We start from the raw sequence: 144179 nt of genomic DNA on the forward strand, positions 1-144179 counted from the left end.
TGCTGCAGTAAGGACAGCCTGCCGCCTCCACCCAAAAACCATGTGGCAAGGCAGAGATCAGCCAGGGGCTTGGTGGGGAGAAGCATCCTCCCCATCATCCCTTCCATGGGGCAGGACTTGAAGTTGTCTCCCACATGGGAGCAAAACCCAGCCCCAAGAGAAGATCTGGGGCAGGCTCCTCTGTATCTGCAGCAGCAAGGCTGGGGGAAAGCAGCTTCCCCTCCTCTTCCTCACCATCAGGTCTCTCTGCTTTCCCTCTCTGGGTGCTGGTAAAGTACAGCCATAACCCATGCGGTGAGCATCTGCATCTCCCATCGCTGGGGCCACTGTGGAGCCATGCTGGACCCTCTGGTGGGGAGGTGAGATGAGAAAACAGCAATGCATTAGCAGCTTCCTCTAAGCAAAGTCCCTGAATCCCAGCAGCATTTGCAAACCCTGCCAGAAGCTGAGGCATGATACAAGTGCTGCAGGGTGTTTATTCCCCACTGCCACCCCACTAGCTGCTGTCGGCGGGTACCATTTTGGGGAGGTACCCCCGGCTTCTGCTGCTCCTTGATGGAGAGACACAGAGACACAGTGGTGCTGGAGCAGTAACTCTCTCTGCAGCAGAGGCTCTTCTGCTATTGATTTCTACCCATTCAACCCTGCTGTGGTATATAAAGTAGGCTTAGCATGAGCAGTTTGCACCAGGGCTAGATTTATTCTCGGTGAGCATGGTTGTGCCTGACATTAGAAACAGGTCTCATGCAGAATCTCATTTTTAACATCCGCTATAAGATGCTTTATTGCAGCACATTCAACAAAGGAAAGGAGGATTTGGGAAACAAACAAAAAATTAACCCAACATGTTACACCAGCTTCTAATGTAGGATAACCTGCAAAACCAGAACTCACCATATGCTAAAAGTATCATGTATTTCTTATACCTGTGGGAAAGATTTTTCTCTTATACATGAAATGGACTGTATTACAAACAGCTTGTTAAATGTGTGACAGATCGGCTTGAAACGATGGTTCTTGTACTCTGCAGGCCTGCACATTTGCTAATAAACTGACTACATATACAAACAGTCTGTTCCAGGGTTTAAGCTCCTATTACACTGGTTCATGTTTCAACATGCAGCCACTCTGTAGTTTGTGTTTTCAGCAGGACAAGTAAGTGGATGCATATGCATTACAATTCCAGACATCATTCCATACCAGATGTGGTGCCTTTATTTTTAGTACTGCAGGAGTGTCTGCTGACCCTTTCTCACCCCATGTCTAATGAAAGATTGACTGCTCTGGGTTTTCTTATGGTGAATTATATATTAGAGGACAGTGGATTTAAAAATTAATTCAAGATTAATTTAGGGATGACTGCACATGGAATTATTTGGCCAACAGATGAAAAATGAAAATTTCACTACAAAGAAAAAAAATTGTAGAAGTGTCAAATTTTAATCCAATTGTCTATAAAGAATGATCATGTTCTGAGACCCTTCTGAGGACTACAATTAATCATTCAGAGTGATACCCCTTTTCCACTTGCTATGCAAGCTCCCCTCTGAGCCAAAGCACCATCCGTGCTCCTCTGAAGCGGGGATTCATGTGCTCAGTCAGTAAAATAAATTAGCACTGTACCAAATGGCTCCAAAATCAGGAAAACACAATGGCTGAAGCACACACTTAGGTGAAAGGAGACACAGCTATTACACGGACTAAAAGAGAAAAAAATGTAGTACCATTGCTAGCCAGATTTACAGCTTCTATGAAGGCTTGTTACTTTTTAGGCAAATGAGAAATGAATCAAAAGCCAGAAAATGGATCTCTTTCATTTGAGGCTCTGTTAAATTTTAATGGCAGTGTGAGATATAATACAGACACCCCTGCTTCACTAAATCAAAAGAAAAACACAAAATCAACTAAATTTTATCTTATATGTTTAACCATTGTGGGATTTTTATATTAAATAAAATAAGAAGAGAAGGCTAATGAAAAGCAGGCTAAGAAGATGGATGCTTTGAGCTCACCTTACTGAGTAAGGAAACAAATACTGCATAAACGGAATAAATAATTCTCTTTTACTAGTAAAATATATTGGTGTAAATAAGACTGCACTAAATAAAACCCTCCTCTTGTGATTTCAATGATATAGCTCCATGCTTATTCTCTTTCAGTCTAAGTATTTTAATATTACAGATTTTTTATTGTTTGTAGTAATTCTTCTTTCCTGAACACAACGTGCATGAAAAGATGAAAGGAGAGAAAATGCACTCTGTTCTTTAACTGTCACAATGATCTCCAGAAATAATTTTTTCTGAATTCTCATACCCACAGTTTTTTGTTTGTTTGTTTGTTTGTTTGTTTTTAATAGTTGTTAAAAATCAGCAAGGTCTGTTTTTCAAAGTGATGAATGAACTGTACAGAATGAAGCCTTACGCAAATGCAACCATAAACTGAAAGAACGGAATAAAATTGAATGCTCTTTCTATTGTGGAACAGAGAAAACCTAAAGGCCTTGCTGCAACATATGAATTGTACCGAACACATAGAATATGTTAAGGAGAAATTAACTGGGCAGCCATGGATGCAGCATAAAAATTACGTCAAATCAAGGGTTGCAGCCTGCAGGAGCGGAGCAGCTAATCTGCATAAGCTCACCCAACCTCCCTGTCCATTTTGAACCTCTCTTGGCTTGTTACCTTATTAGAGAGGAAAATATTTAAAAAGGGACTCCTGCGGGCTGGCTGATTTCTTGCTGAATCAGCCAGCTTGCCACAGAATTGATTTCTACATCTTCCACCTCATGAAAGCTAGAAAATGTTTTTAATTGAACATGTCCTTAATTTGCAGGACATGCTGGGCAGAAGAGAAAAGGCTGAGAAAGGCAACAAATGCATCCTGTATTCATATAACGTAGCAATAATGAGGCCTTTCATATGTTGGAAATGGATGGTTATTTAATGAGTTATTTACCAGAAGGTAATGTATATACCATCATGTATGTATGCAACAGAAACATAAATGCTGTAGCATTTAATTCTGAAAAATAAATGGAATCTAATATGGGGGGAGGTATTAAATAAGAATGTGCTTTGAATATAAGGTGAGTAAGAATAAGACCCTGTTGTTCCCATGATCCGACACCTATGACACTGGAAATTGTTTTGACAATAAGATCACTAGGTTTCAAACAGTTCTACTGGGGTTCAAATACACATAGTTTCATTGTACTAGCAGGAGAAAGGCAATTTTGCTAATTCCTTTTTAATGGATATTTTCCTCCTCACAATAACCATTACATCTATAGAAAAAAAAAAAGTCTTGTTTGAGTTTTTATGTTAGAAACACACCAAAATAGTTTCTTAGCCTGCACAAGATGTATAGGAAGTCTGTTATTGATAGCCTTATGACAGTTGTGTGGAAATCAAGAGTTTTCCTATAAAGCAATTTCTACTGAGAAAGCTGGTCTCTCACAGAGTTAGCCCAAAGTTACTGTAAATTTTAACCAAGAAGTCCTACGCTTTAGATTTATTACTACCAAAATTAACATCTTCAATCTTTTTATTTATTTTATTTTATTTTATTTTATTTTTAAGTTTATGATTCTTGGATGAAAGCATAGGTACTTATTCAGGAATGTACTGACCTTTGCAAAGTACTCTGGAAAGAAAAAAAGAAAAAAAAGATTGGGTAAGTGGTCAGTTCTAGAAAATTAACAGTTACCACATCTTAAATGCTTTGAGATGTAACATCATCTACTAAGACAAGCTCAGGGCAAGGAGCCAGGAGTTCCCAAGCCAGCCTCATCTACCAGATCACTGTGTAGACTTGGGATAGTTTGCAGCTTGGGGGATAATGATTACTGAGCTGCTGCCTCATTGACCTAAACGTTTGTATTCCTTCCTTTCCTTTTCAGTTCTTATTCCAATCCATAAGTTTATGAGGCAAGGACAGTACCTGACTTCATAAGCAAGTATTCTGGGAGGGCTATAAATCTCCAGGCTTCAGGGCATAAGCCTGTCTGCAATTCTAAACAACGGAAACTTAGCTTCCAGGCATATTATCTGCAAACTGCCAGCTGTAGTGTTTCTTTGTCTGAAGCAGCTGGTACTGACTACTCTTGGAGATAGGGTACTAGGAGAGATGGATCACCGGTTTGATCCAGTATGGCAATTCCCAGGCTCTTCTACAGTGCCAATTATACTACTGGCAGTCAATAACAATAATAAGATTACCGAGAGGAATTTAACTAATGAGATCATATAAAGAATCAAAATTTGGTGGGTAAGTGAAGGTCACCGTATCGCCAGATGTCCAAAACATATCGAATCAAAAGAGAGTATTTTGTTGTTGTTGTTTTTCTTTTTTCCTGTGGCAATTTTAACTACAGATTTTCAAACCTTCTACCTCCAGAGCCTCGTAACAATTTTAGTGAGATCAGTGCTTGCATAAAATAAAACTTGAGAAGGAGTGTGACATATAGTGAGGCAGAAGTGGGAGGAAGAAGTAGAAAGTTTGTGAAAGTTTGCATGGTGGAAGTGTGCAGACCGCGAAGCAATGAATGACACTGAATTACATAAGAAGCCACAAATGGGGAGGCAGGAGAAAGAGGAAACTTCACTGCACTGTCCTCAGAGTACATTATACAGTGTGTTTTCCAACAACAGAGTCTGGGAATTAAAATGGTGCCAACAGTTAGCAGCCAACATCTGAGAGCTGTGAAGCAGCATTCCCTCTGACAGGAATGGACATTTGGAGGTTGTGAGCACTGGAAAGATTTAAGCTTTGATAAAGGGCAGTGGCTTTTGCTTCGCTTCACTTTCCTAATAAATTCTGTTGGTGGAAAGGATAGAGAGCCCTGACTCTGCTGGAGCTGCACCAGTCCATAGGTTAGAGTACTGTGATCCCAGATGGCTGAAGCAAACGCCAGCTGGTAGCACTTGGACAAAGAGTTCAGTCTGATGAAACACAGCCTGACAGCTGGTATCAGATGCTGGAGAACTGTGTTTCAGTGAACGTGTTGCTGTTGGAGTCATGACAGAAATTTCAAGATGGGAAAAAAAAAAATTAAATTTGAGAAACATGAATAGAGGATCTCATCTGCATTGAAAGGAGAGCTCAGCTATGCTTTGCTGGTGTTGCCAGCTGAGAAGTTGGCATTACGTTTCTAAGGACCTGTTTACACTACCAAATAGTAGGAACTTAGTATGATTTCTTGTTCAGAGGAACCACTAGCAGGTTCCAAAAACAAGCATAGACTTGAGGGCATTAGCTCATTTGCTAAACGCTGGATCCAATTACATTATGCTATTTTGGCAATGGTCTCCTACTTGCTTTCAATTGTAGTGCTGAAGGGACAAAAAGTCAAGAATCAAACTTTATAAAGATTTACAAATTAAAAGTCCATGTTTTGGACTGCACCTAAAGATTGACCAGGACAGCAGGGAGCAATGTCATAAAGGGACTGCCCTGCTTGGGGCCACAGCTGCATTTTGCAGCAGCTGAATTCTGGACATCCATCAGATGTAGGCTTGAGTTTCTGGGTTAGGTATCAAGTATAAGCTTGCCATCTGAGCTTTCTTAATAGCTAGTGGAAAGAGTAAAACATGACTGAGATAGGTGGTATGAATTGTAGTTGGCAGATGCCAAATGCCCTCCTTTGTGTATAGAAAAAGATTATAAATGACCATCTCAGTGCAGATGTTGCTAGTGGTTGGTTAGTAAAAGTCTGGGCTGGTCAATCCCACTGTGTTTGAGATTTAAAAGACATATACTTTCTTGGCACAATTTGTTATCTAGGTTAGGTATGTCCCCCTTCATCACATCATTATGATGACTCCAGTTTGCTATCTCTTTCCTTGCATTATAGAAAAAACTGTGCCTTCCTTAGGATTAAGAACCTAGTGGTCATTCTGAGCACTGAGATTTCAACGCCCTTCTGTGGATTAGCTCTAAACACCAAGTAAATAGGTCCTAGGAAGTTTTAGAGCAGATTAAAAGACTGGATGAAAACGGAACTATAGAAATGTATGTCCATACTGATGCACCAGACACCTCCCTGTCACATGTGATGACCTTACATTTAAATTCAGTAGCAGAAATGCTTAAAGAAAGGGAGTGTGGTGGGTTAACCAGGACCCAGATACCCCTCAGCTGCTCTCTCACTTTCCTTCCTCAACAGGGACAGTGTTATCATCATGGAGGGGTCCTTTCTCATCATGGATGAGAAAACTTGTGGGTTTAGATAAAAAGACTGGGGATTTAATTATCAATTGCCATCATAGGCAAAACAGACTCAGCTTGGGTAAAAAATAATTGCATTTATTGCAAATTAAAGTAGATTCAGGTCGTGAGAAACAAAGGCAACTATCAAACCAACTCCTTTCCTCCCCCCATTCCCAGGTTCAACAACACTCCTTCACTCCAGGCGTCCCTCTCCAAGTAGTACAGGGGGAATGGAGAGGGTTATAGTCACTGAGTTACTGAGAGCTCAGTGCTCTCTGCTGCTCCTTTCCTCTCACACAATTTTCCTGCTCTGGTGCATGGTCTCCCCATGGGCTACTGTCCTTCAGGAAAACCTACTCCTGCGTGGGCTCCTCTCCACAGGCCACAAATGCAGCCAAGAGTCTGCTCCAGCATGGGCTCTCCATGGGCTGCAGCTTGCTTCAGGTTATCTCCACCTGATGCAGTGGGGACCTCCATGGGCTACAGTGGATACCTGCTCTGCCATGGAGCTCCTCCTCCTCCACCTCCTCTTTCTCTGGCTTTGGGTTTCCCTGTCATGTTTCTCACTCATTTTTATTCTGCCCTCCTCTGCCTGTCCAGTGTTTCTGTCATTTCTTAAATCTGTCTCCCTGGAGGTGCCACCAGCTTCGCTGATGGGCTCAGCTCTGCCCTGAGGTGGGGGTAGCAGGAACCAGCATGAGGCAGCCCCAGCCTCTCCTCACAGAGGCCATGACTACAGGGCCCTGCTGCCAACACCCAGGCACCTATACCCAATGGAAAGACCTTGCCTTAGAAAATGTGAACACCTACCTATTTCAACATTTTTCACAATTTTCCTGTCTAAACATTTTTCTAACTTATTCGTTCTCTACATTTTCATTTTCATCATTTGGCCTCAAAATTAAATGGTGGAGGACTCATGGCACACAAAGAAAGGGGGAATGCAGGAAAATTAGAAAATGAAAGCCCTAAAACAGAAGCCATTATACTTTACACTTTTGCCTATAAATAAATAAATAAGCAAACCAATAAATAAACATTTCCCAGAAAGGAATCTATATTTAAAAGGTTGTTTTCAATCTCTTATTAAAAAGAAACCAGTAAACCAGCTTTACAAAACAAAATAATGGATGATGCTGAGGAACCTTTCATTTCCTTCTTTAAGAGTGTCGTCAGACCAAAAGGGCAACCTCATTCTTCTTTCAGAGCTCTAAGGACACAGATGTTTAATTTTCTCTGATAGTGTACAAAAGCAATGAGATGGTATCCAGGAGCTAATTTTAGAAAAGAAAACACTTACTGTCTTTTTTTTTTTCTATCTATATTTCATAGTTACTTAGAATTATTCTAAGCCAATAATCAATGTTGTTTCTTCCAATGAAAATTATTTAATGGCTTAGAGTCATCAAGTTGTAACTCGTTCAGTAAGTTGCATGTGTTTCTCCTTCCCTCTGTCCCTCTCACTGTTTGTCACATACACCCACTGTGTAATGGTTCACATTAAAAGGAGAAATAGAGGGCAGGAAGTGTATTACTTGTACAACAGTTTATTAAAATCCTAATTTTCATTGGTGCTTTTAAAGGCTGACTCAAGTAGAATAAAGAACACTGCCCTTTTTAAACTTTTGTTCATTTAAAGAAATGAAATATTTATTACTTTTGTTACTGAACAGAGTTTGTACACTGGATTTTCCTTATTTTTCCACTTTTTTATTTTTTTTTTATTTTTTTTTCTCTAGAGAAATATGTTTATTTCTTTTTCAGACTTTAAAAAAAAAATCTTCTTTTCCATTTTTGTTAATCACAGGGACTAGATGGGAACCCTCATGTTACACTATACAATTTTATCAGCCCAGAACCCTAGCCTGAGAAAGCAGTAACAAAAACCTGAGGTTGCAACACAGTAAATCTGTACTTAGCAGAGCTCCTTTATTCAGTGCAATTAAAAGAACCATCGTTTTTCTTGCCACTGCCTGGCGGTGGGCATCAAGCTGCCGCTTGGAGAGGTGCCAACAGTACGCACCATTGACTACCCTTCCATGCACGCTTTACCAAAGCATGGCATTGAATGAGGTGAAAATGGAAGCGAAAGCTGAGCAGAGGAAGAGAAACAAGAGTTCACCTTTGGCATTGCTTAGTGGCTCAGCAGTGAAAGGTGGGAAGGACCCAGGAGACCCAGGAGTGCTCAGATCTGCCTGGAAAGGGGGCAGGGAGCATGGCACTCTGGAGGTACATTATTAGAGAAAAGAGCAGTCTGCAAGCAGCAGCAGGAAATTCAGCTTGAGGAGATTTATGAGCAGCGGTGTCCAGAAACCCAGTGAGGAACCTCTTGAACTGTGGAGCTGTGTTAGGAGAAGCTTATTCCCTCCCTCTTCCCCAGCATGGGCACACTGGGCAGGTGCTAGGATCTTCTGATGTTTCGCCTTGATTTATTTATTTGATGAGAAATAATGAAAGGGATGATCCTCAAGAGTCCTTGGAGATTCCATTAACTCTGCAAATTGAGCATATTGATAAGTTGGTGATTATTTTGAAATGAACTAGAGAAAGTGAAAGGAAAAATGCTTGTAGAAAGCGCCTGTTTAATGCACAGAGATTTTTAAGTGTAGGTAATATTTCAAGTGTATCAAAATACAGTAAAAAGACCAGGGGTTAATTATACTGGCACGATAGCTGGAACCACATTATTATAATTCTCTTGGAAAGCACTATGGAGCATATGGACTGAATGAGGGGCCTATGTGTGCATAATAAGTTCTGTATGGGGATAAGGTGAAGGAGCAAGAGCTCTCCTGTGTGTAAGAGGCACTAAATAAGGGGAAGAAAATGATTTAACTACTTGATGGACTAACTTTATACATAGCAACACATTCAATGTGCCCTATCCTATAAAAAGTAACATACATAAATTCACTCACTGCCATGCATTCATTTTAATTTCACACAGCAAATTCTTCTACAAATAGTCTACACAGCATATGTTAGAGAGTTTGTTGTTCATAGACATGCTCATATTGTATTGGAAACTCATCATTTTGTGCTGTGTAGAACTGTTAAACGTTTGCATTATGAGTTTGTTTCCCTGCTTCTGCATTTTTCCTTCATTATTTCTGAATAGATTTTGGTGTTTCCTGTTCTCAAGTGACTGGAGTTTTTGTGCAGGGATCCAATCACCTCTTAGAGGTCTTAGATCATCTCCATAATGGAGAGCAAGAGAAGACAAAAGACTTCTTTGAAGATACTCCTCATTTCCAAAAGGTTTTGCTAGTGGTTTTAAAGGGTGGGTGTTATCTCACTTACTTAAAACCAATTGTAATTGTCTAACAATTATGTTGTCTCATCTGAAATAATCACCTATTTTCTCACAACTAAGTTTTAGATGCCTATTTTTGGATGGGTTGAATTTTTCTATGTGCTGTTTTTGTCTATTATTTACATAAAAAGCTTAAACATCAATTTTAGACTAGGAGACTATTTATTTATTTATTTATTTATTTATTTATTTTTAGACTGCTAAAGACAGTTGTAATGAATCCAACTCAAAAACTCAAAAACTTTGCCTAACTTCCATTCAGTATGATTTGTGCTGAGCAGCAAAGGAACTTTACTTCATGAAAAAAGTATGCTACTAATAAATAGTAAATCACTCAGGAGATAAGAAAAGTAGACCAGTTCTGTAGGTGAGGCTCTGAACTAGAATCCAGCTCTGCTTTTATTTCAATGCACCTAAAAATGTTTAAATCTTACAGGGGTGGGATCATATAATCAAATATCCTATGATGTGAGATACAGCAAAAGTATGGATTTAAAGTAACAAATGCCACCTGGATTATTTATTTATTTATTTATTTTCATATAGAGTGACTGGCTTTGCTTCCCTTATATGGTTTCAGCAGAATTGTTGCATGCACTAACTAGTTAAAACAAGGTGTTGGAAGGCAGTAAAGACAAAGCGTTCATTGAAATTATTCAATGAACTTTGCCAAAATAATTTTATACATTTTTTTTAGAATTTATAATACATTTGTTATTGTATTACTACTTTAATGTCTGCATTTGTTTTCACCTCCAACAAATTGAGAGTACCAATATTAATACTCAAACTGATAAAATTCTTGATTTTCAGCATTTCTATTGTAAATTATAAAGAAAGACAAATAGTTTAGAAACCAAAAGGTGGTATACAAACTCACTGTAAAGTTATCACTTCTAGGGATTTTTTAGTAATACCTACCAGGTAGTAATACCTACCTGGACTTGACTTAATCATCCATTAAAAAAAGAAGAATGAGTAATTTAAGTTGTTCATATGAGTGTATGACATAGAGGAGCCATTTTCAGCAGTTTTCATCAGAGTTGCGTTTCAGTATATGATTCTAACAGCCTTGAAAATGACATTTTACTTTCCAGATTATGGAGTACATTTTCATTTCTATAATGTTTCTTCACAAAATCAGTCTCAATACAGGCAATATATATCCCTCAAAAAGTTTTCTTTAGCAGAAAGACAAATAACAATCACCTCTTGTTAGAAGACTTTCAAGAGTCAGGAACTGAAAGTGTTCCTCCAAACTCAGTTCTGTCTCTTGCTGAGATACCAGAAGAGCAGAAGATAAGGCACAGAGAGAATATTTAACAACATTTAAATGTTTAGCTATTTACAAACATTTAAAAGGCAATCAATGACCTAAAAGTTGTTGTCTTGTCATCATTATTTTGTGTAAAGAGACCGCTACGCTTCGAGTGACTGCATCACTCTAACTTATAGTTACTGCATCATATCAGTACTGAAATGCGATGTCTGCTAGAAATACTATAATGAATTCAGCAACAGATGGGCAAATAAACTAGGGACTGGAAAATAAGGGGGTAAATAAGCTCAACCTGTTAGGTTAGATGAAAAGACGGATGAAAAGTAACTTGATCGCAGTGTATACGTACTTATGCTTAGAAACTGAAAATAATTAGGCAAGGGCATTTCAGCCTTACTGACAAATGTATATTTATCTAACCTCAACTTTCAGCCAGTGTCTGGAAGCTGTTCTTTTTGTAAGTCAGAAACTTTCCAGTGATTGGAAGCTGAAGTTAAACAAATTCAATCTTGAAATAAGAGGAGATTTCTTAACAGAGAAAGCGATTAAAGATCACAATGTGCTGTTGCTTCACATGAAGTCAGTGAACTTGCCATTAGTTTAAATGCTGTTTTAAAACAGGGACATATTAATCCAGCTTCTGAAAGGAATTGTACAGACTGCATGGAATGTTGAAAAGAAAGGACTGGCATATCTATTTGCTACAGGCTCACTAATGGATTCCTTGTTATTGCAAGGATACACGGCGTTAATGGAAACTTTAGTCTGTCCTGTTCTTCTGAAATGCTTTCATCTTACTCAAGTTCTCAAGCTTCAGTAGATAGGGGTGAGAGGATGAAACTCGGTGGCATCAGAGTTTTGAAGATAGAGTGCATCCCTCTGGACTTGCACACAGCTAAGTCGCAGATTGCTGAGAGGTTTGCAACAGCTTTCCAGGAAATCCCTTTGTTCCTGAGTCTTTGCACAAGCCACGTAGTACACAGCTCCAGCAGGCCCACCGTTGATGGTGTTGCCAGATGTCCCCTGGACCTTCGCAGTAGAGCTGCATTCTAGGGTGCCAAGTTTGTCCCGAGCTTACACGTAATTAGTAGAGCTACCTTTCTTCTTTGCCCTGTTCACTGACAGTCATCACATTGGTGCCCAGCCAGAAGCACACACTTTTGGGTGTCGGTGGGACACATTTTCCTAAATGTGAAAACAAACAAGATGAAAATGAAAGCAAAGGGTTGGAGAGAGGAAGCTGAAGTTTGTTCTCCTGCAACAACTGGAGGCCAAACGGGAGGCACCCCGTTACACACAGTGAGACTACTGCTTAGATAAGCAAAGGAAGTGGGGGAAGAAAACAGATGTGAAGTGAGTGCCTTTCCCAAGATCACACAGACAGCCAGCTGGGAACTCATCTGAACAGCTGGGGCTCTCCCACCTCGTTCTGAGCCTATGCATCCTCCAACATCTCTGGTGCAAGCCCTTGAGTTAAAATATGTTCATTGCTAATATTTGTGCAAACAAAAGTAGTCAAGGAGAAAATTCCATTGTTTGCATCAGGTATTTTCCATACCTGCATAAAAGAATCATTAGACACTTCAGGAAAGATATCCTGAATTTTCTTAATTCACAGCGTTGATAGTTTGATGACATAAATACAAGTAAATAACTGATAGTATTTGTTCATATTAAAATTTTGTCCTTCCTCTCCCTCCTCCCCCTCTCCAGCATCTTTTGTTTGGCTCTTAAAGTAAATAATTGGTTCTGTTTTCTAAAGTATATACCTTATTTGGGTAGGAATATAAAGCAAAGGCTCCAGATGTCAGATCAAGCTCCTTGTCCTTCCCCCTCCCTGATTAGTGAAAACATTGAAAAAAGGCAATACCAACAAAAGAAGAGTCCAGCAGAGAGTGTTTTCAGTGATCCTCTCATGACTGTACACCCCTACTGTAAGTCACACACCAGAACATTTGTAATACATGCCCAAAACTGAGGGCAGTGGCTGGCAGGCACTTCCAATGTGCTGTAATGGGCTGCAGCTCTCTGAAAAAGTGAGATTTCATCTTCACAGCTATGCAGAGCCAAAGCCAGAGCTGGAATCAGAAATGTTGTCAGTTACCCTGAACTCCTCTGCTTTGGCATGGTAACACACTAACTCAAGGTATTGTGAAAATATTACTTTCAAATATAAAAGCTTGGTAAGCTGGCTACAGCAACAGGCAACATGACACTGTCTCACTCCTTTATTTTTAGAAACCCCATTTTAGGGAGAGAGAAAGACACCTTTAGCCTAAAATGTGAACATTCTTCTGTATTGTCCTATTTGGCACCCAAGACTTAAAGACAGTCCATAACCGCACAAAACCCACATAGGGTTTGACCCATAAAGCCATGTCTCTCTGCAATGGAAGAAAGAGGGAAGTTAAGAAAGTAAGCTTTTCAGCTTATATCGAAAAATTAATTTGTATGTTCAGCTCCTGTGGTCTCACTAAAGCATCCTGGATGCATCTGGAGAAAGGAACTCCACTTCCCAGAAGCAATGAGGGCCGTGGCAGCAGCATGGGCAGGGGACTGCAGCATTTCTGCATCCTCCTGGGTTGCTCCTGCTTCACTTTGCCCTGGTGGGCTGTGCTGTGCTGTGTTGGGCTGGGCTGTGCTGGGCTGATGTGGGTTTTGGGGAACGAGGCCACATTTCTGCATGGCCAACCCCTGCCCACCTGCTGTCCACCCACTGCATTGCAAGGGCCTGACAGGAACTCCGGAAAAGGTATTAATAGGCTATCTTGGAATAAGGGTCAACATGAGAACATACATACTGCTTAAATTAGTGTGCTATATTTACAGCAATAGTTGAAAGTTTCTGTCATTGGAAGCCTCTTGAAAAGAAATGTGGCCTCTATGTCTATGACAAGTCATTATTTCATTCCCTGAAGTTATGAGCATGGACAACCACAGTAATGAGTTATCAGACATTTAAAACTGGGCTTATTTCTGTGCTTCTTTTTGAGGATGTGGTGTAAAACCCTGACTGATCTCAGTAGGAGATTAGATAGAACAATACAAGTTATTGTAAAAATAAAGTCATCCCTCAGTCATGAATAAGCACATAAGCGTGCCTAAGAGACCAATTATTTTTCATATATGTGATGGAAATAAATTGTGTTAAGTGAAACAAGTGGAAATAGACGTAGATAATGAAAATTCAGCACAGAAATAATTTCAAACTTTTATTTTTCAGAGTCCGACAAAAGTAGAAGTCTTCTAGTCCTACTCTATTTTAACACTTAAGAATCAATACTGGAATCTCAGTGGACTTTGTGGGTTTAAAAATAGAGGAGTGCAGGCTCTGCTCTTCATGCCAGGGCAAACCAGCATCCAAAGCAGACAACATTGCTGCTTCCACAGCTGGGTTATTAGCACAACAGTGAAAACACCAGGAACACAGACGTTTGCATATGAAGAGATGCTGTAGCTACAGTTTTGCAAAATAAAACCTAACTATGCTATACCTGCTCAATAACCAGTACTGGAGGATATGTTTCTAGCAGCATAAATGAGATTTTTTTAGCTCATGGGTGAAAAGTGCTACTTTTGATTCACATGTAGAAAATAGACAATCTTTGACCAGACTTAAGGAGTATGCAATGCAAATGGAAATAAAGATAGAATGGTAGACAGGTCTCAGTTTGGAAAATCTAAGTATTTTTATTTATTTATTTATTTATTTATTTATTTTTAGACAGAGGTAAGCTGCCAGTGTAATTTCATAAAATAACTCCAGCATAATTTTATTAAATAACTCTAAATTCTCCATCATTCACCATTTGGGCATCCAAAACTTTGTCCATTTTACAGTGTAGAAATACAATAATGTCATCATTTCAAGGAGTAGGGTAAGCTAAGCTCCAGAAACTCACAAAAATTTTGACTTCTTAGTCATTGGCATAATGTGGAAAGAGAAATACAGTGCCCTGTTGTGTAATTTCCTGCTTCTATAGCTTGGCCTTTCTCAGTATAAACCAGGAGACAACCAAGCCCAGATTTCCTCCCACTAACAAATACGCACGAGCTTATCTGATAGCAGACTACGCTGCTATTCTTTTTATAAGATATAGCTAAGACCCCACCTAAATACCAAGCAATGAACAGTTGTGGCATTTTAGCAATTAATTTCCCAGACAATGTTTCTGATACTGAATGGCAGAGGATAATGTGTGGTGGTGTTTTTATTTTTTTTTCTCCCCCCCCCCCCTCCCCCTTCAACACCCCATCATTGGTCTTTGCTGCTGTGCCTTTATCATACTTTGTGCGATGGCATGTCTACTTTGGGATATGATGATGATTCCAGTGTGGGTGGATGGAAAGGGATCTGCCAGAGGGTGCAAATTTCAAATTGCTGCCACGGTTACACCCTTCTGTGCTGTCTTCTCATGATACCAGAAAAAGTCCCTAAGGAATGCCTGGAGCTTGACTTCGGCATATAGTTCTACACCACACATTTTTCTTTCACTATTAAGGAAACAGACAGCATAAATACGGCTAATGAATTCAAATTGACTTAATCACTTATTCAGAGAGGAGGCCATTATGAAATCCTTACTGGAAGTGGTTAAATATTTGTGTATTTATCCCACTGGTCTCATTATTGGGCTCAGAAAATTGTTTAAAATGTTTCCAATTCAAAGTCACTCATCATTGTTGATCTTTATACTAAAATCAGACTACATAATTTTAAAACATCGATAAGCACGATAAGTAAGAAGTTTTCCAGAGTAGGATGGAATGCTTACCATTGTAAATGTGAAACTTTGCAATGTAAAATACATGGGAAATGGAAACACTAAGGAAGAAAAAAAATAGTATTTAAAATAATGCTAGTAATGATGATATACCATCTCTACCTCAGTAAATAACATGCTTTTCTCAGAAGAGAAGAGTGCCCTGTCTCTAGCTGGGTAAACTGATTACTCAGTCTCTGGTTCCCTGCATATCTGTCCTTATTAAAAGGAAGGGCAGAAGTTCAGCTGGATATATTCTGCAGCCTGTGCTGCTGACTGTTTCGGGGCAGGAGTGGGGGGAAGCTGATGCAGAGGGGAAAATGAAGATTTCAGAGACAGAATATTTATGGTAAAGTATTAACTTGAGAAGTCACTTGCTTAAGAAATGTTTTGCTTATATAAATATATGTATATACATGTTTTACATCCCTGTCTAAGGACTTTATGCCCTCTGCATGGTATACAACAGACTCCCAAGTGGGTGTTTCAGTGGAGTTCTGAGTAGCCTACAATGTCTGTACATATTTAGCGTTTTGTACATGAAAACTCTTGGCTGGTATAACTGTTTCATCTTCTCTGAATTCAGTATGTCTAGTCTGCTTTCCTTTAGCTTGTATATATGCGTATGTCACCTAATATAGTACTGATAGGAAAACTCAGTTAACTCACAGTTTCTGTTCATCAGAGCAAAATGTAAACAGTAAAGAAATCAGCAGGTCTGTCTGCTTATCCTAAACCCAACTTACATTGCACACCCAGGCTCTGTCACTTAGCCCCATCAACCTTCTTTCTGACGGATGCTAACTTACATTATGCTTTTCTCCCAACAGGCACACTTAATTACTGCATGTGCATACTGATTAGAAATCACGGAACTGGATAAATAATATAGGGATGGAGTTCTTTGAACAAATTACTGTTTAGAGTAGAGCACACTGCTCTAAATCAGTAGATTTATGTGCTATAGCAAAAAAAAAAAAAAAAAAAAAAAAGGTGAATACCTCATCCATGTCAGTGATTTTAAAATTGTGTTATTTTTTTTATGAAGAAATCATAGAAATGAGATTCATCATCAAAGCTTAGGCACCAGCGCTCTATCTTTACTACAGAATTATTGCTATTTGCTGGTTACTGAAAGAGAGAGATAAGCTATAATATTTATTTCCCAATGAACCCAAAGCCTTTTTATATGCAGGTACTTTCAAGGCAGTGTTGGACTCTACTGATCCAACAGGAAGACTTAAACAAACAGAAAATCCATATTCATATAAATATGGTGTTCCCCTCCCAAAGAAAAGAGCCAGAGATTTTGATACTCTAATTATCATGATGTGAACAATGTATTTGACAGCTGTATGAAGTCCTCATGATTTACTGACACTTCTTTTTGCTTTGCTCCTTTGACATAGACATATTTATGCAGATATAATTATAGAATCATAGAACGGCTTGGGTTAAAAGGGACCTTAAAGATCATCTAGTTCCAACCCCCCTGCCCTAGGCTAGGCCACCCACTAGACCAAGTTGCTCAAAGCCCCACACAAACCAGCCTTGAACACCTCCAGGGATGGGGCATCCACAACCTCTCTGGGCAACCTGTTCCAGTGCCTCAACACCCTCTGAATGAAGAAGTATAAGTTCTTATGTAAGTTCTTACACATTTCAGAAAAAAAAAAAAAAGAAAAAAAAGCTAACAAGAGAACTAGTGTGATGTGACATACAGTTGCAATCACATTTTTGTTACTATTTACTGGTGTAACTGTGGCTACAGATAGATATCTGCCTTTATATCTAGTAGTACAGATGAAGATGGTACTGCTAATAGTCTCTTCCTGGTGGAAGAATCACATTAGGTGAAGTCATACACCATCTAGCTCCTCCTCTCCTCATCCATGGAAAAGAGGCGTAGATCTCTGAAAAAAAAAATGAGTAACTGTCTATGGCTTATATTAGCAAATAAATAAATAAATAAATGTATAAAATCATGTTTTCAACTTCCACAGTTGTGAAGGTAGAACTTTTGAAGTATGGTCAAGCTTAATATAGGTTGGAAAGTAAAAGAGAACAACAACAACAAAAAGCAAGCATAGAGGTGATGAGATGTTGCATGTTTTAAGTGATTAATTATTTGTGAGTTTGCATTGGTAATGAGATATGATTTTATCAGCATTATCTCAGTATTACAAAAGTTGTGTGTATAAAGGGAACATACGTGTTCATCTTGCATGCCCTTCACTTCATGTGCCTTTATATTGTATATATAAAGATGTAGAGAGTATGGTATCTCAGTTAATATATGTTGACTTATATATGCTTGTGAGTATATATATGTGCATATATTTATACACACAACAAAAAGGAGATGTCTATTTAAGCTGTTAGAATCAGATCTGACAGTGTCAGTGATACAAAACTGCTGTTTTAAAGTGGTTAGCTCACCACTTATCTATTACAGCCAGAAACAATATCAATAGGAACATTATTATTGCATTATACTAGAGTTTCCAAGTAGGGAAAACTAAAAATAAAAAAAGACAGATGCAAGTGAGTACTGCTTAGGAATGACAAATTTTATTATAGTTTTAAATATGACAGATTGGACCTGAATTCTCAACAAAATGATGAAGCAAACATATTGACTCTTCAGCCTCCCAGTATTTACATCTGTAAAATATTTGTTTTACAGCAACTATTTTTGTTCTTCACTGCTGTTAAAATATCTTGCTTCTCTTCACATGGAGATACATGAACCATGAAAGTAACCTGCTGCAGTGTTGATTCTGTGGTGTTTAGAAGCTCTCACCTTGACACACTCAAATTTCAAGGTTTTGGCACCTATCTAAGTAAACAAACAAGCCTATATCTAAACCATTTAAGCAAAAGCACAGGACCTTAGGAAGGGCAAATGAGCAATTCATATACATTTAGAGCCTTTCTGAGGGACTTCAGTAGGTGTTTGTGTATTTTCCTGCTGAAGACTTTTAGAAAGCCACTGTCAACAACCCAGATATTCCAAAACTGATGGAATTAAAAGTAATCTTCTGTTTAAAAATATTTACTGTTGACACGAGAGAGCACTACTTGTTCAAGCAGTATAATGAACAGAGACAAAATACCTGAGTTTGATATCACTAAGCTTTACTATATATCCCTGAATCTTTAGTCTGTGAAACATCTGTTTATGAGAACTTTAACCAGAGTAAAATGGGAATCTGGAAGGAGCAATATGTCAAAGCAGTTTTGAACTCTCATGTTCAGAAACTTTTGAATAATTAGCTTGTCTCTAAGTCTCCTTACTGAGTCTGGAATAAGCATAATACTCCAATACACTGATAAAATCAAACCTACATAATAGCATATCTTATTACAATCACAAGTAATTCAGTTACTACAGGTTGGCAAATTATTGCTTATCAGACATCCACAGTATATGAGACTATGCAAGCTGCTGTTCTTGTGCCTGTTGCATTTGTCAAATAAAATCTATTAGCATAAACTTCCTTTTTGGTTTCACTTTGTTTTTGCAAGGGCAAGGAGCATGCAGATGAGCTATTATTGTAGTAGCTCAGATGACAGGTGGCAACTTGTTAAGTTCTGACAGTGGGATTATTCACAATGGCTTGAACATATCCTTGATATGTATGTAACAAATCCTTTTGTGCTACAAAAAATATATATTTAGAGGTGGATGTGGTTTTTGTTTTTGTTTTTGTTTTTTGTAAAATCTTCAGTGAGAAAGCAAGACTTTAAAAATGTTGATGAAAACATAAGTACTGCTATTTCTGTTTCACATAAAAATGAAACTTCTGAGACTGCTTAAGGAAACGGATTTTAAAAATTTAGTGAAATTTCACAATTCCAATTAAAACTTCCCTTAATAACATAAGTTAGTATAAACTATTAAATGAGATGCTCAGGACTCTGGTGCGGAGGTCCTTGGTTCAGCCGACATCCAGCAACACAGCCTCATGTTACACAAGCAAGAGTTAGGCATAGCACATTAAATTCTTCTTGCATTAGACAATTACAAGCATTGACCTAAAGAATCTTCTTCCCTGAAACATCTTCACTGAATGGGTGGCAGAAGCAAAGTATTACAAGAATGTCAGCTAGCTACTAAGTAAGACTTTGCCTTGATATTGAAACTGTCTGTCATTGAACAAGATATTCCACAACGGCAGTTATAACATAGCTTGGTGTTCAAGTACGTGCCAGGGCACTGAGCCCACCAGCAGGCTCTGCATCCTCATCCCTTCTGATATCATGAAGCCATGTGGCTTTGGAAAAAAGCTAACTGTGAGAATGAGCTGTGAGAAGTTTTGTCTGGGGCTACCCCACCTTGGCACAGCCCTCATATTGGTCCTTGCCTGCGCTGTGGTGAAGGTGTGTTGTCCCTAGCCATATACTTTGCTGATTCTGATCTGACCTTGATCAGTTGGCTTCCTGGCTTGATTTTGGACTTTTTTGGCCATCATAGACTTGCCCGGAGATCAGTTGCCTAATCGTGGTTTCTGTGACTGCCCTATTCTGCCACCTCATTTTGGGGTTGTGGAATGGGAACTAATTCAGTAAATACTCTACCCAGCTAGACGGGATCCCATCCTCCCAGTCTCCAGGTGCCTCTGCTTTTACAAGGAAGCCCCACTGTTGCTGCTCTGTGACAGTACTGTCTTCTGGACATAAATTCATTTTTTATTCTATAGTACTACTCAGTATTGTGAACAGAATAATTGTTCTGGAATAAAGTCATTGTGATGGCCAATTTATTCATGTAGACCAGACATAAATGTATTTGGGGATTTCTTACTTTTAGGATTGCAAGTTTGATAGAGGTCACCGTCCATAAAATGAAAAATTCTTTGCAGTATGGAAATCACATGTAGAGAATTAGCTATAGAGTTATGTGTAGCATTTGCAATGAACCCAGACAGCACAAAATTGACCTTTGGGGGGCGTTTGTTATAAAGTACAAAAATTAAGCCTGTGTTGCCAATAGTTTTGCGTGTGTTTTCTGGCCTTACAGTTTAACCTTGCCACCTTGTGTTTTGCCTTGCAAGTCAAGCAGTGTTTGCAATTTCTTGTGGCTTTTATGCAATGTCAGATATAAGATGTTTTTAGTACATTTTGCTTTGCATTGCTGAACAGATTTCAGCCAAGTGCTTAGAAGAGAGAGAGTTTAAGTAGCTTGAAATTGAAGGAAAAATTTGCAAGAGACTCAGTGAAGAAAAATCATAAGGTTTCTCATAAAAAGTACAAAAAAACAGTCTGTATCAAAGACAGTAAGCAGAAAAGCTCAGGTGACTACTGTCTGTTACCTGTGTCTGTCTGTTACCCTGATACCAGTGAGAGCAGAATAATGGAAAGGGTTGTATTGAATTCAATTAATAAAGAATCGAAGGATCAGAATATATTTAATACCAGCCAACATGATCTAATGGAAAATAGGTCTTGTCGCACAAACCTGAACTCATTCTTTGATGAGATTACAAGTTTGGTTGACAAAGAACCTATGCAGACATAATGTGCTTAGAGTTATGCCTGGATTTTTGACTTCCTGGAGTAAAAGAAATATAGCACTGAATTATGTCAATAAGACATAGAGTAAAGGAATTCATAATTAGCTGACACTTGAAAAACTAGCTGTCTATGGCAAATCATCATCAAAAGAGAGAGCTTACTGTAGAGTTCTATCTGGATGATCATCAAACCTGGTTCTATACACCAACTTTGCCAGTGATCCTAAATATACAGTTATTAACGATAAATTTTTCCACAAAGATTAGTGGAATAGTAAATAACAATGAGAACAAGGCATTCAAACAGAGAAATCTGCTCTGCAAGATCTGTGGTTCTGATTAGCTTATTGAAAAGAAGACTCAAGGTGGGCTGATTTCATTGAAAATGAATCTTCACAGGAAAAAAATTAATAAATCTTAAAAGACAATTTAATCTAGGAAAGGAAGGTGCAAAAAAAAATCAATGGTATAGCATTTTAAGTCAAGCAAATTCAAAATAGAAAAATTAAGCACAGACTTTCATTAGTCAGATTGACTACTGAAATAAATTGCCAAGAGAAGTATGTTAGCCAAATACCTCTTCCTGGAGTAAGTGTAAAAATAATCCATAGTAGCTTGTAATGTATAGGAAATCAGAAAAGATGTTCTACTGTTTCCATAGACACAATAAATTTCAGAAGGTCTATCAGTCATATCTGTCTAAGAAATTTCAGATGTACCCTGAAACTCTACTGTGTAGATGGCAGGTGAAGTTTAAGGGGATCATATTTTCCCCCCTCTGAGCAACTTTCTCTATGGCTAGAAGTAGCCAGCCTTGGAGATGAGAATGAACAGCTTGAATGGATGGACCAAGACCCTTTTAGTCAAATCTTCTGGCAAAAGAATGGAAACATAACCTAAAACTGTTCACAGATGTTCCTTTACAGCCCTAAACAGGATTTACAACATATTTCTCTATGCTTAGTCATGCAGTTGCTTTTCACTGTCTGTGAGCTTTTTACCAGAGCTCAGGGCAATCAACAGAAATTAATGATCATTAGATCAGAATCTCAGCTAAGGAAGCAAAACACTATGTAACTAATTGGATTTATTTTGAATCCCAAACATGATGAATCCAAAAATACTTGTGCGGGAGCTTAAGTTTACATATTTTAATTGTTTCTGATCCTTTAAAAAAAATAGAATTTCATATATCCAAGTGTGAGCATAAATTCCAGTCATTGAAGTCTCAGAGAATACCAAGATCCACACAGGGCCTAGTAAAATATCCAAATAAATAACGACATAATAATTTAACCTGGTGAGCTGCCTGTAGACTTTCATGAAGCACTGGAGGACATACCCTTGGTAGTACTATTTTCTGCAAACTATTCACTTAGCTTTAAGAGTGAGATGAACACACTTGTTCTAGAGACCATCAAATTAGAAAACTCCTTTCTTTACTGTGCCATTAGAAACATAACTAAAGTGGTAGATTCCAAGTTGTAATTTTTAGGAGTAAAATGCCTGTTGCTGGTAAGCAGCTACCCAGCAGGGTTTGTGCAATATTTTCTAGTTTTCAGTTGTATCTTCCTTGTTATTTCTGACTTTCATAAGATATCTGGCAATTAGGGAATACAGATCTTTTATCTGGATGTTTATTCTCTGTTATTATTTCTGTCATTTAAAGAAACTGACATATTCATAAAAACACTGAAGAATGTGATAATCTCCTTTGTTTTTTTCCATGCCTTTTAGGAAAGTCTGATATTCACAGAAGCCCTAACAATTTAAAGTTGGGATCTCTCTGACAAATCCACTGCAAAAACTCTCCAAGGATTCCCTCCTAAATTCCCATGTCAGGAATTTAACATGCTGATAGTACAGTGCAGAAGAACATATGAGACTTTTTAAAGAGCCAAGGATATAGCTGGTCCTGCTTTGTTAGAGAACAAACACAAATGTGAAGAATCAGTAGGGTGGCATGATTCCTAATTCAAGGTCTTATATAGTATCTGGCTTAGAATAAAGGTAGTACAGAGTAAAACATAGCCAAAGCCTACCAGAAGCTAAAACCACAAACATATTGGGATAGTTATACTAGTACAGGTTAAGGGCTCACTTAATCCCATGTCTGATCCAAGTCTCAGAAGATGACAGTGCCAAGCAGCCCCATAGCTGGGGAATGCAACCTCTTTGCTGGGGGCTGCCCTAGCTCCTTCAGCCCTCTGTGCAGCAACTGAGCTCTTGTGGCTGTGTTGTTGGAATAGCCATGGGGAGCTTCATGAGTGCGTCCACTTCCTGGTCACTAAAATATACATGGTAAACAAGACCAGGATGTACCACTTGATCTAGGTCTGTACTTGAAGAGGTTGTTAAATGCAGGGGCAGAGGAATGTCAGTCAAGATCACTCTGTAGAACATATAGAAAGGGTTAAAGGGTCATTTGTTTGGCCAAGGGGGTTGTCCTGGGGAAGACAGTACTGGAAGCAGTGCCCTGTTGTTCCCAGGGATCATCTTGCATGTGAAACTTCTGAGGTGCTAGGCCGGTACCATGTGTTCAAAGTGTCTGAGAGCATTGCTGTTTGACAAGCAGAATAAATTCTAGCCTTGGACTGTGAGTCCATGTGAAACTCTTTGCCTCAGTCCAAAGATAGGCTATATAGGAACTTGTCATGACATGGGGAGGACACTATCAACCATCTCATGTTCAGATGATTAAGACTATGAGGTTACCCATTTTCTAGGTTATACAGGACCAGGTATGCTTACTTATACCAAGAGTTTCCTTTGCATCAACTGCACTGGAGGGCGTGAGAATGTCTGATTTTCAGGGGATGCAGACCTTAAACCACATGTTCCCCCCCCCCCAAAAAAAAAGAGGGCTTTTCTTACAGGCACCCATGTATTGCATTTCTAGGCTTGTAAACAACAAAACAGAAGTTACCACTTACAGCTTGAAAACTAGAATAATCATAAAATAACAAAATGATAATGGTTACAGACGTGCCCTAGGAAGAGTAAGAAAAGAATAAGTCTACATAAATCTGCCTATTCATATTCTAGCTTCTGGCTATCCTTAAATATAGGGAGTATCTTGAGCCCATTGTAGATTGTTGTTGTTATTGTTGTTTATCTCTCCCCAGTGGATTTACTTCAAGTACTTGTTCATTTTTCCCTTGAAATCCTGTAAAATTCTTGCATCCATGACACTGTTCAGCAAGGAGTACCAGAGGTCTGCTACCTGTAAAGCAAATAGCAGACACCTAGGGCTTCCTTAAACAAGAGGAAAAAAGAAAGCATTCAAAACTGATAGTATCTGAAACTATTCATGCCTTACTCATTTGAAATTTAAAGATGCAATTTTTTTCCCTTGCATATATATATACATAGAATTCATCGCCCAACTCTTTCCTATCTATAAGAAGACCAACATCAATAATATCTAGAAGAAGATCAACATGAGGAATTCCTAGCATGCAATGTAGTGTTCATGTTAACCATGACTTCCTTTGTTTGGTAGACTGCCTTGATTATAAGTCTACAGAAGTGATTTATGCCTGAAGCTTTTCCACCATCTTACAGCCATCTTTATATATCAGCATGGCTGGTAGACTTAAAGTTCTGTGTATCACAGAAACATACCACAGAGTACTGTCGAGTCAGTCATGACACCCTTCACCTGCTCTTGCTTGTCTTAGCCTATTAAGTAGGTATGCAGCATCTTTAAGAAATGTTGATAGGAACCTTGGTTTTAAAGGTTTTTCAAGTGTTGCTGGGCGCCCATTAATTCCTACATTTATGTAATTATTTTCCTTCTGCTATCAGTGATGAAAATATGTTAAAGTAAATTTTAAGACGATTGGCTTTGAAATTCATGAAAGCTACATAAGGACTTTGACACAGCACCTGTGAAAGTTAAGTTAATTTTTCTTTATTAATTTTTAAACAAGAGATTATTTCCTTCTGGGATACATGAGGACACTGTCTTCAAGACCTTGAAAAAAAATGGAATGTTAGGTCTCAGTAGTACTGTCAGGCAGCAAGATAATGATTTTAGAAGTGGCTCATGAATGGGAATCTTTTTAAAGTAATTCCTTTGTTTCATATTTAAAGGTTATTCTGAACAAAGAAAATGTGCAAACTCTGTCTTTCACAAAATGTATCAATATTAGAATAGGAGACTGATTTGCAATTTAAACTAGAATAATTGGTCTACCAGCCCAAGAGGCCATAGTAGAGACCTGGTCTCAGCTCGACTTTTATCGAATCCTGGTTTCTTAGCTAGAAAGGAGACCTCAAATCCATTATCGATTGCAGTCCAATAACCTCTGGACCCCCAAAGTTCCTCCAGGTCAGCAATATAGTATATTACTAGAGTGGAATGAAAGAGTCAGCACAGACAGGAAGTATTCCCTCTCCTTCTGTCACTGCTGCTCTGTTTTTGAATCACTTGTGACTTGAGACAGTGGTGAAATAAACCTCTCAATTTTAAGCATAACTCATTCAGTTATATCGTAATAAAAGCACAAAAAAATGGTAATTTGCTTTAATGTAACATTATGTAAGTTAATGTTTTATTTTTTCATTTTATATTTCCATTCTAGCAACTATAGAGAAAAAAAAAATACCATCAATACCTGAACTGAACAAAATCCAAGTTAAGTGATGGCAACCAAGAAGTTAGAAAGCAACTACTAATTTTGCTTGCCTAACCTAATATCCCTTAAAGCAACCTAACCTTCAAATAATGTTGCTAAGTTTAGTCTTTATAATCTGTTCTCTGTAAACTGAAAAAGGGAGGCAATCAGAATTGCTAGTAATCCTGCAAATGTAGGTCAAGATGTTTACAACATATGAAGTTGAAGATTCATTCTTAGTTCCTGATAATAATAATTATTAATTGGGATAATGAAATCTTTAAGAAGTCTGATCTCATACCATTTGTTGAATATAGCAGTTTAGGAATACTACCATCTGTTATTATGTACTACAGTGATTAGAGACAGGCAAAACTGAAGTCCTCTTTTCAACAGTTTGGAATCATGAATATAAGTCATTAAAACATACTGAGAAAAAAAAAAAAGTATTAATGGGAAGAAAACTGCTATGTTCAAGTACATAATTGTATGGCATCTCAACACTGAGTAGGTAAGACTAAACAGATCCAGAGTATAAAACAGAATCTAGTGAACAAAGCCCTGAGTTATGACAGTGCCTGCCATACAGAGTTATGCCACAGTTAGGGGGATGTACAACAGCAATCCAATGTTCCAGAAAAAAGAAAGAAAGAAAGAAAGAAAGAAAGAAAGAAAGAAAGAAAGAAAGAAAGAAAGAAAGGAAGGAAGGAAGGAAGGAAGGAAGGAAGAGAAAGAATATATAAAAATATTTCTGCAAATCATTCAGGAAGTTTTCCCCTTACCTGTTTATCTAGACTTAACTTTCTGTTAATTAACTTAACTTTAATTAATTAAATTAATTAACTTTCTGTGGTATATCTGGATGGGAGAGTGGGTGCATATCTAGCAAATTTCAGGTGAGGGCAGATGTGTAAACCAGAATCAGATTTCTCTGCTGAGATATTTTTAACAGAGCTAAGAGTAGGAATCCGTGGCTCCATTGCTAAGGCTCTGCCCAGCCCTGGGGTAGGCTTTGGGTTAGTCTTAGATTTCAGGCTAGGAGAGACATCAAGTATGGAGCCCAAGTGGGAGTGGGACTGCAAAGGAGTCACCTAGAAGCTCTTTTTTTTTTTTTTTTTTTAATGAAAACACTCCTTTTCTTCAACATCATGGCTTATCCGACAGAGTCAAGTTCAGCAAGTCATTCTCATGTTTGCAGATTGAGGCTTCACCCCACAGACGTACAGGTTGTTCTTTGTGCATGTAGACAGAGCTATCACTTTTACCATGGTCCCAGCAGACAGAGCAACATGGTAGAAGATCATTAGCCACAATTGTTTAGATGAAGGACTGCACAGTAATGGTGTACTGGTGAACTATTAATTTTGCACTCCAGGCCTGTTTCTCCCATTGTCCACACTGACTGCCATGGGAACAGTGCAGTTACTACATCAACATGATCCCATTAAACACAGAAGACTAAACCTGGACCAAGTACATTGGCTGGTTCAATGAAAAACAAAACAAAACAAAAAACACAATAGATTTAGAAAATATTTATTATATTTTTATTCATAGTCAAAGTCTCAAATTTTCAGAGAAAGAGAATTTCTCATGAAAATAACATGGTTTTGGCACCCCTTTTTCATTAAAAAGCCACCTTCCCTAGAAGTGAACCTTTACTCTAAAGTAAATTTTCTAGAAATTTTCCATATGGCATTCTTTTTACTACTTTCTGGGAGATTTTGATTCTGGTATAAACCTTGACTGTACCTACACCTCAGGTTTTTGAGCATAAACAGATTTTTTTTTTTTTGTGCCATTTTATGCAGTCCTCAAAAAACAGACTCACTGTAACTGTAGGTCCTCATTTTGAATAGAGTCCCTACCTGTTTGGCAAGACCCTATTATGTTCCAAACACATTGTTGGCCTGGTCATAGTCTCTTGATCATGAACTGCATAAAACAAGGATTAATTCATTGTTAACTGCTTTATCTCAAACTATGCAGACATTGCAAATGCATTTGCATTTCAAAGCACAGATTTGCTCAAAATATTCAGATTGGCTTGAGAACACCTGCTTTTCAGATGCAGCAAATAACATATACACACTGTTTCTGAAAGGCAAGCTTCAATCTTACCATTAAATTCAGCATATCAGAAACCCAAGAATGAAAAAACAAACAAACAAACAACAACAACAACAACAACAGCAATAGTAAATAAAATCACTTTTGAAATGTGTAAGCAGAGTTCTAGAGAAATTGTTTCCCTACACTAATGCACAGGCATATGCTGGAGGTGGAGGCTTTTACCAGGCATTTATGTTCTTTGAGTCACCTCAGCAGTGGGACAGAAGCAACAGCAAGAGGGGAGAAGCCTGGGGTTTACAGTGCTCCTGCATATGACTGGCATCTCATTGTCGAGTCACACAAAGAGCAGCTGCAGAGGAAAGTAAGCATGCTGCCTCTGAGCTTCTCATCTCGCTCATACATGAAGACAGCACATTAAAGGAATACGAAGGAAAAAAGAAATGCAAACACAGTATTTCAAGCAGCGCTGGCTGAAATGTAAAAAACAGATGAAACCTTAAAGCTTAGTATATGGTATGCATAGGAAGCACAGAGGGGAGGTGTGCCAGGGGAACTGGAAGGGATCTGGCTGAATTTTTAAAAGCATATAAGTAACTACCAGGAAATGTTTGAATGAAAAATGCAGAATGACACAGTAGTTATTGCATTTTATAAGAATTCAGAAAACTTAGATTCTGTCTTCTCTGAGGGGTTTATCTGACTGAACATATCTGCAACAGAGGCACCTGAATTTGTTATTTTGGCAGTGGAAAGAAATAGGTATTTTTTTTATTGTGATTCATTTGTTTTAATTCAGATTATGTATATTGAGAGGTGATGACTCACAACTTTGGGGTGACCGCATCTCTGATATTGTCAGATGAATTCTGCCTCTTCTTGAGACACTACTAACCTTTTGCAGTTAACCCTCTCATGCTTCATTTATCATCTGCTGAAATAGGGATATTTAATCTATCTCAGAGAGAAGAACAAAACTTAGTCATCTATTTTTAAGGAATACCTGAACAATAGGTGTGACATGTATATATAGATTTAACACCATTTTTAATAATCAAGACAGTTTTGTAATTGTCATTGGCAATCAAAAGAAGCTACTCAGAGTAGCTGGAAAGACACAGAAATATTCATACATTGTACACCATAATCCCTTGTAATAGTTTACTGAATTGAAGATAGATGTCTCAAATAGCTTTCTTGCATTGTACGTATAAAAAAAAAAGTTGATGATTTGATATTAACAACTTCTGTAGAAGCAGAAGAAATTTCTGCCTTTAAATTAATTGTTCAAGTCTAAGAGGGTTCAAGAGGCACTTCAGATGATACCTGGTCTGAAATTTGGAGTAAGTTTAAAAACTAGACTCAGCCATCAGAATTTCCTCATGGGGAAATTCTCTCAGGTCTCGTTCATTTGTACCTAGAGTTTCCACTTGGGGCACAAGATGACAAGATGCTTGCAGCTCCAGGAGAAAGGCTATGGGCAGAGGTACGGTTCATCCCATCAAAATTTAGGCCAAACACTGAAGCACCTGTGTTATGATGACATTCAACCTTGGTTCTCTGGAAGCCATAATTCACCTGAGGTTCTACTTAACCTTTGAGTAGGATCTGTCTGTTCATATACAAGCCAGAGAGACAGAGCTGGTCATTTTCCAGATTGATCTAACTCATTGAAGTTCCTACATTTTAATGTAATTATACCAAACCTAAATTTCCAAGGATCATCCCACAATACTTCTAACCTTCTGAATTTGGAGGCATATTCACAGACACATATGAAAAGATATACTTCTTCAGTCGTTAAATGAGTTGTATTCTAAGGGGCAAAGATTTTGTATGCTGTTTTGTTTTGTTTTGTTTTTTGTTAATCATAGATATTCAAGCATTTGGTTTTACCAGAGGACTTTCTGAGATCCCTTCCAACCTCAATTATTCTATGATTCTGTATTTCTATTAATAATCACTAGAAAAAGAGTTCTCAACTTTTTTTTTTTTTGTGGGGAAAAAAATGAAAGAAAAAACAGTCAAAAAATTATGACGAGAAACCAATATATTTGCTAAATGATACGTATAGAATAATTTAGGGCTGCCTACCAAGGTTTCATTGAGTTGAATTTTTTTTTTTTTTTCAAGTTAAAATTATAGTGTTCAGCATAGTGGTTTTTGTTTGTTTTCTTAAATCAATTGCAAATGTATTTTTTCAATGCTAAGTTCCTTTTGATTTTTATTAAAAATTGTTTTCCACTCTGAAACTGGAACAGATTTTTCTGGGTTGAGGTAGACTGCCCATCATACAAAGCTTTCACATCCAGGTTGGACACTTCAGTAAAGGCCAAGCTGCAGTTCAAACAGGCATTGGTGCTAAACAAAGAGTTACTGGGTGAAATTGTATTGACTGAGTCAAGCAGGAGGTCAAACTACATAATAATAATGACACCTCTGGCCTTAAAAATCTATCTCTTCCCTAATAAATAATGAAACAGGCACTAAACATGGAACACAATGATGATATGATTAATTAGCTTTGATTTTCATTACACGTGCATCCGCTAGCCTATACTTAAAACAGGTACTCACTCATAAACGTATGATCTTTTAGAAATTGAGGATATCAGGAAAGATGCCAGTCAATATATTGTATGGGATTCATGTTCATTGACTAGTTGACAATTTTCTGACTGTCTTGCTTTCCATTTTTCAGTTGTTTTTAACTATTTTTTTTTACTTACCTACTGCTAATTAGAGACCAGAAGCAACTAACAGGAATTTGTTAATGTAGAAATCTTTTTTTTTTCTTCTATGCCAATATTGCTCCAAGTTTTTAAAGGGACCCAGTGTTTACCCACCAATGTAATTGCCCATATCCTCAAAAGAGCTCAGAGCTCATTTAATCATGAAACACAAGAGTTAGACTTTCAAAAATTGCTCTCTATGAAACTCATGTTTTGAAATTCTTATCTTTATAGACACATCTGTGCTTTGACTCCAGCAAGTGTAAGGATTAGAAAGACACAAATTCAAAATGTAGATGAAATGCTAGTAATGAGAAATAATGGTTGTTTGAAGGTAGGGGAGGAAAAAGCATTTTGTTGTGAGAACACACCAACAGACTGAAATGCAGAAATCAGGAAGTATGGAATGCACAAGCAAGAGCACTCCACGAAGCCTTGCAGAAGCTGCTCTGAGCTCTTGGGCTTGTTTGGGGAGCTGATTTTTAAGGAAAGAAAGTGAACTACACTTCAGAGGCATTCTCCAAACTTTTCTGATATGGCAAAGCCATGTTTGGCATTGATGTTACAGATACAAAACTAAGTTCCAAAGAAAGGTTGGTCAACTCAGAACTAGATGTGGAAACCGATGTCTTCCATTAATGCCATTGGCAAAGTTTTGGTTGATTTCAGTAGAGAGGCAGGATGTCAATGCTCGCAGTGTTTCACATTATATGTACTTCAACAAAAATAACCAATCCCAAAATGCATTTTATTAGAAAATATCTGAAGCCAAAAAGAAACACCTGTACCAAGGTCTTCCCAGAAAACTCAGAGGAAAAAAAGACTGTTTCTGCTAGAAAATTATAGAATGGCCCCTCTAAGGAAAAAATAAAAATTAAAAAAAATAAATAAAATCCAAAACTAAAAGGAAAGAAGAAGCAGATGATGCTGCCATAAAATTTTAGGAGTAATACCTGGAATCTTTAAACAATCCAAAAGGTGCTTGAAATATCAGAAGTGTGTGTGACATGGCATATGGTCTGTGGTTTTCCATGAAAATGAGGGTATAATCCTGCTCCCAAGTTATCACTAAAAGCTTTGATACTGATTTCATTAGGAGTTTGGTAAAAAAAGCATGTTCCAGATCTCCTCCATTCCACTCAAGTAAATTAGGCACCTATCTCCAGTTAATGTCACAGAAAGCTTAAAGCTTCTAGTATTACCTAACCCTGGAGATGCCTAAAAATTCTTGAGACCTTTGTGATCAGCCTGAAAATTCCCAAGGTGTCTCATCTTGTCTTTCTACATGTTGTAGGGAGCACCTGGCTGCTGTTAGCACTGACTCCTGCTTCAGGGCCATTGTGATGAAAAAGTCAGGTGGAGAAGTGCCTAGGGGTGCAGCTTCTTGTACTTTTCTGTTTAATCTGCTGGTGCAGTAGGCTGACGAGATTACCTCCCCCATGTGTCATTCCCACCCCCATACCACAATTTGTTGTGTTCTCCTCAGTTGTGTTCTTGCAACTTTCTGTGGGGCTTTAAATTTTTGAGATGACACCTCCTTGGAAAAGACTTTAGAAAATAACTGTGTTTTAATACAGCTCACTCTTGTGATCTGGTTTACAGTTTTGCTCCATGCACAATTACATCAGAAAAACTGAGCCAGAAAAAATCTGCGATGCTAAAGAAGGAATGAGATGGCAGGGGGGGATGCAAATGTGAATGGGCTTTTCCATGGTAGGGAATTGCAGCACAAGTTCCCTGAGGAAGACAGCCCACCAGCTGTGCTCCAGGCATGCCAAATTCCTGTGACAGTACTTTGGTCATTTAGAAAGGGAGGTAGTGAGGTCCATTTTTTTTTTTTTTGCAATAGTCATGAGGACAGATTTTGCAGCTGCAGTGCATCCATGCTTTTAGGTTCTTGCCTGACCTGAGGGAACATATGCCATATATTTTGGAAAATATCAGAATAACCACGTACAATTGGAGGTTCAGTTTGTTGAAGTGAAGTTTTATTGAAATTAGACCTCTTCATAGTCAGATGCAATGGTGAGGGGAAAGGAGATGAGCAGAAGTTTGATTGATTCTGTTTTTTAATAATGACCGTGCAGTGGAAAGGGGAACAATGAAACATCAGCTGGACAGTCAAAGCCTACTGCACCCGAGAGGGCTAGACTATTGGGGTCAGGATAATTTTATTTAATTTTATTGGGTGGTGTTTAGGAAAAAAAAAAAAAATTAATCTCTGTGAATCATTGAACAACTCTGCTTTCTGAACTATTTTCTCCTTGTAGAACTGCTTCCATGGTAAACTTTAAGCCAACACTACAAGAAAGGTTTCTATTTTTTACATCTGGAATATGAAACATGATATTTTAAAAATCAGACTCATTAATGTAGTTGTGCGCTCTCTTTGGCAGCCAAAGATCTTAACAGCTGTAAAATATAAGACCACATGTGAGGCTTTCCTCACTGAAAACTCAAAAACTGCTTATCTTATTAGGACACAAGAAGCAGTGGGAAGCAAGAAAAAGAAGTTGTGGTGCCAGAGACTGAAGTCAAGTTCTCTGGTGAGTTGCCCTACACTAAACACAGTCTATAAATCCCTTGCAGCAGACTGATTTGAATGTTTTCATGCACTGCTGACTTCCAGGTGAATACTTTCTGGCGCAAAAGTAGGTTTGAAAGAAAACAGATTGGAGGAGCACGGCCTGTGTGTAGAGCTGCACAGTTAAACATGCCAAACTGTGCTTCCAGGCAAGGATTTTCAACTCCCAGTTTGGTTCACTTCAAATGGAGATGCACTTGCAATTGGCACAGCAGATACTGGCACAGGACAGTAATTGGTAGCCAGGAATGGAGTCAGAAATCTGTTAACAGAGCCAGCAGCACATCAAGGGAAAAAAACTGTTCACCTTAAGGACCAGGGAATTAATGTAATGCATGAGATGTTGCAGTATTGTGTATCTCTCACAGTCATCTTCCCTGCCTCACAATCTCGAGCTGTACAAACATCTCTGAATGTCATCCTGCTTGTTTTTTTTTTTTTTTTTCCTCTGGTGTTTGCTTAAGATGCAAGATGTGGGATGAAAGCAGAGAAAGAGAGAAACAACCTCACTTTGGAAATCGTTGAAAATCCCCCGCGCTTTTCAGGATATTGGGTGATGTTATCCATGTGTGTTTGTCTCGGGGTGGTTGTTTTTCTCAGAGGAAGCAGGAAAGTTAATTAGACCCTACTGAAGTAACAATGAAGATTTAAATCTCCTTCCTTTGCTATTCATGAGCAAATAGGCTAACGATGGTTGAACCTGATCTCACTGGGGCACCTCAGACATGCATTTGGTGGCTTTTGCTGCAGTAGACTTTTTTTTAATTATTATTTAAGGTTTTCAAATAATTTTAATAATCTGAATAATACTTTGAATAATCTGAATGATTATTTACATGTACATTTATATATACATGTATATGTACATGTATAATAATTAATTGATAGACATCTTCCATATATATACAGAATTTTGGTTTTAGTTATTTCACATTGGCAATATAAATTAAAAAAAAATAAAAATAAAAAAAAATGTACAGCATTTTTTTTTCATCTTTCTGACAGCACAAAAGCAGGTTTTAGCCTTGGAAGGAGCTTATGAGTGACCTAAGCAGAGTTTCCCACAGGACAAGAGCCTAAGTCATAACACGGAGGTGGCAGAAAAGGCCTCTACATCACCAAGGTGCATTAAGACAAGTCACCTTTCCTTAATTTCAAGCTAGGGTGCTTTGCTAACCACCAAAGTCCTGCTTCATATATTCAGTGTCTGGAGGACAAACTGCCATGCAGTGTACAAATTACCTCTCTCTCTGCCTATACACACCAAAATAATCGCAGATGGCTTGGGGAGGCTAGGTACTGACGCTTGTCCTAGTAATGGGCCGATCAGAAATTTTTCAGGGAAACATTTTCATGTCAGGAAAATGCTGATAGACTGAAAGTGGAGCTGCTCACAGGGAAATGCTGAGCTAGACAGAAGTTTTGGTGAGAAGGAATGCTCAGGTGCAGTCTGTAATATCTCATCAAAGTCAAATGCAGGGAGGGAGAAGAGGAGGGAGAAGCTTTGTCCCTTCAACCTCCATCATCTGTTGTGAGTACCAGTGTTTGCCCTTGCCACAGGGAATGAGGGGCCCAGGAAGGAGCCGATCAAGGGTTTCCCTCCTCACAAGAAAGCTAAATGTGGCCCTAGGGTCCGGGCAGTCTCCCAGGCCTCAGGGCACTGGCCTCTCTGGGGAGTCTGCAGCCTGGTGGTGTACAAGCAAATAGTATCCTGATGTGTCCTAAAGAAAAAGAAAAAAAAATAATCTGAAATATTTATAAAACAGGGAAACTGATTCTTGTTCAGCTGTTACCCCGAAATTTATAGGACAGATTAGCCACTGAAGTTGCTACCAGACAACAGGACATCTGGCAGTACAGGAACATTTAGCACAGCATTACACCTTACAACCTTTTTTGCACGGTGCTTCTTAGGTGAGCTAGACTTTTAAAATTAGCCTTTCAGTCTACATGGCGACCTGAATAATTCATTTTGCTGCTATGCAAATGGCATTTTACTAATTTCAATGCCTGAACTCGATTGTTGTGAGGAGCTGTCTGTGCCACTTCTCCACACTCCCTCCTGAATTGTGCTGTGGAAGCACAAAACTTGGCTGCAGCCATCACCTCCACGTCTGATATATATGTGCCCGTGTAGATGTACAGCGAACATGCTGGCACATGTCACTACATGAGGACAGCATGACATGCTGGATGCAGGTGGGGAGTTAAAGCAGCAAAGGAATGATATGCATATGCGATTTAGGTCCTTGTACAAATGCTCCAAAGTAACTTTTTTAAACACAGAGCCTGGCTCTGATTTTTGTTTAACTAAATTTCCACTATTGCATTACTTCTAGAAGCACATAAAGAAGAGCAGAAAAATAAATAAAAATCTGAAGGGTGTGTTTTGTTAGAAAATGGCAACCTGATACTTTTCAACTATACCTCCTATGTTCAGTATCATTTATCCAAAGCTGCAAAGCAAGTAGAGCAAGGGCTTTTTCAGATTTTCTTCCCACAAAGGACTCTTTTTCTCTATAAGATCTGCACTGCTGTGACATGGACCTGCAACTGGGTCATTGGTAAGTCCCGACTACATCCAGCACCTCGAGGCAGCATGCAATGCAATCTTGATAATTTATGAGCCCCAGATCTGAATTGATTTAGCTACTAGGTTAGACCTCCAGGTACAACCTGAGGCTGAATCAGGGCTTTTGGTAGTTTATAGTCTCACATACACAGCAAGGAGCTTAGAACCTCTCCTTTTTTATGATTTTCAGGCTCCTTCCCCTGTTTGGAAATCTTGGGTCACTCCTAAATTTGCAATCCCAAGGCAAATCTGGTCAGACGGTTCCACTTGCATATGTATCACAGAGCTTTAAGACCCTCAGGCCAGCTGATCCTTGCCTTTAGTAACAGAGAAATTGGAAATGCAATTTGCAGCAAGGTTTCAGCAGCATACATTCCTTCAGAACATGCAGATGTTTTGGAATTTTAGCTGTTAATGTGTCTTTTTCCAGATTGTTGAGGAAAAAAAAAAAAAGAAAAAAAGAAAAGAAAAAGAAAAAAAAAAGCCAAATTCCATATTCAATTGACTGGCTGCAACCCTAGTAATAAACTGATTTGGAACAGTGAAGTTTTGAAGTGAAACTCCTGGTCAGCCCCATGTAGTGTATGCTGGTTCTGTTTCCAGAGCAGGCAGGTGAGATTCCTTTAGGAGGAAACTGCACTAGAAGCTCTGCTGCAGATATGCACCAAACGTGCTCCAATCCCAGTGGGTCACACAGGTCCAAAGTAGTGACTGGGCCTTTGGACAGCTTCAAACCATATGTGTAATGAGGATATTCGGTTTAGACTAAATTTAGTCCAAAGAAAAGCCCCTGGACCACATGTGGTACAGATGTAGGGGCCTCAGCAGCAATAGCTTTGATCCACTGATCTGCTTTTATTGTGCTGAATTACATACAAATATAGATAAAACCCTAGAGTATCAAAATTTACCCTTCACTGAAAATCTCCCAAGTTTGGCAAATCTGATCAGTCATAATCTGTCAGTCTTTCAAAGCTCCTTCATGAAGTATAGCAGAGTTCACATCTGGGAAAAAAAAACATTAATGTGATTTTTATAACCCATACTGTCATTTTTTTTTTCAGTATGTCAGATGAATAAAAAGGGTCATTCTCTTAGTGATAGTGTTATCCACTGAGATAAATCAGATCCAGATTCTAACTGCACTTAGAATACTTTTGGCTTCATTTTTAAATTTCAGTTTATATTAAACTGCTCACCTATCATCTTGGGCAAAGGGATACATTTCTTAGTAGAAAATGTTCAGTGTGAAAATCCGTTCCTGAAATGCTTGATTTCCTATATTCATAATGAACTATATTAGCAGAATGTTTTGTTTATTATTTTTTTGGGGAAATGACATTGTTCATGCACTGTACTTGTTACTTTTTATTTACTATCCTTCTATTGTAAGTGCTTCATCATCCATCTAAGAAGTATAAACAAGCACACATGACTCAAACTAGAGACTGTACACCTCTGAAAGATTAAATTAAAGAAATGAAGAAGAAGAAGGGAAACACAGGTACCAAACCCCACAGAAGTTCCATCCAAGTTCAAGGTAGTGGCAATGACTGCTAAGCACATGCCATTAGTTACCAGTTTTCCCCCATCCTTCCTTCTCATGCAGAATGCTTTGTGTAGCCCAGACACCTCGTTGTCCCACTCCCCAGGGAGATGGCCAAAGCAGGGATTTCAATAGCAGAGGCCACATGCTTGCTGTCAGTGCACTCTGGGAAAGTGGTGTCTACCATCCCAGGTTCTCTGCCCCAGGGCAAGAGAAAGAAGCCACTGCTGGAGGCATGTCTAGCACATAAATACATCACAGCCAATAGCTCCATTGTAGTCTGCAGGGCCTGGCATTCTGATCTTCCAGCTGCTTTCAAGGCCACCCAAGGCCTCTCCAGCATTTGGTGGAGGTGGTGGGAATAGGGACTGAGTGGGACTTTCCCAGACTGCTGTCCCCTCACACCCAGCTTCCAAAGTCCACACAGTGTGTGCCAGGCCAGTGATTCTTAGATGGGTGGGATTTAAGGAAAAATGTTTAAGTGATGCCTTGAGACAACTAGCCAGCAAACGATCCTCTTACTAAAGTTAAGAATGACCAAAAAGAAAAACAAAACTGAACAATCTGAAGATAATTTGTAATTTGAAAATCATTTATTCAAAGTCATAAATATTTCTGAATTTTAAAAAAATAATAAAATAAAAAGATTCAGAACTCTTTCAAAAGTTTTTCACATAACCCAGAAATGACCCATATTATTAAAGAATATTCCCGTAAGAGCTGCTTTAGTCAGCTCAGTTTATTGTTAAAGTAGTCAGTAGGCAGACACAGTGGCCATAGTTTTGCAATGTGGGGATGAGTACAAACAAGTATATCATGATGGGAACAGCTAACATGTTAGTAACATGTTACTCATGTCTAAACTCATGGCAACTTAGAGCTCTCTCCAGCAGAAGACCATGCAAAACATAATAAAACTTTCTTACCTGAATGAAAACACTGGAAAACAGATACTTCGTATATTATATTCCAAGGAAAGAAGAGGAAAATTACTCAAGAAACTTTTAATATTGTGATGCTGTGAACAAAACTAGTGTTATACTAGAGTGCTGTCCTGGTTTCAGGTAGGACAGAGTTAATTTTCCTCCTAGTAGTTGGCAGGGTGCTATGTTTTGGATTAGGATGAGAAGAGCGCTGATAACATGCTGATGTTTTAATTGTTGTAGAGCAGTGCTTACACCAAGCCAAGGACTTTTCAGCTTCTCGCTCTGTCCTGCTAGCGAGCAGGCTAGGGATGCAGCAGGAGCTGGGAGGGGACAGACCCAGGACAGCTGACCCAAACTGGCCAAAGGGGTATTCCATACCATCTGACGTCATGCCGAACAATATATATAGGGGTGGCTAGCCGGGGTGGGGGGCCGGCTGCTCGGGGATAGGCTGGGCATCGGTCAACGGGTGGTGAGCAATTGCATTGTGCATCACTTATTTCGTACACATTATTACTATTAATACTATTATTATTATTATTATTGTTATTATTTTTCCTGTCTTAATAAACTGTCTTTATCTCAACTCCCAGGCTTCACTTTCCCGTTTCTCTCCCCCATCCAGGAGAGGGAGGGGGGAGGGTGAGCGAACGGCTGTGTGGTGTTTGGCTGCCAGCCGGGCTAAACCACAACAAGTGCATAAAGAGAAGCACACATAGTTTGTAAAACACATGAACACCTCTTGTTACCTTCTGCATAACTACTAAGACTTCAGCCATGCAACTGTTCAGTTTTAACTGCAAGCCCACAAGAAAGATACACCCATCACAAAGAGCTCAGGTGGGTGCAACAGAAATGATGAGAGTTTTGGCTTACATGACAGCATGTTGCATGATATACCACTGTTTCCTGAAAGAAATGGGATTGCTTATTCTGAAAAAAAGACCTGATAGCAATTTTCAGATATGTGATAGGTTGCTGTGAAGAGAAAGAGAAAAAACATTTTATTTGTGGCCTTGGCAAATGCAGTAAAAGGGATATAAGGTTAAGCATTTGGAAAAACTTTCTAAGAACACTGCAAATATCACAAGAGGTAGGGTGGGGGGACTGAAGGATATGCACCTAAGGAAGGTTTTTAAAAACACATTAGACAAGCACATGCTAGAAGGTTAACAAGAATGGCATGCTGACTGCGGAAAGGTGAATCAGCTGGATGATTTCTCAAGGCCCCACTGCAGAAACACTGTCTCTGATTATAGCTTTCCTTGACTCTTTGCCTTAAGTCCATCGAAATCAACATTTGCTATTTTCTTAATGAAATATTAATATCTTTTCCATTTGCTGCAAAAGTATAATCACCAGTAATTAGTGCAGCAGCATTTACAACATCAGCCACAAAGTCCTATGGAATGAAAATCCTCAGGCACATGTGTAACATTTTGCATGATGTTTCTATCACAAGAACTGAAGAGTCATGAAATTTTATTTTTAAATTCTGTTTTCTTAACTTCTGTATCTTGTAAATAAACAGGGCTAAAACAACATTCCCTTCTTTGCTTCCCTCTTTGGGAATCGAGCTTTTAAAGCCTAACTTGATATTAAACAGCTTTCAGGTGAGTGTTTGGCTCTGTGCAGCTTTTGGTTTGAAAGCTTTGGGAAGCACACCTGACTTCAGAAGCAGTTTATTTCCATTCAGCTATTAGGTGGAAAGTTCGGTGTAGATGTGTGTAATTCACAGCACCTAAATCTTTGATCTTTTGTATTTCAGTTCACATTAACAGTTGTGTAAGTTAATTCAAATGCTTCTGAAAATGTTTCCTTCAAACTTTAGGGATGTTATATTTTCCTAATGCAAATGTATTCACTGGTTGCCATACTTTTAGATTTGGAATTGTTTTCCACAGGCTGGTTCTGAAAAAAATAACATTTTATTATTAAAATAACCCATAACCATTGCAATTAGCAATAAATGTTAGTGTCAGGATTTTCTGACCAACAGTAATTTGTGAATTCATAACAAGATGTAGTACAGCCAGATTTTAGCATTCTGTCAAATATGTAAGGAAGATTTAATGTATTCAAATCTGTGTTTTCCAGTTCTCAAGTTTACAAGCTTATTGGCATTGATGGAATGGTTATATAAACATTTTCAGCTATTTGTACTGTAAAATAGTGAAAAAATACTGGATAATTAATTGCATATTCTTTCAGAAAAGCTTTCCATCTATTTCCACTTTTATCTCTCCCCCTACTTCTAGATAGGGTTAGTGTCTTTTTTTTCTTTTTTTTTTTCCCTTTTTTTTTTTTTTCCTGTGCATTATTGCTATTAGATTTCTAGTACATTACTACTACTTCCACCAGTTACACTGAACAGCTGAATTCAAATATGAGGTGACATTTTTTTCCCCAAAAATGTAAGAGTGCATCTACAGTTAAGTTTCCTTGAAGGAAAAATACAGCCTGTCCAATTTCTTTATCATCTTGGTGGATATTCAGGTAGTATATGTTGACAAGTTTGTTACTTTTAATTATGCGTTACTTCATGAAAACTAAAGCTTCTTCTGTAAGATGTGGAGCCTGTGACATGTTTTTATTGCCTCGGATATGGAATACTAAAATATGCTATACAGGCACTTATTGTAAGAACATACGAAAATGGCATTTCATGTTGCATAAAACTCATTTCTCATAATATGATATTATATAGGGACAGTATCTTTTTTCTCTGCTCCATGATACGCACTGCCATCAAGATGATTTTTGGATAGAGTTTAAGATGGCAGTTTTGGTCTGCTCTGTGCAGTCCTGACTATCTGAAAGACTAATTTGTTTTCATGCAGTACTTCCAGTGGTGGTATACCAATATACCCAAAGTGACATCCCTTAGATTAAATTAGAATTATTCTTCAATCAGGGTCCTGAAGCCTGTGATTTTTATTTTATTTATTTATTTATTTATTTATTTTTCTGCATTCCAAAATGGTACATTTTTGCATGGTGAAAGGCTTTCAAATATTTTTATTTATTTTTATTTATTTATTTTTTTATTTTTCTGGGGAAACAGAGGACAAATAATGAATGGTCTTTGTGACAAAGGGAGGAAAGGAGGTTTATGTGGTAGTGGGTCCGGGTCCTTCATAGACATTTAGACCTGATGTTCAAGAGATGTTCTTTCTAGCAGAATTCAAATGATCTAGAATGATTTAGGTTGGAAAAGACCTTGAAGATCATCAAGTTCAACAATCCACCTAACACTTCAGGTCCACCACTAACCCACGTCCCTAAATACTACATCTTAATACTACATCTTAATACTACATCTTAATACTACATCTTAATACTACATCTTAATACATCTTAATACTACATCTTAAATACCTTCACAGAAGGGGACATAACCACTTCCCTGGGCAACCTGTTCCAATGTCTAACCACTCTTTCCACAAAGACATTCTTCCTGATATCCAATCTAAACTTCTCTTGGCGCAACTTGAGATCATTGCCTTGTGTCTTATCACGTGTCACTTGAGAAAAGAGACCAATACCCACCTCACTGCTAACTCCTTTCAGATAGTGGTGAGGTCTACCCTGAGCCTCCTTTTCTCCAGACTAAACAGCCCCAGTTCTCTCAGCTGTACCTCCTATGTCTTTTTTTCTAGTCCCTCCACCGGCTTCATTGTTCTTCTCTGCACACTCTTGACAAGCTCAATAACCTTCTTGTAGTGAAGGGCCCAAAACTGAACACAGTACTCAAGGTACTCAGGATCTCACCAGCGCCACATACGAGATGACAGTCACTTCCCCAGACCTGCTGGCCACAATGTTTCTGATGCAGGCCAGGATGCGGTTGGCCTTCTTGGCCCCCCGGGCACACTGCTGGCTCATATTCAGCTGACTGTCAATGAGCACCCCCAGGTCCTTTGTGCTGGGCAACTTTCCAGCCACACTTCCCCAGACTATACCGCTCCATGGGGTTGTTATGACCCCAGTGCAGGACCCGGCACTTAGCTTTGTTGAATACCATACTGTTGGACTCAGCCCATCAATCCAGCCTATCCAGATCCCTCTGGAAAGCCTTCCTACCCTCAAGCAGGTCAACAGTTTTGCCTAACTTTGTGTCGTCTGCCAGCTTACTGAGTGCACTCAATCCCCTCATCAATATAATCAGTAAAGATATTAAACAAAATTTGCCCCAGTACTGAGCCCTGGGGAACATCTCTTGTGACCAACCACCAGACAGTTTTAACTCCATTCACAACCCTGACTTCAACCTGAACAGCCTCCATTTAAGTTAATGTTATTTAAGTTAATGTCAACCATTTCAAGGGCAGGTTGGCCCCTGCAAAATGTCTCATAAAGGAAAGATGGCCTGGCATCAAGCTCTTAATGTCATCCTGTATTTTGGGACACTTCTTAAAACTGATGAGTGATCAGTTCCAAGGAAAAAAGAAACATACACCCAGCTCAGGCTTAGCAAGAATCAAGATTTCTGGAGTGGCATTCATTACATTAGAAGGAATGGGAATAGTGCTGCCCCTGCTTCAGTCTGGTCTGGTCCAGCAGAGCTGTGGGTATGTTCCTTTATATGATTAGTGTACTGTGCTTGTGGTGCCAGACTGACTGTTTTGATAAATACAGCTAAATCAATCAATCTCTTGATCTCTTTTCCTTACAGTTTAGATTTATTGCATTGAAATAGAATAGAATAGAACAGAAAACTGTCTTATCCTAATTCCTATTTCAGAGAATCATTCTATGGATACTCTATGAATGAATAACTGAAAGAGATCCACCTGAAGATCTTAAAATTGGGAGACATAAAACTAATTTGCAGAGAAACTTTTTGGATCTTTTCTATTTCCTTTTTTTTTTTTTTTTTTAACAGCAGTTAAGATATTTAATTTTCTCAACAGAAACAGGCATTTCTTTGCATTCATATTTTCAATATGTCTGAACACAGAACTCAGGAATTGCAGATAATTTTGAATAATTTATCATTTTAAGGGAAACTTCATTCCCATTTCAAGATGTTACTTATTTTTTATCACTGAAACAAACTCACCATCACATTTCTTCAAGTACTTTGCAGAAAAAGTTGACTAGCAGATCTAAGGATAAATGAGAAGCTTTTAATTCTGCGTGTACCCACTGGCTACATCTCTACCCTTGCTGCTTCTCCTCATTTGTCATTTAGAGTGATGCGCTTCAATACCATTTTGACTAGCAGGTCACTGGGGTAGAATGTATTTGCTGACAAATAGTTAGGGCTGGAAGCTCTAAAGAAGGCAGTGCATTTGTCACATCCTTCCTAGACTAGCAACTGTTACAGTTGCAGAAGGTGCTGCATAATATGGTCATGGAGCAAAACACTTTTTTCAAGCTCAAATGAGTTAAACTGACACACACACACAGAGCAATTGAATCTATCATATGATAAACAATGAATAAGAGTAACCTTATTTCACAGAATCACAGAATCACAGAATCGAAGGAGTTGGAAGGGACCTCGAAAGATCATCGGGTCCAACCCCCCTGCCAAAGCAGGCTCCTTAGAGCAGGCTGCCCAGGTAGGCGTCCAGACGTGCCTTGAATATCTCCAGAGAGGGAGACTCCACAACCTCCCTGGGCAGCCTGTTCCAGTGCTCTGTCACCCTCACCGCGAAGAAGTTCTTTCGCATGCTGGTGCGGAACTTCCTGTGCTCTATCTTGTGGCCATTGCCCCTTGTCCTATCCCCACAAACCACGGAGAAGAGGTTGGCCAAATCCCTCTGTCTCCCACACCTCAGGTATTTATACACATTGACAAGATCCCCTCTCAGTCTTCTCTTCTCCAGGCTGAACAGACCCAGGTCTCTCAGCCTTTCCTCATAGGGAAGATGCTCCAGGCCCCGTATACTCTTTGTGGCCCTCCGCTGGACCCTTTCCAGGAGTTCCCTGTCTTTTTTGTACCGGGGAGCCCAGAACTGGACACAGTACTCCAGGTGAGGCCTGACCAGGGCGGAGTAGAGGGGGAGGATCACCTCCCTTAACCTGCTGGCCACGCTCCTTTTAATGCACGCCAGGATCCCATTGGCCCTCTTGGCCACAAGGGCACACTGCCGGCTCATGGTCAACCTGTTGTCCACCAGGACCCCCAGGTCCTTCTCCTCAGAGCTCCTCTCCAGCAGGTCGTCCCCCAGCCTGTACTGATACATCCGGTTATTTAAGGGACTCAAGAATTAAAACACAGGATTTTAATGTGCTCCTCCCTGTAATGATTAAGGGAAAATTCTACACATAGAATATGAACTAATTTAAAATAATATAGGGAATCACTGTGTACATGAACACCAGCTCCATACAATGTGAGCAAATTCTAGCTGGAATAAAGGGAGCAGCAGAAATATCACTAAGGACCTTTCTTGGTCTGAACTGACTATATCAATGATGAAAATTTGTGAAACTAGAAAACTTTGTTTCATCCACAATGAATTTGGAGATCAGGGCTCCAGAACTTCAAAACAGTTTACACGAGTGAGGACTCATCCTAGAATAAACTCATGTTTTGTGTTTCTCAGTGCTTCTCCAGTTCTCAGTTTCTTTCTTCAACTGCATGACATTTTTCTGCTTCACAGAGTTGGAGAAATTAGATGTGGAAAAGACCTCATCCACCCTCATGACAAAGTAAAATTGTCCCCAAAGAGTATTGATTAGTGCATTGTCCAGTCTAGTTTTAAATGTCACAACTGATGGAGTTGTTCCATTTCCCTTGGGATATTATTACATAGTCTAATAGCTTCTGCTTTCAGGAAGTTTTACTTAGTGTCTGAATTTTCCCTTATTCAGCTTGATCCCAGCTTTAAAAGTCTATAAATAACAAAATTTTCACCTTTGTAAACAGGCAAAAAGGACAACAAAATAATAAAAATGGTCATGTTAGATACAAATATATATATATATATATTTCATTATTTCTGATCTGGAAAAAAAAATGTGTGTGTATGTATATATCTTTTTTTATAGTTGTAATTCTGACTGTTCTGAAATCTGAAGAAATTTTGTCTATTGAAATATTGGGCTGATATTTAATGAGATATTTGTTCAGAGCTCCACATTCCTGTTAAGAAAGCATGGCTTCAACTGATGAAGTCTGTGGATGATGTAGGCCACATCCTTACAGATCTTTAAAATTTGGAAAAATAATAAGTAGTGCAGAGAAGACCTTCTTTAATGCAAGAATCATCTGGAAGTCTGTCACACTTGTAATCTCTACACTCCATGGAAATTTCAGGCAGCTCCACAGCATATCACCAGGGACAAAACATGAGTGGTAGAGGTAGGGAGAAGAGACTTCACAGCCTTTCTCATCCACCACTTAATGAGAAAGTGGATGGCACTGAATGAGGCTGCACCTTGATGTTATCGTTTTCTGCCATGTCTGAGCACAACCACGGAGGACCATGATCCTCTGAGGAACAGTCCATCTTCTGTCTCAACTTAATTCTGACCTGCTCAGTTCAGCCCCATACATCACATGCACCCAGGTCACAGCATGTGCTGTGTCCATCACTGCATCAGCTTGGCTGAAGGTTCCCCCATATTTCCCTTCATCTCTTTTATTTTACTCACACCCCCTATTTTCTCTCTTGAGTGAAGAAAGAAAAGCAGGCACTATTTTCCTGACTTTTAAAATTATTATTACTATTAATAATAATTTTCTGCATCAGTATTATCTCCTTTTTCCCTGCCTCAGGTTACTTTCTGGTTTGGTTTCAGCTTTCCTATTACTTGCTGAGCCAGGAGAGAACTGTACTCCCTTGGACAGAGTTTGAAACAGAATCTGGTAGAAATGGAAAGAAGTCACTTTTGGAAGCAGAAGTCACTGTTTTTATTTACTTATTTTTAATAAATAGAAGTTTCAGCCTAAAGATTGAAGATATGTTTACTCCCAAGCAGAAAGATATCAGAGAAAGTGAAAGGATTTTTTTTAAGTGCTTATTTATTATTTCCAGTGTTTCCTTAAAACAAAAACATTTTGATCCCATTTAAAGTGAGATTGAAAAAATTTTGTTTGAAGAAATATTTTTGGACATTCAGATTTCAGTGGATGTATGTGAGAAAAAACAATGCTTTCTATGGAAAACAGGAAGGAAAATATCTATTTATGAAATGCATTATCTGCAAAATACAGATTTTGATGGAACAATTTCATTGTTTCATCTTACCCGCCCACCCAAAATATTTTATTGCTGCTGATCTATTTAAAGACTGCTGATTTACATCTCATAATATTAACTGTGAAAAGAAAGATAAACTTGGGAGATCGGCTGGTAGGAGACATTTTTCATGTTTACATTTATTAATTCATTTTATTGGCTATTTAATTAAAGTATTGTGGTTTTTTAAAACTTTCTGAACATTATCAGCTGTACATGGTAACAAAGTCTTACAAAAGACATAAGGCTCACACTTTACTGTACCAAAATTCTGGACGAAGATTTGCTACTACTTCACTGGCCCTGCTAATGACATGTATGACAACAATTCCTTTTATAGGAATATTTATAGTCCACATTCATACTGATAAGGTGTCTGTAACGTGGGTCCAAAAGCAGTTTATCTCCACACCTAGATTAATTGATGTGAAGTGGACAGCACATGAAATCTTGTTTGAATTTTGAGTGAAATATTCTGCTCTTCCCTTTGAGGGATTTGGTAATTTTAGGCTCACAAACAGGGCTGAGTACAGAAGTTGTCCGAAATGGAACAAGACAAATCATTGTAGGAAGAGGATGGAAATGGCTTTTTTTTTTTTTTAATTCATATAAATATATTATTCTTGTGGAATATGAAACCTGTAAAGGGTTATCTGAATCATAAAAATTTGTGCCTCTCACGGTCAAAGGAATAAAATGGGATTAGTAAAAACTGGCATTGCACAGGCATCACAGCCACTTATCTTCAGAAGCTGCAGCAAGCTTCACCTAAAGCTGAACAGCACAATCTTTCTTACAGTTGCCCATCTAAATATGTTGTTTGGACAGATTTTTTTTTTTTTTTATTTAACACGCTTTGAAAACCCAGGACATGTGATAGCATTTTGCTCAGAGGCAAATTCTCACAGGAACCTTACATTACATATTTTATATCCCTAATGTAATTATCAGGCCAAAAAATATACATGGGAGCAATGAAGCCTGACCACTCAAACATTGCATTTCCAATGCATGGTGCTATTCCTGACAGAGCCAAAGAGGTAGAGGAAATCCAGGGATTGCTGAGCTGAATTTCAGGAGCAGATTCACATTAATGCTGGATCGTGGTTAGTTAAACTTGAGCTACAACCTCTGCTTGGCTGCTACCGGGCTAAGGCACGAGGAACGCCTACAGGGCTGCCGGGCATTTTCTGTTGTTAATTTATGGTTGCCAGGGATCTTTTGTTATGGCCACATGTTACTTATTTATTCTTATTTTATTTTGTTTTATAGTAAAATGCATGAGGAAAGCACGAGCTAGGGTGTGCTTTGCAAAATTGCTGCAAGCAAGCTCAAACTGAAGAGAGGATGTACCTAATAATCATCAGCCTGAGTGAAAGGAGGGGGGGGGGAGGAAGGATATCACTGTGGCTTTTAAATATGACTATCAGTATTGAAACGCTCCAGCTAGACTAGATAAAACCAGAAACAAAAGGAAACTTGAGTTACGCTAGCAGCAGCTTAATAGCTGTAATTATCAGCTGGGCTACCAGTCGGAGTTCCCACCCATCGGGGCCTGAGGTAAGAGATGTCAGGGGGACGGAGTGAAAGGCCTGCCTGAAAACGCAAAACCACAGAGCATTCACTTGCTAAAAGACTTGGATGAGCTTGGATGGTCTGGTCTTTGTACTCTTTTAAATACAGCTATCTAGTTGTCTTGGAGACTGGCACGTGGGGAAAAAGAAAAAGGCACTCAATATTCCTATCCCTGACTATAATCCCCTGTTATGGATCAGCTAAGTAATAGTCTAAATACAAAATGTATAAAATATTAACCTGACAAACTGCTCTGCTTAAGTCAATGACATATGGATAGAAGATGTGGGTAACAAGAGGTTTATTAAACTGCTCCAGTTCGGCTGCAGCAGGAATGACAGAATAAGAGCAGGGCTTGTAAAACAGAAAGGGTAGCGGGATCTTAACACAGAAGAGTAGTTGAGAAATTCTCCTGGAAATCTCAGAGAAGCAAACAGCAAATGAGGTTGATTAAAATTACTATAATTGTGGTGACGAGTTGCATGCCACTTGAGCACCCTACGGTACATAGTTCCAGATGCAAATTTGGCCTCTAATTTGCTTGTCCTTGAAAACAGTGATAAAACTCCCATTGACTTTAAAGAAGAGCAAAAACATTCTTCAGTTCATAGGGAAGAAATATATGTCCGACTTGAAAATATAAGACAATCAGCCCTAAAATATCTCTTGAAAGCATCACTGGATTTTATTGACGATAACCTCAAAATAATTGATTTTAAGATCTTCACATAAATTGGAAAACTTGACTTATATCCTGTTTAAATGTAGTAAGTTTAAATCTGTGTAACTAAATAATAGCAAACATTCTTGTCGTACTTTTCAGTGACAAGCAAGAATAAGGGCAGGATTTTCACAGGTAGTGGCTTGGGATAACAACTCAAGCACAGTGCTCACCTTCAGATATGCTAAGCGGGAATTACTCTCACACTGAGCTCTCACCTTTAGAAAATCAGTCCTTTCAAAAGGATCTAAAGGAAAGCACTCAGAAGTCCAACAAAATAAAAATAAAAATCTAAAAATCTCAGCAAAAGCATTTGTTTTACCAATTTACACTAATGATGTCATGCTGTGTCTATGTTAATATACTTCCATTTAATTCTAAAACAGTCACTGTATGCTTCCTGTCCATAAGTGAATGTACTTTTACCTCCCTGAAGAGGATAAATATGTTGTAACATCTGGGGGAACGGAGGCAGAATTGACAGTTGCTTTGCCCTGGCTCATACAATTAGGGTTAGGAGGTCAGAATTGCGTTCAGATTTGTTACCACTAACTACCAGGATATTTTCTCCTTTGTGTCCCCCTCCCACAGAACCTGGTGCATTACTGCAGCCTTTTAAGTAATGTTAAACCAACTGTCCCTAGACACAATCTGTTAAAAGTTCTGTTAAAAAAAAAAAAAAAGGCTAACTATTTATTAGGATGTTTTGCTATCACCATCAGAATGGGTTGCATGAGCTATAGAAGTGCACTGTGTCAAAGTTGGGCTGAAATGGAAGGAGAGAAATTGCAGTTAGATTACTGCTTCTGGATGGTACTTTTTCCTAATCTATTCACTGCTTGCAGTCCTTTGTAATTGGTGCACTTCTCTGAGATCTCATGGTGTAACAGGCCATTTATCCTGGTTTAAGTCTACTGAAATCAATGGGGATGCACAGGTTTGATTTTTGGGGCGTGATCCTTGAATGACATAAGCAATCTTAATCATGTAGAAAGAGTAATAAAAACCTGCCTTCAGGAAGGCCTGTGAGGTTGAAAGCTATGAAAATATGCTTGCAATGACTGTGATTTCAAAAAAAAGGTCTGATGCTAATGAAAAAATAGTCCTGAACACAGTTGAAGAAGTATTCAAGCTTGTGGTTAGGTTGATGCCAGATGTTGATGCAGAGGAAAGGGAAGTTGAGGAAATTTAAGAAAAATAGGTACATGAACCCTTAGGATATTGGGTTACTAGCCAGCTGGGAGACACCTGGAAAATGGCTATTTAAATCTGTTGGAAGTAAGGGTCTCTTGTAGAGGCATTGGCCAGAGGGTCTGGCAGCTGAGAGAGGAGGCAGATCCCAAACCCCTTCAGCTCCTTCAGCCCACACAGGGCAACTTTCAGGGCCGGAGTCTAGGGGATGGGGCTGGGCACAGCTGGGGGTGCAGGGAGCAGGAGGAGTACGAACAGGGTGTTTGCAGAGAGAAGAGGAGGGATGGAAAAAGAGGGGCTATTTTTTTTTCTTTCTTTCCTTTTTTTTTTTTTTTTTAATTTACCTTTACATTTTAACATTTTTTGTCATTATCTTTACATCAACCTGCACTTATTTTTGTGATGAGTTGCTGATTAGTTGACATTTATTACTGTAATCTCCTCAAATGTCATTTAATTCACCTATATCCAAAAGGCTGGTGCCAACTTTCAGAGATTTCTATTTACAAGGTCAGAATATGCATGTGCATGCATATGTAAATACACCTATAAATATATAAAAATATTTTGTTTCTACTACTTATATATAGATGTACAATTAAATAATTTTAGTCTCCAGGTGCTTGAATCGTGATCTTATATAAGTATATAATCTTTCATTGAGAACATATTATATATATATAATGCATATTATATAGTTAATATACATATATACACTATTTCTCAGAATTGCGTGGAAAACATTGAAAATGGAAAGTGAATGCATGTCAAGGGCTATAAAAGTGAGCCAATAAAAATCCATTATTTATTATTTACAGAATTCACCCAAATTCTGTAACCTTAAACCAGTTGTGTACTCATGTAGGATTTATTTTATCTCTATCAGTGATAGTCATGAAGCGCAAGAAAGCCAGTCAGTGTTCAGGCCATTTTTTGGAGACTTTGCATCTGCCAGGGGCTGATTATGTATCGGTGATAGGATTCTCCTGCCTCAGTTCTCCACCTGTAAAATGGGGATAACCTTATTTTCTCCACCCAACATGAGGTGCTCCGAGGAAATGTGCATCCAAGAATATTTGCATATTAGTGCAATGGATCTGTATAAATACTGATCCATTTTGGGGGGTTGCAAATAGAACAATACAAAGTTAAAGTCTATTAAAAGATTACTTTCCTCTTTTCTTTATAGTCTATTTTACTTTTTCCTGTGTGTTTGCTTCTCACCTCTGTCTGTAATTTTGCTGAAGGGATATGTTTCTAATTAACGAGAAACTGAGTTTTTTGTTTGTGGCTTGGAGTTTTACGCCTTTGTTGTTGCTCCTACTATTGTTTTTCAGAAGCATGCTACAATCCCTTGGGGAAAATCTAATTCAGACTTTAAATCTTCAGTTCAAACAGAGTTCAGCTTAGCTTAACTCGTTTCGGTTGCTTCTTCATGAGAAGGTCTTGGCAAGAACCAAGTGAAGCACCCCAGAGCCTACACAGCACAGCATCAACTGGGGCATTAGTTTAGGGAGAAGGATATTCAGATAACAACAGCCTCTCTCCCTCATTCATCATTGTTCTTCACACATATCTACCTCAAGGACATACATGTTCAGATGTATCAGGAGGCCTCTGTTTTTGGAAGGTTCTGTACCCTCCCAGGTGAATATTACCATTTCTTAAGCACCTTCCCCATGGCATTTGAAACTGAAAACGTTGCATCACTTGTCACTGCTGTCCAAGTTAAGTGTTTTAATTTTCTGCTGTCTAAAGGAGTAGCAATGCCCAAACCATTCTTTATAGATATCTCCAAGCTGATCTCTCTCTCTCTCTCTCTCTCTCTCTCTCTCTCTCTCTATATATATATATATATATATATACGGTCAAAGCTCCTGGACTGGACATTTAGCACTGCACTAGGCCATGCGGGAACGCTCCTTCCTGCTTCAAGCCCACTGGCCCCTTCACAAACTGCCTTAACTTATACTCCAAAGATTTGCACTGCCACAAATCTATGCCTCCATCCCAAGCATGTGCCTCCATGCATAGACCCTTAGCTTGACATTAAGACATTTATGGTAGCTTTGAGTTAGCATCGCATTTTGATGATGAATACAATGAATTAAAAACTGTTTTTAATCTTTCTTTATCTTATGCAGAATTTACATAGGTAGCAGAAACTGTGATGCATTTTGTTCTCTATAGGAAATATTTTTTAATAGTGCTGTAGCTGATTATATCTGCTTTCTGTAAGTCTTTCTGATGTACACTAAGGGAAGATATGGCTCTGTTGTGAAGTGATCCATATCTGAAAAAGAGCACTCTGATATTAGTGTATTCTAACACTGCTTAATGGGCTCATAATTGTATCCAGTGTTTTAACTGGAAGGCAGGAATAGTAAGTAGGTGGGAAAGTATGCCCATGTAACCTTCCCTCTTATTGATCATTATGCACCAAAACCCAGAAGATGAGCAGAGAGGTGGGGGATCTTATGTCTGTGGACAGGTAGGAGCCACCAGTATACTACCAACCATTCAAAACTTGCATTTCAAAACCAAAACATCTGTGAGTCTGCTGAAAAGGCTGAATATTTTAACACACATATTCTGATCATAAAAACACTCACTCTCTCTTGCCAATGCTGTCATTTTATCTACATTGAGAGCAAACATCATGAATACAACTCAAACTGGCTATTGTAATAAATGAAAATGGCAATTCCATGTATTTAATTGGCAGGTAGCCAGTATCTTTTTCTTCTCATAATGAAACAGCTGTGAAGAGTAACAGCGAGTATGTAATAGCTGTTACATGATATCAATATCATAGCTTTTATAGAAAGAAGACAGAGATTAACCTGGAACAGAAGGGATGGCTAAAATATACAGTATTAAAGTATAAAATAAGAATCAGCAGTATCTCTTGTCCTTCCTACTCTTCAGGGAATCGTTTTCTGGGTAACAGAATCATTATTTCATGTATTAACTCTAAGATCCATTCCATTGTTGTTAGTCCTAATAATATCTATTCCATAAATAGCCTCACTGGTAGAGACTGGGGGTTTTTAGTCCTTTCACTTTTCATACCATCTCATTATTAGTTATAAACCAAACCAAATCAAAAGAAACAAACAAACAACTTTATTGATCAAATAAATTATTTCAGGAGTAAAATACTACTTAAATTAGTGAGTAGTGTATCAGAATTTGTTCATATTTGTTAATCTGTTTCTGTGCGTAGGTCCCCAAGCTTCATGACCCTGCTTCTGGGTTTTGATTGGATAACCAGAACTATTTTTAGAAAGACAGTGAGGAAGGATGAATACCAAATGATACATAATTAAGGATACCGGTGTGCAGATAAATGCAATGTATTTCCATTTTCTTCTTAATATCCCAGCCTCACTGAAATCCTTCAAGAAGACAGGATTAGCAGATTACAGAGAAGGAATGAAGCACAGATAGTCCTGGAAGGTATCTGTCCAATGACAAATATCTACCATGGCCTTTGTCCAGTCTTACCAAATCTTCTTTCTTGGATAGGAAGCCCTTTGCGGGCAGGGACCTGAGTAGGGTATTTGCATATCTCTGTAAGTATCATCATCAACGGCAATAGGAAATATCATAATGCTTTCTAAATACCTAGCCAGAATCAATGATGAAAGCACTTCCTGCTAGCATATTTCTGTTCATGTCAGAGCAGTTTTGACTGTTTTCTGGAAATAATTATTTTTTACCCCAGAATATTTTCAGCCCACCCGTAGAAGCCCAGGGACATGTGTGTTAGCAACAACACTATAATGAGAAGGAATATTTTAAATAAGTTTATAACTTTTAAGACTGGAGGGTCTGTAATATTATGTGGTCTAATTTCCTATGCATTAGAAACCATAACATTTTTTCCCATAAATTTCCCTTTCTTTAGCTTAGCCACTAGTGTGTGGGCAAAGCATATTTTTAATGCCTTTAGTAGTGACTTCTGCAATGCCAGACTGATATTTTATGTTAATACCTAATTTTGGTGGACATCTAAACACACAAAATATTAAGTTCTTCAGTCATTATCAAGTATTACATCCAAGCAGGAGAATATTTCCAGAGCAAAACCACTAGTGTTGAGGACCCTGCATCTGTCCTGTATGCATTTTGGGTTGGGTTAGTTTGGACTAGCTCTGATCAGGTTGGATGGAAAGAATACTCTCTAGCTGTTGGAACAAGTGAGGTGTGATCCTGACCATATCTTTTCCAGTCTGTTTTATCTAAAAGGGGGGTCGGTTTTGTGCTCAGAGACTTCTCCACAACATGAGCCAAAGCACAGTAAGTGCAGGTGATTTGCTTCAAAAATGCATTCCTGAAGTGAAGGAGAGGGAAAGTGATTGAAGTGATGAGCTATAAGACCAGCATTCAGCAGCATGTGTCTGTAAAAGAGACTTTGAAAAAATAAGGAAAAGAAATGGGTTGCCAAGTTACCTAATGCCTGAGCCTCCTGTTCAGTTTTACATTAGTATAATTGGGTTGGAGCATGGAGTTTAATGACTGGAAATCATTTAAGTATGATCCCAAACATCTTGTGGAATGAAATCAAAAGAAAAAAAAAAATGAATTATCCTACTGGTGGTGTGATCATTTTGCCTTTTTAGTGTTTGATTGTCTGTCTGGTTTTCAACAATATAAAAGACTCTAACAACAAAACTGAACAGAGTAGGCAACAGGACTCCATAATCAATATTCAACAAGCATTTTAGAATCCTGTATCTGTGAATGAGAGCATCCATCTCAAAAAAAAAAAAAAAAAAAAAAAAAAAGACTGGTTCATGGAAACGTCTCATAACACGGACAAGCAATTAGATTAACATTTGCCAAAGTCAACAAAATGAATGGAACATCTTCCAAAGCCAGATAACTACAAAATTAGCAGCAAAGCCAGAGAACTGCTTCAACAGGAAAATATATGTTCAATTTCAAACCACTTATATCAGAGGATACTGGATCCCCTAAGAATTTGCATATTACTGACTGAAATGAACTCAGTAGTCTGGCAGATCTAGTCTCCTGACAGAAATTGTATTAAACTATCTGTAGAGATACAAGTAAAATATTACACTCCTCCCTCCTTTAGAGTTTGGACACAAAATTGAGTTAAGGAAGTAAAACAAGTTGTCAGACATTGGATGATAACCATAGCTGCTCATAAATGTCTATACCAGTTTTAGTCATTTTTTATTTGTGGTGTAACGGGGCTTAATCTAAAATTCAGATTTCTCTGAAGGCTAAATCACATTAAAGTTCATTTGACCAGGCTAAGAGCACAGACACAGAAATTTGCTACAGTGTGTTTCTTAGGCAGTAAAACCTCTTATACTTCATCCTCTGCACGCTCCCCCGGTCTGGAGGGAAAATCCTCATACAACAATCATTTTGCAGAAATAGCTGATGAAATAGTTATTCCCATAGAATGGAAAAATGTTGAACTTCGTTGTTAATTAAGCAAAGTTAAGAAATCTAGCAGCAGTGTACCAAATCAATGAGAAAGAGAAATGGCCTTGAAAAGAAGACAGGTGAGCCATGAGATAGAGGAAAGATGTTTGGGTTGTGATCAATAGCCAGAAAACCCATGCAGCCTTGATAGGGGTGGGATTTCAGGACAACATCTGTTTGCTACAAAGAGATACCAGTAACTTCTCTCGGGCAACAATCTCCAGTAAAGCAGTCAGGAAAAGTGACTCAACTTTTGGAAGAGACAAACACCACTAATGTGACATTTGTAGGGGAAGCAACCTAAACCTGAGAGGGAAACAGTGAAGCTTTGAACACCTGTGTGTCAGGAAACTGCAGACCCAGAGAGGCTCCTGCCAAAGTGGCCAGTGGAGACAGATGAGAAAACAGACATCCAAAGTTGGGAATGGGACTACTCACAGCTTTCCCAGCCCAAGTAGAAGCTCTGCCATTGGACTGATGCAGGTGAGGGACTGCTCTTCAAAACCCAAGAAATACTTAGTGTTCACGGATATATAACACCCTAGCAGCTGATATCACCCTGCTGAAAGCATCCAAACCAGCTCTTTGTGAGCACTGCAGGAACAGATGCCAACACAGCAGTACATCCCCAAGCAGAAGTAGGAGGCAGCTTCCTGCCTTAGGACTATTTGCCTACACTAAAATTAAATTAAAGCCCTATTTCTCTACGCTAGTTGCTCCTAGTTGGCCCACTGCACCCCAGAACTTGCACCCCATGTGTTTTACATGGTTTCTATAAAATAACAATAACACAGTACATTAATGTTGGGAAAATGAACTTTTGTTCATTTTTTCAGTTTGGAATTTTACATCTGTATTTGATTTTTCTGATGCCATTGCCAAATTATCTTTCTTTCTTTCTTTCTTTCTTTCTTTCTTTATTTATTTCTTTCTTTCTTTCTCTCTTTCTTTCTTTCTTTCTTTCTTTCTTTCTCTCTCTCTCTTTTTTCTTCCTTGTTTCCTTCCTTATTTTCTTCCTTCCTTCCTTCCTTGTTTCCTGAGAACTTTGTCCTTTCTTTCAACTTTTACTTACAGGTAGGTAACAAATTAATTTTTCATCTCAAAGGCTAAAGTTAATAATAATAATAAATAATAATTAAAATTATTAATTTCTGTATTATTTTCTCAGTCCAAGGAAAAATTCCTTCCCCCAGGAAAAGATATTAGGGAGCTTAAAAAAGGAAAAAAAGTTCAAATATTTTGTTTATAATATATATATACAAATGAAGTTTTAACTTTTTAGGAGTTATTCTCAATTCCTTTTATTTAAAACTAGGCAATAAATTAATTTTACTCCAATTTTCACAAACACTTTATTTCAGTTGGTACAGTTTTTCTTACAATAATCTTCTTAATTCTTCCTTCCATCTCTTTGAAGTCCCAAAAGCCAGGCTGTTGGGAAGGAAAGAACAGTGTTGACAGAAGCATAACCAAAAAAGAGACATGCCAAGAGGCACACCACATTATGCAGATTTCATTGCAGACAAGTTAAAGGTATATAGGTGGAAATGCTTCAGGATGGCTGGGAAACCTCCTGATGAGATATCTGGCCTGGAGGGCAGGCCCTCCAGAAGGTGCAGACACTCTGCAAGAGAGGGCAAAGCATCTGAGCTGAGGTGTTCACAGACAAGTCTGACGTTGATGAGATGAAAGGTGCTATAGGAAAAACAAATAAGTCAAAAGCAGAGGAAATGTTATCTGTATCTTATACTTTCATTCCATTATAAATGTAGTTACCATGGTAGCAGCAAGCGGATTTAGGGCTTGGGTTTCTCTATAGACTTACCTGCATCATTTGAACTTTCCTCTTTTTCCATTGCCACATATATCCCCAGGAGGACAGGTTGAGAACTCACTCATGTTTGCTTCCATGAGTAATATATTAGTAATGAGAACAACAACAGAAACAGTGTAAAACCTCACCAGGAGGACAACGGTTTTATTTTTATCTTATTTTTCCAGAGCATCCAACCCAGTCCTCCCACCTGAGACCTCCAGATTTCATCAGCAATGGAATGGTCTCTTCTGCACTCTTTCTGCTATCTTCCCTCCTCATGCTGTTCTCATGACATTTTTTTTTTTTTTTGAGCAAGAAGAAAAATGATATTCAACAGTATCTTCAAAAAAACCTGAATGGGAAGAAGAGAAATTCCCATATTGAGCAGTGTATGTTTGAACTTAGCTGCAGGCAAGGGGAGACAGAGCTCGTATATTAAGGGACCCAATCTTTTTGACCAGCAGCAAGATAAGGCTGTGAGATATAGGGTATGAACCCCAAACATAATAGTTAACCATAAGAATTGTCTGATCAGTACTTGCCCCTAAAGAATCTCTCTTGTAGAGTAAAATTAAAGTATTGTAGGATAATATGCTTTTGTCTCGGTGTAAGTTGAGAGTAGGAAAAGAGAATTTAAAATATGACAGAGTCTGCTTTCTTTTGAGCTACATCTGAACTGACTACAGGATAATACAATAAACAAGATAATAAGATGAAAGAGAGCTTGAGAGGCCCCCTTTTCCATTCCCGGGTCCCAGAGGAGAATCAATTATTTCTAAACCATTCTTGGGAAATGTTTGAATAATCTTATCTTCACCATGAATGCCTGGCTATTCTCTTCACCACACCTATGGTTTCTAGGTAATTGCAGGGAGTTCTAGGAAAGTAAGAGAAGAGAACAAAGTAAGAAAGTTGGGGTATAATGAAAATGTTTCTTATTTACTTAGTTACTTAGGTTTAGACCTAAAATTAATTATATTTATTAGCCAGTACAACGTAGTAAGGTCATCATACCCTTAGCTTACACTGAATTGTACCTTTCCAGGACTTACTCCATTGTTCCCAGGCAAAACTACATTTTTCAGCAAAGCTCACTCAAGAATACACCTTCTTTTGAAGAGTCATTTTTCAGTTTTATCACTTGATTTATTTGGCTTACAGATGAAAAACACCTCATAAACTACATTAGCAGAGGGGATTGTGGTAAAATGAATATTGGAGTCAAAAATAAATGGCCAGTGGCTGGAGCTGCTGGAAGCCACCGTATCCCAAAACAGTGTGTTTACAGTGTCCTAGACTAACTCTTAGGCGAGCCTGTAATAAGTATCCTAGGGAAAATGACTAACTTCACTTTCAAAGCCATGCAAGCTGCTTTCACTGGGAGCACTCCATTTTCCTCCTCCTTCATGGGAGGAATCTTTATCTGTCAGTTAATGCAGAGCCCTCTCTATACTACTGAGTGCTAATTTCTCTCAACATACACACCCTCAGGATCCAGCCATTATTAAATAACTGTAAATTAGTAAGTTTAATTGCTGAGTACTCAAGCATTGTAGTTCTCAGCATGTCTAAAGGAAAAGAAAAAGCATAGTAAAATAAATCAACTTTCCTGGAGTCTCCCCTCCCCAGTCAACAACATCAAATTTTCAGGAAAAAGAAGCGTGAAGTTTGCGGACTCAATTAAATCAGAACAGTTGGAATTCTTCAGCGAGGTGGTAGGAACTTCTGAGGCTGAAACTTGTTTTGAGAACCAGCTTTGTGCTCCAAGGAATACTCACAGTGCAATTTTACAAAATTATAAAGGTAAGGACCGAAATGTAGCTTGAGGGTAACTGTAGCTGGAAGACTTGTAGTACTCGTCTATATTGTATGGACTTTGTGTGTCATGCTAAATGATTTACAGCTGTTGCATGTGGTGTGTATGCTCACTGCATTGTCATTCTCTGATCAAAATATCTTGCTCACTGCTTTGCAGCCCACAAAGTATTTCCATACATTTGAAAAAAGGCTATGTGCATCCAGGTCAGATATCCCATGGTGTCCTGATCCTCTACTCCTTTAACTGGAATTCTGGGTGGGGGTCACCTAAACACATTTGCATCATATTGATTGCACATGTATTAATGCGACTGCTATGACGTATAGCTGTGAGGTCTTCGTCTCTTTCTGACAACTGTCCATCTGAATCTCATTCTGTCTCATCTTTATCTTCCCTCCTTCTCTCTAAGTTCTTTGAAAAAAAAAATAAAAATTGAGCTCTTTTTTCCTCCTGTGGAGATCAGTTGGACAGTTCCTTAACGAAAGCACTCTCCCCATGGACTCTGAAAGATCTCAGCTTCCATGAGGAAAAGAAATAAAGTGACAAGCAGTATTTCAACATCAATGGCATCGGGCCATAAGTAATATGTCCATAGTTCCTCTCAACAAGCTCTAAACTATGATGATTTTATATTATTCCTCTCCTTATGTATCCATCTTGACTAAAGGAAAGACGGGAATTTAACTTTGGGTAAAGACCTTGGAAAGGAAAGGTGAAATACCAGCTACTTACCTGACATTTGCTTCCCTAGACTTGTCATAGAACTGATATTTAGAAGATGGGATAAAGTTGGGGGCAGAAGTTGTGGGCTGGTATTTGAACATTGCCACTAATTTTGGAATTTTATACAGCATTTAATCTGCTTCTGGAGTACTGGGAAGTGATCTGAGGACATTGAGAGTGATCTGTGCTTTTTGTATTAAACATTTATTGTATGGCTTTCTGTGTTTGCAAGCAGCTGGATCAATGATTTAAGCTATCCCCTACAGATCTCTTTCTATTGACTACTTTATTTCTTTCCTTTGGAGAAGATATCTGAGATATCTTTCAAATGGGGAAAAATTCTGCCGAAAAAATGCATTAGCAAAACTAAAATGCTAATTTGTAAGTGCAGTTCCCCCATCTGACAGAGGGAAGGAGCCCTGGAAAGTATTAATCACGTGAAAAAATCCTGCATTGTTCTGTAAACTTTGCACAAAATGAATACTAACTTTAAAAGAAGAAGAAGAAAAAAAAAAAAGAATTAAGTTAGATTAGCATAAAGTTTGATTATCTGCCTTTGATTCATCCTTTGTGTCTGCTAGGACAAATAGATCACATAGCTCAGTATCGTTGTTGTCCTGGACGTCTCTGGTGGAAGCTGCACCATGGTATTCATAAAGCACAGTGTTGGGATCTCAAATGTGCTCAGCCTCTGTCCCTTTCCATTAGAGTGGGACTCCCCCTGTCTGTTTTTTCCTCCGCTCCTTCTCTGAGCTGACAGACGTGCACACGCAGCCAACAAGCGCTGCTCATCCCAGCAGGCTGTGATGTCAAGGACCTCAGCACGAGGCCGCGCTGATGCACAATGCATGAGCGATCAATCACCAGCCAGGAATATGATGGGATGCACGGACCTCATGGGCACTGGAGCCACAAAGGACAGTGTGTGGCGGCATGCCAGCATCTGAATGAGGCTCTTACTGTAGAGCTGGTCAGAATGACCCCAAAGCAGGAGCGGGAATGTAGGCAAGCAGACAGACAACCTGGTTATCTGGCAAAGGAGCGTGAGGTGCAGCAGAAAGGCTTGACGGATGCATTCTTGTCCCTGTGGGGTGAGGATTCACCTCCATGTGTATCAGTTATACAGTGGGGAAACACATTTGGCACCTCAGACACCTCATTCCAAAGAGGATTCAAATGCCACTTGAGCCACAGCAGATACTGGTTTGGGAAGCACAGCATCCTTATATGAGGCACCTCCAGTTAACCTTACAGCAAGTATCAGCTGCATGCAAGTCTTTAAATACAGCATGTAGACACCTCCTGCAGAATAAACATAAAGTGGAGTGACAGAATACTGCTAATGTAGACAACAGAGAGATATTTAACTTCCAGAAGAGGGGAAATGCACACTAAAATTAGAGCATCCTACAAATAGTTTTAGATTATTATTGTTTCAAATAGGAAAATGCTTTCTGAAAAAAAAAAAAAAAGTTTCTATCTTTCAATTATCTGTAAGCATCATTATGTGCCTATTTCTTATGTGACAAGAAAACAAAATAGATGAAATATCAAAAACAGATGAAATAACAAACAAACAAACAAACCCCACCAACTAACAAAAACTAACCACAGACCTGATTAACTGTCTCTGAGGTGAACAGTAACACCTATTTTTGTAAATGTGTAAATGTCTGTCCCTTATTCTTAAACTTCAGTGATCTCCTGATAATGTACAAATCCTGTTAGCAATCTCTCCAGGACTCACTGAGACATCCCTGCCCATATCCTCACTGTATCAGCAATCTCAGACAGCCAGCAGCTGTGTAACAAAAAGGAAATGAAATTTTCCTTTTAGCAGCCTACTTCAATTCAGAGAAACAGGGACAAGCACAGAATCTGCCTGCAGTACTCTCATCCCAAGGCTTCTAATATGCTATAAGTATTTTCTTAGAGGGAATAGTTAAATGTGGCTCTTAGTACAATGGCTGAAGCCATAATCCAGACTGTGTGGATAGACCTGTAATATAGCCTTTTTGGCTGCTTTTGAAATTCATGTCTCTGTTGATAGTTGTGAAGAGATGGGAAAAGGATGCTTATGAAGTTCAGTCACCGCAGAAATAATCTTTAAAACAGTGATCAGAAGCAACATTTTTTTGGAGTATACCTGCACATTTCAGAAATAATCAATCTCTCAGTACCAGCATTCAATTAAACTACAACACAATGATAGTTTGAAATCATTTGTAACAAAAAGTAAAGCTTAAAATTGTCATTTTAATTAGTAAGTGTTCAAGAGAAGAATGAAATAGATGCATGCACCAAGTAAAGTGCAAATTTTTAAAGGACTTTGATTATCACTATTAAAATTAGCAATATTTATGTAACCAAGTCCTATTTGGATCTCAATGTGGAAAACTCTAGCAGCTTCCAGGCAGATTATTTCCTTCCTCTCCTATCTATTTAATCTGTATGGGGTTAAAACCATCCATTTCACAGTTAGGTCATGACCCTGAGTACATCTACAAAAAGCTGTGCTGGAATATTTCATTCAAACTCCTTGGACTAACTCCAGATCAAATGAGACCAAGATCCTTAATGATAGGCCTGGGGAGAAGGCAATGGCCCAAATGAGGTGCATCTACACTAATGCACGCAGCATGGGTAACAAACAAGAGGAGCTGGAAGCCATTGTGCAGCAGGCAGGCTATGACTTGGTTGCCATCACGGAAACGTGGTGGGACCACTCTCATGACTGGAGTGCTGCAATGTCTGGCTATAGGCTCTTCAGAAGGGACAGGCAGCACAGAAGGGGTGGTGGTGTGGCTCTCTATATTAGAGAGTGTTTTGATGTTGTGGAACTTGACGCTGGGAATGATAAGGTTGAGTCCCTATGGGTTAGGGTCAGTGGGAAGGCCAACAAGGAAAGCATCCTGCTGGGTGTCTGTTATAGACTGCCAAACCAGGATGAGGAGACAGATGAGGAGTTCTACAGGCAGCTGGCAGAAGTTGCGAAATCGTCAGCACTTGTTCTCGTGGGGGACTTCAACTTCCCAGACATATCCTGGAAGCACAACACAGCCCAGAGAAAGCAGTCTAGGAGGTTTCTGGAGAGCGTGGAAGATAGCTTCCTGACGCAGCTGGTTAGAGAGCCTACCAGGGGAGATGCCCCGCTAGACCTTCTGTTCACAAACAGAGAAGGACTGGTGGGAGATGTGGTGGTCGGGAGCTGTCTTGGGCAGAGTGACCACGAAATGGTAAGAGTTCTCTATTCTTGGCGAAGTCAGGAAGGGGACCAGTAAAACCACTGTCTTGGACTTCCGGAGGGCTGACTTTGAGCTGTTCAGGACACTGGTTGGCAGAGTCCCTTGGGAGGTGGTTCTGAAGGGCAGAGGAGTCCAGGAAGGCTGAGCACTCTTCAAGAAGGAAATCTTAATGGCTCAGGAGCAGTCTGTCCCCACGTGCCCAAAGATGAGCTGGCGCGGAAGAAGACTGGCCTGGCTGAACAGAGAATTGTGGCTCGAGCTTAGGAGAAAAAAGAGGGTTTATAATCTTTGGAAAAGAGGGCGGGCCACTCATTAGGACTATAAGGATGTTGCGAGGCTGTGCAGGGACAAAATTAGAAAGGCCAAAGCTCACCTGGAGCTCAATCTGGCTACTGCCGTTAAAAAATGTTTTTACAAATACATCAACACAAAAAGGAGGACTAAGGAGAACCTCCATCCTTTACTGGATGCGGGGGGAAACTTAGTTACAAAAGATGAGGAAAAGGCTGAGGTGCTTAATGCCTTATTTGCCTCAGTCTTTAGCGGCAAAACCAGTTGTCCTCTGGATACCCAGTACCCTGAGCTGGTGGAAGGGGATGGGGAGCAGGATGTGGCCCTCACTATCCACGAGGAAATGGTTGGCGACCTGCTACAGCACTTGGATGTACACAAGTCGATGGGGCCGGATGGGATCCACCCGAGGGTACTGAGCGAACTGGCGGAGGAGCTGGCCAAGCCGCTTTCCATCATTTATCAGCAGTCCTGGCTATCAGGGGAGGTCCCAGTCGACTGGCGGCTAGCAAACATGACGCCCACCTACAAGAAGGGTCGGAGGGTAGACCCGGGGACCTATAGGCCTGTTAGTTTGACCTCAGTGCCAGGGAAGATCATGGAGCAGATTATCTTGAGTGTCATCACATGGCACTTGCAGGGCAAGCAGGCGATCAGGCCCAGTCAGCATGGGTTTATAAAAGGCAGGTCCTGCTTGACGAACCTGATCTCCTTCTATGACAAAGTGACACGCTTGGTGGATGAGGGAAAGGCTGTGGATGTGGTCTACCTTGACTTCAGTAAGGCTTTTGACACTGTTTCCCACAGCATTCTCCTCAAGAAACTGGCTGCTCGTGGCTTGGACTGGCGTACGCTTCATTGGGTTAAAAACTGGCTGGATAGCCAGGGCCCAAAGAGTTGTGGTGAATGGAGTCAAATCCAGTTGGAGGCTGGTCACTAGTGGAGTCCCCCAGGGCTCAGTACTGGGGCCGGTCCTCTTTAATATCTTTATCGATGATCTGGATGAGGGGATTGAGTGCACCCTCAGTAAGTTTGCAGATGACACCAAGTTAGGTGCACGTGTCGATCTGCTCGAGGGAAGGAAGGCTCTGCAGGAGGATCTGGATAGGCTGGAGCGATGGGCTGAGGTCAACTGTATGAAGTTCAACAAGGCCAAGTACCGGGTCCTGCACCTGAGGCGCAACAACCCGAAGCAGAGCTACAGGCTGGGAGATGAGTGGTTGGAAAGCTGCCTGGCAGAGAAGGACCTGGGAGTACTGGCTGATAGTCGGCTGAATATGAGCCAGCAGTGTGCTCAGGTGGCCAAGAAGGCCAACAGCATCCTGGCTTGTATAAGAAACAGCATGGCCAGCAGGTCTAGGGAAGTGATTTTCTCCCTGTACTTGGCTCTGGTGAGGCCGCACCTCAAGTACTGTGTTCAGTTTTGGGCCCCTCGCTACAAGAAGGACATGGAGGTGCTCAAGAGAGTCCAGAGAAGGGCAACGAAGCTGGTGAGGGGTCTGGAGAACAAGTCTTGCGAGGAGCGGCTGAGGGAGCTGGGATTGTTCAGCCTGGAGAAGAGGAGGCTCAGGGGCGGCCTTATCGCTCTCTATAGGTACCTTAAAGGAGGCTGTAGCGAGGTAGGGGTTGGTCTATTCTCCCACGTGCCTGGTGACAGGACGAGGGGGAATGGCCTAAAGTTGTGCCAGGGGAGGTTTAGGTTGGATATTAGGAGGAACTTCTTTACTGAAAGGGTTGTTAGGCATTGGAATGGGCTGCCCAGGGAAGTGGTTGAGTCACCATCCCTGGAGGTCTTTAAAAGACGTTTAGATGTTGAACTTAGTGATATGGTTTAGTGGAGGACTTGTTAGTGTTAGGTCAGAGGTTGGACTAGGTGATCTTGGAGGTCTGTTCCAACCTAGACGATTCTGTGATTCTGTGATAATTAAAGTGCATTGATAATGTAAATTCCATTGATAATATAATGGTATAATTACACCAGTCAAGACAATCTAGCTTGTGATATAAATAAAAATTGAGTTACAAGCAAAATGGAGCATGGCTCAGACTCAGATTTTAATGGAGATGCTGCTCTGAGTGGTGGAAGTACAATATGGTTCTGGGGCTTGTTGGAAGATGCTCCTTGTGCATAACTATTTAGTCTAATCAAAAATCAGATCAAAAAAAATCAGTCACCTATTGGGAAGAAGAGAAGACTGTTTGGTTTTAACATGCTTCATCTTTCACAGTTATTCAATAATCTTTCAGTCAACTCTCTATGTATTCAGATTGCACATAAGATATCACCGAATCATCCTGTAACATCATTCAGGATAGAATTGTAAGAAGCTAAAATCTTTTTCCCTTTTAAAATCTCTCTCAGCCAATTTCCTACTTCCTATAATTATCTTCAAAAATCCTCATTTGGAAGGGTTGCACCCTTCCATATATTTCAGCCATCGGCCACACCTTCTTCTCACCAACTTTATCCCTGCTCACACTGTGGCTTCAGGCAGTGCTAAGGACCTGCATAATCTTGTTTTCTGAGCCTTCTGCCTTGCCTGTGAATGATGGTAGGAAAGAGAAAACCAGGTAAACTCCAGAAATTCTTGAAAGATTTAAGCTCTGGAAAGTGTGCAGCAATTCAACATCTGCTACTTTGGTCCTCGAGTTGCAAAACGGTGCTGCTTTTCTGCCATCTGCTTGCTGGTCCAGGAGGAGGGGAGGCTGCTTCTTCTCCAGTCTGTGTGATTCAGGTTGTCTTCATGTTTTTGTTGGTATGCAGTGGGGGAAAAATTGATTGCACGCTTTGTGCATGGGCAATGCAGCGCGTGATGTGTCAGAGAGGAGAATGTGGGTTACTTTACCTGCTCGCATCTGGACAACGCACAGGGAATAAATAAGAAAAGCAAAAGGCCACATGGTTATTAACATAGAAATAGCATCTATGCATCATGTGCAATTCACACAGAAGTCACACTCTGTTCTGATTTTATATTGACAGGTGACTAGAGCACAATTAATTCACCACTCAGCTTGAAGGGACTTTTGCTTTGCTGAGTTGGAGTGATACAGACTGCTGCACCCTCAGGAAATGTTCAGAGGGAGGCATGAGGTCTTCATGCAGGTTACCAAGCTTCAGCCCAGGAAGATTAGTGGTGATTTCTGTCCCTCTTGATGATTTTTCTCTGTTTAATGCAGAGAATAAATATTTTTTCTTCATATGCTATAAAAGCTTAGACTGTTTCATCCTCACCACTAAGGATTCTGTCAAGACATGCTGCCTATATGTGTAGTGACTGTGCAAAATGTCCTTGCCTAGTGCAAACATTTTGGTTTGACTCTGGCAGTAACTGTTTACCCTGAGTCACATAATGAATGGGTACTGGACAGAATATGGGATCTCCTACATGAAGATGCACTTACAAAGGGAATGTGATGGTTGCTATTGAACTAAGGGGAGAGAGTTCCTGCCAGAAAGAAGTACCATCTAGACAAGATGCATTAACTTGCCCAGGCTGTTAGCATTTTCACAAAGAACTGACTCCAGACTTGACTTCCTAGGGTCTTATTTAACCCTTATTTATCAGCAGCAATAATCCATGGCTTTCAACAGAAACTTACCTAAGATTTGTAGACATGGATTAATTTCTTCTTATGCTTGAAGAAGGGAATTTTAAATTAGCAGAACTTTTCACTTTAGCCAAAAATCTTGTTTGTAGACCTTATTTGGACCATATGTTTAAATAGTTCCACAACAGAAGTAAATGGTTCTAGATTTTTCTCAAATGAAATGTTTAAATATTTAGGGATATTTCTCTTTAGAAGATATGGCAATTCCAGAAATTAGTACTTCAGTCACAGATTTGAGCTTCTGAACATGGAGGACAGGAAGGGATGCTGGGGTGTTGGCACTGCAGTCCAGACACAATTGCAACTCATGGAAACATTTACAAGCTGGATTTAAACTGTCTGCATCCAGGAAACATCTTAGGGTAGTGATGGCAGAAAAAATATTACACTTATCTAGGACAGGGGTTGAATGTTTAGTAGGCTGGAGAGGAGGCTATGCTGTGACAAGTTCTTGAAGTTGCTAGTTTACAACTGTTGCAGATACACCAGCAAAACTGTGATTATCCATGGACTCAGCAATTTGTGCAGTCAGTAGTGACCAAGGACAGAAGGATGTGAACTGATTTCAGAAGGACTACTGAGAGAAACAGTCCTGCTTGTGGTAAGTGAGGGTGGGAAGTGGCCCCACATACCTGTAGGTTGACTTGGCTGGGTGGCATCTCTGTGTTGCTGTCTCTTCAGAGCAAACCAGACAGTGAGTCATGGTCTATCTTGCAGTTTTTCTCTTCTGTTTCTGTTTTCCCAAACTGAATCACCCATCAAGCAGCCATACACTCTGGTATTGATGAATTGAGGTCAAGTGCAGCTCCTCCTGCCAATGGACTCTCTTCTTACAGTGCATCAGGTGAGCAGGCTGGATCCTACCTGCTCCTGCCATTAGCTGCTGGCATCACCAATGGAAGAGCAAAGAGCAGAATGAAATGGGAAGACTTTTTCCCTTACGTGGCTGACAGCCCTGACAATCTGGCTCTATACTTAAAGAAACACAAGGCATTTAATTGTAATGTCATTTTGATGTTTCTGAATAAAATCTCTCTGGAGATGAAATAGTAATCATCACCAGAGCTACAGATTAGCAACAGATAGAAAAAAATAGGCATATCGTTAAGCTTGCACACTCCCTTGCTATCTCACCATTTCTCATTCAATCCTCATCTGCAAACACAAGAAGGGAATCCCTGCATGGTTACACTGCTGGGTTTGCATATAATCAGGTGTCGAAGCCTGCCTTACTTAGACCTTTTGTTCAGCTACAGTCCCTACTGGATTTTTTTTTTTCCCCTAAGAATTGTGCTTTCACCCTTGGATAATAACATAACAAATAGCTCTTTGTCTCTTCAGGTTTGTTCATATAACTTGTATTAATATATTGACAATGTAATAAAAGAGACATACAAAGAATCCTCTTGTCTAACCCAGCTACAGCAAATACTGTCGCAATTATTGCTGATTTCAAGCACAATCTGAGGCTCCAGTGGATAAATGTGAAAAAATGCAATTTTGAAACTCAATTGTAGTAACTAAATAAGCATCAGTTTAGACTTATGAGGATTTGCTTCATGTTTAGCAAAGTTTTATTATTATTATTAGGGCATCTATCAGACAGTCTGGTGGTTAAAATGAATATTTTTAAAAGTTTTTTTTGAAAACAGCTGTAATGACATCTTGAAAAAATAAACAAAACTCAATTGACTTCCAGCAAGTTTTTCAGTGAAGCTTGCACAGATTGATTGTAAAAATAGTTTACTTGAATACAAAGGCTAGCTTCAAACAATCCTGTTGATGTTGAATTCTTTTTTTTTTTTTGTGTGGAGGAACTTCAATCTAGATGCTGAGGGCAGTCGTGCTTTAAATCTTTCAGAGTCATAACATGCTACTAGCTAAAATCCAGGGTCCTTTATGCTGCTCCAGGGAAGAAGAAAAAGTAATGATAAGAGTATTTTCTGCTCACAGAGATGCATGGTCCTTCCTTCTTGGGAGGACATTACTTTATGGCACAGCTCAGAGTATTCCTTCTAACACCCGATGAAGAAAATCTCTCCTCTCCCCTCTCTCTATTTCTCTCAGTCATATTCTGGACTCATCCAGGTAGTGCCTGAATCTTCCCTTCTCATAGCTTCATTGTGCTTCTCACTCTAACACATAAGTACACCTACTCGATCATACTCAGTGAAGCTGTCTTTCCAAATAGGTCAGATTTGCTAAGTATATTCAGGTATATCTTCAATTCTGCTAGTGATGCATGCTTGTATTTTTGTCTCAAAAATTACTGTTGCTTCTCAGACGTAACCTAAATGAGAGATGACTGTTAATCTCATCAACCCAAACCTACCACTACGTGGTACTTGGTAGGGAAAAGTTCTATAAAAATGTCTAGAAAACATCTCTGTAGGAAAACTAAAATACAGTCAGTAGCTAGGCCTTAATAAATCAAAGGCAACAGTGCTGACATGTAGTTCAATAGTTCATATTCCTTTTTAAGGTGCAAATCTGGAAGCTGTTTGTTCAGAGCTGTTTCTGGCTCTGCCATGGTGTATTGGGTTTATGTGGCAAGGTCTTGGTAGTGGGGGGGCTGCAGGGGTGGCCTTTCTGAGCAGAGTCCAGAAGCTGTCCCATATCAGATAAGTGCCAGTTTCAGCCAGCTCCAAAGGGACCCACCACTGCCCAGAGACCAATCAGGGAGCGATGCTGGGTGGGCCTCTGGGAGAGCAAATTGAAGTAAGGGAAAAAAGATTGCTGCACGACTGCAGCTGGGAGAGAGAAGTGAGAACCAGCCCTGCAGCCCCCAAGGTCAGTGCAGAAGGAGGGCAGGAGGTGCTCCAGGCACACAGCAGCAGTTCCCCTGAGGCCTGTGGAGAGGCCCCTGGTGGAGCAGGCTGTCCCCCTGCAGCCCATGGGTCCCACATGGAGCAGATCTCCACGCTGCAGCCCGTGGAGGAGCCCCCGGTGGAGCAGGTGGATGTGGCCTGGAGGAGGCTGCAGCCCGTGGAGAGCCCCTGCAGGAGCAGGCCCTGGGCCGGAGCTGCAGCCCATGGAGAAGAGCCCACGCAGGAGCAGGGGGTCTGGGGGGAGCTGCTGCCCACATGTGGGGGACCCGTATTGGAGCAGTTTGCTCCTGGGGGACGGACCCCGTGGTATGGAGCCATGTTGGGGCAGTTCTTGAAGAGCTGTTGCCTGTGGGCAGCCCCCGCAGGATCAGTTCGGAAAGGACGGCATCCCGTGGGAGGCCCACGTAGAGTGGGGGCAGAGAGTGACGGTGAAGGAGCAGCGGAGATGAAGTGTCAGGGACTGAATGCAGCCTCCATTGTCTGTTCCCATGCGCTGCTTGGGAGCAAGATGTGGAAGAGGGTGGGTGGAAGGGAAGGTGTTTTTAGTTTGTTGTTGCTGTTTTGTTTCTCACTGCTCTAGCTTGTTAGTGATAAGTAATAAATTGTATTAATCTCCCTATGCTGAGTCTGTTTTTCCTGTGATGATAACTGTTTAGTGATCTCCCTGACCTTATCTCAACACTTGAGCCCTTTTCTGTCATATTTTCTCCCCCTTTCCCTTTGAGGAAGGGGGAGTGAGAGAGTGGCTGGGGTGGACCTCTGCTGCCTAGCTGGGTAAAACCACCACACATGAATTCACAACCCAGGACAGTTTTCACAAGCTCTGAGAGACCTAAACAGTGGTACCTAAACAATATTTACCTGCATCTCAAAAGCAGTAGGAAACACAGTCATTGCTCTGAAACACTTTCAAATCCACAAACAGAAACTCTTACCCATACAAGAATAAAAGTATATGCAAATTTCAGTAAAATCCTTCATTTACTGATACCAGTGGGAATTTTGCCATTGATTTTGTGGGGTTCAACTTCTCCCTCTTTGTTTCTTGGATGGTTGAGGATGAGAACAGAATTTGGCCAATAATTGGTGCTCCTTTGTGCAAGACATGAAGAGCTTAAGGGAATTAGCAGCCTCTAGGGCTAGTGCTGTGAATGGGCACTTCTGAAATGCAAAGATTTGTGTTTTCCCTCCCAGGCACATCTGTCAGGAGGCAGGATTATTATTGGAGGCAACTTCCATGGAAGTTAGCTTGTACAAATGGAGTTTGTGCATTAAGCAACTTCAAAAAACTGATTGGGAGTGTTGAAGAATGTTATGTGCATTAGCTTGAAGCCTCATGTCATTTTAAATATCCAGTATTACTGGTCTTGATAGTTGTAATTTCTTTCATACTACCTCACCCGTTGCTTATTTTTCAGTCTGTTAAGTGAACCATTACTTTTATTTATAAATGATTCACTTCAGGAAGAAAGATCTTTACCTTAAAAAATACAGAGACGACTAAGAGTTGTACAAACTAAATTATTTTTCCTCCTCTTTATATTGGCATTGATCAGTATAAAGAGAATAAACTGAACAACTCGACAGTTTAACATTCATATGCCAAGCCGCAAATTACAGCTGTGGTACATCACCTCTAATTATTATTAAATTATAGGTGTCATAGATAGGTCTGTACATTCTGACCAAAAAAAAAAAAAAAAAAAATTAAATAAATAAAAATTGAAGGAAAACAATTCAACAAGGTTTGAGATTATATGAACATTATGTGGAGACCAAACATTATTACTAATGCAAACAATTTTTAAGTTAATTCATTTTTCAGCATTCAGAATAGACCTACATTTATTTTCAAAATTTTGAGAGTTTCATTAAAGTCTTTAGAAAAAAAATACATATATTAAAATAATCTTATTGATTTCTGTGTATCACTAAGAACTTTAATTAGAGCCAGGAATTTATTGTTTTTGTTTGTTTGTTTTGTGGAAGATGTTGAGAAAACAACAAATTATATGAAACTTGAGCTAGAAATGACTTTCCTCAGTTGTCATTTGACATTAATTCATTTAAACAACCTCAACTGAAAAAAAAATAAAATAATAAAAAATCAGGACATCATCCACAAACCCTGTGAACCCCTGTGTTTTTATCCAATTGCCCAGAAGCTTGAGGTTCCGTAGAGTTCATGGTGGCACTGTTGGAGAGGCACGGCCTTCTGTGTTGTACGGTGACGTGAACAGAGACATTTACAGCTCATGCTGCTCTGCTGGAGGTTGCATTGACCTGCCAGGTGCCAACCAGGGCTTGATGCAACTTCCAAGGTATGTTGAAGGGCTTTCTCACTCTCTTCTGCTGGCATTGTCCAACTTCCCACACAACACTTCCATATGCCCCAACCGAGACGGAACTCTTCTGGGAAGCCAAAGTTGCACATTCCCTTTCCCATACCATGGGGGGACTAGAAACTGGGCTGCTGACAGCATTTTCGAAAAAAAGCACCTGCTATTTTTGATTCATATGTCAGCTCTCAGAGCTCCATTTTATTTAATTAATTTTAGCAGCTAACAGAAATGACTAAATTAAAAGAGGGAAAATCAACACATCATTTCTGCAAATCTATTGACTGATTAGCATGGGTAAATGAGTTGCAAAGTGAACCTCAGCTTCAGGGCACGCATCCTATCTGCCTCTTACACTTCATATTTCAAACTGAAATTCCAGTTGTTGTATATGCATTTCTCTTTGAAGCAAATAGAGATAAGCATTTTACTTTTTTATTTGTTTATTGTCTTTCTGAACACTAGAACAGGTTGCCTAGAGATTCTGTGGTGTTTCCATCCCTGGAGATATTCAAAACCAGACTGCATGCTATCCTAAGTGACCTGCCCTAGCTAACCCTGCTCAACAGTCTCCAGATGTCCCTTCTGATCTCAGCTATTCTGTGATTCAGTGATTGTGAAATACTGCATAGAGATGAGAAAAAATGAGATTACAGTGGCTTAAAATAGTGAAACTAAAGATCCTGAGTGCATTTTGTATATGATAATTAATGGGAGAAGAAAATAGATAGCAGACCAGATTTTATAATATGAAATATTCCAAATATAGAGAAGACAGCTGTTACCTGAGTCAGAGCTATCCTGTGCTCTACCAGAGTATGCAAAAGGCTTCCGTGATGATTTTCCTACATTTTACTGCCAAATAAACTTCTTAATCAAACAGTTTCTTCCCAGACTTGGTTACTTGTTGATATTAATGGCATGTGGCTATTAAGAGCCTGACCATGTGAAGAATTTAATGTTCTCATTGAACACACAGCATAATCAGGTCACATGTTGGTTTCAGCAGTTTTGTAATGTTTTATCACGTTGTTAATTTCCTGCTACTAATGATACGCTTTTGCTCTAAGTTCCTATATGATCTTGGGTGGTTCGTTCAGCATTTGTAAAAACATAATAAATGTTTTTATGCAAGTGGATGTTTGGTAGTGAGAGCTCTGTTAACAATGCAGAGTTGAGTTGTAACACTCAAATAACATTTGCATCTTCTTAGAGAAGTTTTGTGGCATGTTACTAACATTTTTTTTTTACCCTTTTTCTTCCCTTCCTTCTTTTTGTCCATCTTTGTCAGTGAAGAAAGTTATCACAAAAAAGCAGGGGTTGTCATTTTTGATGATAGGCTTTATGTTCTGGTGAAATGTCTCTGATACATCACAACTTAAATGTCTGATTTGTTCCTTTCAAGTTTTGGGGGAATATGCAGTCATCTGAAAGTAAAAAGTTATAACCAAGAAAATACAGCTCATCAAGAGGTATATGTTTCTGCAAAATGGGTACTTCTTATAAGGTGAGATTCACCTCTCTCAGCTCAAGCATCAGGAAATTGGTTGCATGTAGTTCTTGTATAAACATGGGGGAGACACAGGTGCCCATTTCAGCCCATGTTAGGTGTCAGTTGACAGTTGAACATCTTTCTGGAGTGACAGTTGAACATCTTTCTGGAGATGTTTCTGACCCTGCTGTGACCAAACAAAGTCAAGGATGGCTGGGCTAGACACAGAAACTATTCTTAAGTGTGTTAAATTATATAAGGTAAAACCCACACTGGGAGACTAAAACAGTGATAGCTTTCTCAGCATTTCTCACAAAACAAAACCTACCTCTTCATGATTTTTAGCCCAATTACAACATCATAGAAAAAAATAAACTGAAAGGGATCTTTAGAGGTTATCAGTCAGTGCAAAGTATGGAAAAAAAAAAAAGGTCTTTTCATGCAAAAAAATTCTTCGAGCATCATACAGCTACAATGGTGCTGTTTTTGTGACTTCCTTTGTTATTACAGAAATGAAAAGCCTCAGACTTGAATCAGTGTCTTGTTGTCCTACTTGCTGTACAGATAGTAAGTTGATGAAGGTTTGTCTCCTGATAAGCTCACAAACTGTAATACAAGAGACAATACAGCTGCGTGGAGGGAGTTATAAGGAAAAAATGAAAAAAAAAAAAAAAAGATAGTCATCATATTAGACAGTGGTCTCAACAAACTAACTGGCAGTTGTCCAGGATTGTTTAAATTTTAGGGCATCAGGACAAAGGAAAACAATAAATTAAATTTAAGAATACAAGTATCAAACATCAGGGAGGACATCAAAAAAAGGACAAGGTCTTGTTTTCCAAAATATAGGAAGGGCTGAGACTGGTATCACAGATCAAGGGGAACAAACCTTAGATGCAAATTAGCTTCAAGGTTAGTTGGGGATGCAGAATAAAATGAGCAAAGAATTCATCTTCCTTTATGTTTGATGCAATAAGCAAGGAAGTGTTGATGAAGTTTAGAAAGAGTAGTGCCAAGGTGAAGAGGTTAGGTTTAATAATGTGCAATATTGTATAATATTTTCAGCTCTGTAAATGCACTGGAGAAATATTCAGGAGCTGTAAAAAACAAACAAACAAACCAACCTGAAAGTACCTGATACACTGTTTTTAATTTAATTTGATAAGTACCTATTATACTGTCTTTTAATCAGAAATGTGTGATAATCCGATTGTGGGTTTGTTGGGACACATTTTCATTGCTTTTATTGTTTCAATTTTTTTTTTATTTTATAACTAAAGGTATACAGATGCCAGGTTTTATGCTTTATTCTGTATCTACTCTGTTGATATCTAATCTGTTTACTGCACAGGTGTTGAAGCACTGGCCCAGAGATTTTGTGGTGTCTCCCTCTTTGGAAATCTTCACGAGACTCCTGGACATGGTCCTGGGCAACCTGCTCTGGGTGGCCCTGCTTGAGCAGTCAGTTGGACTAGATGACCTCCAGAGATCCCTGCCAACCTTGAACTTTCTGTGATTCTGTGAAATATGGCCTTTTTTTTTTTTTTTTAGTAATACTTTAAGGTTCTGAAATAGATAACAGTTTTACGTTGGATAACTGCAATGAAAAACACAGGTGCCTGTCCCAAAGAGCTTGCAAGTTGCAGAGCAGCCATAGAATCATAGAATTGCCTGGGTTGAAAAGGATCTTAAAGATCATCTAGTTTCAACGCCCCTGCTCTGGGCAGGGTTGCCAACCACTAGAGCAGGCTGCCCAGAGCTGCATCCAGCTTGGCCTTGAATGCCTCCAGGGACAACCACAACCTCTCTGGGCAACCTGTTCCAGCGCCTCACCACCCTCTGAGTGAAAAACTTTCTCCTAATATCTAACCTAAATCTCCCGTCTTAGTTTAAAACCATTTCCCCTTGTCCTATCACTATCAACACATGTAAACAGGCGTTCCCCCTCCTGTTTGTATGTTCCCTTCAAGTACTAGAAGGCCGCAATGAGGTCTCCCCAGAGCCTTCTCTTCTGCAAGCTAAATAAGCCCAGTTCCCTCAGCCTTTCTGCATAGGAGAGGTGCTCCAGCCCTCTGATCATCTTAGTGGTCCTCCTCTGAACCCATTCCATCCTTCTTGTGCTGGGGGCCACAGGCCTGCACGCAGTATTCCAGGTGGGGTCTCACAAGAGCAGGGTAGAGGGGGACAATCACCTCCCTCTCCCTGCTGGCCACCCCTTTTTTAATGCAGCCCAGGACATAGTTGGCCTTCTGGGCTGCAAGCACCCACTGCTGGCTCATGTCCAGCTTCTCGTCCAGCAGGACCCCAAAGTCCTTCTCCACAAGACTGCTCTCAAGTTCTTCTCCCAGTCTATATAAATACCTGGGATTGCCTCAGCCCAAGTGCAACACCTTGAACTTGGCCTTGTTGAACCTCATTAGGTTCTCATAGGCCCACTTCTCCAGCCTGTCCAGGTCCCTCTGGATAGCATCCTGTCCCTCTATTGTATCGACTTCCCTCTGTTGTATCAAGCCATGCATCACGCTGATGTCAAGTCTTGCTACAGACGAAACATGTTTACATTCGTATTCTGAGGAAGCCTATGAGTTGTATTCTGCACTTGGGTACCTCAGAGCTGAAATACTTGGGAGGACAGCTGTAGCCCAGCTGGGAACAAAATGGGGATTTGGACAATGGGGAGGCTGGGAAGCCCAGAGCCTGGTTGGTGAAGGGGAGCTGGCAGCAAAGAGAGTGCACTGCCCATGGATCATGGAAATACAGTTCAGTATATGCACATCAGAGTGGGGTGCCTGTACCCCAAAGTGTTCTGGTCCTGCAACAGAGTAAGGATGATTGGTCCCAGTTTGAGGCTTTTCCTTTTGGATTGACATGAGTGAAACCAGTATTGCATAGTGTGTAACTCCAAGAGGAAAGGTGAGTTTTCTGAATGTAGTGAATCTGAGGCCCAGGGAATGTAAAAGAGAAAGGTTTGCTGTTAAACAGCTTTTCAATGATGTAATGTTTTCTGTTTCCAGGAGAATCAAGTAAAAACAAAGAATGATTCCATCCATACAGATATGGATGACAAGTCCACTTGTATGGGGACTGGAGAGAATTTTCTGCCTTAAATGAGTTGAAAAATCAGTTGAAGGGTATGGAGTGAAATAGCCATTTAGCTTCTCTTTTTGGCATAGTGAAATTGTGATTTCATATGGATTATGTCAGCTAGAAGGGTAATTATCTGAGTTAAATATCATCTAGTGAAAGCTCTTGGTAGGTTAGGAATACTGATGTTGGTATGAGAAACTGGTTTCCTTTACTCTAAATGATTTCTTATGCTATGTTCAGCATTGCTTTAGTCTTGCAGAAGATGCATACCCACCCTCATACCTCACAGCATCAAGGAGACTCGAATACTGCATCTAGACCTTGAAGTGATTTAATGATAAAAATAAGCTGAATGATGGTAACCAAACTGCATTTTATTCTGATTTCCAATGTTTACATTATTAAAAAAATAAAAAACTCTGAAAATATGTGTAAAAATATGATATAGTGCAGCTGAAGATTAAATTAGGCATTGGTTATGTTTTCCATGTCTGGGTATTCAGCATCAGGAAGCTCCATAGAAAATGTCACTTTTGTGGGACTGCAACAAAGAGGGAGAAGGTGCTAAACTATTTTTAATTCTTCAACTATTCCCACTAAAGTAAGTAACAATCAAATGCTTATAATGATATTGACCTACTTGTGAAGTGCTTTGGGATATGTATTATTATTCAAATGCTGTGTTGTTATTATTTTTATTTCATTTTAATTACATTCTGTCATGTGCAAAACTTATAAAACATCTAAATCCTCAGTGTAACATCTCCCTGCTTGTTCTCTGCAGAGCAGCACCTGATTTTTGTAAAGGCAGAGCAAAATATTTTCAGACACTTTTGAGTCAGAAGGTAATAAAACATATCACAGTATAACAAAGTGTCTTTTATTTTTTCCTCCTCATTGTTAAAAATAAATGATCATATGGATTGAAAGGGGACACAAAAAAACTTGTGAAAATTGACTTGGGAATAATTCCCATTATGATGAAACACCTTTGCTTGAGCTTGGCAAGGGGAAAACAAGGTTGTAGGTGCTCAATCGCATCAGTTTAAAATCTGACTAGAATCCCTTCAACACATGTACCGTGCCCTACATGATAATCAGGCTTAGATGGTTTTCATTAATTAGGAGTTTGGGCAAGGACTGGGGTTTGTTCTTGGAACAATTTGCTCAGAAGACACTGTATATTACTCATATTCATAATTCTCTTAGGCCTGAAGCCCTGTCTAAATATAGAGTTTGTACTGCTTTAAACATGCAGGTTCATTGAAAGTAAAAGTGCAGGTCACATTCCACCTTCCCCCTTGCAAACGCACCTATAATGATATAAAGTGATTATATCAGCAACCTGGGCAACCTGCTCTAGGGAACCTGCTTTGGCAGGGGGGGTTGGACCCAATGATCTCTTGAGGTCCCTTCCAACCCCTACAATTCTGTGATTGTGTGATTCTGTGATATCAGGATAGTTGGTTCCAGTGCAGAAAGGGAAATGAACAAGCTATACTGGTATTACAATACATATGATTCCATCTACACTGAAGGTTCAAACAGTCTGTGCACAATGTTTAAAAATAAATCACATCCTTAACTGAAACAGTTGAATTGATAGAAAAACAGTTTTGATAGGAAATCTATTTCAGGGTAGGTTTTTGTTCCCTGAACAACAACAGCAGCAGCAAGGTACTGTGGAGGGAATCAAATGTTGGACTATTGCAACACCACTGGTACTCCTGGTGAACATACCACTGATTTTTAGCTTACTCAGAAAACGCTTGGAAAAGGTTTAAATGAAAGAAAAAAATACTTCCCTTCCTTCCTTACTGTCAAAACTATAAAGATAGGCTACTAGAGCTGTCTTCAGGAACCAAAATAATTATTCTGATTTTTGAGAGCTTCTGTGGACATAATATTTAACTTACTGACCCATTTCAGTCACCTCAAGACAAGTTCAATATTATGAGGAGTTGTGATCTTTTCTCAGCACACAAGGTATTGCTGTAAATTTTTGGAAATCACAATGCCACTGATCCTTGAAACACCTAAAGAATGTGTATTACGTTTGCTGATTTAATAGATTATGACCAGCCAACATGACCTTCTGCAGAGCACAGGTCAGAGAATTACATCCTTGTCGTGCCTTTTCCTCATTCAGCAATTTCTTCTTCATTAGGAAGTGTGTGAAAAAAAGGATAAAATAGTTCCTGAAATGCAATATATTAACAGGCAAGTCAACAGCAGAAGTATCATCAGCTCTACAGGTCTGCTTTCTTTTATCTGCATAATTTTTAAAGGTACCACAACAACTTCGTCTTGTTATTTTTGCAAACTCTGATTGACGCTGATTCAATTAAAAAAAAATAAATATTCAGGGTCATGACTTTGAATTAAAAGGAATACTAGTGCCATTTTGTTTGTTCATTTCCATATATATTTTCCTAACATTTTAATGCATCTATTGCTATAGTCTCTGAAATGTGGTAGAAAACTAACATATGTTTGTGTGCGTGTGTTTGTGCATGTGTATTTATTACCACAAATTGCCACTGGAAGGAAAACCTGCTCAAATTTTGTCATTTGTTTTGATTTTTTAAAATACTTTTCCAAAAGTGCTTCTTTTCTGAGGATCTTTCTGTTCCTGTTTTTCTTTGGAGATATATGTTATTAATAATTTTTGTGCCTAATGAAATCAAGTTAATGGGGCTGATAGAACCAGACAGACAAATTCAGATCTTTTCTGTAATGACTGTATAGACTCTAATGAAATTTCCTTGGACGATCAGGACTAGGAGCAGCCTGTTTCCTGATTCTTGCTGCTCACGTGTGCCCTCTCAATATGTGGTGGGCAAAGGTTTAACATTTAATCAACTATTAGACTTGTGCTTTTATTTTCTGTTAATCTGTTTAAATTGTTTTTGTTTTCTTTATTCTGTTCATCTGATCTCTTCAAATCTTCTCCCCCAGTGGCTGTGAAATGAATGCATAGAGGTATTCTATGAAAACACTGTCCTCCTTTTCAAACCTGAAGAAATAAATTAATGGGATGAAAACCTCTTATTAAAAATAAATAAATAAATAAAATTACTCTACCCCTGCTTTTCCTAAACAGATTCACTCACCTGCATCTGCTAATAATAGTCCTGGTTTTCCCATCATGCCTTCTTACAATTCCCACCTCCTATCTTGTATATATGTATACATTCAGGCTTTTCATGCTGAGAGACAGGACTGGATGAGCATTGACACCAGCCTGTACAAAATACATTTTCTTCTTAACAATACCCAGAACTGCAGAGGAGTTGGGAGAAGGACAAATATAAGTCTGAGATTATAGTCTCCAAGCACATGGACATTATTGTCTATACTAGTCTTATTAAAAGCCTCAAGTTACCCATATAACCAAGATTAGATGATCAGACCCTAAATAAACTGAAATGTTGGGGCATGCAACATTTTACCATTTCAAATATACCTCTGCGTATGTACAAAATCTGCATTTTACAGATACCAAGACCAATAGATAAAATATACAGAATAGCTGTTCAAATAGCAGCTTTTCTGCTGTTTGACCTAAAATGTGTCACAGGAAAAGACATGTACAAAACACACATTTTCACTTTACATTTTTAATGTATCCTGCTGACTGCATGTTGCACATCCTGCGATAGCACTTGCATTGAAATCAACACAATGAAATGTGATGTGTCAGATCAACAAAATGAACACCACTTCTCCATGTGTAAAATGAAAAGGCATGCAGAAAGTTTATGCAGAAAGAATTGACAAAACAGATAATAAATTATATTGTTTAGGGTATCTTCTGTCACTGATAACAAAAGAGGTGGATGGGGCATCAAATAGTAATATGTCTTTTTATTTCTAGGTCATTTTTACATCTTACAATAACCATTACCACTACCAGAAAAAAAAAAAAAAAAAAAAAAAAAAAAAAAGATACATTATTTTTTAAGACAATAAAGGATTTTGTCTTTCTTTTTTCTACACATTTTTTCATGGCCACTTTGCAGGTTATATTTGTTTGCCTCATTATGGTTTTATTGTCTTGTTGAGTAACATGGGAGAATATATTATATTCTATGCATAAACACTGGTTCTGTTTTCATCTGGTAAAATAAAATGGTAATTCCATTTAATATTAACTACATTTGTTTGCAATTATAAAATATATATTGCATACTTGCTTGCCTTAAAAGCACTTCACAAAATTTTCGGAAATGGAAGCGCTGTAGTTATTCTTACTTTCTGCTTACACAGAATTCCTCAAAATATCACCAGTGACACCACACTGCCAAAAAATATAATTTAATACCCATTTTTAGCTGGATATTGGTGTTGTTGTTTTGAACTCTAATGTTAATGCACTTCCTCCTTAGAACACTAAAAGAAGAACAAGTAAATTAATCAAAGTATAGGAACATGTTACTTCTTAAAGCCTTGAAAGATGTACTATACATTCTTCACACTTGAGAAACAACAAGGAATTACATGGTTTGCTCCTTCAAACTAAACTAATCTTAAAAAAAATAAAAATAAAAAAAAAATCACAAAACTGGAATCCACTCTCAGTTCAGACTTTTATACTTCTGCACAAAACGAGGACTAAACATTCTTAGAAATACTTCTGGAGAAGGCACATTGGTATTTAATATTTACCCCGACAATGGGTTCCACTTGGCTAAGCATCACTGAGCATCAATGTATAAATCGTGCACTCTTATTCAGAGCCACTGCATTTCCACAATATAAGTGCATGAGACCACATGCTGGTATTCTTCACAAAAGTCACTTGTTATTTAAATCAGAACTACAAACCTGCTCCCTCACCTCCCCGTCTCCAGCCCCTAGAGGGGCATATTCTCATTAACATTCTTAATGTTAATTGGAATTACATGTGCACATCAAGAGAAGAATACACCTCCAGATGCGATATTTGCAAGCTTCATATTAAACCAAACAGTGTTGAAATAAAACACATCATTGAACATACAGTCCTGTCTTCATATTGAGCAGTAATAGATGTTTTTATATAGAAAAACAGGTCTTGCATGCGGACAAAAATGAATTCCACGTAATACAACAGTAGCCTCCATTACTATAAGACTTGATCTTGCTGTTTCTTGCTAATGTGAAAAATCCTGCTGCCTACGATGTACATTTAGGCTTATGATCTAGCACACTTTTCTGTAATGGAAATTAGGTGCAGATCTGAATCATTTTAAAATGGTGACAAGACAGCATGGCTTAGACACACTTGTTCAGAAAAGGAACTATATGTTTAGCGCAAAATATAAATTTGAAAAATTGCAAGTTAGTGCCTGTATTTTCTAGCCTCCTGAAAATAATGATTTTTTAAATAAATATCATAATTTGTGGAAATATAGACCTTTCAGAAGTAAACCAGTAAAATATATATAAAAAGTAAAAACAAAACAAAACACACACACACAAAAAAAAAACACCACCAAATGCCCATTGCATTATTCTTTTTCCGTTTACTGTATTTTTTCAGTTTTAATTGTTTACACTAAATTCTGTAAGGTTTCTGTTTGCAAAATGTAAATGAAGACTAGATTAGAAGACAGTGTGATCTGAAATCTGGAAAGCCCGAACAGATTAGTTTAATCTTTGCAGCAAATGCATGCTGGAATAGTGTTTTCTTTACTGAGTCTTTCCACTTCCATATAATGAGAATTTTCTATTGTTAGTTTTAAGCAATTCAGTCAACAAACCATGATCATCTCCAACACATTTAGATAAAAATACTGTCCAAGAAGCAAGGGTCACGTTTGACTCAAAAGGCATAAACTGAGGTTTCATTCCTTTGACAAGTCTCTCCTAATATGATTACAGAAACATAAATTGAAATAATGTCAAATTCTACTAGAAATCATAATAAATAAAACCATATGCTGAAGCTTTGCAGCTTGTATTCTCCAAGCCTAGAAAACAGACATACAAGTCAGGCAATATCAAGGAAAATGATATTGGAGCTAAGGAAAATATTCATTTACTAATGATCTTTCCTCATGTAATGACATGCTAGGTTTTAGCCCCAGACATCTTGGAGGTGCTCATGTAAAATCTCATTTGCCTATTCTTCCTTGCAAGCAGAGATGGTCATCAAAACAAGACCAGTTGGGGAATAAGTAAAGCAAGCGTCACATCTATCATGCTAACTTAGAAGAAGACAAAAGAGATGTTATATCAGAATATTTTTAAAAAAAGCAAAAAGCAATCCCCTCCCCATACTGAAATAATACACTAAATGCGAGATCTCAGGTATGTTGCAGTTACAAATGCATAGAAATGAGGAAAACAAACAAACAAAAAAAAGCCTTTCTAGGTCATCTAGTCCATCCATCTGCTGGAGTAAGATCACTCCCTACAATACACATGCTAGAGCTTTTCTCAGTCTGATTTTAAATGTCTTCTTTCCATCTGTTCAATTTGACCTTACCTATTTCATCTTGTGTAGTTAAAATGGCTGCTGTATAGTGCAATAATTCAGGGCAACATCTAAAAATTAAAAAAAAAAAATAAAATCAGCATGCAAAAGTCCTCTTATCCTTGGTGCAGCTAATTTTGAAGCTATGTTTACCCACACAAGATCAAACTGGACAAACGATGCCTATAAGACTGTGCCGTCTGCGTGCGAAGCGTCATCTTTTACTGTATCATATGGATTAGATCCCGAGCTAATCAGCCAGATTCAGAGCTGAACTGCTTTGGGTCCATCTTACAATGCAAATATTGGGGGGTGGGGCATGTTCAACTGAAGTCTTCTGCGTTTAATGAGTTGCTTTTTCCATTCTTATTAACTAAAATACTTTAACCACTTTGGTTTTTTAAACTTAAACAATGATATTAGACGTAATCGTTATTTTATTAACATTTTTCTCCAAGGATTTTTCTTTCTGATTATGAGTACTTTGCAATTTCAGACAGTATGATGGATGCTACTCTTCTATGACAAGAATTTTAACAGCCCTTCTTCAGCACTCAATGCACACCCAATTATGCGTCTGAGCTAGTAACCTTGAATTTATGTTGCCATGGCGACAAACTGGTCATGCATTATGGATTATCATTGAAAATTCTACACCCCTACCTAGCATAATGAGAGTTTGGGGACTTAATCAAATCAGCCATTCTGTGTGACACAAAGTGAAGAACTAGCTCTTATTGTTCCGAGTCGAGAAAGGAAGCAGGCCTGATGGAGTGGCAGCTGCAGTGCCGCAGCCTGATAGATTGCCCTTATATACATTTGTGAATGTATAGACAGATGGTTTTCAATGCCTGGAATTTCTGGCTTAGGAAGCAGCTGTTCGGGTAACCTCTGCCGTCTCACCTTGTTGTCATGGAGCAATGCACTGAGGCTGAGAATGTGGACAGCTACATTGATAATCCAGCCGAATTTAGGCGGCGTAGCATCCCTCTTTTATCCTAGGGCTGCAGGGCTGGAAGGAAGGCAGGGCTGCCATGGGGGAGTGCTCCCGCAGACCACAGCATCCTCCAGAGCAGAAAGGGACAGACCAAACGGTCACAGTAAACCATTCCGGGGGATTTAATCTACTTTGCATCTCCTCCACTGTCTTGAAATCAGAGCCATGGGACGGCACGCTCTTCTTACGCCATTCAGGCATCAGTAAAGGCAGTCAGGTTTCAGGTTGCCATACCGTGTTTTGTTTATGTCCTTTGCTGAGAGAAAACACCAGCTCTGCTGAAGTCAGAGATGAAGATGGTTCAGTGCCAGAACAAAAAACAAACCAAATGGATACAATAAATCAGCAACCATTATACACTTCTTCCCTGCTAGTCTTCTTTTCTGCCTACCATTGAAATTTCTGTCTCTAGTCTGAGATATAGTAGGAAACTACAGGAACTGATGGGAGCTCATGAACTTTTTTTTTTTTTTTTTAATTAAAATAATAGGAAAACTGAAGCAATTTCTAGGAGAATTGGGCCATAATAAACATTTATAAAGCTCAAATCTTTTTAGTGTAAGGACATGAGTATTTTGTTCTACAACAAAAGGATGATGATCTATGTAGTGTTACTGATTTGTTCTTTTGCCTATTTTAAATGACTATAGTAGTAACAGCATTGTTTTTCTCTGCTTACTTCCCCATCTGTCAAAGCTTTAAACCTTCAAAGCTTCTGATTCCTCATAGACATACACTTATTAAAAAATCCTTACTTTTCAAAAATCTTGATTAGCCAATTATTCTGCATCACCCTTATATTTTGGAAGTCTAGTCATTGTTACTAGACTATATTTTATTTACTTATTCATATGTATAAGGCGACCATTGCCATTGTTTCTGCCCAGGGTGCACTATGTGTCTGTCAGCCTTGCCATGACAGATTCACTAGATCTGTGATTTCGAAGTGTGCATTCTTCCCTCAGAATAAAACCTGATCTCACCATAATGTTTCAAACAAATACTTTATTTTGCTTCTAACTGCTTCATTGACACCACTTTTCCTTCCACCAAACCGTCTGTGTTTGTGTTTTGATGTATAGACTGTATATCATACATATAATGAGATTTAATTCTCAATGTATGTGCAGGAAATGAATATTTGAGCAGGCTTTTAAAACAAACAAATGTGCAGACTATATATAGAGGAGCCTTGACTAATTTCCCCTTTTCTATCTAAATATATATCAATCTCTTTACTTACTATCTGTCTATTTATCTCTCAATCAGTATGCATACATTCCTCACCTTCTGTGCTGTTGCTACTCCAAAAAGAGCCACTGCTGTCCTGCATTGACCACGAGATTGCAGTAGCTCCACAGAAGGTTTTGCAGCCTGTCCACTAATGGTTTGTGAACTGAAACGCCCCAGGAAAGCCTGGGCATGAGAGACTGTATGCATTGTGGGGCTGAGGCTGGCTGTGGGGTTCATCCTGCAAGATCTCTTCCAGCTAGAGTCAAGGATGGTGCTCAAGAAAACCCTTGGAGGTTTATTCTTCTAAGAAAAAATCGTGTCCTGCCAATAAATCTGTGTTTTCAGCACACCTCATCCTTACCAGTACAGTAGATTTCAATTGCTATTTGGCTATTAAAGTACATCATGGTGCTTTCAGAATTCCTAGAGTTCAAATACGTTTGTTTGCTTGTTTGTTTGTTTTGTTTTGTTTTTTTTAACAAAGTTACTTCCTCAAAATTCTTCACTCACACAAAACTGTCCTTAATAGCACTGATTATTTGTCATAGAGTAAGGAAGAAAATTCAGAGCTAGAGACGGATGGACTAAATAAATAGATTAATATCATTGTAATCTTTCTGAATGAAAGAGTGAATGAACCTTTTTCAACTTTAATTTGCAGGGCCATGGATTTCCTTGTGTTTATAAATTTAAGCCAAACCCTTAAATCTGATGTTAGTGTCAAGTTTACATTACTTAAATTCAATTTATTATGGTTGAGTAGCATTTATTGTATGGGCATTTTGGAAAAGGATGTTACAGTTGAGTCTAGCAGAGTGAGCCAACAAAAATACTAGCACATTAGAGAAAAATAAGAAATGAGAGAATACAGAACACAGGAACAAGGAAATAAGTGCCTTCTTCTCTTTAAAAGCATTCCACAAGAAAGAAGGGAAGATTTGCAGAACATTTTTCGTTAAGTGTTTTAAAGAAACAATTTTTAATAGGGTATGCTAACTTCAAATATAGTGTAACGGGATATTGAGGAAAATGATATTAGGCTAAGAATGAATATTTGGGCACAACACTTGATTTATGATTAAATTACATGTCTCAAGGAATAACGAACTGCATGCAATACTATTCCTAATATTAACAGCAAAGGAAACTATGCAACCTTTTTTTAGGTTAAGCAGAAGCTTTTCAAGGAAGTACTTCTTTTGATTTCAGTAAGATTATTATCAGGAGTAAGTTTTTACTTAGTATTACACAAGCTCCCAGAGAAAAATCTGAATATCAAAACGTATTTGAAGTTTCTGAAACATAACATTGTAATTAACAGTAAAAAATAAAACTATTTATTTTAAAATAATGATAAAAAAAAAAGCTGACAATGAGATTTCTGACTTATCGTCACTTTATCCTAACTTGCTGACAAAATCTGTATCTGGAAATAAGCTATAAGAATATCCTTAGAAACTTCAAACCTGTCAGATTTAAAATGCTCTTTTGACCTTTTTTTTTTAATCATAGAATCATCCAGCTGAAGGAAAAAAAAAAAAAAAAAGACACCTTTTTGGCATACTGGATAATTTTTTCTTGCACCTTACGAAAAGGAGACAGAATTTTAAATGTTAGTTTACTACTTTTATTTTTTTCCCACGTTAATCCTGTACTTTTTTTGCAGGTGTGAGAAAATCCATATAAATATGCATTATATGGGGGCGTGCAATCATTTTACAGTCTTCTTTCTGTTGTTGTATGGACCAGCAGTAGTTTTGTGGCCACAGGCTGAGAAGTCTCTCTGGTGTACGAACGGTTCACCTCTGTGCTGATCTTGGCTGTGGGTCTTCACTCAGTACAAGGAGGCAGAAGAAAGGCTGCTCTTCCCACCCAGTTCCTGAGAAACATGTCCATTCTAATGTTGTGACAGCCAAATTCTTAGTGTTTTAAGAATGAAACGTAGTATATTAAATGCTTTAAAACTTCCAGGTTTTTCAAAGCAATACAGGGAAAATATGCCTTTTTGCCAGTTTGGAACAAGAAGATCAAAGCTGCAAAGCTGCATACAGTCATACAGGATACAGATTATTTTGGAAGATCAGGGTTTGAGCAAAATGCTGTTTCCATTTCTGAGAGGCCATGGCAGTGTACTAGTAACTACAGGTCTGCTTAACGACCCTCTCTCAGCCTTAGAATATAAGCCCTCTCATTTTACTAAAATTCACCCATTTTGTCACAACCAGTGGAGCCAGCTGATATGCTTCCCTTCACTGTGATATGCATTTAACCACAAAAGTCAGATGCTTGGGTAATGAGAACATTTTTATAATCCCTGGTACCAGCATGCTCATTTACAGGATCTGACTGGTATGCTCACAAAACCTTTTTGTTGTCACACTGAGAGGTTTCATTCCTAACTGGAGCTCAAGCTGATCACAAAATTCAGAATTTATGAGTGGTGGGTGTCCCCGACAGCAGGACACCCACCAAAATAAAATATAAATTGTCTTATTTTGTGCATGCATGTGTGCAAGACATTTAAGGTGGTAACCTAAAAGACCCCTCTACCCTCAAATCTTTTGAAGAGCAATTTAATATCTAAGTATTTACTAGCATTATCCAAAGTGCTGTTGAGAGTCTCTTATTTCCGTCTGCTTGGGTAGTGTTTTGGTTCTACTGAATTTTGCTCAAAGCCATGTATGTACCAGGAGCCTGAAGGGACTAACAAGCCTAACTAACCCTGTCCCTTCCCATGGGCCCAGGACCCCATTTCAACCCAGCCCAGGGCCATCAGTCCCTGCCACAGCGAGGTTTGCTCCTTGGCCGTGCTGCTCACTGAAAGCACGCTCTCCTGCTCTCTTGCACTCAGCATTCACAGCGGTACAGAAAAGTACAACTTCCTGTTTTTGCTTTTTTTTAGCTTAGCAGAATCCTTTAATATCTATATAGACCGGTATGTTGCATATTTACTAACTTTTAGTTTCTATGGAGGTATGGTAAATTGAGACACATGAAATTGTGCATAAACATAATTTACTGCTTTGGGCACCCAGGATCTGAATGTGTGAGCATGAACTTCTCAATAACAAATATGCATACTCTTTTGGACACTTTTCTTTCCTTGGTAAATACTCAAACTTGTATCTTTTATACATATATATATATGTATATATATATGTATATATATTTTTTTTTTCTTAAGTTAGTCATGTGCTTAAGGTACAAATATATCTATGTAATTACATGCACAGTAAGATGCTACAATAAAAGCAACTGGATGGGGGAAATATAGAAAGAAAAAGCAGTTCCATGGCATATCTGCCTTTGGGCTGGGCTCATGCCACAGGTGAATGTAAGTGCCTCCATGAGTGTGGCCTTGCCAATGGTGCTGGCACCTCACTAGCCTCTCTCTCAGCTTGTCCCTAGCCACCTATGCTGATTTACGCCCACTCAGTTTTTGCTCTAGAAGGTCAAAAGCTGTTTTTTGGAGCAGAGATATTGTCAGGTAGGAACTAGATTGAAGCTTTACTGGCAACCTGCAGAGACAAGAGGTCGCTCTTAAAAAAAAAAAGAAAAGAAAAAAAAAAAAGTAATTCTTTTGGGGTAAATTTGTGGTACATGAGTTTTTGATACTAGGGTATGTATGATAACTTAAATATTGCAGGAAGGTACCAGCATATTCACTGAACAGCCAATATATCTAGACTTGCTGCCACACATTTAACAATTCTCTTGGGGGGGGGGGGGGGGGGGAGGGAAGGGGGGCGGGCGGGGCTAAAAGTCTGCAGTGATACTGTGGAAAAGGGGCAGTTTGGGATGTTCATTTAATCTGGAAATAGCTTTTATAAGCTGGAGGAGGTATGCCCCTGAGGTTAGTCTCTGCAAGATCAACCGTGTGTGCTCTGTAGCCCTCTCTGAGGCAGCATTACTTTTTACTTTAAAACTCATAAGAGAAAGCCAAGCAGGACAAGCCTGTGGATAGTCTTAGGCAAATGCTTTACAGTGAATGATATGGTGACAGCAGGAGAACAGTTTGAGCAACACTCCTTCTTACTTACACTTCACATGAGGAACATTAGACACTTCTAATTATTTGGCCATAGTTCTTTATGAAACAAATTCTTTAATTTTACAGTGTAATTTGATAGGAAACACCTATGTCAATTATTATCAAAAGTTTTCTTTTCAGGCAAACTTTCTTCCAATGAACTAAGAAGAATCTTTCAAAGTAACATCTGGAGACGAGAAGCTGCCAGAGTGGCAGTGCCTAGTGGCACTGAGAGTCATGCCATTTGTTTAGATGCCTACTAGTAACCCAATGGATTAAAAAAAAATGTGCCCCCTGCCAGTTATGAATATTAATAGCTATATTTTTCTGCAGTTGTAATCCTGAAGGGAGTTAGATCAGCTAGGCACAAATACAGAATCTTAGCCAGCTTTAGCACCAGTACACACTGCTGTGTAATTCACTGGCATGCAAACACACTTAGATAAATACGTTGACATTGCTAAGATTTAGTGTGCACAAAAGAGACCCCTTGGCACACTAATAACAAATAAAGCTGAGTGGCATTAAACATATCACTTCTACCAGAGCTCAGCATGTGACACCCATACACGTTTCCTTTCACACTACATTATTATCCCTTATTCCCTGGCAAAGCCTCTCCCAAACAGATGTTAATTCAAACGGTAAGATACTTGCATATCTCTGCAAAGTGTCAAGTGAGCATTAAGGAAATGAAAATAATGTAGACTGTACAATAAGAATTACATGGTAGACTAGATTTTAAATACCAGATTTATACAAAAGCATTATTGTTTCATGTGAATAGGCAATTAAATACGGTGATGCAATGAATGAACAAATGTAGATACTGGACTTCTATTACAGACTCTCACTCCTACCTAACCATATAAATAATGTGATACAATAAAAGCTTTTATTTCATATACAATGACAGAGCTTAAATAATCAGGCCAGTTTTTCTTACAGACAACTAACATGTTAAGTTGGGAAACAGATACACAGAACTTTTCTTGGGGAAATAAAACAAAGAAGATTTTTTGGAATATCTTCAAGAGATGAAGAGATGCCCAGAAAAACAAAAACAAAAACAGTCAAGCAACAATCTTATGCCTCTATCCTGTAAATCAGTCTGTTTTTATGGGGTTTTCCTTTTGTAAAAAGCAAGTGCTTAAATATTTTATGTTTTTTATATAATAGATATAATAAAATACAGAACCCACAAAAGGAAAGAATAAAGTCTGAGGAATACCATGCTAACCTTTCTTGCAAGCAAGTTGCCTGTGACTTTATCCATTTCCTTTGTCCATTTTCCTTTATCCTTTATCCATTTATTTTATTATTAATATCCATTTCCTTTATCCATTTTCCTTTATCCATGTTCCTTTGCCTGGATGGTGGGTACGCATCTCCTTTGTCACCAACAATGGAGTCACAGCACTAGCCTGAATGCAACTAGCCCAAGGAGAATGCAGTCTGCTTCAAAATGCTTCCTCTCTCACTTGCAAAAACTGTTTAAAGCTTGTACTGTGTGTTGTACATCAGCCCCTCTGAGGCAAAGTATGGAGTTTGAGGTCTCCACACTGTCCTAGCAATGAGGAGATTATGGCAAAGGTTCAGTGCTCATAGTTTTTCAGCAGGGATGTTGAAAAACATTGAGACCCCTCCTAGAGGGATGCCCACAGGGAGGGAGATCTGACCCAAACCTCACTCTCTTGTGTTCTCCAGGTAAAATATTTCATTTTCAAGCTGCTTTTCCAAGCTTGTAAGGGAAGCAGTATTTATATTTCAAAACAGCTGTGTACCCTACCTAAATAAAACTCTCCATCTCACACCCAGTTCTCCCCTGGGGGAGGAAAGGAACCACAGGCCCTGGCAGGAGAAGTTTATGACAGGTTTAGGTCAGGACTCTCTTTAAAAGGTAAGCAGACAATAATTCCAGGAGCTATCCTGGCTCTCCCAAGGAAGGAGACGCATGTTTATATGCCATATTATATTCCTGAGTTCATTTTTTTTTTAATAAGCATCAGAACCATGGGATTACTCATGTCCTTCCAAATATGAAATGCAGTACATAAAAAAAGCACAGGTCTTTAAACAATGCACTTTGTTTGCACACTTCACTTAATTGCTACTTTTCCTGTCCTGGGAGGAAAAATCTCATTTTACATTCTCTTTCCACAGTATTTAACTTTGATATAAATATGTGCAGTCCTCATGTTAGGTTTTTTCCTTAACCAGAAACAGTTGGCTGGAGCATAACTTAAATTGATTTTTTTAAATACAGAATATAATATTATGTGCTATTATACAGTAAAAGAATTGGCTTGTGTCTCCTGCCTTATGTTCTTTAGATCAGGAACATCTTACTGTCTTAGTGAGTCTATCTCACTGTGTGACCTGCTTAACTGTAATCATACCTTGGAGTCTTTGATTACAGTAAAAGCTGATGCCATGGTGAAATTCCTTTAATATTTACATTATGAGACCTGCTGAAATGATGCAATGTCCTTCTTATCTGAAGTGCATTACCTCAGTGTGTCTGTGAATCAGCATCATTAGATCTGCATGAGTTCATCCTTAAAAAGGATTAAAAAATATTCACTGTTCTGGGAACTGGGCAAAAACACGGCTAATAGCAATCATCATTTTATTCAATTTATTTTTTTTTTCTGTCCTTGTCCTGCTTTTCCTTTCACTTAGGGTGAGAGGAAAACTGGTGATGAGGCAATGAATGGACAGAGATTTTCCATGTTCCCAGCAACTAACAGCATGAAAAACTATGTTGGACCTTCTTCTGTGAGGAATATAATGTTATATATGGATAGCCTTTCTTTTTGAGTCACAGGTTGAAACAAATTTATGCCTGCATTTGATTCATCATTACTAGTCACCATGAATGAGCCCAGGAAAGGAAGTGTATGTTATCCTTTATGTGCCCTAAAAGCTCTTGCCAAGGAGAACTGTATGAATAGCTCTAAATTATCTTCTCACATTGATCAGGATAACAGGAACCAATTTTCCCCTTGAAGCATTTTAATGAGATTTTGTTTCTTCTGATCAACATTTTTCTTCATATTCTTTCACTTCAATTACCAGTTTTGCCAACAGTTTAAAGTTTTGGCTATCAAAAACATTAGGGCTCCAGAATTTCTCTGAAAATGAGATTTTTTTCAAAAGCTTTGCCATTATCCCAAATTTTTCAATTAATCAAAAAACTCTAGTATAACAACATTTTATTAGTATTCATATGACAGTGTTATGCAGTCAATGCATTTGTGTTAGCCAGAATGCTGAAATGTAGATGTAGCAATCAATATCATGTAGTTTCAAATCTAGATTTCACATAGACACTAAGATTATTGTATGTTTAATGTATTCTGAAACAACTAAAAAGAAGAGAAATAACCATCCAAAGAAAAAAGATTTTTGGCTATAAGGTCTGGATACAGGTTTTGATTCAAGTGTAATTTTTCTCAAAATCAATTTACACCAGATTGAATTGGGTACCTCAACATTTGCTGCTTGACATTATCACATGTAATCTCATTCACATTACTGTGAGACTGATAATGTCACTTGCCTGGTCTGGCTGTAGTGGTAATCCAATGAAACTGCTTGTGGAAGCTGTTCAGGAAGGCAAAACTGCACTGGCAGTCTGTAAAAAATACTGTACATTCTGAATATATATATACTTACGTTTATTGAGTTTTGTGTCAGTTCTGCTACCATCCATGATTTTTTTCCTGCTAAAAACAAAGTGAAATATAAAAATGTAACCATTTCATTGACAAAATTTACTGTACAAGATGCTTTTCTTATAAATACAAAATGCAGAAAATATATGTAAACACTACTTGTACTAACTACCAAAACCAAAACCAAACCAAAAAAACAACCACAACAGTGATAAAGCTGCTAATGCTGTAAGAATACAGCCTTCTAGCCTGACCAGTATTTTATTTTACCTCTATTTATGTCTCTAAATCACTTATTTGTCATATTCAGATGTGATCTTCTTAGGGCAGAAACCATCTTTTTGATCTATATTCTAATAGATCATTTTGTTTTGCAGCTATGGTCTGTGGTAAGATGTCTGTACACTGATACATAAAATAGTACCATTGCAAGACATTTTGATGTTAAAAAAAAAAAAAAAGGCATTATTGATGCTCTAGATTTCTTGGCAATTAATGGTTATTGATACAGATTCAGATGCTCTCACATTTTCAGCATTTTTTCATTTTATCTAGGACTAACCATAGCAATAGTAGCTTTCAAGAACTGTCTCTTTAGTAGAAAGGAGAATGTGATGGCATGAGACCTTTAAAAAAGTCGGAGGGACAGATACTGAAACCTTCACTCCCATTACACTGTACTGGACTTTACATCTGATCTCATTTCTTCTGCTAGAAACAAGATCTCACTGCTGGCAGCACACGTCTGGTGAACTCACCCTGCAAGAGGAGCAGAACTGGTTCCTGAGCTGGATGGACTCTGAGTATCATCATATACATCCATTCCTCATCAAGAACTAGAAAACACTGTAACCAGTTTGTCTTACTGACAGTCTTTGACATAGAGAAAATCCAGAGAAATGGTCCAGGGAAAGTGGTACTTTGCTTTAAAACCTAACAGTACAGAAGTTTGTTTAAAGGCAAAGTTTTCTTTATATACTTTCCCAGCGTATTAGTGCAGATATTAATTAATGAACAAGGAGCTTGAATAACCTAAAACTTCTGCACAAGTTTTCAATTAGTAAAATAAGGGTTTGTACTCTTTCTGCAAGGAGCAATATTATTGATTTCAGGGCCTTACTGAATCAGGTATTTAAACTTGGTCATGCTATATAAACATGATACGAGATAAACTAATTACTTATTATAATATAGTCTAGCTAAAATTAGACACTGATCCTTCAGTATGTATTTAGCACAGGCCATTAATTTTTAAGAACTGCTTTCGGCTTGATGTTGGATGGAAATAAGAAGAAAATGTCATTTCCAGAACAAGTATTGCAAATGTAAGGACACACATTTAATCCGTACAGAGTTTTATATCTTCTATGGTAAAATGTTATATATAACCTGAAACAGTCCTAGAAATCAAAAAGTTGTGTTGCTGCTTTTTCATTCAAGAAAACTGAAGCACAATGACTCTGAAGTGCTTACCTCAGAAAATCAAAGAGGCACAAGAGATAAATGCTACTTGCAAAAATACCTTGTGTGGAAAAATGTTAATTAATTGAAGACAAACTTCCTCAAGGAATTTGACAAGTCTTGATAGTCTTACCATTTGGAAAGACTATTTAAAGGTGATGGCACCATAAAATAACAACCAGCTGGAGTATCTACCTGAAAAGTGGGAAAGGAGTGTAACAACAGGTTGATCTTGAATGTATATTCCTGCCTAGATTTTCATGGGTAAAAGGCAGTTGGGTCATTCATCATAGTTGCTGAACTATTCTCTGCTAAAGGGAATTGTTTCTAACGACATCAACAGTGTTAGTGTTCAGGAACTGAAGGTGTCCTTGTCTCTTTTCTTTCTTTAATTAGCTGCCATTAGGGTTAGTTGTAGTTACAGGTAGAATAGGCAACTGCCTGTGGTAGCTTGTGGAAAACGCCACAGCTCCTCTCTGTAAAATGAAATTATTAATTATTATTATTATTGATGATGATGATGATGATAAAGACAACATACAAACAAAAATTTTGCAGTTGCAGTTAATGGCTCTTCAAAGGCGTACTAGCCCAGAAGAAATTGCGTGTTCAATTCTGCTTACCTGATTGAACTGTTTGGATAAAGACACATCGAATGGCAACATCCTCAAAGTAGTGTTTCTTTCCCAAGAAAGAATCCATGCTGCCAAAAGAGAATTAATTCATAGACAGCTGAAAAATATTCTCATGATAATGCTGGATAGAAGATATAAAGTATTAGGAAATCAGTCATGCATAACACCAGGCAGAGTTCAAAACACCTCAGAACAGAGGGAGTTGAAAAGATCCAAGGAAAGTCTCTTTATCTGTAGTAAAGTCTGTGAAAATATCTTTCTGTTTGTATCACTCTCTTGCTCTCATTCCGTCCAGACAGTGAAGATTCCTTCTAAACTTACGTTTATGCTTAAATTTATACTGTGGAACCCAAGAGTGCTTACCGTGGCTGGGGCTGAGGTAAGCCACTGGGAAAAGACTTAGGTATGTGCATGTACCCTAGTCTGTCCTGAGTCTGTTGCAAAACACACCCATATTTATGTGCCAATGTGCAGCTGTGCTGCATTTTTGTGGAATGTGAGATCTTCTGACAGTTACTGAAGGTATAATCCAGAGTGGGTAGTGTGTACAAACAGGCATAAAGGTATTGCAGACAATGCACAAAAAAAAAATTATTATTTTTTTTTTTCACAGGAAACACCATGTATTTTCAGGTGTCCAATGCCCTGAAGAGAGTTGCTCTGAAGAGAAGCAGATGGACAAGCAGAAAGAAATCAAAGTATGAGCTATTGCACAGGTCCCAGTATTGGTACTGATGAAACTGTCTAAATAGCCTTATATTCTGTGTTCAGTCAAATAAATAAAAAAATAAATTTGTTTTTATGCACCTTAAGTTTCTTTGTCAGCATTTAACTCATTGATAAAGAGGGCTGAAAACAGTAAAAAGGATCCCTTTGCCAGGCTCCTCAAGGGATAACAGATGTTCAAGTACTTTCACCTTCCACAGTGGGAGCTGCAATACCTGTGGAAGCAAGAGTTGTTCCCTGGTGCTTTCGTGCCTTGGCTGCCTCTGCTTCTCCACTCTGCTCCATCCTCCTATGCCTCCACTTCTTCATCAGCTTCAACAGTGAAGAGCTTGGCATGATCCATGAAGAAGGCTGAGCTCCCCCACTGACACCACTTTGCACGGTCACAAGTTCACCAGCATTGCTAGAGTTTCAGACTCAGAACACAATGTCCGTGGGACGTAGAAACTATTCCTCTGGCTGCCTCTGTTGGCTGCTCCCACTATTTGATTTATGCTGGAGATGCATGGAGCTGCAGCCTAAATCTGGTTACGTAATAGGAACTTGATAACAGTGAAAGTCAATATGGAAGCGTAATAGAGCTGAAATTACAGCCTGGCACTACCTTTTATTAACCCTTTCATAGTGCATCTCTGGGTTTCTCACAGGCCAGTAAGTTGTCTGAGTTTGGGGAGAGGACTTTCTTGCTACTTGTAGTAGTATCAGGTTGACAGGTCTTTCCTCTGTCTTGCTGGAGCCAAAATGAGTCCTTTTCCAGAAATACCATCCCTTTCCAACAGAAAACTACATCTTTGCTTCAGTTAACTACATAATAAACATTACCAGCTTATTCACATCAATCAGTATATCAATGCTATATTAATTTATGTGAAAAAAATGATATTATATATTATCAGAGCTTTTCCAACTTGGAGAGGTTTTCTGAGGGAAAATTTCTTTGTCAGTTTGTTTGACTTTTGTGGCAATTAGTTAATTTCTGAATCACAGTTTCCCAGCTGAGCCCTGGGATCTGTGGAAGCAGGAGGTTCGGCAGGTCCACAGAAGAACTTCTAACAGCCGCAATCTGCATCATTTCTCATTTTAAGCAATAAAGACAACTTAAGGTTCTTCAAACCGTTCATACATGAACCTTCCACTTTATGTTCTCATAATCTGATTCCTGCTGTTATTAGAAACCCCGTTGTTATTAGAAACTCATTTATCACAGATCTTTATATTCATGGCTTCATTATTTGAAGTCCTGATGATGATACAATTTCAGCTTTTCTTTTCTCTTGACTGAAGCTAGGGGATTTGCATATTTGATATCTGGGATTTAGGGAGAAACATGGAGATGAATAAGAATAAAATCATTATCTGTTCTTCAAGGTGAATTTTGCTTCTCGTGCGTATAAGTAAGATACATTTGGTTTTATATTCATATGTTCTTTACAAAATTCTGGTAATAACATGATCCTTCTGTTGCTCAGCATAAGATGACTTGAACCATCAATAACTAAATCTGTGTGAAAGACATTAACAGAGTTGATATAAAGCAATATTTCATTAGCGTCCCAAGAGCAGTATTATGAAATATGAACCTAACACTGTTATAAAAACTTGTCTGGAAACCATTACTTGAAGATTGGAAGAAGTCTAAAAATGTCCAGGTGTACTTGAAGTTGCTTAGCAACTGCATCCTTAATCACTTTCTCCAAAAAGGGAGATTTGACAGAGGATGACAGAGGAGGGTCAAGACCTCAGTATACTGTAGTCAGGATGTCATTTTGCCCTTCAAAAAGAGGTGTAAATGAAATGTCCTTCCACTGGGAAAGTGCTTCCTCATCAACTTGCATGAGTCCTGTGGTTTTCTGACTAGGGTTCTCATCTGCTCCTGGGACAAGATGATGTCAAAATCAGCCTTGGGTGTTCTCATAACCTCTTGTACTGACATCTTTTCTTGAAGGCTGACAGTGTCAGTTGTGAATGATTTTTGCCAATCAAGAAGAACATGAGTATGAATTTAGAATCTTACTCTTTCAGAGAAGAGGAACTGACAGAGAACCCAAGTCTCCTTTTGATCGTGCCATGCTGCTCTTAGCCTGTGTCGTAACTGTAAATTCAGAAGGAAATCTGGGGTAAAATAATTGTAGTGAAGTATATAAGGAAAGGAAGATGATTTGGGGAATTAAAACTTTGGAAAATTTTCCTGTCTTTACAAGAAATTCCAAAGTCTAATTTTACTTATGAAAATATAAATATGCTCTTGTTCTCATATGCAAACCAACCAACCAAACAAACAAGAGTTCTATTTAATAGTTGGAGAATGGTAAGGCAAACAGGATGCTGAGTTTCTTGGCTTTATCTGTGTCCACTGGCATAGAATCACCCTTCTCATTCAGCAACAGCTCCATACTTTCCTTGTTTAGCCTTTGCTACTAATGTACAAATTCTTATTGTTATCCTTGATGTACTTATAAAGTCTCAAGTCCAGATGAGCTTTGGTTTTCCTGACACTATGCTTATATGTCTAAGCAATGTTTCTGAATTCCTCCTATGCAGCATGCCCTTCCCTCCACCGCTGCATTTTTGCGTGACAGCTCACTGCAGCTATACAGGTATAGATACATCAGTATCTAACAATAAAACCTTTTTCTAAGGTCTAGGAAGGGACACCAGGCTATTCTGAAGAGCTAATTTTAGAAATGTGCTACATATCTGCTCATTAAAGAGTCTTTTAAAAATTACCATATGACACTATGCAAAATGAACTGGACAAAGGTATTTACATGGCTTTATTTATTTAATTTTAATAATCAGTTACTTTAATAGTTATTATTTTTTATCAGTTTAGCAAAAAAATGTTGGCCATAACCATGTGTTACTTATTATGATACTCTCCTATCACAATATATTTATTCTTAGACTTGTTCTTATGTATCTGCTGGGGTTGCAGTTCTGTATTCCTTAACGTATTTTTTTCATCCTGTTAAATAGATTGAGCTACTCTTTAATAAGAAGATGATTTAAGAGTTATATCTATTTATCTATTTATTTATGTGTCCACTGCAAATTAACACTTATTTCTGAGTCACTCATAATATTTGAGAGGTTTTCCTTCCTTGAGTTTTAAATGTACTATTGAATCTGTTCTGTTTACCTGTATACTGGAGACAATTTTACATTATTGTAGTTACTAATGTACCCGAAGACTTAAAAGACACATTTCAGTTTACTTGAGGCATTAAACTTCCATATTTTTCTCATGATATAATTATATTTTTATATAATCTCTCTCTCACAGCATTGAACTTTTCATTTCATTGAGATAAATATATATTTACAAAGTGCTTTTGTCTTGTAGGTGAGAAATTTATTTTTACATTGAGTAGTGCTACAGTAGAAACTAGAATTTTTGCAACAGTCTGCAGAATAAAACCCTAATCTAACAAAGCTGAAGCAAAATGTGATCTTCTAAGCTGGATCTGTTTACAATTTTTAAACTTAACCCTGTGTGCATATGCTGGTTCATCAAATCTAGATAATAATAAAAATAGCCAATAAAATTTAAAAATCCATTGTTCATTGTAAAATACCCCCCTTACATTTAATCTGTTTTCTACTTTCCCAAGTAAATAACTGATCTGATCTCAAACACGTATAAACCTGGAAGTTTCAAAATAAACCTGACAGACACTCTTCAGTATAATTATTTTTATTACTGCAACCTCCTCCTTTCCTCATTCCTGTATATAAAACCCCTCAGAGTAGATAAACATCAGCTATAGGATTAATCTCTCTTTGAGGAGAAAGGTTGTTGTATGGCAAAGTCAGAGTTGACAGTTTGAGCTCTGAGATGTCTTTCCTGTAATTCAATCAAAAGTCTCCCAAGTAATTTTGCAAGGATGCTTCTATAACCTCAGCCTGAACTAGGATTTTCAAAATATATGAGGGGAAATCATATTTACTGAATTAAAAAAAAAAAAAAAAAGTCTTTAAATGCTTTATGTGATTTAGGATATAATTGTTTACATTAACTTAAAAAGCCCTCTATATGCATTGGTGTTACCATTGCACAGCATTAACTTATTTAATGTGTACAATTAAATGTAATCAAAACGCCAGTTCAATTAATCAACAGAGAGAATAATATGTACTGTAATCAGAGTTCCTTACAGAATGTGTTTGTTGTTGATGATGCTGTTATTTGGGATATTTTTGTCTGGAGGGTGACTTTGTAGTTTGGGAGATTAAGAGATTTTGATGTTATATGAAAATTGTTCTATGTCTTGTTATGTTTTCTACTTTGTGTTGTTATATATCATGCTATCTGAAAATACTGGCATTCTTTTATTTGGGATTTTTGGGGCAAAAATGTATATACATATATGTATATATATATATATATATCCTGGGAAAGTACTAAGCTTTTGTCAGGGTTTTAGGAAATTTCAGCCAAGGGAGGCACAGAGCTGGAGAGCAGACAACATTAGGAATGTTTTATCCATTTTAGCTAATTATTTAGCTAATCATTAAGAAAATGTTAAGAAAATGTTAAGAAAACAAATAAACATCACTCAACTCATTTCTTTTGTGTCTTTTCAAGCACTGGAAATCTTTCAAGTGCATGGCAAGGACTGCAGTAGGAGGTTCTGGCTGAGAGTTCCTTCTGGGTGTAGGAATGGTTACGTACTTATGGCTAGTTAAAAGAAAAATGAAACAGGGAAGAGGTACTGCACATTCATGTTCTAACCCACCTTCACTAGAAAGAATACAGACAACTATTTTCCTACACGTCATTTCTCCCCTCAGTATCCCCCTTATAAGGGTTGATAGTAGCATTTTTTTTTCTGGGACTTGATGGGATTTCCAGTGCCTGCTGGAGACAAAGGATTTTCCTACAGATTACCAAAGTCTTTTGGAAATCTTCAGGAGTGTGTAGACTGTATTGTGGGGTTTTCTGCCTATTCTCCAGGGAAGGTGGCCAGTTGTATCTGATATTTTTGCGTTTAAGCTTTGTTTATCAGATCATTTAGCATTACATCAGGGGCACAGTTATCCATCACAATGAATACTTACATGGATAAGGATCTTTCACTCATTCTTACTAGTCATTGCCATGATCCTCAGAAGTGTAAGGCACCTGAGTCAAGGTGGTATTTCCATTTTAAACTTCAACCTAAAGGCACCTAAAGTGCATGTGCTCATCCGCTGTAGCTCTCACCCCACAGAGGTACTTAGGCCCTCTGCATTGCTGATGGAGGAAGATGAGGTAAAGTCTTTCAGACTATTTTCTGGAGACATGATTTTCTCTGAATGATTCAGCATCTAAAATAGATATCCTGTAATGCCAATCATTCATTAGGATATAGAACTTAAACTCCTACCATTAAAAATACAGTCCTGAATACCCCAGTCTTAGACACTTTATCATGGGGTTGAATTATTCTTAAAGAATTTTGGAAGTAGTACTAAGAAGACTAGAGGCATGTTGTTTTTCTTCATTCTGATCTTCATTAAGACCAACAGTAGGCAGAGCTATAGCCCTCAGGAGGTAATGTTTGGTGATAATAATCTAAACAAGACAAATGCAAAACCCTTCAGGTTAAACACGTAAAATTTGCCTTTTATTATCCCTGCTTTTCAAAGTATGAGATCATGTATATGTATTTACTTTTGTTAATAATTATAAAATATTTTACTGTGTACCATGTTTACCCGTAATAATAATAGATCATAATTTTGATTATGAACATGATCCTTCATAGAATTATCATAGAATTAATTCCCAGGATATACTAGAAGTATTGTAATTACACACTTACATTGTTACACATTCTGCAATGATCAACTCTGAAACTTTAGAAGTTTTATATTTTCTATTGCATTTTTGTTTTACTTTTTTTTTTTTTTTTAATTTGTGGAAAAGCAGAATATTCTAATTGTCTGCCAATCATCTCTTTCACACAGAAGACCATATCTTGCAACATATATCCTTTCTATTTTATTTGAATATAAGACTAACCAAAACCAGCTCTTTGTGAAAGGCACTTTTGATATAATAGCACACATTAATTTGTGCTGTTCTAGAGTACAAATTACCAGTGTATCTGTTGCTTTTTATTAACAGTTGAAGACAGAGACTACAAGTTAACTGTATAATGAGAATACACTTAACGGTCAGTCACTACTGAGTAACCAACAAACAACCTGAAAATTCATAATCCCGTCTACCCTCTTGTGACTTGGTTTCATGTTCAAAGGTATATTCAGAGGAGCATGGTTAATTCTATATGTGCTCATAATTCAGTGAAGTTGATGAAGTCAAATACAGACAGAAGCTCAGTGTGTTCAACCACACACAACGCAGTACTATGGAGTTTAATGCTGACCCATTGGAAGTAGTACAGTGGACCTAAAGTGCTAAAGAAGCTAAAGAAAAAATAAAGGTTAAAAAAAAAATGTTCAATATAACAGAAAAAAAGTTAAGTTAGTTAAGTAGTTAAGTTAAATTAAGTTAATTAAGTTAAATTAAGAAAGGAAGAAAAAAAGGAAGAAAGGAAGAAAGAAAGGAAGAAAAGAAGGAAGAAAGAAAGAAAGGAAGAAAGAAAGGAAGAAGGGAGGAAACAAAGAGAGAGAGAGAGAAAGAGAGAGAAAGAGAGAAGGCAAGCCAATGTTGCAAACATAACGTAAAGGCAACAAAGAGTAAACCACGCTGTTATACTTACTTCTTTAAAATTCCTTAACTCTTAACAGCAGAACTATATGCTCTACACAATCTGCCAGCTGTGAACTGGAATAAAATCACACTTACAGGTACCGTAAAATACAATGTAATGAGTCTACTAAAGCTTATTATATATATATATATATATTTTTTTGTAAATATAGAAACAATTATAATGGAACAAATCTATTCATATGACAATATAATGAAGAGGCTTATGCATCTGCAATGAAAGGGTTTACTACACTTAGTTTAATTATCCTGCATCATGACTTACTGAATATATTACATAGTCTCATGTACAACAATTAAGATGATAATATACACAAGCAGACACACAGAAACTGAATCACTATAGAGTACTGAGCAGACTACCAAGATTTATGAGCTTGTTCATGAATCTGTCACTCTGATGCATGACTTTCTTGACCTTTATGACTTTAGACAGGACCCTTCAACAACAGCAAAACCAACCCCCCCAAACTTTTTCAATATATCCAATAATAATTGTTTATTCATTCTGCACATTAAGCACTATTGTCCTCTCATTGTTTTAGATCAACAGGAACAATAGTTCTCCTGTTGTACGAAGGTCCAATTAAGTGTTTCTGAAACTTTTTGAAAAAACAACTTTCCCCAAGTCATCTGTGTTATCCTTTAAGTTCAATTAATTCAGGGTAGAGAAAACCATTTATAATTGATGGAGGGAAATGGTTACTCTTAGCTTCTTGTTTTAAATGAAAAGTGCCCTTGCTGTCAAGGAAGGATAGCTAGAGACTAGAATAGGCAGATGAGTTTAGCTAGCATGAGCTAGCATGCCAATAACTACAGCTTGATCATGTTTTCCCAGCCTGGAGGAAATGAGCTTGACATTGTATGCTGCTCTTTGGCATTTCTTAGTCACCTGTGCACCACCTCACTATCATCTCCCTGCAGCATGCCCTAGAAACTGAGGCAGAAGCCTGCAAGTGACAAGGATCACAGAACTGGAGCCCAGCAGTTAGGGCTTCAGCTAGCACAAGGCAGGCCTTGGTTTCACTTCTGTTTTCTCTTCCAGGAAAATGTATAAACACTCCAAAGACTAATAACCAGAAATGTATCCCAGAGTACCATATTGTGAAATCCATATTAGGGACATACTATAAAATCAGTAACAAGCAGTTCTGGAGGAAAGCCTTTTCAATGGAGAATTTGCTTGGTCCCAAGAGAAGAGCAACAATACAGTTTCCTGGAGCTGATTTTTAATAATCACTTCAGGAACAGACCAAATTGCCTTTACAACTACTACTATAAAGTGTTTTTTTTTTTTTTTTTTTTTTTTTTGGGGGGGGTGGGAGTGGGGGCAACCTTGTCATAAAATTTAGACAATTTCAACAGCCATACCAAAGTGAAGAAACTATCTTTCAAGTATTACTGTATCTGACGGGTATCTAAAATAAATGGGCTGGATTTGCAGGTTGCACTTTCTTGATGCCAAGAGGTAAAGCAGCATATTATCTGAGATGACGGAGAACACACATTGCATACAGCTCCTGTTGATAGTTGGTTTGGAGTTTAAAGTTTAAGTTTTATCTGCTTGAGGAGTCATAGTAGTAGAGCAGTACGAAACACAAGGTGTTCTAAACAACACTCAAAACAGTTTTCAGTAATATAACAGTAGAAACACCATCCCTTTTTGCATAATACACTGTATGAGCAACTTTCTGATTAATCCAAAAGCAACAAAAGACAGAGTGTAGTATAAGCCATAGTACATATCTTATGGCCCTGGTGACCAATATGAGCCTGAAGCCACTGAAAAAAGTAAATGAAACACATTCACAATTAAGATAAAACACTAGCATTGTTTTGTTATAGACTCAGGGCTTGAAGTCGGTCACAATTCTCCCAACAGCCAGCTGCGGGAAATGCTGTGTGGTCATGACACCTTGTTCTTGTCAGTGCTTATGATGCTTTGCTATGTGTTTATTTTCTTCTACTTTCATTTTTAGGTACCTCTGACATGTATATTTAAATGTCAGTACATCCCTCCATGATGTTGTAATAGAGAATACCTGGGAAAGTGTTAGAAACTACTTGTTAGAAACTTTTCAGTCAGTCATGTCTGTTGTGCCAGAATTAAACAAATTCACCATAAATACTGTATGTTACCTCACTACTAATCATTACAAAGCATTTTTCTATGAGAATTTTGTTCCAGATCAGAAAATAATTTTTTAAAGTTTTCATAAATTCCTTGTCATTAAACTATGGGGAAATATCATTGTTTTAAACTCTTCGCAACTCCAAACTCTCAAAGATTTGATTCATTTGTTTAGAAAAGTTTTTTTTTTTTTTTTTTTTTTTTGGTGAGTTACTTGACATTACAAACATTCCCTAGAGAAATGTTTTGGGAGGAGACAGAAAGAGAGAAAGAAATTGAAGCAATATATAGAGAGAGTTCATTTTCTTATTCCCCAAACTGGGTGGTGATGAAGAAGCAGCTGGTTAACAGGTTAGCAGTTGTGGGCTGACAGGCCAAGGACAGTGAGATGAAAATAAGACTGAGATAGAGAGCGAATACAGAGGATTTGAATGACCTTGATGAGAGGCATCTAGAAGGATCATAAGCTAAAATCATATAGAAATGATACTGAGAGAGTTAGTAAAATGAGTTTTTGATTCTTCCCTCTGTGAAGTGCACAGTGCTTTCCATATTGACAATTCTCTCCTCTCCTTTTCATTTTTCCCTTAAAAGTTATAACTACCTTGTTAGAAACATCAACAACAAAAAATGAACAATAACAACAACAACCAAGAAAAGCCCCCAGATTCTAAAACCAAACCCACTTCAAGGGAATTGTCAGGATATAAACTTCTTCAAAAGAATTTTGAAATGTCTTACTCTTGAGAATACTATTTGAAAAATTCTCCACACTTTAATTCTGTAAATTAAAAATAATAATAATAATAAATAAATAAATAATATTGGGTATTAATAACCATTTTCAGAAATAAGACTTTTTTTTTTTTTTGAGGTTCTTGTGTTCTTCTGGATTCTGTTATGTTTGTGCAGTTTGGTACAGATGAAGACAAAGATAGTTTACCGTTGTCAAGATTTGACAACATAGGGTTCTCTTGAAAAAAAAAAAAAAAAAAAGGACAAATGGAACACATTATACTAAAATACACTGAGTCCTTGTATGGACAGGTTAAATTGTCTTAGTACATTGAAAGTGGGTTAGGTTTATTGGAGTGTGAAAGCAAAAAGAAAACAAAACCAGAATAGACAGGACTCAGAGTCATTCTAAAAATAAACAGAGTTGAATATACAGCTTGTTTTAGCTTGGGGTGAAGGATGACAGGATAGTGGTTAGGGAGAGTGATCACAACGTTTTTGTGGACATGAGGTACACCAGAGCATGTTACAAAGAAAAGTTCTGAAGCATAACAAACCCATTGCTCAGTTTCTCCCATTTCCCTCTAAATGCAATCAGTGCATCAAGTCTCATCTCACTGCCACTGTAGCTTGAATACTTTCCAATCTCTGATATGTTCCAAATTATTATAAATTCAGCTTCCCATATAAAAGTCAGAGCAGTGTAACATACTTTGGTGTGAGACTGAAAGCAGACATGGCTACATCCCAGCTGGTGGAAATGTGGTAATGAATTTCATATAAATTTCAAACATTTTTAAAACTCTTCCTGAACAGTTTTACTTGCTACCAGTAAAATATAGATGCCATAACTGAATACTCACAGTGAAAATTTTAATTACACTTAGACTAGTGTTGTGGTTTAGCCCGGCTGGCAGCTAAACACCACACAGCCGTTCGCTCACCCTCCCCCCTCCCTCTCTGGGATGAGGGAGAGAAACGGGAAAGTGAAGCCTGTGAGTTGAGATAAAGACAGTTTATTAAGACAGGAAAATAATAATAACAACAACAACAACAGCAACAGCAACAACAATAATAATAATAATAATAATAATAGTATTAGTAATAATAATGTGTACAAAATAAGTGATGCACAATGCAATTGCTCACCACCCGTTGACCGATGCCCAGCCTATCCCCGAGCAGCTGGCCCCCCCACCCCCGCTAGCCACCCCTATATATTGTTCAGCATGACGTCAGATGGTATGGAATACCCCTTTGGCCAGTTTGGGTCAGCTGTCCTGGGTCTGTCCCCTCCCAGCTCCTGCTGCACCCCTAGCCTGCTCCCTAGCAGGACAGAGCGAGAAGCTGAAAAGTCCTTGGCTTGGTGTAAGCACTGCTCTACAACAATTAAAACATCAGCATGTTATCAGCGCTCTTCTCATCCTAATCCAAAACATAGCACCCTGCCAGCTACTAGGAGGAAAATTAACTCTGTCCAGGACAGAAACCAGGACAGATATCCACCCCTTATTCCATACCATTTATGTCATGCTCAGGTTACACTCTTTCCAATACCTTCTAATTAATCACCATTTTCATCTATGATGTATAGCAATCATGGTAGTGATGACATACAGTATTATATAATAATCAACATACTACAATTCAACTCATGGGCTATTCTCACCCAGTATTAGGTCCCCTTGAGGTACACATCGGACCTCCCCATTCTTTTGCATTACCCACCAAGTGCAACCAGGTCCCTGAGCAAAAGCAATCCCACGAATGGGTTTGCCTTTTCCTGAGGCAGGAGTAGCCCAGACTGTCTTACCCAGCATGTTTCTTACGTGCACTACAGGAACTTTATCCCCTTCTACAGTGTGTAACAGGTTTGATTGGGCAGGTCCAGCTCGGTTGGCAGATCCTCTAGTATTGACTAACCAGGTGGCCTTTGCCAAATGTGTATCCCAATTTTTGAATGTCCCAGCACCCATTGCTTTCAGTGTAGTCTTTAACAGTCCATTGTATCGTTCAGCTTTCCCGGAGGCTGGTGCATGATAGGGGATGTGATACACCCACTCAATACCATGTTCTTTGGCCCAAGTGTCTATAAGGTTGTTTCGGAAATGAGTCCCATTGTCTGACTCAATTCTTTCTGGGGTGCCATGTCACCATAGGACTTGCTTTTCAAGGCCCAGGATAGTGTTCCGGGCGGTGGCATGGGGCACAGGATATGTTTCCAGCCATCCGGTGGTTGCTTCCACCATTGTAAGTACGTGGCGCTTGCCGTTGTGGGTTTGAGGGAGTGTGATGTAATCAATCTGCCAGGCCTCTCCGTTTTTGTATTTCAGCCATCGTCCTCCATACCAAAGAGGCTTTGACCGTTTGGCTTGCTTGATTGCAGCACATGTTTCACAATCATGAATAACCTGTGCTATAGTGTCCATGGTCAGGTCCACCCCTCGGTCACGAGCCCATCTGTATGTTGCATCTCTACCTTGATGGCCTGAGGTGTCATGGGCCCATCGGGCTATAAATAATTCACCTTTATGTTGCCAGTCCAGGTCCACCTGAGCCACTTCAATCTTAGCAGCCTGATCCACCTGCTGGTTGTTTTGATGTTCTTCAGTAGCCCGATTCTTGGGCACATGAGCATCTACATGGCGTACCTTTACAACCAGGTTCTCTACCCGGGCAGCAATATCTTGCCACAATGCAGCAGCCCAGATGGGTTTGCCCCGGCGTTCCCAGTTGTTCTGCTTCCATTGCTGTAGCCACCCCCACAGGGCATTTGCTACCATCCATGAATCAGTATAGAGATAGAGAACTGGCCACTTTTCTCGTTCAGCAATATCTAAGGCCAGCTGAACGGCTTTCACTTCTGCAAACTGACTCGATTCACCTTCTCCCTCAGCAGCTTCTGCAACTCGTCGTGTAGGACTCCATACAGCAGCTTTCCATCTCCGATGCTTTCCCACCATACGACAGGACCCATCAGTGAACAGGGCATATTTCTTCTCATTCTCTGGTAGCTTGTTGTACAGTGGGGCTTCTTCAGCACGGACCACCTCCTCCTCTGATGATATCCCAAAGTACTTGCTTTCTGGCCAGTCCATAATCACTTCCAGGATTCCTGGGCGACTGGGGTTTCCTATTCGAGCCCGCTGAGTAATCAGTGCAACCCACTTGCTCCATGTAGCATCAGTTGCATGATGTGTAGAGGGGACCCTTCCTTTGAACATCCAACCCAGTACCGGCAGTCGGGGTGCCAGGAGGAGCTGCGCTTCAGTACCGACCACTTCCGAAGCAGATCGAACTCCCTCATATGCTGCCAATATCTCCTTTTCGGTTGGAGTATAGCGGGCCTCAGATCCTCTGTATCCCCGACTCCAAAACCCCAGGGGTCGACCTCGAGTTTCCCCAGGTTCTTTCTGCCAGAGGCTCCAGGTGGGACCATTCTCCTCGGCTGCGGTGTAGAGCACATTCTTTACATCTGGTCCTGTTCGGACTGGCCCAAGGGCTACTGCATGAACTATTTCCTGTTTAATTTGTTCAAAGGCTTGTCGTTGCTCAGGGCCCCATTCAAAAACATTCTTCTTACGGGTTACTTGGTAGAGCGGGTTTACAATCAAACTGTAATTTGGAATATGCATTCTCCAAAACCCCACGACACCTAGGAAAGTTTGTGTTTCCTTTTTGCTAGTTGGTGGAGACATAGCTGTTATTTTGTTGATCACATCCATTGGGATTTGACGACATCCATCTTGCCATTTTATTCCTAAAAACTGGATCTCTCGTGCAGGTCCTTTAACTTTATTTTGTTTTATGGCAAAACCGGCCTTCAGAAGGATTTGGACCATTTTCTTCCCTTTCTCGAAAACTTCCTCTGCAGTGTCACCCCACACAATGATGTCATCGATGTACTGCAGGTGTTCAGGAGCTTCCCCCTGCTCCAGCGCAGACTGGATCAGTCCATGGCAAATGGTAGGGCTATGTTTCCACCCCTGGGGCAGCCGATTCCAAGTATATTGGACTCCCCTCCAAGTGAAAGCAAACTGTGGCCTGCACTCTGCTGCTGGAGGGATGGAGAAAAATGCATTAGCAATATCAATTGTGGCATACCACTTGGCTGCCTTTGATTCCAGTTCGTACTGGAGTTCTAGCATGTCCGGCACTGCAGCACTCAGTGGTGGCGTGACTTCGTTCAGGCCACGATAGTCCACTGTTAGTCTCCACTCACCATTAGATTTTCGCACTGGCCATATGGGACTATTAAAAGGTGAATGGGTCTTGCTGATCACTCCTTGGCTCTCCAGTTGACGAATTAGCTCGTGGATGGGAATCAGGGAGTCTCGGTTGGTGCGATATTGCCGCCAGTGCACAGTTGTGGTAGCGATTGGCACTTGCTGTTCTTCAACCCTCAGCAGCCCCACAACAGAAGGGTCCTCTGAGAGACCGGGCAAGGTAGACAACTGTTTAATGCCCTCTGTGTCTAAGGCAGCTATGCCAAAAGCCCAGTGGAACCCTTTTGGGTCCTTGAAATATCCTCTTCTAAGATAGTCTATGCCAAGGATGCATGGAGCATCCGGGCCAGTCACAATACGGTGCTTTTGCCACTCATTTCCGGTTAGACTCACTTCAGCTTCCAATACAGTTAACTGCTGGGATCCCCCTGTCACGCCATAAATACAGATGGGCTCTGGCCCTTTACAGCTTGATGGCATTAGAGTACATTGTGCACCGGTGTCTACTAGAGCCTTATACTTCTGTGCGTCTGACGTGCCAGGCCATCGAATCCACACAGTCCAATAAACTCGGTTGTCCCTTTCCTCCCCCTGGCTGGAGGCAGGGCCCCTCTAGTCCTGGTCAGAATCTTCGTTTCTGTGTTTAAAGGACTGCCTGCTGGAAGCTGGAGCAGCAAACTTTTCAGAGAACCCCTTTTTCCCGATTGTTTTCTTTTGCAACTCATGTACCCGTGCCTCTAGGGTCGCAGTAGATTTTCCATCCCATTTTCTCATGTCCTCTCCATGGTCACGTAGGTAAAACCACAGGGTGGCGCGGGGTGTGTACCCACCATATTGTCTTCTTTGCACAGATGAACATTTACCCCTAATAGCCGAGACACTGGTTTGTACAGGTGGGGAAGAAAATAAACTCTCTTTAAGTTGGTGGACCTCTTCAGAAAGTTTCTCCAAAGTATTCTCTTTTAGTTGGTGGCCACTGGTTCATTCAGGTGGGGGGGAAGATAAATTCTCTTTAAGTTGGTGGAACTCTTCACAGAGTTTCTCCACAGCCGAGACGCAGGCCTGTAGGGAAGAGGAGAGACTTTCTTCGTACTGCCTGAGTTGTTTAGCCACTTCATCCACTGTGGGTTCGTCACCATCTTTCCAGGTTATTATTGCCAATGAGCTGGCATATGATGATGGTGCACTCCGTACAAACTTCTGCCACATGGGTTGGGTACACTGGACTTCATCTGGATCTGTGGATATTTGTGCATCGTCTAGGTCCTTATAAATTACTTTCCGTATGGCTAATTCCCTCAGGTACTGAATTCCCTTCTCCATGGTGGTCCACTTGCCTGGTAGACATACAAGTTCTTCCTTGAAGGGATACCTTTCCTTCACAGCTAACAGGAGACGCCTCCAGAGGCTGTGAGATCGTGCTCCATCTCCAATTGCTTTGTCAATGCCTGCGTCTCTAGCAAGGGATCCCAGCCGCCTGGCTTCCCTGCCCTCTAATTCCACACCATTGGCTCCAGTGTCCCAGCACCGGAGCAGCCAGGTGACAAGCTGCTCACCTATACAGCGACCAAAGTCTTTTCACATATCTCGTAGCTCACGCTGGTATAGGGTTCGGGTAGTTACTGTTGATTTTCTGACATCCTCATCCTCATCTTCATCCTCCTGCACACTTGATGGCCCAGCCTCATCTTCTCCATACCTAGACCTAGCAGAAGACTGTTTGCATTCTAAACGACCTGAGTCTCTATACCATTTCTTCACCTTGTCTACAGGGGCAACTTGCACTGCGACAGCTCGCTTCTCTGACCCAGCTACAGGAGGAAATTAACTCTGTCCTAACTGAAACCAGGACAACTAGAAATAGACCACCATATTTAAATAGTCTGTCTTCTGTTGCACTAGCCTGCTGGCTTTAAAAATTTCAGTGTAAACTTTATGTTTCTCTTACTTTGCTATTTCTCATTTCATTTACTGTTAAAATCTAGAGTTTCACAGTGGTCGTTGGAAGGAGGCTGATTTATATCAGCTGATGATCTGTTTCAGAGCTCAAAGATTTTACTCAAATATTATATATTCTTTATTTCATCAAAATCCTAGTTTCACAATTTATACCTTGCATCTGACTGTCTTGCTGACTTATATTATTAAAAATTAAAAATAAACACATGAGGATCGAACAAAAAGAGCTGTTTAGCCTAAAAGAGCCTGCCATGTCTGCTCAACTGTTTAGTCATCCAGGAACTGAACTACTTTCTCTTCAGTTGAATCAAGCTAGTTACTTCCAAAGGTTTTGCTTCTGTACAGTCAGAGCAAAGTAGCTATCTTAGTAGTTTGTAATTATACTACACTTAATTACATATAAAGTATGGAAGTTGAAACATCTGATTTTGCCTTGTAGAAATAGAACAAGCATGTCCTATTTTCAGTTGTCCACTTAAGTTTTTTTACTTCTTTCCTCTTTGCACTGAAATGGAGAACACTTTATCCACCATCCATTGACACAGGAGGAGTGGAAGCTGTGGTAATGTATATTACACATTTGGAAAGTCAGTAAATTACACTAGCTGCCAATGAGTACAGAAAGGATTCTGCTTTTCATTGCTTCCATCTGCTGGTTTCCTTTTGTGTTGAACTGTCAAGACAAGCAGCATCTCATGATGTGGAACTGGTGAAAGTCTAACTAGAAAAAAAAAAAGCAGTTTCCTCCTTTTTATCATAACCTGCCGTATTTTATCACTCAAGTTAATATAAAGCAAAATGCAAAGACAATTAAACTATATTGTAAACTTAATTGTAAACTGTAAATTGTAAACTGTATTGTAAACTGTATTGCTACCCCCTATCAAGATTATGTTTATACAAAAGTTAATATGTCATTTTTTCACAATTTTTCCAAAATTATTATCTAAGCCCCCCAACCATTCCAGAAACCTAAGGAATTGGCTTGGTTTTCAAAAGCATGCTTAGAAGCTTTTGTGGTATTTGAGCATAGTCAGTTTGCTGTTATTGTTGTTTTGTTTTGTTTTAAATCTACTTTCATTTAAGACATGAATGAGTTGATTTGCTTTAGGCATCCAAGTCTGAGACACTGCAGCATTTCCTAAGAGATACAAAAACTTTTTTACCAAATGTGTAAATATATTAACATTTTTGTGAAATCCCAATTTTTATTTAATTTGTTAACTATTCAAAACCAATTTCAAGTGTACCATGTTCTTTTGCATTGCAATGTTTATGATTAACCAATTATTTTGTTGTAGGTTTTTATTTTATTTTATTTTATTTTATTTTATTTTATTTTAGGTTTGTAAACTTATTCTTAGTGGTAAAAAATCCACTCTTCTGAGACTACTCAATATTCTTAGTATGTAGACATTTGAGTGATGGAGGTATTCTCTTTAGATGAAGCCTATAAAACTTGAATGTCTGAATATCAATTGGATGTGATGCCTATCCATATACAGCCAAGATTTGTTACCCTATAAACTGGCCTCTCTGGGACGCCTCTCTCTCCCTCACTTTCTGCATACATTTCATGAAGAATAAAAATAGATTCAAAAAAATATATATGTTTTTTTGAAACGTATCCTGTAATGTATAAGATATAATTTATTTGAACTAACTATAAATGTTTATAATTCAGATGCCTACATATGAGATAGACACCTTACTTTTCTTTACATGCAATGGGAGAAAAACACTTTTAGATAAGAATTCATCTTGCCTGTTTTAGATACTTTGAAGGTAAAAGGAATTTTTCTCAGTAATGTGAGTTCTTTATTATCTATAGAGACACTTGAGACAATTAGCTTTGATGTACAAATCTACCTTTTAAGCATCTGAATTTGCAGAGGCACATCCCATCCTTTGAACACAGGCAAGGCAATGCCTGTTAAAACTTCTGTGGTTGCCAATACCACAGTGAGAACAAATGAAGAAAACAACCATGCAGGCCCTTTAAAATGTTTAGATTTTGAGAAGCCAGGACAGTAAATGACTCATAGTGACAACTATAATAAAGACAGGTTTATTTTTTTCAGCAAGCTTTGCTTTCACAATTACATAAAAGAATGCTGCTGTCTGGGCCTTATGATCATACTGCTTCCCCGCTCCCCCCCCCCCCCCCCCCCCCCCCATGTCCCAAGTCTGGCTGGGCCAATTTAAGGCCAACTTTGATAGAGCAGCTGTCCAGACTTGAAGCTTTCTGGGAAGCTTTCATGGGTACTAGAAAGATGCATTTAAGCTCAGGCTGTCATCCTTGGCCCTTGCATGAGCTATACTGCAGCCATGCCTGTGTCTGGCCATGTACTTCGCTGATCTGCATGCTGCCCCTGACCTGCTGCATTGGCTTCCTGGCTCGGCTTTGGTCCCGCCTCATCACTGTGCCTGGCCATCCCTGGATTGTGTCTTACATGGATACTATCACCAGACATAATCTCCTTGTTGAGATACTGTAGGACTACACTCTTGTTGTCAATGTCACTGTCCTACCAGCTTTGCTGTCAGCCTGAGCTCTTGGCTTGACATCCTTTGCAGAGCAGTCTGCCCTTGCTGTTCTCTTATATCAAATAAGATGAACCAAGGGAAAACAAAGTTTATATTTTTCCTTCAATCTGATAAAAAAGAATCAAGAAGTACATGAAAGTTGGAAAACATATTGATGCTCTATTTACAGTTATTACTCTGAGTATAAAATGGAAAACAAATTTTATACTTATGAAGAACTTTTGTTATAAAGAATGCCATGTTTATTTGAATTTATGTTTAGGAAAATTTACATTTAAAAAAGCAAAATATTCTCATGTTACCTATGTGAAGTTGTCAGGTACTAGGCAGTTGATGGTACTGTCTGCCACTGTCTGTGACAGGCATTCTGAATCAGCTGCAGTTCCAGCTTTGTATCCTACCAATGACCAGCTACTCTGCCAGATGCCGAGTCTGTATGCTGATAGAACATAAAATATCTGGGAAAGATGTAGGAAGAGACTGTATTCCTAAGAAATATCTGCAGCCCTACACAATTTCTACATGGGACATAGTTAGGGCTTTGAAGAACCTTGGAGACCAGAACTTTGTGTACCATGACAGCAAACTAACTACTTGGTGAGGAGCACTTTAATTGGTGGCTTCCCCAGTGACAAGGATAAAGATGCTATCATGGCTGGAGCATCAAGCCAGAAATATTCTGAAGATAAGGTTTACTGAAACTACAGAAATGATCCAGAAGACCAGAGTTTGTAATATAGAGAAATTTTAACTATGTAGACATTTCCTGAGAGAAGATTCTAGCAATGCATAGCTTTCCCATTTAACTCCTTGTGTTCCAATTTGTGCCAATTACCCCTTTTAAGAGAAGTGATTGTCCTGCTCTACTCTGCACTGGTGCAGGCTCACCTCAAGTACTGTGTGAAGTTTTAGGTGCCACAATATAAGAAAGATGTAAAACTATTAGAGAGTGTCCAAAGGAGGGCTACAAAGATAGGGAAGAGTCTAGAGGACAAGACACATGAGGAGAAACTGAAATTGCATGGAGACTGAGGGGAGGTCTCATGGTGGCCTGAAGCTTCCTCACAAGGGGCGCAGAGGGGCAGGCGCTGAGCTCTGCTCTCTGGGGACAGCAACAGGACCCAAGGGAACGGCATGGAGCTAGGAAAGGGGAGGGTCAGGCTGGGTGTTAGGAAAAGGTTCTTCACCCAGAGGGTGGTCGGGCACTGGGACAGGCTCCCCAGGGCAGTGGTCATGGCACTGAGACTGCTAGAGTTCAAGAAGTGTTTGGACAACACTCTCAGTCATATGTTCTGATTTTGGGGTGGTCCTGTGTGGAGGCAGGAGTTGGAATCGATAAATCTTGTGGATCCCTTCCAACTCAGGATATTCTATGATTTTCCTGTCACTGGGTACCACTGGCTCTATCCTATTTGCATGCTCCTTTCAGGTATTTATATACATTTATTAGATACACCATGAACAGGGAAAAAAAATAAAAATTGTCTGTTAGCAAAAGAAACAAATCTAAATTTTCTGTCAGTATGGAGTCAACCATTGGAAAATATTGTCAAGAGAGGTTATAGACTTTCTGTCCTTGAAGTTTTAAAAACTTTTTAGACAGCATCTGCATAATGTCAGATGTCCCTTTCGGGATTATTTCCTACAGTTCCATGACACCGTATTATGGCATTAATGCACTACTGCTAACCTTACAGCTCTGCAGTGACCCATTTCACAAGGTGCTTGACAATGGATGGACTCTTGCTTCTTTACCTATGAACAAGACAGTATAATTAAGGACATTTAGGGTAATGTTATTCCTAATAAAAATGCGAAGTCAAATTGTTAACCTGAAGATCTTGGGTGAGAAACTTTTTTAAGTTTTCTGGTTTGCAGAAGGTGAATGTATGTAGCAGAGCAAATCAAAGCCAGCAAGATAAAACATTCATCCCCAATTTAACTGCTAAAAATGAAATTACATTCAATATTCTAATGTTATAATAACAACAAACAAATAGTAATAATAAAAAAAATATACTAGAAGGAACTTTGAAAGGACGTTAACAAGTGCATCTTAGCAAATTCGTTCCACTCCTTCAATAAACGTTTCTTTTTAATTTAATTATATCCATGAACTTGACCTGTTATTCACCTCAGCCTCATCTGAGATAGTTATGTTACTAGATGGGTCTAAATTGAACCAACAGATAATAAATCTCAGTGTACAGGTGTGCCAAAAGACTTTGTGCAGGTCTGGTCTTCTTCAAACTATCGTGTGTTATTGAATTCATAATATCTTGCCTCTTCATATGGGGGAAAAAAACGCCATTCTCAAGAGTTCACAAAATCTTGTCTTTAAACTGGCTGTGATGGGGGGACAGTCTGACAGTCTGAACAACAGACACCAGTCATTATGCAGTGGCAAAACTCTTCCTGGATCCTCAGAACCCCAGAGGGACATTACCACAACTCAAGAAGCCTGATATGAATATTTAATCTCTCTAAAATTGGATGATTATGCAGATACTGTGCATCTGGGAGAGTTGTTCCCCCAGGGGCTTATAAAAATAAATACTACATCTAAAATGTAACAGCCAAAATGCAGGTGGTGAATTCTCTCTCCACCACTTATTTGCAGCTCTACTTGGCTTGTCCTGATGTGCCACTGAAACAAATGGGTGTTCTTTGAAAAACAATTGCTGAGGCACATGCACCATCCGTAAGGGATGAGGGGCTCATCACTGGAATATGAGGTGTTCCTCCAAGCCATCTACTACCGTATGGTTGATGGGTTTGATGATACGAAGGAGAATAGTTTATAGGATTTCTTCTGTGCATGGTATATTAGTGTCTCACATTTTAATGAATTCCATAAATAAAAGATGATGAAATGCCAATGTTTTGCGAACTACATACAGCTAGTTTCTGCTTGAAATCTGGCTACATAAACAATGCTGTAACCAACATTTTTTACCCTGTCTTCTGTGTTGATATTCTTGGAATTACTAGTTAAACAGCAATAGATCACTTTCATTACCAAAATTAAAATATTGAGCTAGCATCATGCTGTTTTTTGTACTTTCACCTCAGCTTCATCAGTCATGCTGAGAGCAATTGATCTGTTCTGGGTAATGGAGACCTGTCTTTATGTGGGAAGCTATTTGTTGTTCTAGCAAAGGCCTTTGGCACACCTTACAGTACTGCTCTAAAACAGTATCTAAAGTGGGGACATTAGGCTCTGGTCCAGTTACCTAGCCTTCTCCACAGTACTAGGTACCAGACTTCAGAAAGATTAAGAAAAGACCTGTAACCTGTAAATGTGCAACAGGAGGGTTCTAAACAGTGTCACTTAAAGGAGTGTAAACTCCGCCGGAAATGACATTTTTTTTCCTTTTGGGATGAAAATAGTAATGAAGCATTCGTCAGAGATTCTGTATCCGCCAGGAACAAACAGCAGTTTGATGAGCTTCTACAACTGCTTTTCATGCACATACCCTGAGGAAAAAAGGAGAATTAATAGTTTATTTGCTTTGCTTAGTGAGAGAGAAACTGGTGGTTGTAGGAGAATATTTCAGTCAGATGAATTGCTAATAAATACATAATTTCTTGCTTAATTTCTGAGAAAATAATCTCACTTCAGATCATCTAATCTTTGCGAGGCATAAAACCATGCAGTGTAAAGAGCCTGCTCCTGGTCACAGAGGATCTTAAACCCATTTAAAAATAATGCTTGATCTGCAGAAAGCATTTAGTGTATTGCCATGGAGAAGGCAGAAAGCTCGAACAGATTTCTTCCCCCCTCAGGTGGCTGGGCTGGAGCACAGTGCCTCACTGCTGATCAAAAGCAGAGTATTTGTTTTTTAACCTCTCTGCACCCACCCCCAGTAGAAGTAGCAAAGGTCACAAAGCAGGGGGGTTACTCTATCTGCCACCCCAGCCCAGCAACTGAGCCTCTAGCAAACACATTAGTGTTTAATTTGTCATCCCTGATGGAGTGGCACCAGTACTTGCACTCCCACCACTCCCTGTGAGCACTCAGTGGGGACTTTGTGCAGGTAGGGGAGTGAGGAGGAGATGTGCAGGGCAGGAAATGCATTAACATCAGGGCTGGGTCCACATTCTTTGAGTTTGTTACCTTACCTTGACCACTGGATTTTTACACACAGCTTGAGTGTGTACAGGCTGAGAAGGCAGTGGCCACGCAAATCAGTGGCAACCACTAGTTCTCCAAATATCTCCCCCTCTCCTCTCCAGACCCCTTGCCTCCATCCTCCAGCACTGTTCAGAAAACAAAGAGTGTTTTGATTGCTTGGATGACAGCACAGGAATTTGGCTATTCAAAAGCACTCTCAATATATATATGGCATGAGTATTGTAACCAGAAACACCTTTAAAATCCATCATGAGAAATGGAAGCTGAAGCAGTGACCAGTTGCATTTTGAAGCAGAGTTTCTAACGAACTCATAAAACACATAGACAAGCATGCACATAAGTCCAACGACATGATGGGCAACAGTCAGTAAAAAAAATATTTAATGGATTTTCAAAATAGTTTCTATTGCTTTTGGATATGTTTGATTCCCTCCAGTCTTTCTGTTTACAAAGTCCTATGTTTACAAAGCTGTCTCAAATATACCATTTAAATTCATTGCATAATGCACAAAAATCAATTTTCTTGTTCAGCAGCCAAAGGGCAGGAGAACTAATTTTTATGCACTACAGCATCATTTCAAACTGGTCCACTTGTGACAGGTTTCCAAATGTACATTAAGCCAAGTTAGATGAAAGGCACTAGAGGGTGATCACATACATTAATGGTATCTGGGGAGGCAGTCATCATCCAAAAAGGAGAAAAGATTTCTGGGAAGTGAAGGAAGCGTGAAGGCAGGTGAGGAAATTTGTTTGCTGAAGAACTGCTCAGTTTAAATGGAACACTCAAAATTTAAGCCACATTTTACAAAATGTTTCTCCTTGAAAGTACACATGCTTTCTAGCTTAGCCTTCCTGTCCCACATCATACTTCCTTTTATGACCTCATCTCTGATGCGCTTTTTTTTTTTCTTCTAGTTAGTTTGTTTTTTCCATTGTAGAGTATTCCATTGCCCAGTCTTAACCCTGATGCTCTCATGTTCTGTCTCTCTATTCCCTTGCCAAACTTGTTTTACAGTCTGTCACTCATTCTGACTTCGACTTATTCTAAACTTCACAGAATCGCAGAATGGCTGAGGTTGGAAGGGACCTCTGAAAGTCATCTAGTCCAACCCCCCTGCTGAGCAGGATCACCTAAAACACATTGTGCAAGAGGGCATCCAGGAGGGTTTTGAATGTCTCCAGAGAAGGAGACTTCACAACCTCTCTGGGAAGCCTGTTCCAGTGGTTTTTCACCCGCACAGGAAAGAAGTGCCCTCTCATATTCAGCCAGAACTTCCTGAGCTTCATTTTGTGCCCATTGCCTCTCGTCCTCTCACTGGGCACAAGTGAAAAGAGACCAGCTTCATCCTCTTGACACCCTCCCCTTAGATATTTATACATAGATATTTTTCCCCTGGTAGCCTAGGGGAAAGAAATTACACTTAGAAGTACCATCCTCTTGAAAAATAATCCATGTTCTAATAAACACTTCCCTTTCCTTAATCTTAAATTCACATCGGAGGAAAGGTAACACTTAGGTAACACTTGCTGTAGGGCATGCCACAGTAGCCCATCTCTTTCTCTGGACATTGAAGCACTATGCAACTAGAAATATGTCACAGAAAGAGAGGAGGTTTAGATGAGATGGATTTTAGCTTGTACAGAAGGGATTCCAGGTCCTGGAATACATGTATAAGTCACATCAGGATGTCCTCTCACCTCCTTTCAGGATGTAGTTTCAGCCTCTGTCCTATCTATTCTAATTTTGGCTCTTTTTATTCCTGCAGTCATGGACAGATAGAGCACTCTTATTTGAAATATCACTTAACGGTTGATATTGTTTTCATGTAAGTCTCATCTGAATTTGAATGTCTCCAGGCTGGAAAGAACCCAGAAGCAGGGTGGGTTGCCTGCTTTCTGTATGAGTGCAATAGATTATGATGCAGGAAATCTTACTACACTATTACTATCTTAGTAATGTTAGTCACAGTCACAAAAGGTGAAATCTGGACCACCACAAAACTCTGAGGGAGAGGTAGATGCCTGTTTGCAAGGTTGACACATGTATGAATGCATAAAAATGAACGCGTAGGAAAACAGGAAACACGATGTTAGGATTGTCCAATATTAATAATTGTAGACACCAGGCTGCATGGTCTATTGTATAGGACTTTCATGAGTTGTTTTCAGACCCAACTGAGAGTTAGGTGCAGTCAATTGAGCTATGTGTGCCTTTCATCCTAAAGTCTGCTGCTATGTTTAAATTTTCACCTTTTAAGTGTCCATTTTTTTTTTCTTTTCTAAGTTAGCTGTCTGCTGCAGTAAAGTTATGCCTTAGATCCTGACCATTAGGGAAAATACAGTAGCATTGCTATTTTGCAGGTTGGTGTCCTAAGCATAGACACACTAAAGCCAGGATCCTGCAGGCATCTTCTTCCCACTGATTATCCTGAGCAGTAACCAAATAGCAATTAGACAGCTAAAAAACTTTCTGATTTTGCTTATACACCAGAATAAATCTGTATAGCAGATTAAGAAATAGTCCAGGATCTTTTAAAATCAAAGTTTACATGACAACTACAAAAAAGCCCTCAAATTCGGTATTTTGTTTCTCCAGTTTTGATTGCAAAATTGATTTTATATTTCCAAAATGCAACAGGAATATCATTGTAAAATAATAGTGTAGACAATTAGGCTTTATCTCATTGAGTGAAAAACAGTGTTAAATGTGTAAAGAATTTGAAAGTGTTTATTCCCCCTTACCTGGCTTCTTTCAGATGGGCACAAACACCGGAGTGTTACTTAATTCTTTGTAAAGGAGATACCATCACATTTCTTTGACCATCAGAATGTAAGTTAGTGTCAACTTATCCTATTCAGGTCACATTCAAAGCCCCAATTACCACCCTGTAAAAACATTACAGTCAAGATAGTGATCACAGCACATGGTTACTGTACATATTGATTTTATCCTATTACTATATTAACAAAAAAGAAATGTGTACTAACAGCTGACTTTACTGATACTGTTAGTAATCCTTAACTCTTTTATTGCTCTTAGAAACCCAATAACATGATATATCCCTATTACATCCTTTCTAGAGTCTTATGGTATTATGATGGGGAATGTGTAATATTCCCTAGTGAATGAGATCTGGTGGTACAGTGGTGCTGTGGTATATTAGCAGTCACCCAAACACAGATAAAGCCAGTTTAGTTAGTAGAAGGTCAAATACAAGAGGATAGTAAAATCTTTGCTATGAAGCTCCAGTGGCTTAATTAACATACAAATTCTGATTTCACACTGCTGTTTCAAAATGTGAGTGCTTTTATCCTAAACTAATTTCTAGTCCACAATAAATAATAATTTACATTTCCTGCTAATCTCATGTAGATAGGAATCTAGCCTTTCAGTTGGCATTTGGAAGATAGGGACATATCATGTTTATAATTGGTTTGCTGTTTTTTTTTAATATTATTCTTTTTTCTTCCTTTTTTGGGGGGGGAGGGGAAGGGGGGTTCGGAATGGGATGGGACTATACAGCTTGCCAGCAGGACATTGAAGGAGAGTGTTTGAGACATTTTTTTTTGTAATTGTTCTTGTGCAGGATTTGTATTTCATCCTCTCCACGTTTTCTTTGAGCTTAACGGAAAACAGAGTTTAGAAGATTTGTTTGGTGTTTAACTTGATTATTTAAATAAGAGATAAGCAATTGCCATTACAGCAGCTAGGCAATAATTTCCTGGGGTCAGGGTCTCTCCTGCCCAGCATACACCCCTATTGTTAATGGAACTGAACATGCACACACACATTTTTAGAAGGGAATGTTAAACAATCCACATTTATTTTACAGTGCAAATACTTACATGACAAAACACAGACAGACTTCAGTAGTCAGCCTGAAGATTATAAAAGAGAGCTAGAAGAACAAAGAGATTTAACTACCTAACCATTGCTTTACCCTCCCAAGTCCAAATTTTAGAAGCGCAAAACCTCACTTAACCATTGTAACCCCACTTAGCTTTCACCTAATCCTACAAAGCTGGGGTTCCAGCACCAACTTTTTCTTCTGCATTTCTTCAGTAGACTAGCTAGCTGATCTCTGCTAATATCTCTAAGCTAATATATCTCATGAATTGTACTGTGAGCTTAGGTACTGCTGCCTATCAACTAGAAACTAACACTTATTCTAAAATCCCGAAATGACCATTGCCCACACAGCTTTCTTGTTCAGTTGGATGAGTATCTACAGCAGTATTAAGTGTTAGAGACCAAACTGTGACCACTCAAACATGCTTGCAGGGTGCAGTGGGAGCCCCAGAGCAAGAGTCCGTATCAATCAGATGTTAGGGTCACCATGATATAACAACTTTTTTTTCCCTTCTCTTGAATATTGGTATGTACACAGATTTGTACTTTCCCTCAATTTTCTTGACTGGATTGGCTTCTGCAGCTGCCACGCAGCTAAACATTGCAGTATGGCATGTGTTGGATGCCACTAGTTAGCCAGAATGCTGCTGACTCCCTGGGTTGAAAGTCTTTCACCCAACAGTACCATCACCACTTCAACAGAAACCAGAGCAAGAAACTTTACTTAAGGGTTTATTACCTGTACCTGTACCCTTACTTAAGGCAGCCCTTTCCCTATATCTCTCCTTCTCTTTCAGACCAGGAGCAGCTTAACAGTTTTTATTGCTGGGTAGAAAAATTATAAGAAGATTTCGGTTAGTTCTGAAGGCAAACATTACATTTTTTAGCATCTGTGTTTTCTAGACTAGAATAATTTTGTTTTTACTTCAAGCAGGACAAGTTTGTAAGTTACAGTAGCTGAGTACTTTAAGGATACTTTGCAGACAGTTCTTCAAAGCTCTCTGACCACAGCAGAAGGAGCTTTCCTGAAGCAGGCAAATTCACAATTGCTTTATAAAGAAACAAACAAACAAAAAAGTCATTTTGACATTTATCAGTAGTAAAAAGTGTGTCTCAGGAAAGAAAATATTGTGAGAGAATTCAATCCACTTGGCATTCAATTGAACTTCGATGAGAATAAGCTGGGTAGCTTGGGAAGACATAAAAGAGAAAAGTAACTATGCTTGGTAACCATCCAGGAGGGATTTGCTACAAGGGTATGGCAAGGCTTCGTGATATTGTTTATCTTTAATAATGAGCTAGAAGAATCAACAATATGTTAATAAAACTTCGGGTGACACCACCAGTGAAGATGTTCCCTTGTAAAACATTTGAGCTAAATAGTTGCTTCCTACTTTTTAAGCAAGATATAGAAAGATACTGTAACACAAGTGGCTGGGGGCACTTGAGAAAATGTGAAGTAAGTGTCATTACACTCTTACATTTTTGAAAGTCAAAGCTTCAGTTCCTAAAAGAAAAACAAGTTAAAAGTAAAGAAATATTGAAAAAGCACAAAACCCCAAAAGTCTACCTTGGAAAAGGTGATATTCAGTACAGTATATTAATAAATACTTGATATAATACAACATATAAATGTAATATAATAGTGATATAATACAGTATACTAAGAGTTAAAGACTTTGCAGAAGCTGTGCTTCATCCTCAGATAACATGTATTGTCAGCAGTAAAATGTCATGTACTTCAAACCTAACAGTAAAGCTCCTTACCATGAATACAGAAGTGTTTATCCTTTTTTATGTGATGACTGGTGGAAGTACATGAAGTTGTCACTCTGGCTAAAAGAAACAGATATTTTTCATTTTGCATATATATATAAATATATATATATATACGTACATATATATATATATATATAAAGAGAACAGTGAGACTGCTTTACTTGACAATTAAAGTTGAGAAATAGTGTTGAAGTCCTCTGTGTGTCTTTGAATTGCTTATCTCAATCTCTGGACAGATTTTTGTGTGAGAATTGACATAAAGCTTTCCCACACAATCTTTTTTTAGGTATTCCAAGCTCCCCTCACAGTATATGAGCATTGCATTTAAAGTTATGAAGTTTTCCAAGTGAAAAAATTCAATGAATAGGATGCAGAACATATGAGTGCATTTTGCCTGGTATCTATAGTCTGTTGTCTAAAAGATCTTATGTGTTTGAAATAATAAACAATGAACTTCCTTCTGCTTTCAGTTACACTCATATAAATCTGGAGTAACACCTTTGGAATCTGAGATGAGTTCTGCCTCAATCTCTTTTTTAGATGCTGGATGGAGGCCAAGTTTTTACTTTGAATAACTGCTTCTAATGTTGGGATTCTATTCATAAGTAACCCATAGGAGGTGCATCAGAAAACAGAGCCCTAAACTTAGGGAAACACTGGGCAATTAAAGTATTTGCCATGTAAATCCAAAGCCTAACCCATAAGTTTCAGGAAATGTATCTAACTGTGTGTTCTGTGCATGCAGCTGAAGAGCAGACATGCCTGCACAGGCTCTGCAGCTTGCAGATGGTCTGGAATGTGAGGCTGCTCCAGGTTCTTCGCAAAGGGAGGCAGGATCCCTTTGCTCTTCCCTTTTCACATGTTGTCTGTTTATCTGGTTTTAATATCTTTCCTTAGGTAAAATTTGGAAGTGTATCCCAATCCCATTTTCACAAACATTTAGAGCTTTAGATGGCCTTTAGAAGCCACTGAAGTTGTTTGCACATTACATTCATTCATTCATTCCGTTGAGAAGTGTGTGACACTGCTACACTAAACAGTTAGGTTAATTGCTTTTGGAATGACACTGTAAACCAGCTTAATAAAATAACACAATTTTAAATGAAGCTAGCCAACATCCTAGAAACAAATGTTATGGAGTCATCATTTTCCTGCCAGGTTATTTTATGCCCAGTAATAAATTTACTTATATTATTACAGGATCTTCTGTTTTGCAACTAATTCTTTGAGAAACATCTATGATGTAGAAATGTCCTAAAATCTGCAAGTCTAAAATTATGCTGTAGAAAATTGACTAGACAGGGACTGAACAGAATGGGTTGTTCTCCATGTCGAGATAGAAACATCTTTCCAGACTTTCCTGTGCACTTGTGTGGGTGTGTATGTGCACTCACTTTCTCTCCATAATCTTATTTTTTTGTAGGGAAAATTCACACGTCAGCAACATTTTCCAACTACAGCAATTTTGACTAATTTTATATTTTGTTAGGAATATTTCCTGTCTTTATGTGTTTGCCAAGTCTTAAGTGTCCTTTCTAGCATTCAAGAGATGAGTGTACAGTAACTGCATCTCTGGCTACTTAACAACTCATGTGTAATGTGTTTCTCATTTCAACAATTCCCACCACTCAGCTCACAGTTTCATTAATTTTTCAGGTGAAGTTTTGCTGATATGTGGTTAAGGGATTGAAAACACTGAAATACATTAAACTCCATTTCTGTGCTACAAGCTGTCCTTGGAGTAATTTACTTAGTGTGAGTGCAACATAAGTCCACAGCATTCTGTCAAAAACTGAAGAAAAAGTTCACACTTCTGAAGACAAGAGCTGGTAAATCAGTTTTGGACTAGCTCAGGGAGATTTTCCCAATAATAAAACTATCACTAATATTAAGAATTTCATGGGTTAAGTTCTCTATAAAGGTTATTATGAAAGCATATTGAGCTTCTGTTTCTGGGAGAAAAGGGGAATAAAACTGGGAAAGCTTTTTTTTTTTTTTTTTAATTACTAAGGATGAAAAAAAGAAGAAAAGAACTTTGTAGGGTTTAAATCATGCTAAAGATGCTAAAGTGAGGTATGACAAAACCCAAAGTCATGCTGTCAGTCCTCCCACCAAAAACAGGCTGCCCTGATAGTGGGCCAGTTGGCCTGGCCTGGTCTGGAAGCACTTACATGAGATTGTAAATCTCTCCAATTCTAAATAGCATTATTATTATTATTATTTTTAATATAACTGAGAAAACAAAAGTTATTTTCTATGAAGTAAAGAATGTCATCAATCCTTCTCGTCTAGTTATAATCACTAGCCCGAGTCCTGACATCCATATGTACCTTAATTCAGTTTGAAGGAATTGAAGAAAGAGATTTAGCCCCAAAGAGTTCCCTTAAACCTTAAACTACCCTATAATCCTTGACCAAATCTCTCTGGAGCAAACTGAAGTCTTTCTGTTTACTTCATTATGCACTAGATGAGGCCCAAAGGGCTGTAAAAAATTAAATATATGAGTAGGCCTTTATTTTAGAGCATGCATGCACCTGCTGTGGAAACCTGAGTTACTTCCACTTAAGAAGGCAGCAGCTCTAGGAATACTATCAAATGACACAAAACTTGCAAATCAGCTGTTCATATTGTGCCAGCTAGTGCCTGTAGGGGACAGAGAAATACCTGGACGAAATATTCTGGGACCAGGGTTATACATATGGCATAACGGAAGGGCTGATCTTTCTGATGAAAGTGGAGATCTGGCTTTGCCCCCCCAAAGTGCACAAGCCTTGAAGAAATCCTTCCTGGAAAGACTTCTAACAAAGCTTTCGGTATCTGTAGTGTTTATGATGGGGAAAAAACCTCTAAAACATTTAATTCAAAATGTTGTTGAGAGGTCATTTAACAAAGAAACTCTGACTAGGATAGTCCATAAACTGTGCGATACTGGAAATTACCTTTATATATATATATATATATATATATTATTTTGTTTTTCTTTTAATATAAAAACAAGGGCTGAATGGCAGATGTTGTATGTGTACCCTGGAAACAGGATTAAGATCTTCCAGTGAGTTTGGGGAGGTTTTCAATTTCAATGTGGGCATGGCTTCCCTGAGGCCTTCCTAACGCTTCCCTGCCCACCTGGGAAGCCGGCAGCATGGCCCCCAGGTCCTACCATGCTGAGGGGGCAGGCAGGGCTGGTGCACAGATGGGGACTGTAGGATGCTAAAAGGGTGCCATTACTTGCCTACTTGCGCCAGAGCCCCAGTTATTGCAGGGCGCTGGGTCTATTGTCAATTAAAGTGGTAGCAACGGCGAGCAGCAGCTGTGACAGATGGCTGGGCTCCAGCCACCTCTTGGCAATGGGACCAGAGCCAATTCAAATCTTTTCTTTCCTCTTAAAAATAAATAAATAAATTGGGAAAAAAAAAAAAAAAAGGTCCCCCAAATCAACACATGGTTGTCAATTATTCACAACGTATAAGGGGGAAGTGTCATATCTACAAAGGCATCATTTTTCTCTATTAACCCTTACTTTCATTTTTTTGAAGTCAAGATTTTGTTTATTTATTACTTACTTCAAACATGTTTTAGCAGGATATTCAACCCAAAAGACAGTTTACACTAAACCTTTGTTCTGAGAGGAACTTACACGACACTTTGTTCATAACTGAACCAATTTAACCCAGTTAGCTTTTTAATTACAGAAATCTTTCTTGCAGAACTGTACAGACTCTGGGTTCAGAAAAAAAGCACACTAAAATAAATCCAAGACTCAACCTGTTGTTTCTGGTGAGTCTGATTCCATTTATTACCTTTAGATTATATTTAATTTATGTTAAAGATGAGTCATAGCACCCTTCCTAATCTCAGATAGACAAGACCCAAAGCTGTCTCTGAAGGGCTTTTATTATTCTCATTTCCACATGATTTGGGGTGTTAGGCACCTCTGTTCTTCTCTAGGTTCACCCACTCTCAGCCTAAACCTGCTTTTGCAGTCTCCAAGGAAATACCTCAAATTCTGGGTACCCAGTGTGGAGCAATCAACCTAAATGCAGCCATCAGTGACCACATCTTGACAGCATTCTGCACCAAATTATACCTTGAATGGTTCAACCCTTTGACCACAAACTGAAACACTGATAATCTGGTCAGATGTATATTTGTTTCATTGATACCATGTGGGTTACGTCAGTAGCAAAAGTGCAGCTCTGAGATTTAATATTAATGGTCTATAAGGAGTTGAGGGGGAATACTGTGGTGTTTTTACCCTGCTTGGTGGCTCAACTCCACTGTAGCTGCCCTCTCACTCCCCCTCCTCAACGTAACGGGAAGAAAATATGATGGAAAAGGGCTCAAGGGTTGAGATAAGGACTGAGAGTTTGCTCACTAATTATCATCACGAGCAAAACAGACTCAGTATAAGGGAGAATAATATAATTTATTGTCTATCACTGGCAGTCTAGAACATTAAGAACTAAAAGCAAACCAAAACCACCTTCCCCACATCCACCCTCTTCTATGTCCTCCCCCCAAGCAGTGCAGGAAAACGGGTAATGGGGGCTGTGGTCTGTCCCTGACACTTCGTCTCCGCTGCTCCTTCATGGTCACTCTCTGCCCCTGCTCCACATGGGGTCTCTCCCACGGGATGCTGTCCTTCCCGAACTGATGCTGCAGGGGCTGCCCACAGGCAGCAGCTCTTCAAGAACTGCTCCCACATGGCTCCATACCACGGGGTCCATCCGTCAGGAGCAAACTGCTCCAGTACGGGTCCCCCACGGGCAGCAGCTCCCCCCAGACCCCCTGCTCCTGCGTGGTCTCCTCTCCACGGGCTGCAGCTCTGGCCCGGGGCCTGCTCCTGCGGGTGCTCTCCATGGGCCGCAGCCTCCTTCAGGCCACATCCACCTGCTCCACCGGGGGCTCCTCCACGGGCTGCAGTGTGGAGATCTGCTCCATGTGGGACCCACGGGCTGCAGCGTGGAGGTCTGCTCCATGTGGGATCCATGGGCTGCAGGGGGACAGCCTGCTCCACCAGGGCCCTCTCCACAGGCCGCAGGGGAACTTGTGCTGCATGCCTGGAGCACCTCCTGCCCTCCTTCTGCACTGACCTTGGGGGCCGCAGGGCTGCTTCTCTAACTTTTTCCCACTCCTCTCTCCCAGCTGCAGTTATGCATCATTTTTTTTTCCCCCTTTCTTCAATCTGCTCTCCCAGAGGCCCACCCAGCATCTCTCCCTGGTTCAGCTCTGGCCAGCGGCAGGTCCCTCGTCATGTAAACACAATACAAATACACAAAAAGGGATGGTGGGATCCCATCAGAAGAACTATTTCATCAGCAGTGACTTTGAAAACATGAGTGCAGAATAGTTTAAAAATTCAGTGAACTGAAATTGTTTGATGTTGAATAAAAGGTGTTGACTAGTAGTAGGTATAAATCAAAGAAGGAAACACATTTAGATTCCTTGTCAACTAAATCAGTGATTCTTTGAGAAAGAAGTATAAGGAAAGCAAAGAAAGGAGTGGATTACTTCCTTGCTAACTTTAAATTACTCTTCCTGTAATATTTTTCTTTCTAGATCCAAGCAGCCCATCCCAGCCTGGCTGCTTTGCTATCATCCAAAAGACAAAGCATTTTCAACTATTTGGAACAAAGGAAATCTCTTTCTGTAGAAGAGGAAAGTTTGGGTAGAGTAAACATAAATAAAGCTAACATGTTCAGAGCACAAAAAAAAAAAAAAAAAAAGAGAGAGAGAGAGAGCAATCTATCAAAAATAGAATACAAAGCAGAGTTACCGAATTCTGAAAAGGAGGAGAGGAAAATTTGAAACAGAAGAAACCCCAGCAGTGTTATTAATCACCCTTATTTTGTTTTGTTTTGTATTGTTTTGTTTTTATTTCTATTATAATGGTGTCTTGAGGCCCCTATCTAGAGTTAAAATTTAAGCTTGAGATATGAACTGTTGTGTATCTGGTTGGTTAATGCCCCCAAGGGGGTAGAAAAATTAAAAGAAAACTTAATCTCTAGTTGTTATAGTATTTATGATTTTGTACATTCTTGGGACAACACAAACACAAAGTATTTTTACTGTTACTATTAATTTGAGCTTTTTTTTTTGTTTTTAATAAAAAATATTTCTTCAAGCTGAATTCAACACTGGAAAGGGGCTTGATGAACTGTTACTGCTTAGTGTTTATTCCGCAAAGGTTTTATTGATTTATTCAACATTCTTCTTATACATTAAATAAAAATAAAAAAAAAAAGAAAAAAAAAAAGAAAGAAAAACAGGTAGTTCTTCTATTATATCAAAACTTTTTCCATTTGTTTACAGGGAAAGAAAACACTTTCCCTTCTCTTTACCCTTGGCACAGAGGGTTTTATTTGGAGGATGAAAGAACAAGAGGACATTCTCTCTTAAGTATTGTTAGAATTCAGCTTAGTCTGTCAAAACCATACCTACATCTTTTGGTCTAAATTTAGTGAAGTATGCAGAGTAGGTGATCCCATCTAGTTTTGTTTTTTATTTCTATGGACTGTGCTACTCAATTTTGCAAACTCTGACCAGCTACTCTTTCTTTATTGAAATTTTCCTAAAAGTAGGCTGCACCCCATGTAGACAAAAAGAAACACAAAAAGAAAAAACAAACAAACAAACAAACAAAGAGAAAAAAAAAAAAACACCAGAGAGAAGAAAGTGGGAGAGAACCTGCTGTTTGGATTTCTAAGGTGGAGAATGGACATTCAGAGAGAATAAAAGAAGTGTCCATGGTCACACAAGCAGCATGGGCATATCAGGAGAAGAAATGCAGTTCTTCCAGGTTTCGGTCAGGTATCCTAGTCATGTAATCAGCTTCCATATTTTGAAGGTTAAGCAGGTCAAAATAAGAAGGGAGAAACAAAAGTCTTTTAAAGGGAACTGTTTGCATTTCCCTTTAAATAAAGAGAGTATTTGCATTAATTTCTATGGTTTTGGGGACATAGCTCATCAAGAGGTGAATACAGTTATTTAGATAAAAATAACATGAAAAGAAATTGTTTTAAAATTCAAAGCTTATTGAGTAGCTCTGGATGATTTATCTACGTAAGATAAAAATTGATCCAGGGACCCCTCCCTTACATCCAAATAATAAGCCCTATTATGTTTTACAGTGAAATACTGAAAGATACTTGAATAAATTATTTTGCAAAATATTGTTGAAATTTGCAATACATTGTTTGATAATTATTTTTCACACTTCTGTGGAACCAAACTCCAGAAATGGTGTTTTGGAATAATTTTAAATGAAAAGAAAATAAAAAAGTACTCCATTCACTAATTACATCACATCTGCAATTTCAGGCAGAACAGAAGTTGAGATCTATGGAAAGGTTAAAGCCAGGTTTGAGATTAAAAGTTACCTTCAACTGTTAATCAGGCGAGTAACTTTATACATAAGAACCATTTCATTTGTTACTATTCATGTGTATAATCACATATCATTACACTGAGTTTAATTCTGCTAATCCTTATTTTGGACTGGGTCACATTGCTAATTTTTAAAAGACTGCTCATCCATTTCAGTGCACATTTCTGATTACAATGCAAAAGAGCTCTTTCTTTTATTTTTTTTTCCTCAAGCATTAAATCTTCAAGAAGCAGTCCCGTTCTTTGATGCTAAAGTTTTTGTTTCCACTATCAATAGATAAAGATAATTTAGTAGTTAATTGATACAGATGATATGCAAATGAATATTGACACTACAGCAAGGAAAAAAAAAAAAAAGATAATGCTGTTCTTTTATAAAAGGCCACCTTGTAGCTCTTTACTAACTTGCAGCCTCTGCAATATCTTGTATATTGTTGACATTCCTTAGCTTGGGCTAACAGTAGCATGCATACAATACTCCCATCACACCCTTCACTAGCTCAGTCAACCCTATTCATGTGTTACACACCTGTGCATATTTGCAGTCCATTTAAGTGTGGCCTGAGAAATATTAGCTTTCAAGGTGGACTCAGTAAAGATGTTTTACTCCCTTTTTGTACTTCACAGGCACTAAAGGATTAGGAAGTCATAGACCCTACAAGTTATATTCTTATGTTTGGTGGTCTCACGATTTTGTATCAGTCTTGCTTCATCAAATAGGTAGGGATGTGTGCATCAACACATGCTTACATGCAGACAGTATCTGCTTTTTCTCTCAGCTGTATCATATTTTCTAATGAGAGAAATTTTTTCTTCCTTTTCTATCTAAATGGTCACACATTTTATATTGTCACCAGCCTGAATGTTCAAAACCTATAGAAGGATTCAGTTCCTTAGAGACAGAAAACTTTCAGTGTTATATATTGCAAGATTGTACCAGAAACCATGGGGAATCTTTTAAGGAAATGGTGAAATTATTAATGACAATAATTTAATAATTTATGCCAACTTTTTATATTCATTTCAAATGTCTGATTAGTGGATGGAGGAGATCTGAAATCTATTGCAGTCTGCAGTTAAGTGCAAAACACTGTTATTCTTGAATGCCTGGAATTGCCTAGTCACGCATAGAAGATATTTTGAGAGTCTTTTTCATTGACACAATGGTCAAATTCAGGCAAAATTTAATCTCATTGTTGAATTGAGCTAGAGTTTGACCCTTAATCCATCTGACCACCACAGTTCTAGCTTCTTATGTAATTAACAGGTTGTTTCTGCTTGACCTGAATGAGGACACCTCAATTCCAATTTATCTGGAAATTTACCCCAACCAAAGCCAAGAAATGTTTCACCATTTTATGTACATAACATTTATTCTCTGCCACAAGCTACTTGCTGTTGACCAGCAGAAATGGCTGTCATCGTTACTCATGACTAAAATAAAGTTAATGAATGGGTAAGTTATATACTTAGAAAAATCTTTATATAAGATATCAACATGTAATACAGATACTGTTTAGGTGTCAGTGATAGAGGATATCAGATTTCACTGTAAGCTTTGCATCAAATGATGAACTAAAAGCGACTCTAGAACAACAACAACAACAAATATATACAATTGGTAATATCCTCTCACAAGTGTTTTCTGAATTCTCTTTCCTTCAGCTCATTCTCAGATGGTTCAAGGATGCATGCTACTGTTACTGAAGACATGTAAAAGCCTTAATTCATGTTTTAAAGGCTTGTCCTCATCTGTTCCCTACATACCCTTTTATTTTAAGCCCCTTTAGTACATCTTACTACACTATCAGGGAACAACATGAATAGATTTACTATTGAATGAATAAAAGTAGAAAAAAAAAGTCTAAAACCTGTATGACAAGCATGGAGAAAAGCTGTGAGAAGCTCCTGAATGATGAAAGTACTTCCCCTTTTCTTCATAGCATTGTGATAACTTTCCAAGAAAACAGTGTAATTCCTGTTTTTTAAGACTTTTAAAACAAAGCCTTTATAATTTTAAAATTAGAGTGAACAAAACAATAGAAAACATATCATAGAGATGAATTCCTCACAACCAGGTATTTTGCTAAAACAGAACAAAGTTTTCATACAAAATTCCAACCCAAACCATTCTGTGATTCTGTGGTTCTATGATTCTGTGATTCTATGATTCTACGATTCTATGATATTGTTATAACTCAGTCACTGAAAGATTTTGAAGTATTTTTGTTGCCTTAGACTAAGTACAAACAGAAAAGTTGTAAAGTAGTTAAAGATTTTGTGTAACAGTATAACAGTGTCTAACTATGTAAGACTGCCATCCTCAGATACTTTCCTTCACAATCAATGGTGTCATTTGATTATATCCTTATGAAATCAATAAAGAATTGCTAGTTATACCAGCTGGTTATATGTGTGATAACTTTTACTATTTTTTAATAAAATAGTGCATTTTCTTTTAAAGCAATTTTACTGTGATTTTGAAACATATTGCTAATTGTTGTAAAGAAATAAGTAACTGGGAGTTTTTTCTAAGAAACATAAATACACGAAACTGTCACACTCTGGAAGGTATCAAAGGATTTTAAGCATCTTTAAGACTTGTTGGGTCTGACAATGTAAATGACAAATCTGACTTCAAGGTAAATATACAAATAATTGATGCAGTAATTGCAATGTGTAAAACTGGAAACCCAAGGCAGGATTTATGGTCACCTTATTTTTTGTTTATAATGTGGGAGTATACACCAGAGGTAGTCACCCAAGGGTTATTTTACAGGCAATGCATTTGGGACAGTGTTCAATTTGTTAACTATAGGTCTTTATTTTAGGGTAAGACATACCTCATCTTGGGCTCCACTAATTGTATTGACTCAGTCTTCATTGATTATTGACTCAGTCCCATGTTTCAGCAGCGTCAGGTGACTAACTCAAGTTTTACTGTCTGTGTTATGAGCAACCACATTTAGTGATTATCCCACTAGTACTATCCATACTCATAGTTCTGTTTAAATCATTGGCAAAATTACCACTAACTAAGCCATTGTGGGAAAAGAGATAGGGCAAAAGTGAGGACTTTGAATAACCTCCACAACACAAACAAAACTAACCATCCATGTATTTACATCTTAAGTGTTAGAAACAGAAAACCCTTGAAAAGTTTGTGTCTTACTGTTTCAGTACAAGTACTTTCATATAGAAATTCCCAATTACATTCATTTCCTGGCCCCATCATCACTTAGGGATTACTTCAGGTTGCAATTGGAACACCATGTCTCTTGAGCTTCAGTAAAGCACCTAATCTCTAATTTCAAATGTCTTCACCTCATGTAAGCTTGCTGTTCTTTTGCCAGCTAGGATCATAAATTCTAATTTATTCCAAAGTTAAGCATATCCATTAGTCTCACAGTTAAGCAAGACTGCAAAACAAAGAAGGAAAAAGGAAATCACTGAAATTCATGTTGTTAAACTGGCAGGAAACCCAAGCAGCTCCAAGCATGTGATGCAGTGAAATGAAAAAGAATAACAATATAATTCACAATTGGCTTGCTCCAGCAAGATTGAATTTAACAGGAACTATTGATATCTGCAGGAAGATCAAGCCTCCTATTTGATAATATTTAGAGAAATAGTACAAAAGAACCTGCTTAGATTTTAAGAATGCCCTTGATATCAATTCAAAAGAATTCCATGTGTAACAATTTACAATAAATTATTCTTTTCCCTCCAAGCAATTTTGAAGTATTAGACTGGGAGAAAAATAAAGAAAGAACAAAAAAAATAAAGTCCTACTAGGTCAGAGTAAATGTCCTCAAATCCTACCTTGGAAAAAGGCCAAAAGCAAATAAAGAGATTATGAACAGCAAATGCAGGAATGCTTCTGTGGTGATTTAAGGCTCAGGGACCACCTGAGGAAAATCTGTAGTCTTTGCATTAAACAATTTTCAATAGCTTTTACGTGAGATGAACAATCTTCAATCTTTTTTTGTTTGTTTGCTTTGCATATGCACCTACAAGTTTTATTTGATATTTCCTAGTTTTTTTTTTTTTTGAGAAATAAAAAGTAGCTATTCTATATTGAATGTCTCCCAGCCATTAACGATTTTATAGTTCTTCTGTCACACTACCTCTTTAGTCATTTCTTTCATTTTCTTGTAGGTCTAAGCCCACTTAGTCTTTCGTTATACAGAAGCCACTGTACAGTTTTGATTTTTTGGTCTTCTGAACGATTTTCTGTTCATCCATATACCTTTTGAGTCAAAGGAACAAGTATTTCAAAAAGAACTCATAGCTGTAGCCATACAGTTATTCTGTTTTGATATTTCTTTCATACAAATTTCTATTTGGTTAAAGTTTATTTGGCAATTTCTAAGCATTGAGTTGATGTTTTCATAGAATGATTGTAAAGTATACATGAATATATACGTATATATATACATAATGCAAATGTCTATCCTAAGATTTGCTGATGCTACTTATTTTAGTTGTCTATTCTTCATGCTCTAGGGACATTTCACAAACATATATTTTAATTCTGGTTTTCCTCCTTAGACAAAGAAGAAAGTTAGATACTTCCTTGGTGCAATCCAGAGCAGAGTCCAAAATAATCTCTTTCTCTCCAGTGACTGCAGAAGGAATCAAACGAGATTAAAACACTAGCTTAGCTGATACCTAAAACTGTGTAACAAGAAAACCATTACAGTCTCTGGTGTGCTGATGGATGAAGATCCATTTGTTTACTTGCTAGAAAAGCACTTTTGTACTTCTCATAGCTCTTCAAATTTAGCAATAAAGCTGTATCAAACTGAGAGAAAGTGGAAATATAGTCTTCAATGAGTCTCCTCAGTTTTCACACAATCACAATTGCACGACTCAGCCCCCACTCTACCTCAGCTGAAGGAATAGAGATCTTACTCAGTCCCTTGTTAATATTTAAAACATCTTCCCTTACTTCTCTGAGGCAGCTAATATAATTAACTTTGATCTATTGACTGGCCTTATCCATACCAAGTATTGTTCTCACTGCTCAAGTGTTCTCATTCAAAATCAATAAAGGTAAAGATGGCATAATCTGCCTATAAATGGGAGATGCATATTATGTGCTCTGTCATGTTGGCTACCTAAACTTATTCTAATTTTACAAAGAAATTATAAATGCATTTTAGTGGAAATCCCCCACAAGAACCAGTTTTGTCTGTTAATTAAAGCAATCTTCATAAAAATAAGCAGTTCTCCTGAGATTATGTATCCCCTTTACAAAAACATAGTATAACATATCACCCATAATAAGTTTAATTTGTTATTGGTACTTAGACACCTCTGATTATTGTTTCAAAGATGTGTTGGGGTACATTTGAATTCAGTTCATTTTGTCACCCTTTAAAGTACTTTCAATAACAGTGACAACTAGCACTGAAAAGAAGCTTCCTGCAATCCATCTGGGATCAGATTTCCTTGGTAGAGATACTATTTTATACATCTTATAAAATATATATATATAAAGTGTTCTGTATGAAAGGTTGTTATTATTTCTTCATTACTAGATAAAATCATTTTTGTTATATAACCTAGAATTATTGTAGAATGCCATAGTTTTCATGAGAACCTGCCACCTCTCAGAAATCAAGAAAATATCTAGCAAAATATGATAATTTTACAGCTGTGTTATCAAAAGATACATGTAGAATTTACCTCAGGAGGAAGAACCAGCCATAGCAAAGATGCCACAGCCTGGCAAAAAAATGTGAACCCCCTCAAAAAAACTCGCAGACAAGCTGAGGTCACAGGTGATATGAAGCCTTGAGGTTGAGACTGTAGCCTTCAACAAAACAGATTACCTTGTTCTTAATTTAAGGGCAGCAAGAAACTGCTCTGGTGTTTTCAAAAACCAAATCCACTGTTCTTGTGACAAAATAAACAATTAAAAAAGTTTTAAAAGCAAAGAATGATTGATTTAAGGGTGTTGGTATATACTTCAACTAATGTTCTTCTTCAGGTCAGTTTCATTTTGGAGAAAGACTGAGCCGCAACTGAACCTCTTTGTTCAATTTTCAATGTGTAGTTTTTCCTACTAACACTCTGCTAAAAGAGGCACCATTTTTTCTTCAATGTATTGCTGTGGTGGTTTTACTTGGGTGGGCGGCCGAGCTCCACCACAACCGCTCTCTCACTCCCCCTTCTCAAAGAGGAACGGGGAGAAAATACGATGAAAAGGGCTCAAGGGTTGAGATAAGGACGAGGAGATCGCGCAGTAATTATTGTGATGGGCAAAACAGACTCAGCATAGGGAGACAGTAAGATTTATTGCTTATTACTAACAAGCTAGAGAAGTGAGAAACAAAGGAAAGAAACCAAAAGCACCTTCCCCCCCAACCGCCCTCTTCCACCTCCTCCCCCCGAGCGGTGTGGGGGAACGGGGGTTATGGTCAGTCTATAGCACTTCTTCACCGCCGCTCCTTCTCGGTCACTCTCGTCCCCTGTGCTGTGGGGTCCCTCCCACAGGATGCAGTCCTTGCCGAACTGCTCCGGCGTGGGCTGCCCACAGGCAGCAGCTCTTCAAGAACTGCTCCAGATATGGCTCCGTACCACGGTGTCCATCCCTCAGGAGCGAACTGCTCCAACCTGGATCCCCCACGGGCAGCAGCTCCTGCCAGGTCACCTGCTCCTGCATGGTCTCCTCTCCATGGGCTACTGGTCCAGCCCGGAATCTGTTCTGGGCAGGGGTCTTCCACAGGCTGCAGTCTCCGTCGGTGCAGGTCCACCTGCTCCACCGTGGTCTCCTCCACAGGCTGCAGGGTGGAACCCTACTCCACCATGGTACTCCATGCAAGGTACTCCAAGCAGGGGGACAGCCTGCTTCACCATGGTCCTCACCACAGACCACAGGGGACTTCTGCTCCGGCGCCTGGAGCACCTCTCCCCCTCCTTCTTCACTGACCTTGGCGCCTGCAAGGCTGTTCCTCACTCCTCTCACTCTCCCAGCTGTTGTGTGGTGCAGCATTTTTTTTTTTTCCTCTGTCTTAAATATGCTCTCACAGAGGCACAAAACAACATCACTTATTGGCTCAGCTCTGGTCAGCAGTGGGGCCCTTACCAAACATGGGGCAGCTTCTAGATCCTTCTCACAGAAGCCACCCCTATGGCTCCCTGCTACCAAAACCTTGCCACATAAACCCACTACAATTGCATAAGGGACTTAAGAGGAGCAAAGCTCCTTATTTTCTCCTTTGGGTTGGGCTGAATCTCATGTTCTTTGCTGAAATTTCACTTCGACAAAAGTAGTGGAGTTTTGGGGTGATTTTGATCCTACAGACAAGGAGCAGAGGGAAACAGCAATGACTTCAGTGAACGGTATAAGCCTTGGAACAAAGAATGCCTTGAGACTCTGGTGCTTGCTCACTTTCCGTCTTTATCTGGTTTTTATACTTCTCTTCAGTTCTCAAGAGACCCAATGCCATTTTTCTGCTTGTATAATTGACAGCAATGTTGCTATTACAGAGAGAGAAAAATTGCCAAATTTATTGAAGAAAATTGACAATACCGTAGACTGAACCTATGACTTACCTTTCCCTGTTTTCTCTGAAAGAAACACAGGGATATGAATCAATTAGTTGTTCTCAGGATACCCTCAAGGAGAAGTGCCTGAGCTTGCTGTAAAATTCTGCCTTAACAACAGCAAAGTTAAATTGTCAGCCACATGCTTATCCCAGGCAAAAGAGGAAAAACATCAGAGATGGGAGTAAAAGTGTCTGGGTTACTAGCAAAATATAAAGATGGGAAGACCACTGTGACTGTTGTAATCTGTATTGTGCAACTGGATGATGACATTCAGGTTGCAAGAATGCTTTGAATGAATAGTTGAAAATCTGTTTCTTTATGTGGCTTAAAATTCATAATATTCTTAAGTAAGGTTTTGCTAGCTATTCTTGCTTTGTGCACAGAGTACGATGTGCTGCATAAGAAAAGCATAGCCATACATTTTATAAACTATTTGTTTGTTTTACATTACAGATCATGTATTGGTGCAGATTGTTTTGGCATAGTAGCAATGGTTACGTATTGGAGAGAGCAGGTGAAAAACCTTGCTACATATGTGTACCTTATCAAGCATGACAAAAGCCTCTCTCAGATGGATCCTCTGTCAAATAAATTGAGTAAGGGTATTTTTCTGTATGTTTTGGTCCTTAGATCCATAGCAATGGGCAAATTTATCAACTGGATGAGAAGCACTCAGTTGCATTTTATACAAGTGAATTAGTTCATATCAAATTTCAGCATGGCTGTTCAAACCATAAGAAGATTGTATTACCTTTATAATTAATAACTGCTCAAATGATTTCACTGTTTGAGAGACTAATCTTACTTGGAGTTTTTGATTAAAATCCCGTATACACCCTGGACTCTCTACATCTGTTTTAAATAGTAACAGCATTATTTCAAATAAGTGGATAATGTTAGAGGGCAATACAGATTAAAGTTTCCTTAAGTCATTGTCCCATGAGATTATCTATGGTTGACTTGTCTCTGAAAAAATTTTGGAGGTGAATAAAACTGTGTCAATCAAACTGTATTTGATCTACAAGGTTTCTAAACAAATAATTCCCTTCTGGACCTTAAAAATGTCTAGACAGACCTTAGATATTAAGCACAATTTTCATTTCATTAGGATGAATTAGCTTTGAAGTTCTTTAGATTCCTACCAGGGCACACTTTCACCAGTTGCATGTAATTATTATTTACTTACTTTCTATGCCCATTCTGTTATTTCTGAAGATCACGGTAATGTACCTTCAGTTCTGGTACTGGCTTCTTCCTTTGTTTTACAGAAAAAAGCAGGATCAGCCATTAATGGCACAGACAAAAAAAAATAATAAAAAATAAAAATAAAATAAGTAAAAAATTCAAGGCTGCAGAGTACATGGCTTTAGTAGAAAGTCAGTCCTGATTATCTCATCAATTAAATTGAATTAGAAACATTTTCCATATTCTGCTTTAAGTGCACCTGTCTGTAATCATAAGATCAGATACTGTAAACTTACAGAGTGGATTTGACAATAATTAGATATCTGTTCTTCAAGAAATACTTTTATGAGGCATACATGAGGAGTTCTGGCTTCTGCCAATTGAAGTTATATATTTTCTTGAGGCTAGTAAGGCATGTTTTGAACACTAAGACATTGGTTGCCTTAACACATCTAATAGTCTAAAGCTGCAGCATCTTTCCCTAACTGCATTAGAATCAAAACTAGGTTTACAAATACATAAGCAGAAAGTAAATTCAAGATTTCCACTATCCACAACATCTTTATTAAATTTCTTAATTCCTGTCCCTTTTCATCATAATTCTGATTTTTTAACAAGTTTGAAACCAAACCCATGTCTAGGAAGTCTAGAAAACAATCTTTCTAAGAAAACATTTTTATCTGAAGTCAGGCATATGAAATTAAGAACACTTGAATTTACCAGATGAATAATCCACTTTATACAGGATTTTGCCTCTAGCCATGGCCAGTGAAGATAATTCACAGGAAGAGGAAAAATGTCTTGAGAACTAAATGAAACTTTTAGTTCTGTTCTGAATGAAAGACAATACCTATTCTTCGTTCTGGATCTATTTCTTGTTGCATTTTCCTTGAGGCATAATTTAGCCTTGAAAAGCAGCTTTTTTTAATTCATTGTCTCTGTATTAATTCTACCTTGTTCAGAATGGAAGGATGTAATGAAAAATTTGTAGTTCTCTCTTTGAAGAAGGTCAGGAGTTCATTTAAGCTCAGACAGCATTTTAAGGTTCACAGGGGCCAGCAGCATGCACGCGAATCATAGAGCTGACATTACCTCTTGCTGTCCCAAATAACGTGATTCAGTGACAGTGGGAGGGAGGGTGAGATGTGGGATCTTTGGCATAAGTGCATAAGATGCTGGGAATTATCTCAATGTAAAAAGAGACTGTAGTTATTCTGCTTCTGCAATGTATTATCTCCTACTATCCTTCTTGTTGTTTTAATAATGCTGGTACTCAAGCATATCTCCCTGCTTGCCTATTCTTCTGATTTTCATGTCTGGGTGTTGCACAAAGAACTTTAGGAATGTGATAAATAAGGCCCTCTTTGTAAAGTATGGAATGATCTCTGCACAAAATGAACCAATTGCAGTTAGTAGTGGACCATGCATTAGAATTATTGGAAACTAGAAATAACTCTTGTTAAAGACCCAATTTCAGTGTTAAATGATTTCTATTGTAACGCACTATATTGTATCTTGCCTGTTTTATTATTACTGTAGGCTGAATAACAGTACCTAATACTATTCTTAGTGATACTTATTCTATGCCTCTAGTTAATTTAGAGCTGTAAGTGTGCGTAGATTGTTCAAGTCTCTTCTTACCAAAAAACAAAACAAAACAAAACAAACAAACAAACACTTTACCTTTACTTATGAAATATTTTCACCATACACTGTCCAATTGTTTATGTTGACTGGATCCCTCTTCAGCCTCTTTGATTAACACATTTTTTTACATATATTTTAATTCAGAGCAAACTAGACTCCAGAAACTACTGAGAAGAAAGTCTAATAAATTGAGAAATCTTTCACTGATTATTCTAGTAAATAGAACCTGTTGAGTTGTAATTTATTTTGCTGGTAGAAAATCAAGTTAAACCAACAGAAGCCATACACAATAGTCCTGCTCCAATGCGTGCAGTAGAACACAGATTCTGGACTAACATGCATGAAATATGTAAGTCTAACCATTACCTGCTGTATAGATATCATGGACACCACAGACATAACTTGATCATATCTCTTTTACTGGGTGATTAAGGAGAAATATATAACCACACACTATATAACCATCATTTGCCTTCTTACATACTGATACCTTATTTTTGATAATCTCTAGGATAATACATGGTGGATTTTTCTTGTGCCACTCACCTAATTCCCCACTGCAGGCTAAAAGGCATTGGTCAGTCCATATGTAGGGAAACTGGTTATCTTGTCTTCATGTCTGCGTGTAGAGGTAGTTTCCATTGGCTTTAATGCTGTGGATGTCTAACAAAGAGGTGTACACTACCTTCAAGTCACTTCTAAATCCTTAATGGCATTAAAATTCCCTGAGTACGAATGGTGTGCAGATTTGGGTCCTGAATACTAGTCATTATTACACTAGTTGTCTGATAAAGATGTAAGCATTCTTCCTATTTTCACCATTTTTACTGAAGAAATTTCAGTTTTTTTTTTTTTTTTTGGTGTGAATATACAGAGAATCAAGCCTAAAGACACTGCTTTATGTACTTTAATTGGATGCAACATACCCCTTCTGTGCATTTTTTTTTTCTAGGGCAATATGTAGCTTTAAGCAAAAGTGTCTGTTTGTACTATCCTGTTCTCCATACACATTCACGACTTAAAATAAAAGGAAAAAAAAAAAAGTACTTATTTTGAAAAAAAAAAAATGTAAAGGAAAGTCTGTTATGTTTGCACTTTTAATTTAACACTGGTTGGGATATCTGCCAATGTAATATAGGCACTTTTCTGTGCACTGGAAAACCCAATTAGGACTTGTTCTTAGTTTGATTATCAGTCAGAAACATGCATACGGAAATATTCATTAGAGACCTACTGAGAGCTGTGATAAAGCAGCAGACAGCTGAATTATAGAATCTGTCAGTATCCCCACTACAATTCTACATTTGCTTGATAAAGGACAAGTAGCAAAATATCTAAGATGTAATTTGGTGCCCACTGGAACTGTACTTCATTATGGTAGATATTGTTCTGACTCTCTTCAGGAGGTTGGTGAGTGTTTCATGACATGATATTGCGCACAAATGATAAATCACAAGGCTAAATGTTGCACCAGCCTTCCATGCACATAGAGGTAACATATGCGGTAGCTGGAGATTGCCTCTCAGTCACAGACTAAAGCTGATAATTTAGAGGACAGATTCCAAAAGCTTGGACTCAAAAATATGATATTTTCTAAGGATGATGATTCCACCAACCTCACTCATCTAAAATAAACAATAGTTTTATTCAGAGGCCAGACCAAAAGGAAAGGAAAAATATTACTTTTTGGTTTTATGAGTGTAAAATGTTTCAGTTAATGTTAGATAGCTTATTTATTTATATGTATACATATTTTAGCTTCCAGACCCTTTGCTATTAGCCTTAACTTCTAGCAACAAAACCCATTGGCAATGCAACATATGATCTGAAACAGTAACGGGCTTTCAATAGAATTGGGAAGGACATATGCATGGAACTGTGATATCAGTCAGCTAAATAGATCAAAGTCTCTCATACAGTTTACTTAAAAAGCACTTGGGAAATCTGGTTCCAATAATGACTTCAATGTGTTTTCCTTTCTAAACAGAAACAATATCACATTTGTAGATGAAAAAAATGGCATTGATTCCTATATTGAATGTGGCATTTTTGTAAAAAGTTGTTCAAGATACATAAACTCCTACCTAAAATTAAATTATTTAAATAAGTATTCACAAAAGCATGTAAGTATGGAGAAAAAAGGTCCATGCGATATTCTCAGCATAAATCAGAACCTTTGGCAATGTACTGGTTACAGCAGTCCACAAATTGAACATGAATAGTAGTAGTGTTTATTTTTTTATTTTGTGATTGAATTTTATTTAGACTAGGACTCCTTAGCAGTCTTTATATACACCAAGTGTTGCATCAGCAACCCTAAAATAAATTCATGTTAAATCATGTTACTAAACAAAACTGTTGAAAGATCAAATTCCCTAAGCCATTCTGGCTGTGTGTACATTCAATACTTTTACAGCATTCTCTGATGGATTAAAACCAGTTCACCATGTGAAAATAAGACAGAGACCCATGCAGAAATGAATCACTTTAAAATATGCACAGTCTTAAAGTGAAATTGCACAGCAGGATACTAAAATATAAGTACCCCCTTCTCATTATCTTCATTATTTTCTAATTG

This window comes from Cygnus atratus, chromosome 3, assembly GCF_013377495.2.
Source record: "Cygnus atratus isolate AKBS03 ecotype Queensland, Australia chromosome 3, CAtr_DNAZoo_HiC_assembly, whole genome shotgun sequence".
Taxonomy (NCBI): Eukaryota; Metazoa; Chordata; class Aves; order Anseriformes; family Anatidae; genus Cygnus; species Cygnus atratus.